The 137,752-nt window shown below is 33.4% G+C and overlaps 18 protein-coding genes, 3 long non-coding RNA genes and 1 pseudogene across 37 annotated transcripts in view; 5 read left to right on the top strand and 17 right to left on the bottom strand.

The window, feature by feature from the left end:
* LOC125580775 overlaps window positions 1–4,139 on the top strand; it is a 4,972-nt gene extending 833 nt beyond the window's left edge. Inside the window, exons 1-2 of the long non-coding RNA XR_007318560.1 lie at window positions 1–3,733; window positions 3,820–4,139. The exon at window positions 1–3,733 is cut by the window's left edge and continues 833 nt beyond it. This is a non-coding gene — a long non-coding RNA (uncharacterized LOC125580775). The remainder of the gene's footprint in view (window positions 3,734–3,819) is intronic.
* A 1,713-nt stretch (window positions 4,140–5,852) lies between these two features.
* LOC106445736 (sugar transporter ERD6-like 18) lies at window positions 5,853–13,924 on the bottom strand. 5 transcript variants are annotated; one of them, XM_048745886.1, is made up of 18 exons: window positions 13,668–13,924; window positions 13,360–13,422; window positions 12,374–12,463; window positions 12,147–12,206; window positions 11,904–11,969; window positions 11,257–11,322; window positions 10,600–10,675; window positions 10,097–10,161; window positions 9,884–9,976; window positions 9,685–9,765; window positions 9,506–9,590; window positions 9,292–9,335; window positions 9,051–9,113; window positions 6,973–7,032; window positions 6,838–6,891; window positions 6,686–6,745; window positions 6,472–6,586; window positions 5,853–6,218 (listed from the first exon to the last, which is right to left on the bottom strand). In XM_048745886.1, the coding sequence occupies exons 1-18, from the start codon at window positions 13,815–13,817 to the stop codon at window positions 6,073–6,075; spliced, it is 1,437 nt and encodes a 478-aa protein (XP_048601843.1). In that variant the 5' UTR covers window positions 13,818–13,924; the 3' UTR covers window positions 5,853–6,072. The 5 variants fall into 5 exon arrangements, with proteins under 5 accessions (XP_048601843.1, XP_048601855.1, XP_048601847.1 ...); XM_048745898.1 differs by having other exon boundaries at window positions 6,472–6,521; XM_048745890.1 differs by lacking the exon at window positions 12,374–12,463 and having other exon boundaries at window positions 13,668–13,901.
* A 21,739-nt stretch (window positions 13,925–35,663) lies between these two features.
* Window positions 35,664–38,607, bottom strand: LOC106367781 (CAP-Gly domain-containing linker protein 1-like). 2 transcript variants are annotated; one of them, XM_013807630.3, is made up of 2 exons: window positions 38,506–38,607; window positions 35,664–38,411 (listed from the first exon to the last, which is right to left on the bottom strand). In XM_013807630.3, the coding sequence occupies exons 1-2, from the start codon at window positions 38,506–38,508 to the stop codon at window positions 35,862–35,864; spliced, it is 2,553 nt and encodes an 850-aa protein (XP_013663084.2). In that variant the 5' UTR covers window positions 38,509–38,607; the 3' UTR covers window positions 35,664–35,861. The 2 variants fall into 2 exon arrangements, with proteins under 2 accessions (XP_013663084.2, XP_048601837.1); XM_048745880.1 differs by having other exon boundaries at window positions 38,526–38,544.
* A 3,881-nt stretch (window positions 38,608–42,488) lies between these two features.
* On the bottom strand, window positions 42,489–45,161 carry LOC106363446 (myosin heavy chain, non-muscle-like). Its single transcript, XM_048753506.1, has one exon. It carries the CDS (start codon window positions 45,159–45,161, stop codon window positions 42,489–42,491), a length of 2,673 nt encoding a protein of 890 aa, XP_048609463.1.
* A 2,112-nt stretch (window positions 45,162–47,273) lies between these two features.
* LOC106367780 (sodium/hydrogen exchanger 1) lies at window positions 47,274–51,775 on the bottom strand. Its single transcript, XM_013807628.3, has 14 exons — window positions 51,395–51,775; window positions 50,514–50,824; window positions 50,299–50,417; window positions 49,803–49,900; window positions 49,640–49,699; window positions 49,505–49,551; window positions 49,213–49,407; window positions 49,088–49,134; window positions 48,945–49,011; window positions 48,764–48,864; window positions 48,444–48,684; window positions 48,295–48,357; window positions 47,974–48,057; window positions 47,274–47,873 (listed from the first exon to the last, which is right to left on the bottom strand). The coding sequence occupies exons 2-14, from the start codon at window positions 50,694–50,696 to the stop codon at window positions 47,544–47,546; spliced, it is 1,635 nt and encodes a 544-aa protein (XP_013663082.2). The 5' UTR covers window positions 50,697–50,824; window positions 51,395–51,775; the 3' UTR covers window positions 47,274–47,543.
* Window positions 51,776–55,195: 3,420 nt separating this feature from the next.
* LOC106363444 lies at window positions 55,196–58,078 on the bottom strand. Its single transcript, XM_048753505.1, has 2 exons — window positions 58,038–58,078; window positions 55,196–56,860 (listed from the first exon to the last, which is right to left on the bottom strand). The coding sequence occupies exons 1-2, from the start codon at window positions 58,076–58,078 to the stop codon at window positions 55,984–55,986; spliced, it is 918 nt and encodes a 305-aa protein (XP_048609462.1). The 3' UTR covers window positions 55,196–55,983.
* LOC106364857 (probable nucleolar protein 5-1) lies at window positions 57,939–61,524 on the bottom strand. The gene is made up of 7 exons (XM_048745871.1): window positions 61,421–61,524; window positions 61,292–61,333; window positions 61,044–61,223; window positions 60,798–60,962; window positions 60,522–60,722; window positions 59,390–60,022; window positions 57,939–59,314 (listed from the first exon to the last, which is right to left on the bottom strand). Exons 1-7 carry the CDS (start codon window positions 61,496–61,498, stop codon window positions 59,018–59,020), a joined length of 1,596 nt encoding a protein of 531 aa, XP_048601828.1. The 5' UTR covers window positions 61,499–61,524; the 3' UTR covers window positions 57,939–59,017.
* A 4,210-nt stretch (window positions 61,525–65,734) lies between these two features.
* Window positions 65,735–67,668, bottom strand: LOC125580769. The gene is made up of 2 exons (XR_007318531.1): window positions 66,173–67,668; window positions 65,735–66,092 (listed from the first exon to the last, which is right to left on the bottom strand). It is a non-coding gene; the product is annotated as an uncharacterized LOC125580769 (long non-coding RNA).
* A 1,642-nt stretch (window positions 67,669–69,310) lies between these two features.
* LOC106367779 (protein MON2 homolog) lies at window positions 69,311–80,773 on the top strand. Of its 6 annotated transcripts, none has more exons than XM_048745840.1 (44): window positions 69,311–69,574; window positions 70,248–70,433; window positions 70,738–70,827; window positions 71,112–71,182; window positions 71,296–71,451; window positions 71,726–71,843; window positions 71,938–71,993; window positions 72,095–72,149; window positions 72,245–72,301; window positions 72,427–72,528; window positions 72,639–72,719; window positions 72,829–72,881; window positions 73,026–73,095; window positions 73,345–73,408; window positions 73,500–73,648; window positions 73,769–73,899; window positions 73,980–74,037; window positions 74,172–74,269; window positions 74,354–74,447; window positions 74,616–74,681; window positions 74,752–74,811; window positions 74,966–75,052; window positions 75,202–75,388; window positions 75,518–75,561; window positions 75,634–75,741; window positions 75,840–75,971; window positions 76,059–76,111; window positions 76,198–76,255; window positions 76,366–76,424; window positions 76,549–76,688; window positions 76,773–76,936; window positions 77,033–77,161; window positions 77,230–77,315; window positions 77,464–77,579; window positions 77,663–77,775; window positions 77,863–77,986; window positions 78,158–78,279; window positions 78,382–78,565; window positions 78,637–78,814; window positions 79,105–79,429; window positions 79,519–79,658; window positions 79,853–79,971; window positions 80,049–80,250; window positions 80,429–80,773. In XM_048745840.1, the coding sequence occupies exons 1-44, from the start codon at window positions 69,470–69,472 to the stop codon at window positions 80,514–80,516; spliced, it is 4,878 nt and encodes a 1,625-aa protein (XP_048601797.1). In that variant the 5' UTR covers window positions 69,311–69,469; the 3' UTR covers window positions 80,517–80,773. The 6 variants fall into 6 exon arrangements, with proteins under 6 accessions (XP_048601797.1, XP_048601799.1, XP_048601792.1 ...); XM_048745842.1 differs by having other exon boundaries at window positions 69,312–69,574; window positions 76,207–76,255; window positions 79,847–79,971; XM_048745835.1 differs by having other exon boundaries at window positions 69,312–69,574; window positions 79,847–79,971.
* LOC106364856 (late embryogenesis abundant protein 47-like) lies at window positions 80,583–81,796 on the bottom strand. The gene is made up of 3 exons (XM_013804344.3): window positions 81,528–81,796; window positions 81,162–81,419; window positions 80,583–81,074 (listed from the first exon to the last, which is right to left on the bottom strand). The coding sequence occupies exons 1-3, from the start codon at window positions 81,660–81,662 to the stop codon at window positions 80,916–80,918; spliced, it is 552 nt and encodes a 183-aa protein (XP_013659798.2). The 5' UTR covers window positions 81,663–81,796; the 3' UTR covers window positions 80,583–80,915.
* Window positions 81,797–82,000: 204 nt separating this feature from the next.
* LOC106367777 (bifunctional L-3-cyanoalanine synthase/cysteine synthase D2) lies at window positions 82,001–84,578 on the bottom strand. Of its 2 annotated transcripts, none has more exons than XM_013807620.3 (10): window positions 84,478–84,578; window positions 84,278–84,337; window positions 84,028–84,195; window positions 83,319–83,582; window positions 83,093–83,230; window positions 82,963–83,014; window positions 82,814–82,893; window positions 82,515–82,574; window positions 82,364–82,444; window positions 82,001–82,277 (listed from the first exon to the last, which is right to left on the bottom strand). In XM_013807620.3, exons 2-10 carry the CDS (start codon window positions 84,314–84,316, stop codon window positions 82,188–82,190), a joined length of 972 nt encoding a protein of 323 aa, XP_013663074.2. In that variant the 5' UTR covers window positions 84,317–84,337; window positions 84,478–84,578; the 3' UTR covers window positions 82,001–82,187. The 2 variants fall into 2 exon arrangements, with proteins under 2 accessions (XP_013663074.2, XP_048601823.1); XM_048745866.1 differs by having other exon boundaries at window positions 84,278–84,350; window positions 84,478–84,555.
* Window positions 84,579–85,071: 493 nt separating this feature from the next.
* On the bottom strand, window positions 85,072–86,367 carry LOC106367778 (40S ribosomal protein S24-1). Its single transcript, XM_013807622.3, has 5 exons — window positions 86,151–86,367; window positions 85,901–85,942; window positions 85,619–85,789; window positions 85,387–85,473; window positions 85,072–85,296 (listed from the first exon to the last, which is right to left on the bottom strand). Exons 1-5 carry the CDS (start codon window positions 86,220–86,222, stop codon window positions 85,267–85,269), a joined length of 402 nt encoding a protein of 133 aa, XP_013663076.1. The 5' UTR covers window positions 86,223–86,367; the 3' UTR covers window positions 85,072–85,266.
* Window positions 86,368–87,336: 969 nt separating this feature from the next.
* Window positions 87,337–91,854, bottom strand: LOC106367776 (serine/threonine-protein kinase Nek3-like). The gene is made up of 14 exons (XM_013807619.3): window positions 91,616–91,854; window positions 90,985–91,110; window positions 90,824–90,890; window positions 90,207–90,272; window positions 90,068–90,114; window positions 89,946–89,991; window positions 89,792–89,872; window positions 89,627–89,719; window positions 89,478–89,559; window positions 89,350–89,399; window positions 89,197–89,270; window positions 89,067–89,118; window positions 88,631–88,990; window positions 87,337–88,137 (listed from the first exon to the last, which is right to left on the bottom strand). The coding sequence occupies exons 2-14, from the start codon at window positions 91,068–91,070 to the stop codon at window positions 87,550–87,552; spliced, it is 1,692 nt and encodes a 563-aa protein (XP_013663073.2). The 5' UTR covers window positions 91,071–91,110; window positions 91,616–91,854; the 3' UTR covers window positions 87,337–87,549.
* Window positions 91,855–94,502: 2,648 nt separating this feature from the next.
* Window positions 94,503–97,078, bottom strand: LOC106367775 (trihelix transcription factor GTL2). The gene is made up of 2 exons (XM_013807618.3): window positions 96,599–97,078; window positions 94,503–96,124 (listed from the first exon to the last, which is right to left on the bottom strand). The coding sequence occupies exons 1-2, from the start codon at window positions 96,970–96,972 to the stop codon at window positions 94,675–94,677; spliced, it is 1,824 nt and encodes a 607-aa protein (XP_013663072.2). The 5' UTR covers window positions 96,973–97,078; the 3' UTR covers window positions 94,503–94,674.
* A 4,571-nt stretch (window positions 97,079–101,649) lies between these two features.
* On the top strand, window positions 101,650–103,426 carry LOC106367773 (protein ECERIFERUM 26-like). Its single transcript, XM_013807616.3, has 2 exons — window positions 101,650–102,244; window positions 102,375–103,426. Exons 1-2 carry the CDS (start codon window positions 101,819–101,821, stop codon window positions 103,257–103,259), a joined length of 1,311 nt encoding a protein of 436 aa, XP_013663070.2. The 5' UTR covers window positions 101,650–101,818; the 3' UTR covers window positions 103,260–103,426.
* Window positions 103,427–104,020: 594 nt separating this feature from the next.
* LOC106365450 (protein NRT1/ PTR FAMILY 2.8) lies at window positions 104,021–107,232 on the top strand. Its single transcript, XM_013804878.3, has 4 exons — window positions 104,021–104,188; window positions 104,288–104,505; window positions 104,942–105,489; window positions 106,164–107,232. The coding sequence occupies exons 1-4, from the start codon at window positions 104,077–104,079 to the stop codon at window positions 107,002–107,004; spliced, it is 1,719 nt and encodes a 572-aa protein (XP_013660332.2). The 5' UTR covers window positions 104,021–104,076; the 3' UTR covers window positions 107,005–107,232.
* Window positions 107,233–111,394: 4,162 nt separating this feature from the next.
* LOC106364855 (protein LIGHT-DEPENDENT SHORT HYPOCOTYLS 1) lies at window positions 111,395–112,669 on the bottom strand. Its single transcript, XM_013804343.3, has one exon. It carries the CDS (start codon window positions 112,134–112,136, stop codon window positions 111,561–111,563), a length of 576 nt encoding a protein of 191 aa, XP_013659797.1. The 5' UTR covers window positions 112,137–112,669; the 3' UTR covers window positions 111,395–111,560.
* Window positions 112,670–119,102: 6,433 nt separating this feature from the next.
* On the bottom strand, window positions 119,103–128,597 carry LOC106367772 (putative protein FAR1-RELATED SEQUENCE 10). Of its 4 annotated transcripts, XM_048745811.1 has the most exons (5): window positions 128,593–128,597; window positions 128,062–128,065; window positions 121,237–122,269; window positions 120,206–120,649; window positions 119,103–120,131 (listed from the first exon to the last, which is right to left on the bottom strand). In XM_048745811.1, exons 3-5 carry the CDS (start codon window positions 122,266–122,268, stop codon window positions 119,547–119,549), a joined length of 2,061 nt encoding a protein of 686 aa, XP_048601768.1. In that variant the 5' UTR covers window position 122,269; window positions 128,062–128,065; window positions 128,593–128,597; the 3' UTR covers window positions 119,103–119,546. The 4 variants fall into 4 exon arrangements, with proteins under 4 accessions (XP_048601768.1, XP_013663068.2, XP_013663067.2 ...); XM_013807614.3 differs by lacking the exons at window positions 128,062–128,065; window positions 128,593–128,597 and having other exon boundaries at window positions 119,103–119,403; window positions 119,520–120,131; window positions 121,237–122,490; XM_013807613.3 differs by lacking the exons at window positions 128,062–128,065; window positions 128,593–128,597 and having other exon boundaries at window positions 119,103–119,403; window positions 119,516–120,131; window positions 121,237–122,489.
* LOC106367767 (AT-hook motif nuclear-localized protein 14) lies at window positions 123,077–126,035 on the bottom strand. 2 transcript variants are annotated; one of them, XM_048745821.1, is made up of 6 exons: window positions 125,230–126,035; window positions 124,737–124,789; window positions 124,171–124,299; window positions 123,958–124,104; window positions 123,582–123,864; window positions 123,077–123,469 (listed from the first exon to the last, which is right to left on the bottom strand). In XM_048745821.1, exons 1-6 carry the CDS (start codon window positions 125,615–125,617, stop codon window positions 123,426–123,428), a joined length of 1,044 nt encoding a protein of 347 aa, XP_048601778.1. In that variant the 5' UTR covers window positions 125,618–126,035; the 3' UTR covers window positions 123,077–123,425. The 2 variants fall into 2 exon arrangements, with proteins under 2 accessions (XP_048601778.1, XP_013663063.2); XM_013807609.3 differs by having other exon boundaries at window positions 123,958–124,110; window positions 125,230–126,025.
* A 379-nt stretch (window positions 128,598–128,976) lies between the features above and the next one.
* Window positions 128,977–130,306, bottom strand: LOC111201711 (B3 domain-containing protein REM9-like). 2 transcript variants are annotated; one of them, XM_048745800.1, is made up of 3 exons: window positions 129,765–130,306; window positions 129,400–129,694; window positions 128,977–129,308 (listed from the first exon to the last, which is right to left on the bottom strand). In XM_048745800.1, the coding sequence occupies exons 1-3, from the start codon at window positions 130,188–130,190 to the stop codon at window positions 129,280–129,282; spliced, it is 750 nt and encodes a 249-aa protein (XP_048601757.1). In that variant the 5' UTR covers window positions 130,191–130,306; the 3' UTR covers window positions 128,977–129,279. The 2 variants fall into 2 exon arrangements, with proteins under 2 accessions (XP_048601757.1, XP_048601754.1); XM_048745797.1 differs by having other exon boundaries at window positions 128,977–129,694.
* A 2,124-nt stretch (window positions 130,307–132,430) lies between these two features.
* LOC125580747 lies at window positions 132,431–133,267 on the top strand (annotated as a pseudogene).
* A 3,510-nt stretch (window positions 133,268–136,777) lies between these two features.
* The window catches only part of LOC125580743, a 1,918-nt gene continuing 943 nt past the window's right edge, over window positions 136,778–137,752 (bottom strand). The window contains exons 1-2 of the long non-coding RNA XR_007318488.1: window positions 137,301–137,752; window positions 136,778–137,197 (exon numbers count right to left, since the gene is read on the bottom strand). The exon at window positions 137,301–137,752 is cut by the window's right edge and continues 943 nt beyond it. This is a non-coding gene — a long non-coding RNA (uncharacterized LOC125580743). The remainder of the gene's footprint in view (window positions 137,198–137,300) is intronic.

Here is a 137,752-nt window from a genome sequence, read left to right as displayed (position 1 = left end):
ATATCTCAAAACAGTAATATAATTATTAGTTGAATATTTGAATATTTGAAACTTCCAGTCTAATAATGAAGGCTGAAGTTTTCAAATGTTGATATACCTAGTCAATATTTTTTTAATACTCAACCAAAACCTTAACAGTTATAATAAAACTTTTCTAAATTTTTACCTATCATAATAGAAGTTGCATATTTTCAATGTGTAATTTTCTAAAGTTGAATCGTACTTATAAAAAATTAAATGTATTTTTTATTTACATAATAATTTTCTGACGATAAATTTTTAACTTAGGTTTGCATATCTAATCTATTAATAAACATTTTTGTAACAACATTTAACAACATATAGATACATAAACGTATTTTGATAAAAAAAATGATACATAAACGTATCAGGTTAAAATGATCTTTATTAATCTATGCATTTGGATATGGAATATACAGACTAAATCAGTGACACTCACTAAATATATATATAATATATTTATATTTTTTCACCAAAAATTGTAGTCTACAACATACAAAGTATGATATTTTTCTTTTTGAATTAGTATTTTAATGACTCATATGAATCGTTTGCTAGTCAAAATATTAACCTTAATATTTACTTTAAAACATACCTATAATCAAAAAGAAATAAAAATATTTTTAAATTTAATTAAAACAATATAACGTGAATCCATTTGGTAATTTAATGGAATGCTCAGTTAATAAAAAATGCAAGACATACAAACTCATAATCCTAACTAACAACATGCAGACATATCATAATTGTCAAATAAAATGAATTCCAAATTTAAAACTGTAGTAACACTTATAACAATATGTTTTCATATAATTTTAGAAAATTTTAAATCGAAATAAAAGTCTGTATTTAACGCGGATCATAATCTAATCTAGTTCTATTATAAGATTAGGCTTCATAACTCGGGTGTAAAAAAATTGTAAACACTCTTCATATCAATTCATCAGTCCATTAAACCGTATAGAGTAACAACGACCCCTGCATCTAATCAGATTTAGAACCAAGCCGTTATATACTTATTAACTAACTCACTGTATGTTTAAGCTACATTTTGTATCTTTTTGCTGAGAAGGATGCTATCAATATCAGACAAAAACGTTTTTTTTTTTAAAAAAAAAAATATCAGACAAAAACGTCAATGAATAGGGAAATCAAACAAGCAATTAACAAATAAATTTTTATTAGAAACAAGAATATGAGACTTATTTTGCTGTACTTTTGTAAAATAGAATTATTTAACTGCCTATTCACATTTTTATTTTACTCCTAAATAATTTTCTGCATCTAGCATTTAAATCACTTCAGGTTCAGGATATTATAGTTCTTTGGCTAACAATGTATTACGTATTTCGCACCGCTGAACTGTGCTATTTAATTGCCTATTCACATTATTATTTCGCATCTAGCATTTAAATCACTTCAGGATATCATATTTTACTTTGGCTAACGATATAATCATATAATACGTTTTTCGCACCGCTGAACTATAATATTAAATACCCTGTTTTTCTGTAGTAATAGTATCAACTTGGAAAAAGAGAGAATTTTTTTTTGTTTCAAGCCGATGACCGGAGATTTCTATAGTTCTGATATCGGCTTGTTTGATTCATTTTACTTTTTTTTTCTTTGATTTGTTTTAATTTCTATCATTTAATGTGTTTGATTGCCAATTTATTTTAAATTTGGTAAAACGTTTTATTATTATTTTGTATGTTTTTCCAATAGATTTGGTAAGACAAAAACTTCGGTTCAATTGAACCGTTTAGAAAATTTAGTTGACAGATCTATCGTGGGTGGTGGCGATGGATTTCTTCAATCGTTGATGGTTCTTTATTTGAGTGTGATGGAGTTCTTGCTACAAATTATGGTTACTTCGAAAGACAACATGAAATTTTATGAAATGGTAATCTCTTTGACTCTATTTTCTTTCAATAGAGCAATATAAAAAGTTGTTTTCTCTCAGTGACTCTTATTGAAATATTAAAAAAGAGCGGCAATCGTTCTCAATTCAGATTGAACATGGTGTTTTGGATTAATATAAATATTATCTCTCATGAAATTCAATTATTTCAAAAGCAAATATGGAGCTTTTATATGAAAAATCTTTAATCATCCACACAAAAGATAGATGTGTGTTAGTTTACTTTAAATCTCTACTGGTGTATATATTTATTTTGCTAGTTTTCATTTTTCATTGTTTAAAATTTTTTGGGTAAAAAGTTTAATAATACACGACAAAAAAAATAATAATAGTATCAACTATGACTTAAAAGAGTTACATTTTCGTCCAACGACCACCTATACATGTAATGAAAAAGGATTAATTTAATTGTTACCCAACTAACAATATTGTTTGCTGTACTATTCTAAGCCGACGTCTTATTGACAGTAGATGGTTGGAACCCAACATGTTCTCTGACAATAAATTCATTATTTGCTTAAATTCGAAACCACTAACTATATTAGTTAAATGAATAGATTAGACTTTTAGAGTTATTAATATTCCTTATAAGTTTATGGTCGTGTTCTTACTCCATTTTTTTCCTGGACGGGTGACCTAACTCCTTGAACTTGAGTTTTCAATCGCGAGATAAAAAAAGAAATATACAGTTATATTTTACGTAAATATGTATGGACTATGACAAAATGCTAGATGTGAGTAATTGAGTTACGTTACAGAAGAGACTTGGCGACCTCTCTCGACCCACGTTTTGGTCCCCGAAATTAATCTTTTGGCCCTATATAAAATCTTTTTCTGAGTCCATTTCTGGATCGAAATTGGGAAGGCCTTCAACGATCATGTGAGATACGCATTCACTAAAAACATTACCTAACTAGCTAGTTAAATAATTGAACGAAAGCACTAGATGATTAGTTTCCTGATATTTGATGTTTTATATAACGTATATGTATTTCATTAAAATAAACAAAATAGATAGACAGAAGAAAGATCCAGTAAACATGCTTGGATAAAGTAATGAGAACATATAAATAGTTTAATCAATTAATTTTGTTGTTATCGAAACGTGGAATGTATAAATATTTTATAGTACGTGATTACTCAATCATGCATCCTTCAGCACCAGCATCTGTATATACGGCCTAAACCTAAGCACTGATTAATATGTACAAAAGAAACGTCAAAGCCTGTATAATAAGCAAATAAAACATGTTGCTAGTTATTATAATTATGATATCTAAATTTTAATTTCCAAAAATATATAAATTAATTTTCAAATAATTTTAGTTATCTTTTCTACGGATTACAATAGGCGCTAAACGTAAATATTCGGAATACAATTTTCAGTTATGTAGGTTTTTTGGTCAAAAAAAGTATTACAAATTTTCTAAGGTTGGATAGCACAAAGCGGTATGAAACATGTGATTGTTAACCGAAAGCTCGTAGCTTGATGGTAAAGTGTTCACGGCTGTGAGTTTTGACACCTATGTTAATTAAATATGTGATTGTTGTAGTCAATTATTGCTGGTTAAATAGGCTGCGATTTTGGACTTTTTAGTTAACAAAATTCTGTGTACATACAGACAGATTAATGTAATGGCTGTGTGGGTTGTCTTTGAAACAGTGGCTAGTTGATACATACAATACCCCCAGATACTTTTAATGGTGTTTATTACCCTTTTTTCTCTTCTTCTTGCTGGATTCTTCGTCTACCACCGCAATATCTGCTTAACTAACAAAAAAACTATTGAGGTAAGCTTCTTCAAATGATCATATTTTGGCTCAGAGTTATCAGTCTGTGATCTCTTTCCTTAATGGTTTTATTTGTTTGTTGACAGACATTAAGTGGAGAGAATAAATGGAGAGGACAATTTGGAGAAGAAGATGGGCGAAGCAAAGGCAAGTGCTGCTACTCTCAATGCAGTCATGACCAACACGGAGCTGGAACTTTAAGTAAATGGAGAGGACTTTGATCCGAGGCCATCACTGCCAAGCGGAATATATATGATAAAGAAAATACAGGAAGATTTCCGAAATTGTTTTTCCATTAATCATTATCTTCAAGACAAGCTTTCCGGAAACCATATATAAAACTGAATAGCTTTAGTCTTTATGTAGTGAAATAGGTTCCAGTTCAAAAACGTTTTTTTTTTACACATCTGATACATCTACTTGACTTTATTATATTTAGTTTCTATTAATTTGTTAATCTATTTTTTTTGGTAAACATACAAAACTGGTAACCACAAAGGCATAAATATTTTTATACTAAGAGGCAGAATTTACAAATATTTGCTTCCAAACATTACCACTAAGTTACTTCGCATCACATTCCAGAGCTTGTTGTTGAACCTACTCAACCTAGACAGATATATGCGTTACCAAAACAAAAAGAGACTTTACGGCTTCTTTGTGTTAAGAAACTGCTTTGACTCCCGGCTTCTTAGAGTCAAGCTAACGTTGGAATCTGTTTGAGAATCTATTCACTCCCGTCTTTGAAATGTCTACAATATCGGCCTTTGACTCTAGACACCTTCCGTAGAGAAGCTTGTTAAACACTTTGGAAATAACTGTAGTCCATAACTATCAATTTACAATCGTCAATAACTATAGATTTCAAAAACAATTTTTGATTTGTGAGGTTTAACGGCACAACGATATAAAACATTCTACGTGATTGTTGCAGTCAATTATTGCAAGTTCAATAGGTCACAAGTTTTATTTTGGGCCTTTTTGGGTACTTTCATCTAAAAAGTTCATGTAAAATGTCATTTTCGGCTTTTTATTCGACTGTTGTAGCCAATTGCTTGTTCTATATGTAGCAACCTTAATTTTGAACTTTTTCACCTAATCGGCCGTGGAAGATGCATTTGAGATGTAATTTATGCGTATATTTATGATTTTACATTTAATCATTCATCTACAATTAAACGTTCAGGAAAAATAGTTTTGGAATTTGAAAGGTTTGTAAAGGTCCGAAAAGGTATAAAATATGTGAGTTTAAAAAAAAAGAAGGGTAATAAAATATGTGACTGTTGTAACCAATTATTGCTGGTTCACTGGGCTACTGCTTTTGTTTTGGGTTTTTACATTTTTAGCTAAAAAGCATGTTTCAGGTGTTTAGCTAAAAAGTCAGTTTAAGATGTTGTATGTATTGTATAGCTAATGGTTCCTGGTTCAATGTGTGACAACTTTTATTTTGGGCTTTTCCCTTTCATATTTGTGATTCTGCTATTTTTTTATCACATGTCATGGCGTCCGTGCGGTCTGCTCCCGTCTTTAATTTCAGTGTACCTTGTGATCTGTGTTTATTTTAGCTTGGGTACTTCAAAAACAGAGTTAGATCTTCTCCAGCTTGGTCTTGCCGTGTTGGTTTCTGGATCGTGGCGGTCTATGGTTTCAGTGTCTCCATCATCAGCGAAGAAAGTATACCTTCATCTTTGTTCAAGTCTGTTGCTTGATGTACTCTAAGTGTCCAGTGTTGCTTAATGGTTCGGCTCTTGAGAATCATGGACTCTGTCGGCTTATGTCTCCAAGGACTGTTTGTTTAGTCTGTTGGCTTTTGGGTGTGGGTAGGGCTATATTAACTCTTCACTTGTAATAAACACTTTCTTTTGTGTTAAAAACAAATAGAGTTTATTGGAGTTTATGGGTATCGGTTAACATGTTAAGAGAGAAAACTAGCAGAACCACAAATATGAAAGGAAAAAGCCCACAATAAAGTTTTGACCCATTGAACCAGCAATAATTGGCCATAACATTTACTAAAGACATCTTTAATAGAGTTAATATAGCCCTACCCACAGCCACAGCCTCAAGCCAACAGACTAAACAAACAGTCCTTGGAGACATAATAAGCCGACAGAATCCATGACAATCACATCGTGTACCCATTCATTTCACTCTCCTTGTCCCTTTTTTTTTTCTTTACAAGAGAACCATTAGTTCTTTTTCGACGAGTATATATAACATCATAAACCATGAAAAACAGAGATAATTCTTCCTCGATGAGTATAACATCATAAACCATGAGTTCAATAAATTTTTTTGAACTGATATCATTTATATATTACCATGAAAAAGTAGACATTTCAGTCTACATACGATTTATTTCGTTGGGCTTGACGAGTAAGCGACGTTTGTATTTCTTCAAGTGATAATCCTTTCGTTTCCGGAACGAGCAACCAAATAAAAATCAGTGCTGCTCCTCCAATAGCCCCGAATATGTAAAATGTTCCTATTACATAATTTATATTAACCAAAGTTAAAAAATAAATAAATATTAACCAAAGTTAAATAAGAAATATCTCTATAAAATTCACTTATTAATAAATATAGATACAACTATAAATTTATATTATTATTGTTCTACATCTATAATGTTTGTTGTCAATCAACATTTATATTGTTTTTGTCCAGACATGCATGTAACTTGTTTGTACGTGTTTTAATAATTTTGTAAGTTATAACCAAACTGATAAAAAGGATACCTTGAGTGCTCCATTCGAATAGAAAATTGAAAGCGTAAGTGACGATCGAACTACTTGACCATGAGGCCAACGTAACTAATGTCCCTGCTGTTACTTTTATGTTCATTGGAAATATCTGCGCACACACAGAATCATGCAATTTTTACTTCATTTACAAAAACAATGACATTATTTTCGACATTAATTTTAAATAAAAGTTTGAGCGTTCATGTACCTCAGACATAATTATCCAAGGGAGGCCTCCTATTCCTACTGCATAAGATGCAATATACAGCTGCCAAGAAAGGATTTTTTTTAATTACGTTAATCCTATAAGAAACCAAAAATATTTTTTGAAGCAGTGTGAAAGTAGATCAAATGTTTTACCGTAACGCATAAAAACGTCAACACTGGAGTTAGTTTCGGAAGCAATTGCATTTTCTACTCATACCAAATATACAATACATTAGTTAATAGTAGTAACACAATAGAGACAACATATATATATACACGTAAAATAACCTGTAATGTGAACGCGAGCCCAATAAACATGCAAGTTATGCTCATCCCACACGCTGAAGTCTATAGTTGTCAAAAGTAAAACTAATATCAAACACTTTAATTAGTAGTTTCTATGATAAATTATCACTACAAAAAAACACTTGGGTTGCATCACATAAATAGTATCAGAAAAATAAGTGATACTAGTTTGACTCGTTTATCAACAAATGATACAAAATATGTGTTTATAACATCAGTTATAATAAATGATGTTTTATTAATTTACTTAGCATCATTTTAGTGAAATTGATACAAATCTATATTGGTTTACATCATTTTTTAAAAAGTGATACAAAATTTAGATTTACATCATTTACGTAACTGATATACATATATATTTGTGTTAGTATTACTTATAGAAATGATACAAAGTTAACATCATTTAAGTAAAAGAAGCAAATATTGCATCAATAAACAAATGATATTAGCACAACTCAGTTAAAATAAATTTGTAGTTCGTGGTAATTATGTCAAAACCATTGAGGTCAGAATATTCAATGTTATTAACATAAAACTATATCATAACATATATATCAGTTCAGTGAAATGATGAAAAATAGATATCTATAATAATTAATTTATATCGTTTTAACATTACTTATAATAACTAACGTTATTATTAATTAGCTTAACATCAGTTCAGTAAAATGATATAATAACTATTAATTTATATCATTTTAACAAAATAATAATGTTACATGAATTTATATCAATTATATAATTATATCATTTTTTATTAATATTACTTACTAAAATATGTTCAATTTTATTATTATTATTTTTATTTTTCAGTGTTATTATTTTTGTTCATAAGATTATATTTGTTTCCCTCTGTAATTTTTTTTCTTTTCTCCTAAATTGATTTACTTAGATTTGAGAGTATTCAACAAACGAATCCCTGAAATTTCGTTCCCTCTTTCTCTCTAACCATGTTCTCCTATTTTCTTGATCCCCCTCTCTTCTTATTTTCTTGCTCTCTCTGTAATCTCGTAGAATTTGAGAAGATCATCTCCTCTCCTCTTTTTGTTTTTTTTTTGCTCTCTAAGCATGTAGAACTTGAGCAATGATGATCATAACTCTGTAAGTGTTATGGCTGTAGGGAACTGTGGCATTCGAGTCATTGGCGGAAGAATTTACAATCTTAGACACCACCAATGTTGCTACCAGGTGAAAACATGAAAATCTCTATAATTATCCTCTCTGATTCCACTATCTCTTCTGTTTCTTATGTTTAAACTATTATGGATATGTTGATTTTGTTCAGGTTTGATTTTGGCATACTTATTGCATTGTTGACATAAGAAGTTGGAAGTCGTCCAAGTCCATGGAGAAAGACAAGCAGTGTTCATGGAGATATGAATAATGATTAGTTTTGCAATGTTTTTTTTTTTTTTTTTGTAAATGTAGTTTTGGAATGTTGTTTAGCATTTTTTTTTGTCTATTTATGCTTTGTGAGTTTGTATGATGGATGAATTGTGTATTTTTTATATATACAATTGTAGTTAAGATTTGAATTTTCTATTTAATTAATTATTTCGTATGTGTTAATATATAATTTGTGGAAGTGAATAAATATTTTATAATTTTTTATTATTAATTTGTATCAGTTAAAAATCCGTATAAATTTATTATTTTAAATCGAAAATTTCAACTAATATACATTTAAATTTATTTAGAAAATATAATTAATTTTAGATTATTTATTAATAAATGACATAATTATTCAAATCACTTATTTAATTGATATCATAGTAACATCGATTATAAAAGTTGATGTAAATGTTAACATCATTTATTGCAATTGATATATATATTGACATCAATTTTATAGTTGATACAAATATTTAATAAATTTACATCAATTATTAATCAATTGATACAAATTATTTGCATCACCACTTTCAGAGTCATTTATATAAATGATGCAAAATTATTTTACATCACTTATAACTAATACAAATATTTAAAATAAATGATGTAAAATAGACTTTTTTTTGTAGTGTATTGGTCTAAAGAGAAAATACAGAAGACATGCTCACCAACAAAAGGGGCCGTCTGCCCCATTTATCAACAAGAATTAGACCAATCGTGGCTTTTGGTACCTGCGAATAGTTTACAAACATCATTCGATGCTAAGATGAGTACCAAAAATAGAAATTCAATTTGACTAAAAATGTCGCAAACATCACAATATTTAAGTAGTTGAATGACAACGGATATGAAAGAATATATTTTGATTTTCACAAGTACAGTATCAATGTAGTCAGTGTATATACTTACCATGAAGATGCCTAACAATGTCGATCCAATGGTCACAGAAAAACCTGTTTCAGCCAAAAGCTAATTATTTAAGCACATAAAATTCAAATTGAAAAGAGAACCCATGGTGAATATCTGATTTAATTAACTTGTCTCTTCTCATCATGAAAAAAGTAGTAACAATTTGATTATGCTAGTGTGTGTGCATATGTAAAACTTAATTAATTAGTCTCACCAGCTTTGCTAAAAATGGTACTTGTATAAGATATTACAGCTGTACTACCCGAAAATTGTTGTATCAACATTAGCCCGACTCCTACCTGAGGAATAAAAATGCTCACACAAATAAATACGAAATTTTATATAGTCTGGAAAATTTATATACTTATATTTACAAGATACATAAAACTGTACCACGATAATGTGTCTATATTTTCTCTGGAACAAATCAGAAAATCTCGACTTTGAATCACGTTCTAGCATTTTGGTCATAACCTGAAAACAAAACAACATTCATCGAGGCTCTGGTTCTACTTCTACGTTATAATTTTGTCAAGGAATGAATATATATTAAAAGTATATATAATTGATTCTATTTTATAGTAAAACTCACTTGAATCTCTGAGGCTTCACGTGAAATATCAGCATCTCTCCCTCTAAGCCGAAGCAGTGAATATTCTAGTTCTTCATCCGCACGAACTTTTGCCTTTAATTGAAATAGTTTTGTTTTGAGAACTTAAAATTGAAATAGTTTAACAAGGTTCATTTATTTCTTCTCATCGTTAGTAGACTATGAAATTGAGAATATATATATAAAAAAAACAACCAGCCATCTTGGAGACTCTGGTACGAAGAATAAACCGATTCCTTGAATGACGCATGGTAGAGCACCTAAAACGATAAAATATTAGATTTCTATAAGTTGGTACATTCGGAGTGATTGATTGGGTTATAACTTATAACAATTTTTTTTTCTGTCTAAAACTATAAAAATTACCAATTATCTTTTATTTAGTTTTTGAAAATACAAACAAGAAAATAAAGAAATAGTTGAACAAATCATATTTTCTAAAATATTTTAGTAAATTGTAGAAAAATATCCTTGTAAAAATATTTTTATTTTATTTTTCATTTAATTCTTATAGATAATTCAAATACATTTACATCAAAATCATATATACTAAGTTTTATTGTCTAATTCTTACGATTACAATCCAACGAATTATCCACAGTATAAATGAAAATTTCCATGTTAGACTACTATATGCCATTTTCTTCCGTATTTAAACATCACTTCCATGTTGATTATGAAATACTAAGTAGTTTTACCTAGTAAAGCCATCTTCCTCCAGCTGATGAAATTCCCCCAAAAAAAAACCATGGCGACTCCGGAGTTTTGAAGAAGCTACAATAGTTAGTCACACGAGAGTTCAAAAGGGTACACTCATAAGAAAGCCACAAAGGCTCGGGATATTTTGAATGAAACTTTCAATTATACAAATATGATCGGATTTGGGACAAACCCAATAAGACATTAGTTTTGCTCCCTAATTTTTTTTTTGTTTGTAAATTCTTACATAAAAATAAGCCTCCAAATTATGAAAAAAAATTATAATTTTTTTCAAAAAATATTTATGGCTCCAAATTTTCAGATCCGGCTCTGGCTCTGCATACAAATATTTATAACTTTAAAATTATGCGGTGGATTTTTTCATTAGATTATATATATATAGGTCAAAATAATTTAAAACTAGTTTCATTCAGATTGGAGTTGGGATAACGTATATTTGTTTATACAAAAATATGTTTACCCAATTTTGGTACTTTCTAATATTTTGAATTTTCATGCTCTTTAAAGAACACACATGTATTCCCACAAGACCCCACTTGTTTTTTATTTAGTTTTATCATAATTTGTTCCATGTTTTTTAACGGCTTTCTTTATATTTCCTAAAACTAAAGTTCTATCTCGTTTTGAAAAAATACCTGGTTTGAAAAGGTAAATGTACCGCGAACATGTTTTGGCGTAATTTCTGCTATGTACACAGGTACCTGCTTGGTGTACATTTAAAAATCAACAGTAAATGTATATAATAGATAAACAAAGATAAAAAAAAATGTAAGATGATATCATATTTATGTAAGAAATTATCAGAATAACATGTTAGAACATCTCTAACCTCACCATATTTTTCTCTATAAAATAAAGGTAAGAAAATGCAACTTGGTTCTATTTTCTTACTCGATAATAGAATAAATTTAGATTTACTTTACAAATAAAATATTTTATTTATTTTTTGTTTATCATTTTATTTTTATTTTAAAATATTACTCTCTCCGTTTTTGAATAAGTGTCACTTTGACATTTTTCACACAGATTAAGAAAGTGGTAGAAATATATGTAAGTTGTTATTAATTACACTTCTTTGACCAATAGTATCTCAGATAAATAAAATTATTTATAAAATGTTTGCAATTAATTTTCAAATGAAAATAAGTATAATTTGCATTGGAATTGCAAAGTGATACTTTTTGTGTAATAAGAAAAAATGGTTAGAATGACATTAAGAATATATCATTAGATATAGTTCAATTCTACTATAGAGTGAACTATTTGACATAATTTTAATTACCACATAGCTAATCAAGCCGATTCCTATTCCCGATGAGATTCTTCCGAAGTGTAGCCACAACACATTCTTTTATGTGCCATTCATGCATACCAAAAGAAAAGAAAAACTATTAAATTGTTCGGTATATATAACCAAATGATAAATTGTTTGATCACTTTTCAAGAAATAATGAAATTACGACCTTTATGTTTGTAGTAAGATATCTTGTTAATATCAGTAAAAAAAAGGATATCTTGTTAATACCTTAGCGAAAGCGATGCACAGCCAACCAATGACACAGAGGATATCGGAGACCCACATTGTCTTCAAATCATGCAAAGCAACAAAATATACATTTATGATAGGAAGTTTCTATTCTTTATTTCTTTCTTTTTGCCATGATTATTTTTCCTTAAATGGGAAAATTTTGATTATCAAATCCTACTAATTTTTTTTTTATGATTATTATGTAAAGGTAACAATATAATTACTCCTCTTCTTCCTAGCAGGATCGCCATTTTACCGCTGAACAATGCACCGAATGTTGCTCCTAACGTAGAGAGTGAAGCAAACGCTGAGAACTGAAATTTGATTAAAATTTTAAGATATTCTTGATTACTCAAACTATAAATTGGCAGAGTTTTTTTGAAATTTTAAATTGCCAAAGTTGATGAGTAGATCAGTTTTATCGGGACATTAGTTACTAAAACAAGAAATACTAATACATATTAAGTAATCTATTCACTGAAAAGCAGAAAAGAGAAATACATGAATGAACGGTACGGTACTAAAATAAGACAAAAGAGGGATACATGGTGAAATACATAGCCTCCATCGTCGTAAATGAGAGAGTACGGCCGGAATTAATACAATTGATAGATATATACACTATTTTGTATGATTTCAAAATTCCACACATGAGAAAATTAGATATATTAATGGGTAAATTATATATATATATATATATTTATATTATATAAGGAAATTATATATCTATTGTTCGTAGGGTTTATATATCATTTTTTTTTTTGATAACCGTGGGGATCTGACGACCGAGGTCAACCGACTAATCCCACGAAGCCCACGACAATCCACGTATTCTTGCGATTTAACGCTAGCCCGGGTGGCCACCGCAATTCGAACCCATGCAGCGCTATCTCTTTGACGCTTACCACTGGGCCACCTTGAAGTGGTCAAGGGTTTATATATCATGATAACATTTTTTTTAAGAACTTGCGATTAAATTTTTTAAAGGTAAAAATGGAGGATGTTAACAAGAAAAAAACAAAAGAGGGTAAAATGGAAGTGAACCACACGTAAAGTCAACTTCAATATTTGGGATAACGACGATATATCTTTTCCTGATAGTTTATCTATTGCAGTTTGCAATTTGAATGAATAAGTAGTTTGTGATTAGTTTCATTCTAATGTTTGTTTATGGAAATAGTCAAAAATAAGAACTAAAAGAGAGACATACCTCTGCGATAGAGAGACCCATGTCTTTCATAATTCCTATCTCAGCACCTGAAGTATAACCAATCTGCGATAAAATGAAAAAAAAAGATTATTTTAAGAACTTAGAAGAAATAGAGACAGGACGTAGCTGCGAATTCGATCTTTGCCTGCGGCTTTTGAAGTTATCTAACTACTTTTTATATTGGAATATAGGTCAATTCCACAAACACTGTTAATCTTTCAGTTCCATAATAAATTAATAATATTATTTTCTTGGGTTAAATATTAATTTATAATAAAAAGGAGAAAATTAAGGTAAAATAAACTAACAGCAACTCCAAAGGAGAAGGAGCCACAGATGGCGACGAAAGTGCTGAGGATAACACAGGCAGTGATACGACAGCCTGAAGCGTCACTTTGGTTACTGAGCTCCAAAAGCCCTTCTTCTATGCTTCTTTCTTCTTCCACCAACACCATCATAAACACATGCAGTACGGATAAGACAGGATTTATTTGTGGTGAACCAGAGAGAGAGAGAGAGAGAGAGAGAGAGAGAGAGAGAGAGAGAGAGAGAGAGAGAGAGAGAGAGAGAGAGAGAGAGAGAGAGAGAGAGAGAGAGAGCGAGAGAGAGAGAGAGAAGAGAGAGCGAGAGAGAGAGGAGAGAGAGAGAGAGAGAGAGACTCTCTGAGCTCTCTCTCTTCTCCTCTCTCTCTCTCTCTCTCTCGCTTCGCTCTTCTCTCTCCTCTCTCTCTCTCTCTCTCTCTCTCTCTCGCTCTCTCTCTCTCTCTATGTTTTTGTGATAGTGGGTTTCTTATATAAGAGCATGTACATCGCTTAAGGAACTCAAATAGGTGTTTAGTAAATAAAATATTGGTAGTAGTTTATAATAACTTATTAATAATTAAATTATATATCATAAAAATATAAAGTGAACTGATTATTAAAAATATTAATGAATTATTTTTTTCTTCAGTTTCTGAAAGAGAACCTATGTTATTACTTTTTCTATCTCTGTTTTTTTTTATCTTGTACTTTTTAAATATTTATAAATTTTGTAAGATACCACCGTGGGTAGTTGCTCTAAGAACGGGAGGATGTGGTGACAGATTAATTTATACCATTCTATGTAGTAATTAGTTGGATTTTATATCTTAAGTGGGTTAAGATTAGTTAGCTGATGCGATGTGATATTTTTGGAAAAATGCTAACAGTAACATTCTGTCAGGTTTTATCCAAATATATGTCTCATTGGTTTCGACGTTGGTCGACAAAAAAGTAATGTTTCATTGGTTTGAACACAAAGTACGGAGGATGGCCATGTTCTTTTGTATATCGCAGCGATTTACAACTGCTAATTGCGATTTAAATACTGTTCGTTTTTGCATGTATTGTAATTTGCGATATACGACTGCAATTACCTGCGAATTGTGATTAAATATTGTTTATTACCATAGAATTTTAAGTTTCTATTTTTTTAGTGACTTAAAATCGCGACTTGCTTAATTAGAAGATTTCAAAATGAATAACAATCTACAACTTGCGATCTACACGATCATGTAAGTAAATGAACAACAACATGTGACTTGCGCCTAACCGCAAATCGCTGCTACATGCAAATATTTTTTTGCTTATCTATATACAATCATCCATACGTTGTATCCTGAAGTATTAGGAAGTCTGATTTTTTTTTTTTTTGCTAACCGAGTATCCTAGCCCCACCGTGGTGGTCCAGACTAAAAACCGAACTGAGTATGGACCCGAAAGTCACCAGGTGGCTCACCGTGTAACGGTCTTCGGTCTCGGATGCTGCAGTCCATATGTAAATTCTGCAGTGGCCAAGGCTCGAACCCATGAGCGGGGGCGAACACTCCAGCTGGAACTTCTTTACCACTAGACCAAAGCAACTTGGTTCACGTCTGATTATTTAGTTAACCAAGCATATGGCTATCTATCAAAGACGTTTCCACGTTGTATATTTTTCATAAAACCACAAAAGATACTTTTCTGTAGAATAAATAATTTTAAATTTATAACCATTCATCATGTTCAGATAGATAAAAAAAAATATGTTCAGATAGATAAAATGTAAAAGAAACAGATTTTAATGTAATTTATACCTATAGATTTTATGCTAGAAACGCCACGAAAAGGTCCCGGGCCTAAGACCATTTCCAACCCACCTCTATTTTTATCTCTATATTTTCCTCTAAAATAGAGAAACTCTATTATAGAGGTGGATTTGCTCCAATGTATATCTCTATAATAGAGTTCCTCTATTTATAGGGGAAAATATAAAGATTTGCTATTTTCATCTCTAAATATAGAGGTAAAAATTAGGATTCCTCTATATTTTCCTCTAAAATAGAGGAACTCTATTATAGAGGCATACATTGGAGTAAATCCACTTCTAGAATAGAGATCTCTATTTTAGAGGAAAATATAGAGACATACATTGGAGATGCTCTAAAGAGGATTATTGCATTAATCTATAACATATACCATCGCAAAACTTTCAAAGATATAATTTACATTTTAGTGTTATATATTGTGTAAATCTATAATGTTATTGGTTATGTTTCTTATTCGATATTATTAATGTATAATGATTTGTTTTATACATTTTACTTTATTATTAATTATTATTTTATATTAATATATTTTCGAGTTTGGTATAATGAATTCACTGTATGAAATAAACAAATTGAGAATCTTCTTCATTTTTTTTTCTAATTTTTACAGACTGAATATAATATATTTTAAAATTTTATTTAGTTATACTATAGAACTGATATTTTCTTAGCATAATTTATATTTCTATGTTATTTATTTTAGTATATTGTGGGATTTTATAAATAAATACATTATAATAATACTATATTATTAATTATGAAATCAATCGCTGCATTAATTTAAAAAAAATTAAAATTTTATCAAGATTTTGTTAGATTGTTTCCAACATATTTTGTTATAAGTAAAAATTAAATTTAAATTTACTGTTAAATTTTATTTATTAATATCTATATAATTTATAATATTTTTTCAAAATGTTATATATTAAATAGATTAACTTAAATAATTAAATAGATGTTATTGATGAAATAGACCTAGTATGATTTTTTTATGGTATTTCTTTTAATAAAGAGGATATATAATATAATTATAAAATTTGAAAATAGCATACAATTTTATTTTATTTTGTTTTAAGATAAAATCTTATTTAAATTAATGTATAATAGTATATATTATTAATTACAAAATTAATCAATAGTATTAATTTAAATAAAATATTTTAAATTTTTAGAAAGATTTTACTAGATTTTTTCTTAACATTTTGTTATAACTAAAAATAAAATTTAAATTTACAGTTAAAATTGATTTATTATTAATATCTTTATATATTTAATAGATTAATGTAAATAATTAAATAAATATAATTAGTGAAATGGACCTAATACGGCTAGTAAGACTTTTTATGGTAGATAAAAATGGTACTTTTCCTTTAATAGAGTAGATGCTTAATTTAATCATACTTAAGCCAACAATACTGTTTTGCTATGTTATAAAAATTAAGTTATGTATAAACTATTCTAAGCCGACGTCCAATATCAATTAGGATCGAAGTCCGGTGTCTAAACCTGTCAAACCCTGTAAATTACCAAATTTTTAGTTATATAAGTCCAAAAAAATGGAGTTTTCAAACTACGCTTGTTTAAGCTTTATGTATTTTAAGATCGTATTATTCTTTGAATTAAAACCATATTTGATATTTATATTATGTTTGATTATTCTTGATACAATCACTAACAAAGCAAATATGAAAGTGCGAATATATTTTATTGATTGTTACAAGAATCACATTTTAAATTAGACAAATGTGTATTTTTCATGAAGAATATGTTTCAAAAAATACAAAGTGTGATGTTTGACTGGGTTTAATATGAATTTTATTGTCCAGTATAATTAGTTTTAAATTTACATTTTACTATTTAAATTTGTTAAATTTGGTTTGTTTATAATATGGTTGCAAACCGCATGAAAACAACTATTGTTAAAGCAAAAAAAATTAAACTAATTTTTGAAGATGATGATTTTTCGGTTTAGCGATCGCTTTGGAGTAAAAATTTTGTTTTAAAATAATTGTCGTTTTATAATTTCAGTGTAGAATTTTTAACTTTATATTCTAATATAATTTTTATTGGTTGAAATGTAGTTAGATGTGTTGATACTTATATTTTTATTTAATAAATATATAAAATTAAATATTTTTTTTTAATTTGTGGGTTTAATGCTAAAATTTTTTTAAAATATTAAATATATATAATTAAATATATTTTTTAATTAAAAGGAAACGGATGGGGTATTTAATAGAAACTTTTTTAAAAAAATAAAAATTTAAATATACTAAAATATAATGTAAAAACTTGGATATCTTTTAACCAACGATAATGCAACGGTTTTGAACGACCGACAAATCCCTTTTTATCCCCAATAATTGTTCAAACCGACAACTCTGGTTTGACTTTTTTGTATCCTTTCGGAAATTGACAGTTTAGTTTCACAAACTCTACAACTTGGATAGCGTTAGAGCACCCGCAAATGGGGTTTTAGCATTGGAGTTCTATATGTATATATAAGTATCTGTCTTATTAAAATAGAAGTATACTTATAAATTAATCCTTAGTTTTTTAATTTATTTACATTTCAATATCATTGAAGTAATAAATTTACCTACCTTTTAGTATTCTTGTCTTTTATAATTTATTGAATGTATTTTTCTAAAATGAAATACAACAAATTATGTGCTATTTATTTAAGAAATATTTCCTATAATCAAGTTAAATAATAAATTAGACTTAATCAATACCAAAAATGTAACAAAATGTAACAAAATTTTCATTATATGAACTGGTTATTTTTTATTTTAGTACATTAACTATGTCTAAAAAATATAGAAGATGCTATAAGAAATAAATAATATAAAACATACAAAATTATAAATAATATATATTCGATTATTTGATCGTAATAATCAAATATAACCATAGACAATATTTTTATTTTACCTAAATTTTTGATCCATAAAAAATACATTTACACCAACACACCTGTCATATTTTAAAAATATGGGTGTAATAATTGACGGATCAAAAAATAAAATAAATTTATTCACTATAAATTTTAAAATTTATGGGTTTAAAAATATATTAAACAATTATTTAACACATATAAACTTTATAAATATATATTACCATTTATATAAGATAATTTAAAAAAAAGAATACCCGCGCAGGTGCCGGGTCAAGTTCTAGTTAGTCTTTAACTATAAGTATCTAAATTTCATAGAAAATCCAATCCAAGATATCTTAATATTTGTATTTGTATATGTATTTTTAGACTCCGGATGCTAGAATCTCCATTGGGGATAAGGACGAGCAAATTAGTAGTCGCGGATTAGGAATTTTGGGATTAACTATGGTATTTTTTCTGTTGGAATCACCTATGGTAGGCCTAGACTAACCAAGTGGAAGTGCAGCTACGGATAAAACTCCTTTCTGGATATATAAATGGGCCGCAACCAGAGGTCCATATCTGTGTAAATCTCCATGAACAATATGATTTAGTTTCGTGCAACAGGTGAGAACGAACTTGAAACATGTTACCGTCCTAAACTTTTTCTTTTACCACTCGACCACAAAGCTCCATACTAGTTTTTCCTAGCTTATTTTGATTAAATATATTAAAGTTATTGAATTCATATATTTTTAATCTAATTAAGAAGCCATCAGTTACATAATGTATTGTATAACAATTAAATTCATATTAAATAAATTTTTAGAAATTTAAATTATTGTATATTTTGAAGAATTTTGATCTAAGTCAAAATAATCTTAGTTCTTGTGTTAAAAACACTTAAAATTAATTTTGAAAAAAATCAATAAAATAAAATTTGTATAATCAGTTAAATTAGAAATTTTTCTAAGACTTGTTATCATATTAGTTTTAATTTTTTTTTAAAAATAATTTATTTTGATTTATATTTTGCTAAGTAACTAAATTTAGTTATTTCTTATTTTTGGATTTTTTTCAAAAAAAAATATTAATATCGTTAAGATTGAACATGTTATATAATGTTAGCAATGTCGTATTTTTACTAACCCATGTCAGCTTTTTTTTTTATACCAATTGAATGTGGTGATGATGTATAAATATTTTCTTTTTAAATCATTTTTAGATAATTTTTAAGAATTCATTCTCATTCATAAATAATGCAATTTTAAGTTTTTTTTTAAGTGTTATTTTATATTTTCTATACAACTTTATATATCTCATATGTTTTTGTATTTTTTCATAACTAATATATTTTATTTAATTAATCATATATTGAATAGATGTATATTAGTATATGTTTAAAATTTTAAAATTTTCATGAAATGTTTCGAAACAACACTATTTGCAAAACAAAGAGATTATAAACTATAACATAATTAAAATATTTTGTTTATGGTTGTGTTTCTCTTGACCGGCATATTTTTAAAGGGAAATTGGACTGTATGACGCTACAATAATGCATAATTAGGTTGATAGACAATTACCCTAGCTTTTCGATATACCGATGCAATTTTATGTAATATTGTTGTTTTGTCCCTAACCCCGACCGACTGAACCTGCTGAAATGAAAATTAAAAATTTTTAATTTGAAACTGTAGAAAGTAAGTCGTGGCGCTATTAGCATCACATTATCTCTTTTAACTTGCTTTCGTAACTTTTGAGAAAGTGAAAAGTTGATGTCGACGGTTTACTCACCTTTTTCCAACCCACCGATTTCCTCTCCACAGTCGCTACTGACGGCATCCTCTGCGTTTCTTCGACTCCTCGAAGTGTGTTGCAAAAGGGAAATGATCTCTGCTTGTGAAATTGATTGCGAGAAGAGTTCGTAAGTGTGATAGTGTGAACGACAACCAGAGCCTCATCTCCTTCATATCGGCGATTAAGTTGAGATTTGTTGCAATATTGTAAGTTCTCCGTTTTGTGCCACAGATTCTATTATTTCAATGTTATTTCCTCTATTTGGAATAGATCCAGCCTTAGTCTATTCTAAGTTGATAAATCTAACCCATCGTTTCTGTTGCATGTCCGATCTGGTAAGTTGAGGTAAACAAATTGATTTAGGTTTGAACTTTTCTCGGTTCGTCGTACTCATTTATTTACTGCGAAGGGGGATAGTGATTATGGAATGAAAAGTCCCTTTTGCGATAAAACAAGTTTAGTTCTCTTTGAAATGGTATATCCTATGGAAAATATGCTATTTGAAATGGAAAATCTTAGTTTTAGAGACTGGTTACATGCCATTCTATTTCTCTGCTATTTCTGAAGAATCGTATCGGAACTAATATCCATTCCATCTGACCATTTGTTCTGTTCCATATATATAAATTATATATTATATCAGATGAATTGCATATGTTACTCATTTACTCGTATAGGGTATTTGGGATTGACACAACTAAACATTTAAATTAAGCATAACATAATTCATATACTAGTAGCCTATCTCATATACTGCCATTTTCTTCCAACTTGTAAACAACGGGTGTCTTCATTTTCATTTTGTTCTTTAGGTTTGTCATGAATGAGTTGGAAGAGTAATAGTATTTCTATACTATTTTATGAAATGGAACAAACTGTATTTCCTTCAAACTAGGCTCTTCTTTTATTTGCCATGTTTATTAATATATAATGTACTACTTAGTAAGTTATATTTTATTTGATGCTTGAAAGAGAAGGTTTAATTTTGTTCGCTGTTGTTTCATATTCTATTGATATGAGTTTTGTATTGGTATATACATGTGTTTTATATTAGTCTGTATATGATTTTGTGAAGAGAAATATTATATTGAACGTAAATGGAATAGAATTTATTATGACATCAAATAGAAAAAGAATACAATGTGATATTGAATGGGAATGATATTCATATGATGTTGTCTCTTCCACCTCTTTTCTCTAATGCCGTCAATATTCATTTCTATTCGCTACAATCAATCTGAATTTGGGGTAAGCATTACCTCTTTCCCTATAGACACTTCAAAATTTGAACAATATATATGTACTATGCTATATCGTTTGTTACCTTTTCTATTATATATGCTCATGTAGAATGAAAATGCATGTTACTTGCATTGGGTTTAGTTTATGAAATATTGAGTTTGACATTGGATTAATGTATGTATTTTTGTGTATGGTTTAGTGATTAGTTGATAGGGTTTAGTTTATGTATGATTGGGGTTGACATTGTTGCAAGCATTACCACCTTCCATGAAGGCATATCTATATCAACATTGTGAAATATGTTAAAATGATTTTTAGATTGCAACTACATTTTCACATTTTCTATTTTATATGTCTCATGTAGAATGGTAATGCATCTTACTTGCATTTCGAAATTTGGATTTAATTTATGAAAATTGGGGTTGACATTGGATTAGGGTTGACTATCGTTACATGTTTTTGAACCTGTAAAAATTGTACTATAACCTATATCGTATAGTTTAATATTACATAATATAATTTAATATTATATAATATTACGTATTTTTAGATTTTGATATTTGGGTTTAGGATTCATATTTAGATTAAGGTTTAGTGATTAGAATTTATGGTTTAGTATTAAAAGGTGAAGGAATATGGTTGGGATCATCATTAATTTCTTTCATGTAATCATAGATTTTTTACAATTTCACTAATATGTACTATGTTATTTATTTTGTTCTATTATGTTTGGGTTAGAGTTTATATTTGGGTTCATGGTTTATATTTGGATAAGAGGTTAGTGATTATAATTTAGGGTTTAGTATTTAGAATGTGAGGAATATCGTTGAGGTCAACATTAACTTGTTCCATGCAAGCATAGATATTTCATAATTTTACCAATATGTACTATGTTGTTTATTTTGTTCTATTCTATTTGGGTTAGAGTTTATATTTGGGTTTAGAGTTTATATTTGGGTAAGAGTTTAGTGATTATAATTTTGGGTTTAATATTTTGAAGGTGAGAGGATATGGTTAGGATCAACATTAACTTCCTCCATGCAATCATAGACATTTCATAATTTTACCAATATGTATTTTGTTATTTATTTTGTTCTATTCTATTTGGGTTAGAATTTGTATTTGAGTTTAGTGTTTATATTTGGGTAAGGGTTTAGTGATTATAATTTAAGATTTAGTATTTAGGGATTGAGGTGTGATTGGGACAATGTTTAGTATCTAGGGTTTAGGGTTGGGATATGTTTAATATTACATGTTGTAGGTGAAGTTATAATTCTACACTACTTCAGTTTATGGAATAGAATATTCGGTGTACATATATGTGAGTAATAACATGTGGATGACTCCTTCTTTCTAATGAAATATTTTTATACATACTTGATCATGTATTACATAGACTACGTGGACACACAAAACATATTTTTATCGGATAATGACAGAGAAAGGGTATAACCGGATGAAATATGGTGTAAATGTTAGTTTTCGTCAAAATCATTATCACTCACTTTATTTATTGGCATATACACCCCTTTTTAAACATCTTTATTTATTTATTTTTCTGTTTTTGTATGACAACTAAAATTTAAAAAGAAAAGAAAATACTAAACCGAAAAAGCCTACAGACCAGACCTACACAGACTGAGACTGAGATGGTCTCAGCCAAGATTTACTTTCTGTTATAGAGGACAAGAGGGAAAAGACCGACACCAAAAGGCTCGCCTCCGTGTTGGTCCCCACAATTAACTTTCTTGGCCATATAAACATAATTTCGGTCTATTTGTGCATCGAAGTTAAATGATGAAACTATTTTAATTGCAAAGAAGAGAAGAAGTTTCAAAGACTAGTTAGTTAGAAAAGTCTTTTAACGAATGTATGAGATCTTTGTGGTGGAGAAGTACGCACTAATTAAAAACAATACTTAACATGTCAAATTATTTAACGAGAGCACTTGATGATTAGTTTCCTGATATTTTATGTTTTAGAAAACGTATATGTATTTGATTTTGATTTAAATAAACTAATACTCAGATTTAAATAAAACAATGCAATATGATGATATGTTTGGACATAAAAATTTTCTCTTTTGCTTATCCACTTACTTGAAGTACGGCAAAAGAGTTATACTGACCAGCAATATTCATCGAATATAGACAGAAGAAAGATCCAGTGAACATGATCGGACAAAGTAACGAGAACATATAAATAATTTAAATCAATCAAATATTACATAGAAAGTGATTATTTAATCATGCGTGCTCCAACACCAGCATTTGTAATTCAATTTTGAATTTTTTTATGTATTGTAGTAGTCACGTGAAATTCAAATTAACACATCTATCATGTTCTCTCTTTTGATTTTGGCATATATGGCATCCATTCTTTAGAGAGATAGTGTGGGGTTACTTTTACGGTGGCCTGATCTTTACATATAGCCCTATATAATTCAACTAGCAGGTTCTTTCTTTTGTAATTGAATATGATCGGTTCCTCTGATCAAACGGATAAAGAAAACTAGAGATTCATGCCTCCTGGGTTTTTGTATCTTGCTGCAGAGATGACAATGGAATGTGAACAATGGACAACAACAGTATGAGAATGGCAATGGAACGTTGAGCCATATCTGTTTTTTTTTTTCAATTAGAGATTAAAACAATGGCAAGCGTGTCATGGGCAATGCATTGTGGACATCATGTCGTGGACAGAGTAGTGGACATTATTATGCCATGGATAACACAACTTAGCAAGTGTTTCTAACATATTTAATATGCAAAAATCAAAAGTGTGTACCAAATATGAGAATCAAACGAGTCATTCAATCCTAATGTTTGACACAAGCAGTACATATTTAGCTTATATTTACAAAATACATTTTTTTTCTAGAGGCGTACATCGTACACTGACCACATCTTCTTTTTTTTTTTTTGTAAACAACACTGACCACATCTTCATTATGATTTTATTTTAAAAAATATAATTTATGCTAGTGTTTTGTAAGCAAACATCAATGCATTCAGTCATTGTCTTAAGCTGTAAAACACATAAGCATTGATTTACCAAACTCTTGATACCGTAGAGAATATCAAGAAACAGAAACAATCTTGTAGATAATTTAGAAGATGTGTTCTGACTTCAGGAAAGTTTTTTTTGGTATATTAAGATGAAGTCTGTAAAAATTCAATGCTTCAAACTCTGAGATCTAACACGATGAAGATGAACATTTTATATTTTTATACTAATTCATATAACTAGAACGTTGAATTATTCAAATTGTTGAGAGACAAGATCCAAGATACAAGATATAAGATCCAAGAGAGAGAGAGATTCAAGATACAGTATAACAGATACAAGATCAGAGAGAGAGAGAGAGAGAGAGAGAGAGAGAGAGAGGAGAGAGAGAGAGAGAGAGAGAGAGAGAGAGAGAGAGAGAGAGAGAGAGAGAGAGAGAGAGAGAGAGAGAGAGAGAGTCACTTTTGAGGATTATAGTAACAGAGAAAACCAATGTTCAAAAACGCGGGCGAGTTACCGAGTAATCAGCCGCAAAAAGGTGTTCGGAAGGCAACCGTAGCGATTATGAGCAGATCGGAAAAATTATACGGTGACCTGAGTTTCAACTGTTTGAGCCGTAGAATTCAATAAGCCGGCGACTTATATTTTTCATACATGGCTTAGTTTGTGTTAGATTTATAAGATTTTGGTGATAATTTGAAGAAAAATGGCGAAAAAGCAACGAACAGGATGTATAATGCAAGCGATGGTCATTTTAGGTTACAGCTTTTTTGCAGGGAAGATGATAAAAGCGAAAGTACCAGCGTATCCTTTATTAATAATACAAAAATAAACAAAATGTTGTGTACTTGGGTATTGATCCTAAAGCGCTTGACAATCAAAGCAACACAAGACCACTGAGACAAGTCATATTCTTTCAATATCATTACAAATAAATGATATTTAGCTACAATAAGATGAAAACCTTTGGAAAAAAAATTCCCGATTACTCCCCGATTAATCTCCGAGTTTTCATCAACTCGCTAGGCCCAGACCGACTGCCGGATTCACGCCTAGCGTAGTTTCGAATATGGGAGAAAACTAATCATGAAGAAACTTGTTGACAACCAAGATGTGTAACTGAACAAACAAAATAAGAAACTCCCGATTTATCTTCACGAGAATTTGGAGACGAAAAGCTTTGTTGCAGCAACAATTTTGTTTAGGGAAATTTCAATTTTATCACAAGTTTGATAATATTTTCAAATTTATTCTTAAAATATATGCATTTCCATAAATATATTAAACTTTTGATTAAAATAATTTGATTAAATTTTTAAAATCATTTATAAATATTTAATAATACTTTATAAATCATTTACTAGATTTTGATCCACGCTTTCTAAGCGCGGGTTTAATTTTGGAATTAAATTATTATTATTTTAAATAAATTTTTATAAGATAATGTGGATTCACATAAATATTGGCATAGAACCGCGATTCGGACCGGACGTTTTCAAAACGCGGTTTATTGTTTGATTCAATTGACATAGAATTATTAAATATATGTTAGACTAAATTATATATATTTGGTTTAAATAAACACTATTGATTTATACGGATTCGAGGAATGTGTTCAAATTTTAAAATGAAATTTGTATATTTAGTAGTATAGAAATTATAAACTGGGGTAAATATATATAGAAACAATTCTGGTCACATTTATTTATATGTATATTAACTATCAAAATACACAAAAATAAAACAAAGTATATAAAATATTGTTACATGTTTAAATTCTGTAATAAGTTGATAACAATGAATTTATTAAATTACAAAAGTTGTGACATACATCACAACTTATATCTTTCTATACTATTAAAAGCAAATCATCTCAAAAATCTACTTGCAAAATTTGTTGCACCCCTTCATTAACTATAAGTTATTCTTCAGTCATATAATAATTTAGTCTAACATAATCGTTTTAATAATTAGCCTTACAATATAATATGACATATTATGTTAATCAAAAAAAAAATGATGACATATTATTTTTGTGCCATCATATTTTCAGAATTTTTTTTACCTTTAACAATTTTTAATACTTCATCATTATACAGTAGAACCTATATAAATTAATATTCGATAAATTAATAATCCCTTAAATTAATAAATTTCGATGGTTCCAACTTGGGCCGGTTCAAAATTTGACACAAATCGATAAAATAATAAAATAAAAATTTTTTTAGAAAATTATATGTAAATATATATTCCCATGAAAATTATAAATTAATAATTTATATGTATACATATTTTATATAATTAATAACCTATTATTATATTATTTTTTATATTCACAATGTAAGTATCTTTATATTCTCTTAACACTTCATATATTTTTGATAAAATTTAGTAATATTATATCTAAAACCACATTTAAGCTCTATGCAATATATAGTATATACACCAAATAATATAATAAAATTAATATAAATTTCAAATTTCAGAAATAACAATTAATGTCTATACACTAAAATCAAATATTTTTCTTATCTAAAAATAAGAAATCAAAATAAGAAATTTTTTATAATTACTATTTCTATAAATTAATAAAATTTCAAAATTCCAACATTATTAATTTATAGAGTTTCTACTCTAGTTAACACACACCCACCTATATATTAACAACTCGACCACCACCTAAGCATACTAATATTTAACGGCTCATTTTATTAAATTAATACATCTACCTATTAATATATCTAACACACACGACTTACTTACATTTTGTCGAGCTTACTTCTCATCAAAATTATATCGTTCAATGATATCAATATATTGATTGAATAAAAATCAACCCCAGAGAAAATATATATTTGGGTTGAAAAAGATATATATTTTCCAAATATATAGGTGGATATAAAATTAACTCCATAACTGATGCTAACATTTCCAAATATATAGGTAACACTAAATGTCTACAATATCAATATATAAATTATGATTAAAGAAATATTTGGTTATGTACTGTTATGAGTTAAATATTATGGTAAGACCAAAAATATTGTTAGTCAATGAAAGGGTTCAAACAACTTTTATAGGTAGATTTTTTAGGACTCCTTCCTTTTTAATAGTATTGATATAAGTTTATAAATTCAATCTCACTTCATAAATACTAAACCCTAAACAATAATCAATCACTAAATTTTAAATTCAAATATTATAATATTTTTAATTAAATATATTTTTTAAAAAATATTAAATAATTTATGATATTTTAAGCAATTTCCCTAACTTTAACACCCGGATACATATTTACTTTTATTTTGTCAAATCCAGAATTTTTTCCATGACAACGAAAAGATAAAGATAAGGATAACAATGATAATTTTAAATTTTCTCCCAAAGTGCTTTGGTAGTTTAATGTGCCTATAAATGAAATATAGATGTCTAGAAGTACCTTGTGGTGTAATTTACTCGCATTTATTTGTGTAGAAAAAGAAGCAAGCTTTAAAAAAAGAAGCATAAAAGCCTGGATTTCAAATCAATAATATAGTTATTAGGACTATTATAAATTCTAAGTTTTAAATTATTATATATACTAGATTTTTTAACCGCGCTACGCGCGGATAAGATATTATATGTATTTCTTAATTCTAAAAAATAATGTATAATATTGTATTATATTATTTAAGGAATAAAAAATAAGACTACATAACATAAATATATTTTTTATATTTTCTTTGTGGAAATCATTATGTTGTTTGATTGTTGTACTTAATTCACATATTTGCATAGATATTTGTGATAGATGAATAACTATATTTTTATTATCAGTAAATAATATATATTTATTATATAATATAAGAAAAATAGAATTATTTACTTTTTAACAAACTTGTCTCATGTTGGGGACTCGGTTATAGACATATCATATTCGAATGAAACATTTTTACACTTATCAATCTTCTTAACAATCAAGAAACAAATCTGAATATCAAAATTCATACGATCTCTTTGTGGAATAACTGCTCTGAAGAAATTGAATTTATGTATCAAAAAGGACTGGAAATGGATGTCCATATGTGTTATCTAAGTCAGCTTTACAAAAAACTATTTATAGTTCATATATCATTTATGTCCATCCTATTTTTTTGTCCATCATTTCTTAAACATCTTGAAATAAGTAATGCTAATTAATAATAAACTTTTTGCTCACAAAATAAAAATCAAATTTGTCTAATTATCGCTTAATTTGTCTAACTGATATATGTATTTCTCAATTTTAAAAAAATAATGTATAATATTGTATTACATTATTTAAAAAATATAAAATATGACTACATAACATAAATATATTTTTTAAATTTTCTTTGTGAAAATCATTATGTTGTTTGATTGTTGTACTTGGTTCACATATTTGCATAGATATTTGTGATAGATGAATAACTATATTTTTATTATCAGTAAATAATATATATTGATTATATAATATAAGAAAAATAAAATTATTTACTTTTTAAACAAACTTGTCTCATATTGGAGACTCGGTTATAGACATATCATAAACGAAGGAGACATTTTTACAGTTATCAATCTTCTTAACATTGAAAAAACAAATCTACATATCAAAACAATATCTCATACGATCTACTTGTGGAATAACTACTCTGAAGAAATTGAATTTAGGCATAAAAAATGACTGAAAATGAATGTGGAGATATGTTATCTAAGTCTGCATCACAAAGTACTATTCATAGTTATCATTAATGTCTATCCTATTTTTTTGTCCACCATTTCTTAAACATCTTGAAATAACTGATGCTAATTAATAATAAAAAAAATCAAATTTGTCTAACTATCGCTTAAATATTTTATTAATATGGTCTAAGAAGCTTTTAAGTGATATCATAGTTTAATTTATTAGTTTTTTTTGTTAATTTTTAGAAGTTTTTGTATTTAAGATTTTTTTTCATATTAAGCTTCTATTTCTTTCACAGAATTGATATATATATATATATATATATATATATATATATATCATAAAAATTACCATCAAATCAGTTTTACTTATTTATTATTTTGTTTTAACGAAAATACATTTTTTAAATAATTTAATTTAAAATAAAATTATATATTAATTTGCTGTATTTTAACAATTTCATTGATTTAATTAATTTGCTTTGGTGGATAACTTAAAAAGTTTTCATATGAATCGGGGAAAGCAAGCTTATGTTGTTATATTATATTTATTTTGTGTATATAGAATCTATATATAATGCTAGTGTAATAAAGAAAGAACATTATTTTTTTGTAACTTCAAAAAGATACATTATTACAATTTAAAATGAATCAAAATTGAATAAAATGGTAATTAAATATTTGTAAATCTAATTGTTTAGTTGGATTCTCATGAAAAAAAAATCGATTGGTTAAACAAATGTTTGAAAATTTGTTGTGGTAATGTTTTGTCTATAAATTATAAAATTTATTGAATTAATATATTTAATTATTGCATCCTTAAATAATATTTTATTAAGACATTAGAAAAATATGTTTTGACTTGTTTTGTCAAATTGTACAAAAATCTATGCTTTTTCATATTTGTAACTTCAAAAAGATACATTATGACAATTTGAAATTAATCAAAATTGAATAAAATGGTAATTAAATATTTGTAAATCTAATTATTTTTTTATATTGTTTAGTTGGATTCTCATGAAAAAAAATCGATAGGTTAAACAAATGTTTCAAAATTTGTTGTGTTATTGTTTTGTCTATAAATTACAAAATTTATTGAATTAATATATTTAATTATTGCACCCTTAAATAATATTTTATTAAGACATTAAAGAAGTATGTTATGAGTTGTTTTGTCAAAATTTTACAAAAATCTATGCTTTTTCATATTTGTCACGAAAATTTATATGTTAAACTTACTTTTACAAAATTCTTAACTTTGTCACGAAAACAAAAATCTATGTTTTTTCATATTTGTCAACGTTCTCACACTTTCTAAGAATATATTAGCCACTTACTTATTTTTTTTTTACAAAACAAAGTATCGGAGTTTTGAAAGTTGAATTCATATTATTGTAAATGTACATAAGAGTTTGTGATTATATACTTAGTGGTTCTTGTATATGTGTCCAAGAAAGTTTCAATGGCTTAGTGGTAAATGTCCTATATATATATCATACTAACCCGGGTTCGATTCTCACCTTTGCATTGTTTTTTTATTTTTTACGAAAAATAAATGAGATGACATGGCAATTTTGGATTCTCTGATTGGTTGATTTTTCTATCCTATGTGGACACCCTCTCCATGGCTTATATCCCCCTTTTAGTATAGTACTAGATTTTTTAACCGCGCTACGCGCGGATAAGATATTATATGTATTTCTCAATTCTAAAAAATAATGTATAATATTGTATTATATTATTTAAAGAATAAAAAATAAGACTACATAACATAAATATATTTTTTTTATATTTTCTTTGTGGAAATCATTATGTTGTTTGATTGTTGTACTTAATTCACATATTTGCATAGATATTTGTGATAGATGAATAACTATATTTTTATTATCAGTGAATAATATATATTTATTATATAATATAAGAAAAATGGAATTATTTACTTTTTAACAAACTTGTCTCATGTTGGGGACTCGGTTATAGACATATCATATTCAAATGAAACATTTTTACATCTATCATCTTCTTAACAATCAAGAAACAAATCTGAATATCAAAACAATATTTCATATGATCTCTTTGTGAAATAACTGCTCTGAAGAAATTGAATTTATGCATCAAAAAGGACTGGAAATGGATGTGCATATGTGTTATCTAAGTCAGTTTTACAAAAAACTATTTATAGTTCATATATCATTTATGTCCATCCTATTTTTTTGTCCATCATTTCTTAAACATCTTGAAATAAGTAATGCTAATTAATAATAAACTTTTTGCTCACAAAATAAAAATCAAATTTGTTTAATTATCGCTTAATTTGTCTAACTGATATATGTATTTCTCAATTCTAAAAAAATAATGTATAATATTATATTACATTATTTAAAAATTATAAAATATGACTACATAACATAAATATATTTTTTAAATTTTCTTTGTGGAAATCATTATGTTGTTTGATTGTTGTACTTGATTCACATATTTGCATAGATATTTGTGATAGATGAATAACTATATTTTTATTATCAGAAAATAATATATATTGATTATATAATATAAGAAAAATAAAATTATTTACTTTTTAAACAAACTTGTCTCATGTTGGAGACTCGGTTATAGACATATCATATACGAAGGAGACATTTTTACAGTTATCAATCTTCCTAACATTGAAAAACAAATCTACATATCAAAACAATATCTCAGACGATCTATTTGTGGAATAACTACTCTGAAGAAATTGAATTTAAGCATCAAAAAAGACTGAAAATGGATGTGCAGATATGTTATCTAAATCTGCTTCACAAAGTACTATTCATAGTTCATATATCATTAATGTTCATCCTATTTTTTTTTGTCCACCATTTCTTAAACATCTTGAAATAACTGATGCTAATTAATAATAATTTTTTTGTTGGAAAAAAAATCAAATTTGTCTAATTATCGCTTAAATATTTTATTAATATGGTCTAAGAAGCTTTTAAGTGATATCATAGTTTAATTTATTAGTTTTTTTGTTAATTTTTAGAGGTTTTTGTATTTAAGATTTTTTCCATATTAAGCTTTATTTCTTTCACAGAATTGATATATATATATATATCATAAAAATTACCATCAAATCAGTTTTACTTATTTATTATTTTGTTTTAACGAAAATACACTTTTTAAATAATTTAATTTAAAATAAAATTATATATTAATTTGTTGTATTTTAACAATTTTATTGATTTAATTAATTTGCTTTGGTGGATAACTTAAAAAGTTTTCATATGAATCGGGGAAAGCAAGCTTATGTTGTTATATTATATTTATTTTGTGTATATAGAATATATATATAATGCTAGTGTAATAAAGAAAGAACATTATTTTTTTGTAACTTCAAAAAGATACATTATTACAATTTAAAATGAATCAAAATTGAATAAAATGGTAATTAAATATTTGTAAATCTAATGGTTTAGTTGGATTCTCATGAAAAAAAAATCGATTGGTTAAACAAATGTTTCAAAATTTGTTGTGGTATTGTTTTGTCTATAAATTATAAAATTTATTGAATTAATATATTTAATTATTGCATCCTTAAATAATATTTTATTAAGACATTAGAAAAATATGTTTTGAGTTGTTTTGTCAAATTGTACAAAAATCTATGCTTTTTCATATTTGTAACTTCAAAAAGATATATTATGACAATTTGAAATTAATCAAAATTGAATAAAATGGTAATTAAATATTTGTAAATCTAATTATTATTTTTATCTTGTTTAGTTGGATTCTCATGAAAAAAATCGATAGGTTTAACAAATGTTTCAAAATTTGTTGTGTTATTGTTTTGTCTATAAATTACAAAATTTATTGAATTAATATATATTTAATTATTGCACCCTTAAATAATATTTTATTAAGACATTAGAGAAGTATGTTATGAGTTGTTTTGTCAAAATTTTACAAAAATCTATGCTTTTTCATATTTGTCACGAAAATTTATATGTTAAACTTACTTTTACAAAATTCTTAACTTTGTCACGAAAACAAAAATCTATGCTTTTCCATATTTGTCAACGTTCTCACACTTTCTAAGAATATATTAGCTTAGTCACTTACTTATTTTTTTTTTACAAAACAAAGTATCGGAGTCTTGAAAGTTGAATTCATATTATTGTAAATGTACATAAGAGTTTGTGATTATATACTTAGTGGTTCTTGTATATGTGTCCAAGAAAGTTTCAATGGCTTAGTGGTAACTGTCCTATATATATATCATACTAACCCGGGTTCGATTCTCACATTCGCATTGTTTTTCTATTTTTTGCGAAAAATAAATGAAATGACATGGCAATTTCGGGTTTTCTGATTGGTTGATTTTTCTATCCTATGTGGACATCCTCTCCATGGCTTATATCCTCCTTTTAGTATAGTATAGATATAGTTTTAAAATGATTTTTTAGTCATCTATTAACGAAATTGTCGGTAGCCATAAATTTAGAAACACAAATTTCAAAGGTTGAATAGCACAAAGTATTTAAAACATGTTGTTGTTGTTGCCAATAATTCAGTGATCACAAGTTTGTATTTTCAGCTGCAAAACCCGTTTGAAAGGAATATTTTCATTTTATGTGTTGTTTGTAGCCAATTATTGCTGGTTTTATGGGTTGCAACCGGTGTTTTTAAAATCGGACCAATCCGATAGTTGAAACAGGTTTGACTATGAACCACTTACATAATTTGATTGGGTCTACTAATTGGTTCGACTATAAACCGGTCACGTAGCTGGATTGGATCTCAAAATTATTAAATGATAAAAATATTAAAACTACCAAAAATTTATAAACCATCCATATAAACGAATATATATTTATAACATTTTATGGGTTAAATTCATTTATATTTTAATTATGTATCATATTTATTAATATTATTTTAAAATTTATACAAAAAATATTAAACCAAATTATTGAATTAGATTTGATCTGATCAAACCATATTGAACCGTGATTCAAAATTTATCCGGTCTGGTTTAAAAAACACTGGTTGCAACTTTTATTTAGAACTCTTTCAGTTTAAACCCTTCCATGACGTATTTTATGGTCATGTATTTTGTGGTTTTAAATAAAAGTATATAATTTCTCTTTAATTATTTTTTAAATAACTATTTCAGTTATCCGCAACCGTAAACATTTAAGAGATACATATGTTTTTTATAGGGCTGGGCAAATAAACCGAACCCGAAAATCCGAACCGAACCCGATCTGATAAAAATGAATCCGAACCGATCTGAACCCGACATAAATACCGAATGGATCTTGTTTTATGGTATTTCGGATTATGGGTATTATCCGAACCGAATCCGAAATTAAATGGATATCCGATAGAACCCGAAACATTCAAAATGCCAAAAAAAAAACTTGTACCAAACATGATCTCAATTCTTGATATGTAGCCAAAATAACTAAGATATTATTAAACATCTACAATAACTTTCTACTACATGAAGGTTGATGGTTGAAAGTAGCGGGTGAGGCTTGAAATTTTTAGATTTTGGTTTTATTTTCATTGAATATTTTTTTTCATTTCATGAGAACTTAATTTTTTGTTTTATGATTTCATTTATTAGTTTTCTTTCTACCAATAACAACGTATACCTTTTATTTGACTTTGAATGACCATGTTTAATGTTTTTTTCTTATTTCTAAATCGATTTTACTTATGTTTTGGTTACAAAATAGGTACAAATCAAGTACTTTAAACTCGGAGAACCGATTTTACTTATGTTTTGGTTACAAAATAGGTATAAATCAAGTACTTTAAAACCGAAGAATCGGTTGGAACCCAAAACCCGAAAGTACACCGGGTTGTACCGGTTCTTTGAAGATTTACTAACCCCGATCCGAACCCGATAAAACCCGAACCAGTCCCGAACCAAATTTTTATATAATCCGAATGGGGCTGATTTTGAAAAACCCGAAAAACTGAGACCCGATTGGACAAAACCGAAACCCGATTGGGACCCCGAATGCCCATGCCTAGTTTTTTACTTTGATAAGTTTATAGCAGTAAGAAATAATAAAAATAATTGTTGTACTTGTAGTCAACTATTGCTAGTTAAATAGGCCACAATTTTGGGCTTTTAAGCTAAAAGTTCTGTCTAAGATCATTTTATGTGTTGTACAAGCCTACAACTTGTTGATGTTCAAAAAAAAAAAACCTACAACTTGTAGCTGATGGTTGCTGGTTTAATGGGTCACAACTTCTAACTGATATGTTCGCCAGAAACTCACAATAAACTTAATTTTTTCTCAATAAACTCTGTTCATATTTCATATTTTAAGCTACGTTTAGACTCGATTTCAAGACTGGCTGTTGAAGAAAAATGGTTTTAGAAACTATTGTTCTTTGCCTACAGCTGGTAACAAACCTGTCAACTTCCACAAAGTTTTGCGTCATTTTCTCATAGGACAACGATATTCACTTCTTGACTTCACCACAGTTCATGTATCCTTTTAGGATTGTGGGCCTGCAACTGGACTTATACCAGCTTTCAACATCTTGCAGTAGATCCTTTTGGTCTCATCCACCATTCCACCTTTGACAATAGATTATCAGTTCAGTCTCACCTTCATTTCTATCACTCTACTCTAATTTTTAGTAGACATACAAAGGCTTTAAGTTTTTCATACCAACAGCTAAAAATTTACGAACTGTTGCTTCCTAAACTTTACCGGTATATCATCACATTCCACTACTTATGTAGAAACTAGACAGATCTATGCGGTTACCAAAACACAAAGAGACTTATGGATTCTTTGAGTTAAGATCAAGAACTGCTTTAGAGTCAAGCTCCCACCATTCACAATCTCCAGACTGAGCCGCCCTTCTGTCACGTCTAAACGCAGGAATCTGATGCGAGAATCTGTTCACTTCCGTCTTTGGAATATCTAAAACACGGGCCTTTGACTCAAGACACCTTCCGTAGAGAACCTGGTTAAACAATTTAGCAGTCAAAAGCATTGCTTGTATGCTCTGCTCGTCTGTTTCCACTATTTCAACAATCTGAAGTTCTTCTTCTTCAGACCCATCAGCACAGTCTGTAATGTTCCAGCTCTTGTACAAAGCCCATACCTCACCTTTTCTTGGGTATACCTCAAATCTATTTACACTAGTCTTCAGTGCTTTAACCTCATGTGAGAAGCTGCTAGGTTCAAGGACTTCTGCTTTACCGATTTTCAACTTGAATCGGCCACAGCACACAGGATGTGTCATCAGATTTGGAGGAGGAGGGCGATACAGCACTAGAGTTGCTACATGCAGTTTGAACTCAGGGCTTGTGTCGATTTTCTTGATCTGAGCATACTTTCTTGGCATCCCCTTATCACTATCACTATAAACAGCCCATATTTGATCAATCTTAAACTTGTCCGGAGATCTCTCCTTCTCGAAGTTGTAAGTGTTTTCTTGCCCGGTTGTGCAACTTGTTAGCACATGCTCGAAGGACTGAGACAGTGACTCAGTATCATGTCTCCCACGTTTCCTTGAGTTCCCAATCGGTTTATCCAGAGATGTAAGAGCAACAAGTTGTTTTGTTTTCACCTCATAATCCTCGACCCATTTAGCCAACTCCTGTTTTGCGAGTTGCAATTTCTGATCTTGTTCATTAATCTTTTCCTCCCGAGCAATAAGCTCCTTTGCTCTAAGCTCAAGTCCTTTCTCATGTTCCGACAATGATGCTTTTAACTTGACTTGCTTCTCCTCTGTAGATTTCAAGTCTTCCAAGCTTTCTTGAATCTTTTTCTCGGCAGATTTCAGCACAGCAGTAAGGTCTGTGATTGAGCTTTGAACCTCATCACGTTGTTTCCTCTTAGCTTCTAATTCGCATGTGCATTCCCTTATGGCCGCGTTGATTGAAAAAACTTGTCTGATAAGTTCCTCACTGGTGTTGTTCAAATCTTGTATCTTCTTCTCTCCTTCCTCAACTTGTTTGTTTCTCTTAGTGAGTGTATTCTCTTTACATGCAATCTCCACAGATAGTTTAAGAGTAGCCTCTCTGATCTCATCGTGTCTCTTCTCTTTTAAAGCAAGTTCTTCAGTGTGTTCCTCAATCAACAGCTTTATTGATTCGCAATGCCCACTCCGTTCATTAATCATCCTTTCAATGGCCTCCAGCTCCTTAGCTTTTGATTCTGTCTTTTGACAAGTCTCCTCCATCTCGTTGTCTAGTGATTTGGCCACCTCTTCCTTCAGGTCAAGGTCCAGACTTAGTTCTTGCAGCTCTTTCTCTTTAGAAACAAGTTCCAAGGACCGTGTCTCAAGCACCTTCTTACATTCTGTAGTTTTGTCAAGAACCTCTGCAAGATCCCTCCTCTTCCTCTCTATACCCTCTTCTAACTCTCTATTGCGAGTTTGAATCCTCTTAAGATGCTCCATCTCAGCGGCAAAATCAATCTTAACCTGTCCTAACTGTTCCACCTTCAAATCAAGCTCACACAGAGTCTTTGTTAGTTCCAAGGACCGTGTCTCAAGAAGCTTATCACTTTCCACAACCTTGTCCTGAACTAACGTCAGATCTCTTGTCTTTCTCTCAATCTCCTTATCTAACTCTCTCCTGCGGGTTTCAGCCCTATCCATCTCTGCGGTAAACTCATTCTGATGCCTCGCAAAATCAATCTTAACCTGTCCTAACTGTTCCACCTTCAAATCAAGCTCACCCTGAGTCTTTGCAAGTTCCAAGGACCGTGTCTCAAGAAGCTTATCACTTTCCGCAACCTTGTCCTGAACTAACGTCAGATCTCTCGTCTTTCTCTCAATCTCCTTATCTAATTCTCTCCTGCGAGTTTCAGCCCTATCCATCTCTAAGCTCATCTCAACACGATGCCTCTCCAGATCAATCTTAACCTGTACTAACTCTTCCACTTTCAAACCAATCTCACCCTGAGTCTTCCTCAACCTTTCCACAACCTCATCAAGTTCACTATCCTTCAACCTCTTCTCCACCCTACACTCTTCAACCAACATCCTAAGACCACTCAACTCCTCTTCTTTCCCCTCAACCTCCCTCCTAAAGCCATCAGCTTTCACCTCCCACGCTTCAACCACTTTCTCCCTCTCGTCAATCTCAACGCTTCTGTTCTCCAACTCAACGAACCTCTTCTCCACGTTGCCTTTCACTGACTTCAAATGATCCTCCAAGTCTCTCCACTGAAGAGACAAAACAAGTAAACCGGAAGCTTCAGACTGAAACTTCTCCCAAGCTTTGGCGAGATTCACTATCTTCACCTCACAGAGGTTTAGCTCCTCTTCCTCCTTACTCCTCCTCTCCATTGCTTCCCCTAACGATCTCTCCAAACCCTAAATTAGGAAATTAAAACCCTAAATTAGGAAATTAAAACCCTAAATTAAGATAAAATCATATGTAACGAGAAACCCTAAAAGTGGTGGAAACCATAAGGATCTGAAAGAGACTGTGTGATTCGCGAGAGAGGGAATGAAGATCATCTCTTCACCACTTTCTTTTTTCTTTTATAGTGAGAGAATCAACAAGTTAGTCCCGAAGCTTCTAGTTCGGTCAGAGGGTTTCTTTTTCTTTTATAATGAGAGAATCAACAAGTTAGTTTTGAAGCTTCTAGTTCTATCAGAGAGTTTAGATGTACAAGCTGGTCCAGACGACGTATTAACGGTAACTGGACTCTTGTAGGGCTTCGTCATGAAAACTTGTACATCTCCTGTCGGCCCAGCTAAAATATCCTGGGAACTGGATTTGGGTTTGGGCGAGAAAGCTGAAACCTGAGATTCAAATCAAATACGAATAGAATAAATAATACGTATTTGATTTGAGATGTAAAAAAAAGAAGATGAATATGGTGTAAAATGTATTTAAACCTGAAGTGTTATTAACCAGAATAAATATTCTGAAAACTTAAAATCCAGAAAAATCAAATCCTTAGAAACCTAAACATCAAAATATTCAATTTCATGTTAGTTTGATACGATTACAACAAATAAGTATTTAAAAACTAAATAAGTTATTTTATGTTTATTTTGACATATTATCTAAACACTATAGAATTTAAAGTCCAAATTCAAAATTAGTATGGTTATTAACAAGCTTTGACATATATTACAAATTTTATTTAAATCTAAAGTACTATTAGCGGAACCCGAACTATGCTTAAGTAATAACCGAACGAAACATACGAGGTTAGGCCCAATTTTTTTAAAAGATACGACCTAAACCCAAATGACACCCAAAATCCAGAAGAAAAGTTCTAAGAAATGGAAATCTTAATTCTGTTAAACCAAAAAAAATTCGATAAACGGAAAAATATATTCCAACAAAACAATCTACCATGCAGGAAAATATATCTGATTTAAACCACGCGTTAGTGGTCCAGTGGTTAAACTCAACTGGGAAGTCATGGATTCGAGTGCCGCTGTGAGGTGATTATCTTGAGGGATCTTCGGGCCCAATACGGAGAAGCCTTCTAACGTGTGGCCATTGGTGGGATTTACATGGGGTGATCACCAGCCCTCCTGGATGCCTCAGCTAAACTCCGGTGGACGATCATTGGCGATAGTCAGTTCCTCTCGATGCTCCAGATACCAGGATCATCAAAAAAATATATAACTGATTTAGATCTGAAAAATCAGAAATTGCAGAAGATAATAATTGGTCTCTCTTTATCTATCTCAAATATGATAGAGAGAAATCTCTCATTTTTGACAAACAAACAAAATTGAGAATTCTACTAAATCCAGAAAAACATTAGAAGAACAAACCACTTGAACCCGATTCACTAAACTAAATGGCCGAAACAAGCACTAAAAAGGTGAAAGGAGAAACAAAAGACTAAAACCAAAGGAACCTTGAACATATAAGAGAATGAAAGAGATGAAAGTCAGAGTCAAACTATTTGAACACTAATATCACGCCTAAGACAGTAAGACCAGCCTCGCCAGATCCGAAGGAAGAATTCACATCCTACACAGAGCTGGCATATTTTTGCACCGCGCACCAAAAACAGATTCAGATCTGACTAAACATCACAAACAAGGCATAGAGGACAAAGGCAACCCGAAAACATCTCCAAGACATAACAAATCATCAACGGACCTTAGCTAACCTGATTAAGCCAACTAAACTACACTATAGATTTCCTCACCGGACGCATAAAGATACATACCAGCATTCCCATATTGCATAATCATATTTGTGTATATATCTATGAGCGAGACTTTCATAGAGCCTCCTAATTTATCTTTGGATTATCGATATTAGTTCAATTTAATTTGGTTTAAATCAGACCTACATTACTTTCTATTACTTTGTTATTGAAATTTTTGGGTACTTTTTTGTCGACCACAATAATAAAAAGTTGTTGGTATGAAAAGCATCCGCTTTTGTTTCCGTGTCGCTTGTCGAGACGGAGCAATGTCTTCATTGCCTCAACAACCCATAGCCAGGAAACATCATATGGTCTCTATTCATCTCTTTCATAGTTTCTTAAAGGAATTTTCTGGCATGTTAATGTTAGACAAACATTGGTTTGTCTAAAAAGATATCAAGCCGGCCTCCGATTAGTAAAAAAATATATGCCGGCTTGAAGAAGATATCTTTAACCCCTAAATCATCTAGAAATCCTAATTTATGATCTATATAATATTTTTATAAAACTTTTATTTAAAATCATTAGCTTTTCTCTTCAGATTGTCGGCTTTCTCTACTTTGGATCTTCTCTTCGCGGTTTTAATTTGTTTAGTACTCTGTTCTCTTCTATTTTATATTCAAATATATTGTATTTGGTGTTTTGGTTTAAAATATACATATCTTGGAAACTCATTGAACATAAAATGGAGTATTATGTAATGCATACGCATGGCGATCACCTTTTATAGCTATGGCGATCGATCACCTTTCATCGCTATGGCGGTTGGCGAGATTTGAGACCTTCTTTACACTAACTTATCTTTGCTATTTTAAACCAAGATAAGGCCACAAAAGTAAAATAATATAAGTTGATTTGATGGTTTATAGCCTACTACAAGATAGTAGTAAGAAAAATCATGATCCTCAAAAGAAATATCTGATAGGGTTAAATGAAGACCAAACATATGTCTCTTAAATGTTTTCGAGAGAGTTAAAAAACTGACACAACACCGACCGGTGCTTCCGCCGGAGAAGAGCTCATATAGACCCACTTATGGAGAAATTTCATGAGAGGCATCATGACCCATACCATCTTTTCTTCCAATCCATTTGAATATTGTTTCTTCTGAAATCACCTTTGGTGTTGAGATGCTCTTCATCTTAATTATCAAACAAGTGAAAACCAACAAGATGATTTAATAACATAGTTTTCGTTGAGACATTTTTCTAGAGAAAATCTTCTATTTACCGATTTTGGATTATATTATCAAAACTTAATCAATCAAATTCGATTCAATACCCAAATGAGAGATTTTGACAATTCCATCTAAGGAAACAAATATGTATTCTCGTTGACATAGAGATGTGAGCAAAACGATGAAAATCACTCGAGGTCTATTGTAATTGGTAAATCATCCGAAAAGAAGAGCCGGCATGTGCAAAAGAGCAGAGAGAAAAAAAATCAAGAAATGGAAACCTTAATCCGTTAAACAAAAAAACTAATCCGACAAACGGGAAAAAATATTCCAACAAAATAATCTACATATGCACAAAAATAGATTTGATTTAGATCTGAAAATCAAAAAATAGCAAAAGATAACAATTGCTTTCTCTGTCTCTCTAAGATACAGAGAAGAGATAGAGCCCCCTCATTTTGGTAAACAAACAAAATTGATAACTACAAAGGCACAAAATTTTTTATGCCAACAGCCAAAAATTACTAATTGTTGGTTCCTAAAACATAATTATTAAGTTCCAACTTATAATCACATTCTACCGTTATGTCGAAACTAGACAGATATATACCAAAATATGAACAATAGTGGTATGTCACCAAGTTTCTTCTGATTAAAAACTTTTAAAAGACTATAGAAGAAGACTATAAAACAGAGGATTATGTCAACTCGATACTATGAGAAGAGAGGATTAACGGGACTGATGCAGCGATGGTTTGAGGCCCATATTGGGTAAGGACAGAGGCAAAAAGCAAAGTTTTTTGAGTTTCTAGATTCATTTTGTACATAACTATTCTTTTCCATAATGATCAATAAATTTAACATTTTATCAAAAAAAAATATATATATATAGAAGAAGAAAAGGAGAGAAAGAAAAGATCGTCTCTCGTTTGAGTATGAGAGACTCAACGAGAGACTCAAAACGAATGATGAGAAACTCTAATGCTTATTTGTCATGGTACAACCCGTCATAGTTTTTCTAGTAAAAGATGATTTTAAAATTTATTATATTGATTGTTCAAAAAAAAAAAATTTATTATATTGACATTAAATACTTGAGAGACTTGGGGAAGAGCTTGTACCTCTAGTGATGCTCTTATGCTTCTTTGGGTTAGGATTAAGAACTGCTTTAGAGTCAACCTCCCACCATTCGCAATCTCCAAGCCGAGTTGCACTCCTCTCACGTCTGACCGCTGGAATCTGATGCGAGAATCTGTTCACTTCCTTCTTTGGGATCTCTACTAAACCATCCTTTGACTCAAGACACCTTCCATATAGAACCTTGCTAAACACTTTAGCAGTCAAAAGCATTGCATGTATGCTATGCTCTTTAGTTTCCACCACTTCCACAATCTCAAGATCTTCCTCTTCAGACCTATCAGCACAGTTTGTAATATTCCAGTTTTTGTACAAAGCCCATATCTCACCTTTTCTTGGGTATACTTCAAATCTGTTAACATTACTCTTCACTGCTTTAACCTTATGTGAGAAGCTGCTAGGTGCAAGGACTTCTGCTATACCAGTTTTCAACTTGAAGCGGCCACAGGAAACTGGATGTGTCATGAGGTTGGGAGGGCGATACAGCTCTAAAGGTGCTACATGTAGCTTGAACTCAGGGCTTGTGTCGATTCTCTTGATCTGAGCATACTTTCTTGGCATCCCTTTGCTATAAACAGCCCATATTTGATCAATCTTGAACTTGTCCTGAGATCTCTGGTTCTCAAAGTTGTAAGTGTTTTCTTTCCCATGAGTCTCTACATCTAAGGACTGAGATAGTGACTCATCATATCTCCCACGTTTCCTTGAGTTTCCTGTTGGTTTGTGGACATCCCTAGGTGTAAGAGAAACATGTTGATCCATGTTTCTTTCTTGACAAAGGTTAGACAACTGCTTTGCTTTCACCTCATAATCCTTAGCCCATTTCTGCAACTCCTGTTCTGTGACTTTTAGTTTCTGATCTTTTTCATCAAGCTCCTTTTGTTTCAGTTTAAGTCCTTGCTCATGTTCCATCAATGATGCTTTTAGCTTGACCTTCTGCTCCTTTATTGATTGCAAGTCTTTCAAGCTTTCTTGAAACTTTTTCTTGACAGAACTAAGATGGCACTCTTTTGATTTCAGCTCAACATTTAGGTCAGTAATTGATCTTTGAACCTGTTCACAATATTTCTTCTTATCTCCCAACTTATCTGTGCATTCCCTTATCGCCTTTTCGACTGAACAAACTTGTTCTTGTTTCACCTTGGCTTGTCTCACAAGTTCCTCATTTGAGTTATTCAAATCTTGTATCTTCTTCTCTACTTCCTCAACTTGTTTGTTTCTCTCAGTGAGTATTGACTCTAAAGACTTCAACTCCTTCTCTTTGTTACACAGGTTTTGGCTACACTGTCTGAATGAATCTTTCACAGACCTAAGCTTCTTTTTAATTGAATCTTGCTCAGCTATAAGATCAGTTGTTGAGCTCTGTCTTGAAAGAAACTGTTCTTGTCTCCCATTGAGTTTTCTGATAAGTTCATCATTGGAGTAACTCAAGTACTGTAATTCCTTCTCACCTTCTTCAATTTGTTTCTCTCTCTCAGTGAGTATTGCTTTCAAAGACTTTAACTCCTTTTCTGTTGACTCATTCTGAGCAATGTATTTTTCCTCTTCAGAAAGTTGCTTGCAAGATAGTTTATGAATAGCCTCTGTGATCTCTTTGTGTCTCTTCTCTTTGGAATCCAGTTCTTCAGTGTGTTCCTGAATCAACAGCTTTATTGATTCATAGTGTCCATTCTGTTCATGAATCATCCTTTCAATGTTCTCCAGCTCCTTAGATTTTGATTCTGTCTTTTGACAAGTCATCTCCATCTCCTTGTCTAGTGTTAGGGCTATATCTTCCTTCAGGTCAATGTCCAGGCATAGTTCTTGCAACTTTTTCTCTTTAGAAACAAGTTTCAAGGACCGTGCCTCGAGCTGCTTCCCACATTCTGCAGTTTTATCAAGAACCGCTGCAAGATCCTTCCTCTTCCTCTCTATACCCTCTTCCAGTTCTTTTTTGCGTCTTTGAATCCTCTCAAGATGCTTCATCTTAGTGGTAAACTCAATCTTCACATGTCCTAACTTTTTCGCCTTCAAACCAAGCTCACCCTGAGTCTTTGTTAGTTCCAGTGACCTTGTCTTAAGCACCTTACCACACTCCACAACTTTCTCCTGAACCAATGTGAGATCTCTTGTCTTTCTCTCGTTCTCCTCATCCAACTCTCTCCTGAGAGTTTGAGCCCTACTCAAATGCCTCATCTCTACAGTGACCTCACCACGACACCTCTCGAGTTCAGTCTCCATCTGTGCTAGCTCAGCCTGAGTCTTCTTCATAGATTCCATCATCTCATCAAGTTGACTTTCCTTTGACCTTTGCTTGACCGCACACTCTTCCACCAACATCTTAAGAACCTCTTCTTTGTCTTTGATCTCCCTCCTCAGCCCATCAGCTTTCACCTCTAAATCACCAATTGTATCAATTGCACAGCTTCTGTTTCGCAACTCCGCCTCTCTTGACTCCAACTCCATGAACCTCTTCTCCACTTGACCTTGCACTGACTTCAAATCATCCTCCAAGTTGCTCCACTGATCAGTCAAGACAAGTAGCTCAGAAGCTTGAGAGCGAAGCTTGTCAAAAGCTTTACCGAGATTCACTCTCTTGGCCTCACAGAGATTTAACGCATCTTCCAACTTAGTTCTCTCCATTACCTAACGATTTCTTCTACTGCAAGTAAAAGTTCTAGAAAAAAAGAAAGAAATCAATTAAACCCTAAATAAATAAATCACATGCTAAGTTAGCTCCTATGACTCTGTTTATATCATCAACCTAATCACTACTAACCTCTTTAATTTCTTTCTATTACCAATGAATATATTTATTTTGATGACTTGTAATGAAACCTATTCTCAAATCTTTCAAGGAAGAGAAGATTCACAACAGAACAACAAAACGTGAGTAACAAGAACCCTACAACTGGTGGAAACCCTAGAATTTAAGAGGAGGCGCTAGAGAGAGGGAGAGAAGATTAGGGTTTAACGAAGGAGAGACAAAGGTATTAGGATCTGAAAGAAACAGAGAATGAGTACCACCAACAGCAGTTTCCTTTTTATAATGACAGAGTCCACATATTAGGTCCACCGCTTGACTAAATTTTATAATTATCATAAATTAACTTACAAATAATTTTTTCTAAAGCTGTTTTATTAGGCTAATACAAACTATGAAAAATATTAAATTTACAATTTATAACGATAATTTTACCTGTCTTACGATGATTTACGTCTGATTGCAGTACTCTTGATGTTTGGAGTTTCTGTTTGAAACTATGCCGAAGAGACGTGAACCCGAATCTTCTAATATATAAACATATATGAACTTTTGGTCAAATCAATGGACTAAAATGGCTTTTAAATTTTTTAATTTGACCATATCATGACCTTGTGACTTGAAAGCCAAAATATGACTGTGACTTCAAGTTTTGACTGAGTGCATGTTTTCACTAGTCAATGCTTTTATTTTGGTAGTGGCATTAAGTGTGACTACAAAATACATATCAAACCAGCCGATTAAGTCAAATATACATTATGATGAACCCAAAAAGAAGTCAAAGTCCACATTCAATGATCACATATATATTTTCTTACTTTAAATAGATTACATATATTTGATTACCTTTCATGGGGGTGGACATGGATCGGATAGTACCATATTTTTTAGTATTTGTGATTTGTTTCGTATTTCACGGATGTCTGATTTTTTTATTTGCTTTGCTTCAGAAAATACGGATATTCAGTTTTCCGGAAATTCGGAAAATTTATAAACATTTGTGAATATTCACAGACATTTACGAATATGTTATTTACTTTATACAATACAAGTAAATCTACAAAACATTATAGAAAATTGTTTTTTTCTTAAAATAAACTTTACATAATTTAAAAAATAAATTTAAAATCAATGAAACAATATGTTTTATGAATTTTAAAATTAATATTTTTTCTTATAAAACAAATAATTTTAGAAATATTGTAGTTTTCCTTAAAGTTTTTTTATTTTTTCTTAATTTTATATTTTATAAGTAATTTTATATATAAAGATATATGTTAAAATAATAATTTATAAGATTATACATTTAAAATTCTATATTTAGTCGTAGATATAAGTCGATCTCGATCTGTATATAAGCCGGAGCGGATCGGATATACGCCTCTAGTTTTTTTAGTATTTGTGATTTGCTTCGCTTTTAACGGATATTGATTTTTAATATGTGCTTTTCTTCAAAGACTTACGGATATCCAGATTTTTCGGATCGAAACAAATAACGAATCGAATCAAATTTAACGGAAAAAAGCCTAGTCCTAACCTCTGAGGATACAAAAACTATTAGGAAAAAAAATGCTTGCAGGTGAATGGCTTTGCTGCAGGGAGAAGATCTGATCTTGGAGAATGTATACTACTCATAGATGAAGGATGCTGATTGAGAATAGGTGTAACAAACACCTTCATGATCTTCTGAAACTGTAAATATAAGTTGGGCAAGGTCGCGTAGGAGTCAAGGTATTGACGTTTTTTAAGGCTTTGGTTTACTTTCTTAGTGTTTTAGTGTTGTCATGAAAATAGATATGTATATGTCTGAACACTCGAGTTAACATGTAGCATCATGCTTCTTTGTCTTTTATAACTCTTGTGAGTCTCTCTGTTCCTCAAACTGATGATCTACAATAAAGCTTTTGTGGTACTAGTCCAAAAGATTGTCACAAAAATAAGACACTAGGGCAAAGACATACAAACATGCCACACTTTTGAGAAAAGACAAGAACAAAGACAAGTGATTCATGTATTAAAACAAAACAACAGATTGTTCCAACTTACAAAGTTACAACCAAACAGATAATGAATAATATACACCAACCAGAACCCTTTCAAAGTTTTTTGCTTTACGTTCTCAAAAACGTAGGGACAACATTCTGTCCTCACAAACAATAATACAAACAAAAAAATCATACAAAAATGCATAACTTCAATCACCTTTTTCTACCAAAAAAAAAGCTTTTTTTGTTGTTGTTGTTCATCCACATGTCTCTCTCTCAAGCTCTACTGAGATCAGGAGGGTCTCTCTCAGTAGGAGAGCCAGGGACGAAAGGGACAAAGCCACGTCCTCCAAAGACAGGTCTCATGAAGGAGTCATCAAACTTTCTCCAGTAATAATGCACTGTTCTAGTGGGCCGTGTCAAGAAGCCACGTATACTGTCAGGCCTAGGCACATTGTGGTTCCCCGTAAACTCAATGAACGAGTCTTGGTCCAGCAAAGGGATCTGGATGGACTTTGGTGTGTTGCCATCAGATAAAAAGCTCGTGGTGGCTTTCTGGTGCGGCAATAGGAATCTTATGAGTGGTTTCGTCAACATACCAAACACCTGAAAACACCAGTTCAAGAGAATCTATTTAACCGAACACCCCAAATCAAATGGACTATGTTAAGTAGCTCAATGAACATCACATAGATAGATATCTTACCACAGTGCTGAAAAGACAGACGGTTATAGTACTTGTGATCATGATTGCATTCCCACGCAAATCCGTGTGCCCAGCACTTGTAAACTGCAACAGAAGCAAGCAGTGTTCTAAAAATCGATCTAATCATCAAATCGGGTCTAAACGAAACAATTTTTTAAACAAAAAAATCGGCTTAGACGTTCAAAAAATTGGTCTAGGCTTCCTTCTAAACAATAATCTTCTATAAGACGCGTAACCCCCACTAAGCAATTTATTGAACATTGGAAGCGAGTGTTAATTGAAAGGTTGATAGAGAGTAGATAAAGACAACTCTCTTTATACCTTGTTGTATGCAAGAGCCATTGATACAGCGCCTCTCATGAGACCAGACCACCAAATCACAACCTGGAGGAGTAGGGGAAAAACAAGGATCAGTTGAGATCCAGAGGAGTTAGTAAACTCATTAAGAACCAAGTAGGAATGATTCATACTTGCATCTTGAAGTTGATCTTTTCGCTTTCGTTCTTCTTGGCTAAGTTTGACAGGAAAGATAATGGGAAGACGAATGCTGCTCTTCCAAGCATGAGCAGACCTATTAAGATTGAGCTCACTGCTACTGATGTTCCCGGGCTGTCACTCACCGATCTCCACTTGTCAATGTCCAATGCATCCATTCCGACATACAAGAAAATAAATGTCTCCGCAAGAAACGACAAAGTAGCAAAGGTATGCCTGAGTCATGTAAAATGCAATCAAATAAGCATTGAGAGGTACGCTACAAAGTGTTTTGAACTGAGTGGAGTTTTCATACTTGGTAGTGATTCTTGAGCTCTCGGTGACGTTGTGCCAGGTGTAATGGGACATCACAATCCCACAGAAAAACACAGTGAGGATACCACTCAAGTCGAAAAGCTGCAACACAAACAATATATAATATCAATAAACTTAGTCTAAGAATATAACATCAATAAACTTTGTATATAAGATCTAACCTCAGCGAGCATATAAGAAAGATACGCCATAAGCATCATGAGGGCAACCTCTCGGTCAGTTGAGTGTCTGAGACATGAGGGGATATCTAAATTAGACCAAAAATGAAGAAAAAAAACATAAAGAAACAGAGTCAAACACTTACCTTCCAAAGTATAGCTTTTTGATGACATATGCACTTATCAGACCAGTCTGCAAAATTGTAGATGGTGTGAACACAAGAGCATGCAAATTAAGAAAGAATGGTAGGGAAGAATAAAATGGACTTACAGCAACACCAAGCAAGGTGCTAAGGAGAAACAAATACATGAAGTTTCCAAGAAGCTGAAAAGCAGCTTCATGGTTAAGGTGGGTGAGGTCAAAGCTCTGAATCGCGTTGAAGACGACAACTGATGTGGCATCATTCACAACACCTTCTCCGAATACAAGACTGTAAAGCAAAGGTGTCTCATCTTGATTCAGCACCTATAACACAACACACAAGAGGAACAAGAACTATTAGTCCACTTTTGTTTATGGTGCTTGTAAGTCCTATATCATTAATCCCAATAAAACACATTACCTGCAGTGTGCACACTGAATCTGTTGCAGCGAATATGGCACCAATTGCTGAGAATCAAAAACACCAAAAATAATTAAAGTAGCCTGAGGTGAAAAAACCGATAAAAAAAAGCCATTGGTTCAGAGGCGTTATTACCAAGATAATCACCCAAGTCAAAGGTCCCAATGTCCAGTTTCTTAAAGAACTGCGTTACACCTGTTTTAACCACCACCAGATTATCAGTAGAATATACAAAATCATCTGGCAACCTAACAGATTGATGCTCTCCATAAACAGCTTTTAATGGGAAGTAGAGTACCTAGAGTTATGACAGTGCAAGAGATAACAGTTCCAATAGCACCAAAGAGCATAATAGTCACAAAATTGCGGAAAAACTGCTTCTTTTTTACTTGAAACCTGAAACAGGCAACAAAAAACAATTAAACTGTGTATCTGAGAAAGATCTGGAAAGAAAAATGAAGCTGAAAAGAGTAAAGCCATGACAAGGACAAAGCAGGACCACCAAGTTGCACGTGAATAAATCTAACTAATTGACCAAACACATGATGTCCTCTTTTCTTTTCAACAACCACAACAAGCACTACAAAAAAGTTGATGTGTGACAAGTATTTATAGAAGCAGAACTCAAGACTTTCTAATCAAATCTGTAAAGTTTTGTTTTATATCTTTTTATGTAACTTTTTTGGGGTAAAAACTCGTCCTACTAAGCATATCAGATCGTTCGTAAAATCATCCTCTATAGCACTTAATTATTCAAATGGATGCAAAAAAAAAGAAAGAAAAAAAAAACTGACCCTGCATTGAATATAATGGGTGGCAAAAGATAAATGAAGAAAAGATCTTCACTGAAGACCAGAAGACGTGAGCTTTTTCCATTACTAATCAACAAGATGACAACACCAGTGGCCAGCCCCTGCAAACAAATAGTCATTCAAGTTGATTAATCAGCTACTTGAAGTTTAAATCATTAATCAATCATATACACAAAGACAAGTGAGTGGACACTTACAATCATTAAGGCGGTGATGGATTCGTTCATCCATCGATTCTCCTCCAGAAGATGGCCAAGGACAATACAAGCACAGAGAAGTGCAACAAAGAGATTGAGTGAAACCACAGAGGCGTGATCAGAGGTCGATAACGAAGGCATTTTAGAGACTAAAGAATCCAAAAACGATGCCATCATTGTCATCTTTTATAGCTCCACGAGTTTCCTTATGCACTCCCAGAATACTAATGCACACAAAAAGTTTATCCAGACATGGATCAGCAAACCGGAAATCTAGTATCTTTCCGTGCTGTCCATATGAAACAAAACCCCTGTAATAACGGTATCAAGGGTGTTAGTGTAAGGAAAACAATCATGTAATTATGCAAATCAATTACTGTCTTAACAAAAAAAATATTACTGTCTTAACAATCCCTTTGTAATTACTCTAGAATCATATCTTCCTCTGTATAGAAAAGTATTCAATCTATAACCAGCACCCAAAAAAAAATAGCAGTAACAAAAAAAAAAAGACAAGCTTGGGAGAAACAGAGCTTATTGGAGATGCTCTTAGGACAAAGCAGAAACCATGGAAGCTGTAATAAAATTAAATTTGTTGACTAACTCGTTTTTTTTAATACATAAAACTTAATTAAAAACGCAAAGGGTGTTCAAAAAGTGAATCTTTTACGCAAAAAGAGCACAAATCTATAAATGATGCAACAACATAAACCAAAATTTTCAGTTTAAGAAAAAAGACATAAACCAAAATTCTCAAAAATTTCCATTTTTGGTAAGAACCCATCAACCAAAACATAAATTAGGTTGAAACCCAGATTGTGTTTCTCACCAACCAATCAACCCCAAAAAAAAAAAAGATGGTGGATCTGAAATGCTCTTACCTCTTACGCGTGATCTGAACGTCTTCTTCTGAGTCCAAGATCACGGGAAGGAAACAATAATCAATAACGGAGATCGAATTTCGAAGCTCCGAAGCTAAAGCCCTGAAGATTCTTAAAGAAGACGCGATTTGAAGACGAGGATGAGATGGAATCGTCGTCTCAACAAAAGAGAGAGATTACGCGGCTTTGAGTTTTAAACGAATTTGATTTTTATTGTTTTCTGGAAATAGAGAGGAGACGTGGATGGTCCTGTTTGGAGAGGAAGAGAGACTAGTGAGGGAGAGAGAGAGAGGGAGGAAGAAGATTCTTATTGCTAAACACAGAGGAGATAGAGAGAGAGAGTATTATTCTCTGCTGGCACACATGGTTGAATCCTAACCGTCGATGTTATATTACTCTCTCTGATATGAACCGCTATAAAGGTGTGTGTGGGTTCTTTTTGTGGAACTTATCGTAGGTGATGATAGCTTAATTACTAACAGCGACCTATTATTTATCTAATAATTAGCATGCATAGATTAATTTGTGTGATATGTATATTTTTATCAAATAAAGTCTACTACTCACATTCTCAAATATTAAATCTTCTATTTTTTTTATGTTTTCTTAATTTCAGTTCTAACATTATATGATGGAAATACTGAATGGTGATAAATTAATTATACATATTTTCTGAAAATATTATTTTGCTATAATTAAGATGTGCATGTTTAGAAATCAGAAAAATAAAATATATGTTCACAAGAATATGGAATGAAACTTTTTACAAAATTAATTAGTTTTTTTTTATCTTTTACAACTTTGTTTCATCATTTTAGTATAATTTTTTATAGTCTAGTAGTTTGATTAAAGTATTCAGTAATGTCTTAAAAAGCCTTTAGAATTTTAAAATCAAAAAGAAAGATTTGAATCCTAGAAACAATTATGCATATTATTGAAAAAGCTTATATAATTTTTTAACATAGTGTTAGTAAAACTATAAAACATGGATTTTTTGTAAAATGTTTTTGTGTGTTGCAAATAGAAACTGTTAGACCAATTATTTAAAAAACAAATAATATTATTAACTGTAATAATTGTAATACATAAGCTAGTGTTAGAAAACGTATTTGACGGTATCAACTGATACCGGATGTTACCTTTACCAAATATGCACTAACAACGGTTTGTTACGCATCGATTAATTTGAGTTATGTAATGTTAGTTGAGCTTGCATTTAACAATCATACGAAAATTGTAACACAAAACCTAAATGCCGACTGCCGACTAATACAGCTAAACTCGATTTTGATTTTAAGTGTTAAGAAGAATCCCATGAATATATATATTTGATGTGAATGTTTCACATTTAAGTTTATTTAACAATATATTATATATTAGACCAAAAACAATATATTATATACCCTTAAAGATACATATTCTAGAGAAAATTTTTATTTCAAAAAAACTATTTTTTACATTTTCAATACATGTTTTATTAACTAATTGTAAACTTCAAAAAACTTAATTGCATTAATTGATTTTTTTATTGGCTTAAAATTATAGGAAAAAATAAACACAAAAAAATATGTAAGTTTAATGTGTTTTATTAAAATGTGTGAAAAAACTAGAATATGAATTTTTTAGAAACAGAGAGTATTATCTTTGAATATAACTTCTCAAGGTACTCAACGTTTAAGCTTGTAATTGGGTCCACATTAACAACATGAATATTGTATATCGGACGTCTTGACTCATGCAACCCAATTTTCAACATATATGAAGAGGGATATACGTACGAATCTAAAGACAGAATACACCTTGGGATCTGAATCTCAGGGCGAAAGTAGCCAATAAACATACGAGTGTTCGTTAAATTGTTAATTTACTTATTTGAAATTTATTAAATCATTAGATTAATTAACTCATAGCTGTCATCAGGACGAATTCAGTATACAAACTTTTTTTGATCAAACAAGTCAGTTTACAAACTATTGGGGCATGTGCACCCGTAACAATATTAATATAATTTTTTGAAAGAAAACATGAAAACTCTGTTATATCACATGGTAAAAGTCAGTTTGTGCATCCTTAATAACACAAATTCAGTTATTTCTTGTGTTCTTTTTTATTATAATAATAATAATGCTCCTAGTAAAATATATAATTCCAGATTTGCTCCTGGCTGTCATAACCTAACCATAGAATGGACTTATCGTAGTTCTACCATTTATTGTTTTATCAATCGTATATGTTCAAATACAAACACACAAGTTATAGAAACATGAATCTCTTTATCATAAGAGAGGTTACAGATCTTCTCGTCTCTTTGGCCTTTTTTAAGATGGATCATTTAACCAAAGAAAAAAAATAATAGACGGATCAGTGATACCAATTATTGAGATCATTATAGACTGTCAAAGAAAAGTAATATAACCAAACCAAGATTCAATCTACGTGAGGATAACATACAACTGTCTTAATCTAATCATACAAAGCTCCAAAGTCTGTCGTCCACGTTGTAGAAATTGTATACAGAAAAATCTTTGTGAAAATTATCGGTGTTTCGTTAATAGTTTGGCTATGATTCCAAATATATACAGTTGTCAAATATTTAACGTGCAAATTAGTGCCAAGCAAGAAAGATATACCATCACGGCATCACGCACAAAAAAAAAATTAAGGATAATATTAGCATCTTATACATACAGCCGATGAGAATAAATCACGTAGTTTAGATAAGTGTATAGCGATAATGTTCTCTCACAAACAAAATGTTTTCATTATCAAGCACGGTTATCACACACATGAACTGGCTTTTCGGATATCGGAAGGTCGAATATCTGAAATTTTTATCAGGAAAATACATGTGAGGTCAAATAAACTAGGGCCAGATTCACATAATATAAGTATTGCAGTTCTTTTGGATTTAAAGATCATGTACAAATGTATCATCTACACATCCAAATATACTATCATCATTGTCTTGATTTTTCCTATTCACGACAAGATACTCTTTTCTGTAGTTAATATACTTTTACAGATAATGTAAAATAATTTATGAATTGTCGAGGAAAAACAAAAGGTCATGAATCCTTCTACACACAGTCATGAAACAATGTATGTAGTCGGGTTGATGGTGTGTCACTTAGTCCATCCAGAAAGATGTTGAGCCTTTGACCCCTCAGTTGATACAAACTTTCTCGATGTTACTGGCAACAAAGTTGTTGGTATTCGGCCAGTCTATATTCGGGTTTCGGCCCAGACACAGACGATTTGGCTATCTTTTGACATTCGTTGGAAGTGTGGTTCCATCTATTTTGTAGCACTAAATATATTTTTTTCCCCAGGAATCAGGTGATAAGACATAAAAAAAACCTCTAGAACTAGTCGACCGGTTTAAACCAGCTGATATTGGACTTGAATTTGATTCTAGTTTTGGGTGCTTACCCAATCACCCAAGATTATACCAAAACAAAAGAGGCCATAAGCTGAAAACGACAAAAGGAACTCTTCAAATGTTTACTACGTTAAATTTCGGAAAAGATTGCTCACTTTTAGATAGATAGCAGATAACTCTCATTGCGTACACATATATAGATATATCTTCTTTTTTTTTTAATTTGGTATTTGTTGGATTGTTATACAAGCAAAAGAGAAAATTGAATCTTGAAAGAGTGAAGACATAGATAAAATCTTGACAGGTAAACACTACGCATAACACTCAGAGTTTTTGACATTGGACTTTTCTTCATCAGTCATGGATGTGTCAAAGTCTCTGAAATTTTGTACAACAACAGAAAGGCATGTTCTAAAGATGCAAGCATCACATTTTCGATAGCAAGTAAAACCTTGTTTATGCATCATAAGCTCAAGGAAACACACATATCCTGACGTATCTGATCATCATCTATGGTGCCTAAAGAGCTGCTTTTTGTTTCCTCCTCCCTCGCAAAAATTCTCTTTCTTGAGTAATTTACATATCTGTACAACTCCGGTTGCTAAAAAAAAAAACATATCTGCACAACTCCCTTCTCGTTCTGCCTCTCTTTAACTTCAAACTATAATGGTTTCTTCTCTTACAAAACATTGGCCAGACCGACGACTTCCCCTTCGTCTTCTTTAGACTACGGAACCTATTACATCGATGCTCTCTTACATCAATGTTAGATTGAGTCTTATCATTAGCCTCTAGAACAGGCATTTCTCTAGCAGCTCTTTCTTCTTCTACTCCCATGTCCTTTACGTGTTTCTGTTAGTCTGCAGAAAAATATATATTGGTAGAAAGAACTTAAAATTTTATGGGTTTTTTTTTGCTTCTAGAAACAAGCCGAAGATATATGTTATCAAATTGCTTTAGTTGTATGTTAAAATATTACTACTCCATAACTCAGTGAAATTTAAAAAAAAGCTATAAACAAACAGTATCCAGATATAACGAATATTTTGATTAATCTACAAGAATCCTGTTTGAACAAACAATCAAATTAAGAGACAAACTCTGAGAGAAAAATTAGCTTTCCCAAAATGAAAATAGTTTCAACATCGTCGTTACATATTCATAAAAATAGTACCTAATTAAGGATTATAACAAGAGTTTTAAAATAGTTCTAACTTTCCCCACTCTCTATTTCGTTGAGAAATTCTCCAATGTCGATCATGACATCGTCTTCACCGTTATTAAGACCAAACATATCTTCGTTATAGAGTTCATCCCAAAAGCTCTGACCCTCATCACCACCATCCACGTTGATAATCGACTGTGTTTGTTCTCTTTCTTGGGGTACACTCATAATTAGGTTATTCTCTTTCTTTGTCTCCCATAAGCAGTTACCAACATCCTTGTTCACCAAGTAACGAGATTGACCTGAAGAAGACTCACCACCATAGATTACTTGTGAAGATCCGTCGAGAGGTTTGCTAGTGTTCTGATACATAGTGACGGCTTGTGAGGAGGAGTTAGGGTTTTGATGGGAATCAAAGCAACAAACCCTAGACTTTTCTTGCTTCTCAAGGCAATCCATCAAATCCTTCTTAGTCCTCTTAATAAGATCCTCGATCACATCCAACTGCGAGAGATCATCGCAAGAACTGTAAAGATCAGGATCCGTCCACCAAAACCCTGACTTGGATTCAGGAACACTAATCTTCGGAGGAAGCGTGCCGTTGAAGTAACAATCAACAATCTCTGAGGCAGAGGCGTGACCTGAGAAGGAGGAGGCGACGTTGGGTTTATCTCCCGGAGAGGTCACGAAGACGGCGATGTTTGCACCTGATAAACAGCAGAGCTCGGCGGATTTGGAGAAGAGCGTTTTACGGCGTTTAGAGTAAGCCACCGCTCGTTGTTCTTTGGTTTCACGTTTCTTGATCTCAATCTTTCTCTTTGTTCCTCCTCTCGCCATTGTTGACCTAAAAGAGAAGAGAAAGATGATGGATCGATGCGAGAAGTGAATGAAAGAGGGAGAGAGTGAGACGAAAATAGAAACCCTACGCGTATATATATATATACTAGGTTAAGACCCGCGCCTTGCGCGGGATGAACATTATATATAAAAATTATTTTATATTTTATATGTTTATAACATATTATGAAATAATAAATATATATTAAATAATTAAAAATTCATTATCTACTATTTATATAATTAAATTGGTGCGAACATATAAATAAATTTTATAAATCGAAAAAAAAATTTCTATTTGATATGATATATAATTAAATTTAAATGATAGTAACATATATATGGTATATTTTAATATTAATATTTATTATATGATGTTTTTTGCTCATATTGTTTCTTATCATTTGTATCTGTTATAGCAAAAGTCTAAATTAGTGATAACAAAATTTTCACTGTGGGATTAATGGTTTAAGTAATTTATAATATTTTAAAAAATTAAGTTGTCAATATTGTTTCAAATTTTTTATCAAAAAAATGTTCAAAGTATATTTCCAAATTTAGATATTTATGTATTTTTATATGGCATATAGTTTAATTTAAAATAATACATATATTTATATATCTTTTATTTTTGATACTTATTAAATGAGACTTTCAACTTATATTATTTTTAAATTATTTGTATCATGTCATAACAAAAGTTTTAAATCATAGATCATAAAATTTGAATGTGAAACTTTTAACAATTTTAGTAATTTATACTTGTTTTTCAAAATTCAAAATATAATATATATATAATTTTTTTAATTTTTATTATATGGTTACTATGATTGTTTAATTTATTTTAATAGCTTAAAATTAAACAAATATAATTATAATACACACTTATTTTTCTCAAATTTTTATTATTCAAAATCATTAATTGTCATATATACTTTAGCCACATTAGGCAATTCCGTAATCTTATTTAAGGAAATAATAAAGCACATTAATAATGTAATTAATAATATATTTATTGTGGTTTAATAAAAAACTTATTATATATTTAGATGGACCAACCTATTTCTCTAAGGATTCTAAGAATCATTGTAGTGATGACACGTGGCTACAAAAAAATGTTGCAATGCTTCTCAAATAATATATAGGGGATAGGTGTCCTGACCACCGACTCGTGTGCTTGGACTCGCCAAAAACTGGTTACGTGGCGATGATTGATTGGCCGCTATTATAGTCATCAGTCTAAGAACATTTGTTATTGTTACCTTGATTCGTCTTCTCTTTTTATAACTGTTTGAATATTCATCATCAGATATGAATATATGATTGTTGAACTATTGTCATATTTTTGTTGGAAGTATTAGAAATCTGTCAGGGGTGGTATTCAAAATTATGATGATTTTGCATGATTGGAGATTTAATATGATTTTCATTAAACTATTCTAGATTAATCTCACATAAATCGATGAAATTTTATTTTTATTTTTTTTAACTAAAAAACTCAATCAATTCTCATGAACTTGATATTTTATCAAACATGATGTTTCATAAAGTATTTTAGCTGATATTTAAACAAAGTATTTCAGCTCGATTATTCTATTGAATTTGATATATCATAAGAAAATATCTTATTGAATTTGATATTTCATAAAGTATTTAAAACCATCCCCCAATTTAAAATATTTTCAACAGCAGTGAATTTTTAGTACTTTATAAAATATCAAATACAATAAAACTTGATTTTAAATGAATTTTTAAAATTCATTTTGAACATTTGTCATTTTAATACAAATCAATCAAAATCTCAGTTAGAATACACTAACTTATTACTGGAGGGAATACTTAATCCTTTTTTTATTTTGAAACAATGTCAGTTTAATACCGCTAATGTGTCAATCAATAATGTTATTCTTTGCTAATATTTTCCGTGTGTGGAACCACCATTAATTTTTCATTATCATTTTGGCATACTCTTATACATCCATATAATATGTTCCAAGCCTGTTTCAATAAAAAACGTGTTTCAAAAAAGATCATGAAAGTTTATGGTTAAACCTGGTTAGACCATCCAGTTAAATCCGTTAACTTGTAATGCAAGGTTCTGGGAAAATGACCAAGACCACACACTAACTTACAAAACGTTAAAGTTTTAGATAACTAAGTGGGAACCAACTAAATCAAAAGCATAACAAAACATTGAAACGTTAATAAAAGTTAAGCAATTCAATAACTTTAAAACCTCTCTTCAGGCTTCACTCTTCTTTTTCTTCTTCTCCTTCTTTTCTTTCTTCTTGGCAGGCTCTTCGGTTTCTTCCTCCTCGTGCTTTCTCTTCTTCTTCTTCTTCTTCTCCTTCTTTGCAGGTTCTTCAACTTCAGGTTCTACTTCTGTTTTAGCCTTCTTCTTCTTCTTCTTTGAAGATTCCTCACTTTTGGCTTCTTCTTCCTCTTCTGCTTCAGCCTTCTTCTTCTTCTTTTTATCTTTCTTCTCTTTAACACCATTCTCTGCTGATACAAGAAGAGAGTCTGCAGCAGTGTTGTATGTCTGGACAAAACAACAGTACAAGTAAGAGACAATCAAGCAGACAATACTAAAGGTTGAAGAGACAATCAAGCAGACCTTAGCAGGAGCAATCAAACCTCCAGACCCCATCTTCTTATCCTTATTATAAACTTCAATCTTCGGTTTGCCTTTAGCCGATCCAGCAAGACGTCCAAGATCTTTCCCTTCTAGACTCCTCAACCTTGCCTCAAGCTTCAAACGGTTCTCCACTCCCATAGAGTTATCTCCCGCATCACCAAGCGCATCGAAACGGATCGAAAGAGCAGCTTTAGCAGCCAGCGACCGCGCGATCCTAGGCTTGTTCTTCCCCCCAGCTTGTCCAACAACAGACGCGTGGAAAATCAAACCGTACTTTGGAGTATTGTGTTTGGTCTTAAGCGCTCTAAACAAAGCCTTCTCAGCTCCAAGAATCTGAACAGTGCTCCCAGGCTGCTTCGAAAGGTTCAGTAAACTCCCACTGTGAGAGATAAGACGAGCACCGACGAGCTCACCAACGAGGGCGGTCAGATTCGGCGCGATTGTGTTCATCCTGCTCTTCAAGTAGTCGTAGAGCTGAGCTCTATACTCAGCAAGAGACAGAACCTGGTCGCAGAGTTCACGAATATGAATCAAATCAAGGTCGCTGACTTCAGTTCCCATGGAGATCACAGAAGCTTCTTTAAGTTCAGCTTCAACTTCATCAGCCAATATCTGAGATATAGGGCCACAAACAAACAAAAAATTTGTTTCAAGAACTCAAATCTTGAAACAAAAGAGAATGGTTCTAGAAAGTGATTAAATTATTTTACTAATTTACTGTAAAAAAAAGCAACAAATCTTTTTTTACTACTAAATAAAATTATGATTTTGTGCAGATAAAATCAAGTGCAATTCTATCGAATAATCTTTTTAAGTTTTTGTCATAAAAATAGTCCTCAGAAAGAAAATGACCAAAATAATATTTTTCTTTTGAAAATTTTAATATTTTGTTTTTGATTTTAAAATTTGAAACCATATCCCAAAATAAAACTTATTTTGGTCATTTTCTTCATTGAAGACTATTTTTGTGACAAAAAACTTAAAAATGGTTATTCTAGGAAATTTCTCTAAAATCAAAGTGAATTATAATTTTTTATTATAATAATTTATATACATATATTAAGAATAGAACAAAAAAATACTTAATATTAATTATATTAAAAAAAGACACCTCAGAGAAGTCTAGCTTAGCTGCATTGATCCGGTTCCCCATTAGCTTCACAGACTTGGCGTACAAGATATTGTCACTTATGATCTTGGCGAGCTCTGGAAAATGCCAGCCGTACCATTCACGAACCCTCATAGCGTAAGTGTTTAGTTCTTTGTCAAGATCATCAAGTAAACCAATAGCTTGGATTATCATTGTATCAACCTAACAAGAGCAAAAAAACTAAAGCATTAGGACATGGGAAAGACAGAGAAAATATCAAGACACTAAAAGACAAACCTTGTCGGAACTGAACTTTAGTTTATATCTAGCGAGACTGTGAGACAACCCCAAGCTCATCGGAGCCAAGTCTTGCTCTCCCAATCCAGAGATAAGTTCGGAGAGCTGGCTTCTAACGCCACGCAAGAGCTCCATAACGGCGTTGTTGTGGACACAGTCTATTGTCTAGAGGAGTTGAAGCAGAAACGTGAGAAGCAAGTAACAAACAAAGCACAAACGAAAAAAAAAAAGAAGCTCATTACACACCAGTTTCTCCTTGATGATGTTTCCGAGCTTCGAATCAGCAACGGCTAAGGTTTCGTCTTTGCAGTTAGCTTTTAGAAACTTGCGGAGACCCTTGCTGGGGGTTCCCTCCACTAGTTTGGCTACTGCTTCAAGTGCTTCGGACGTGTTGTCAAACTTGTCGAAAGCTTTAAGCTTCACCATCTGTACTTAACAGAGAAACGCTGTAAGAATCTTAAACTACAGATGCAAGCCAATGAACGTATCCTCACCTTTCGAGCTGACTCTGCCGAGGAGAACACATTGCCCAAATCCTACAAGGATCAAATTAACATACTTAAAATAAAATTACCAAATTTAATAAAAAGAAAACATAATCTCCAGCAGGGGAAGATGATAACCTCGACATTAGAGAGCTTCCCTTCATCTAATACTTTAAAAATAGCGAAACCTCCAGGCGTTTCAAACAGTAGAAGCATTATTACAAGCTTTTAAGTCAGCACCTGATACAAAAAACAAGATTAAGAAAAAAAAACCATTAAAGTGAGCTCAATGTACATTGATAACAACAAAAAGCTTTGGGAGCTAAAGACACTAATAAACAATTTTCAATTCAAACGCTTTTTTATTTTCTTAGTCTAAACATTATGATCTCAATTAAATAGAGGGAAAAGAAAGATAGACAGAACACGAGCTAACGGTAAGAGAGAGGGCGAGAGAGACTCATTACCTCGGAGGGCTTTGCGAATAGCTGTGTAGAGTTGAGACACAGAGAGGAAAGAGAGAGAAAGCAAGCAGCCACGAGTTTGTTTAGGGTTTAATCAAAAGTTATTTATAGTTTGCAGGAGAAACTCAGTTTTATTGTTTTTGTAACTTTTAAATTAAAACTAGGGTTGTTGTTCCAAAAAAAAAAAAAAAATTAAAATAGGGTTTTAAAAGTCAAGCGTCTATTGGGCCTAATAAATTCGGCCCATTAATTGGAATGTGGTACTTAACTGTGATGTAACAACGTCTCTGGGACTAGCCAGTAGCCACGCTTGTTCACCAGAGAAGATTCGCCGTGGAGTTTGAGAACGACGTCGTTCTCGGCAAAAGTCTCACTAATGTCTACGTCGCTTGAAAGATTTGACCGGTAGATTTATTTTCTTTCAATTGTTTAAACCATCCCTTTGTTTCTTGTTGCTAAAACTTGTGGGTCATGGTTCGTTACGACCTGGAACAGAGATCGTGTGAGTTTCTCTAGATGAGTAAGAATCTCATTCATATTTTGGAGTTTGTACAGAAGAAAAGCTTCAACATATATGCAGAGTCATCGGCTTTTGTCTTCACGTTCTCATATAAGCGAACTCTGAATCTCTGATCATGTAAAAAGAGTGTGTGTGTGTTTACGCTCACGAAGATAAATTAGTTACGGTTTTAAAAGTTGTACCGGGTGGCTGGAGCTAAGCATCCAATTGTGCCCCTCAAAGGCTGAGGTAGAAGTTGTGCTGATTCCTGAAACACCCGGACCAGTAATTTTTAGATGATACATTGAAAATTCTAAGTAAGGATCGAACATTGAGCAATTTGTAAAATTAAGTCAAAACTCTTACAGTAGTTTATAGTCATATACTGTTTACGAACAGTTTTGGTGTTTTTTAATTAGTTTTGCTGAAGTTTGTATGTGTTTTGAGTGCTGACTCAAGACCGTTTTGGTGTTCTTTGCTATTACTAACTCTAAGATTTAAGATTATTTAGTTTTTTTTGTTGATACCTCTTTTATCTTAAAATATTTTTTGGTGTGTATTCCATTGACAGTTTAAAGTCATTTGTATAAAAATAACAAATTCTTTCAAACATGAATTTTAAAATTTTATTTAAAATTATATTATCGAATTTTAAAGTACTATAAAATTTAATGTTACTAAAAATATTTTAAGTTATGAGTTTTATAAGTTTTCTAGTGCTACGTGGAGTTTTTTAGTTAAAATTAAAAATCTTTTATGATTTTAGGTGAGACTTTAAGAGCATAATTAACGGAGCACCTTAAGAGGGTTTTTTAATGGTGGGGCCCGTTAATTTTGCAAAAACCGATCACAAAACATATCAAACTAGGATCGATCTTGGAGGGGTTTTTGCACTGTTCATGGGCCCCACCGACAGGTGGCAATCCGCGATTGGTTCGCTAATAATTTTTTTTTTTCAAAAAAAAAAAAAAAAAATTTAAAAAAACCCTCAGCGTTAAAAGTGCTCTAAGTGGTTTAACAAAATTCATATTAAATTCTTTAGTTCATCTAAAACTCATAAAGTTTTATCCCTTATATAAAAGAATGAGATATATGTAATATATAAACTAATTAGTCTTTTTTGCAAAAAAAAAATGTAAATAGTATTTCAAGAAATGAAAATTAATGTTTATGGAGTGCGATGAACAAAATGTAACATTTATAAACTTGGTTCCATGGCAAAAAAAAATGTAAAAACGTATAAAAAATCAATTGATACTTTAGCCATTCAGCTTACTGGCTAGGGGTGGGCACTTTACCCGAAATCCGAAGTGGCACCCGAACCCGATCCGAAAAACCCGAACCGAAATCCGAACCGAAGTAGCAAAATATCCGAACGGGTATTAAATTAGGAGAGATTGGATATCCGAACCCGAACGGGTAATATCCGAACCCGAATGGATATCCGAAGATAACCGAACATATGTATAATTAACCTTATATTTTTAATTTACATCTTTCATTTTATATAAAATATTTATATTGATACTACACATACTTTAAATTCATATGATATACATACAATTACGTAGAAGATGATTTGCTATGCACTTAAAATACATGTCAAACTTTTTATTTCAACAATTAACAAAAAGTTACATCCAAAATTTAAAAACAATAACCAAATTAATGTCTTTTTAGTTTGAAAATGTTATGTCCAAATCTAATAACCATTCAATCTATTAAAAATACAAAAAATAGTTAAGTGAAAGTTATATATTTAAATACAAAAAATTTGAGAAATGAAAATTTTAATTTTTTTTTTCAAAATCTAAATATCCGAACCCGATCCGAAATAACCGAAACCGAACTAAAAATACCCGAACCCGACCCGAAGTACAGAAATACCCGAACGGGTTCTACACCTCTATACCGAAATACCCGAAAATCCGAAATACCCGATCCGAACCCGAACGGGTACCCGAACGCCCACCCCTATTACTGGCTACTAGCTAGCATGCCAAAAAGTGGCAATACAAACTTGAAGTACTGAATAAGAGATCGAGCGGGGACTGGAACAGAAGGAAAGACTGGAGACAAATTGGACAAACGACAAATAAAGCGAGCAAGAAATTAATTCATCATGTCGCCTGAACAAATGTCAATTCCTCTCAAGAAGCAGAGAAAGCACACTAAATCTGAGTTGGGACACTTGTCTGAAACCAAAATCTGGTCTTCGACATAAAAACAATGCATTACTAAACTTGTCCTCTAAGCCGGCTAGATGAAAGGAACAACATCACCACTCTGAAACCTTACTACATCCTCCCGAAGGAAAGTGAACCGTGAAGCACAACAAACGAATAAATTCCTCTACATGTAATTGCTAAACGTGCTAATCAAATTCAGGACAATAAGCAACACCAAATATAAAAATCAGGGGAGATGAGATAGCAAGAATTGAGGTCGAAGAGAGTTGAATTTACAGGGAGCAGAGCTCACACCTCCACCCCACAGTCAGAGACCCATATGACATGAATTACAAGCCAAACCCACAACAAATAAGCCTTCCAATTAGATGGCTAAAAGTTCCAATTATAACTCCTAGAATAATTATCTATAATTTAAATAAATGCCCCTAATCAAAATATGTTTTATTATAGATGCCACATACAATATAATGTGATGGATCCACTAGGAATGTTAATATGGGTAATACCCATGGGTTTACCCAAACCCATTAATAATGGGTTGGATTTTTACCCGTCTAAAATTAATTGGGTCAATCATGGTATAACTTAGTTTTTCCGCCAAAATGATTTTTTCCCGCAAAAATATTTTTTTCCGCAAAAAATGATTTTTCCCCCAAAAACCGCAAAACAAATTTTTCCGCCAAAAACCGAAAATGAGTTTTTCTGCCAAAACGAGGTTTACCGCTAAAACCACAAAATGAGTTTTTTGGTCAAAACTGCAAAATGATTTTTTTTTCCTGAAAAAACTAGTTTTCCCGCCAAACCGTAAACGATGTGTTCCGCTAAAACAAGTTTTCCTATAAAACTGTAAAATCTTGTTTATATATTAAAGCTCACATGAATGATATTAATATTGTACATGATATTTTTAGAACAAACAAAATAGTATTTTGGATCCCCATGTGTAAACCTATACCCTACTGGATTATTTTATGAGTTTGGATTCTAACCTTCATGTTTCTGGGTTTTCGCGGGTTGAGTATAAACTGGGTCGGGTTATTTGTGGGTTGGATTGGACTGGGTTATTTTACCTTACATTAACATCCCTAGATCCACCCCTGGAACCAAATAGGGATAGAGCATCACCAAGAGAAACTTACACAAAAGAGGAAGATGGACATGGCGGGGGAAGATGGAGCCCTCTCATAGCGCCATAGAGACGAGACGAAGAAGTATGGTGAGACTCAGAGAGATAAGCTTTGTGAGAAAAAAAATTGGAGGCGTGTACACGTACATGAATATCAGTGTGGTATGCTAATTTTCCAAAACGGAATTTATTTTAAAATTAAAATGATGAAGAAAGGTATAGGGAGGATCCAAAAAACAAACGAAAGAGACTTATTGGTTTATCACGAGAATCCTACATATCTGAAACCGAAAGACAATGAAATCTTTTTTTTTTATTACACAAATCTCAGATTAGTTATTCCATAAAAGCTTTGAAAGAACTACTACTACTTCTGCTTTCCCTTGTCACCTGAGGCCGATGGCATTGATGGAGATGAGGAAGCCTGTTTCTTTGCAACAGAATTGTTTGTCATCTTTAGCACAGCGTTAAGTAAACTACCCACAAGCTTTTCCTTTTCTAAGTATTCGGTCATCTTTTCTTCTAGATCCTAAATTTAAAAAAAAAAACTGTATAAGCATTTGTGTGTAAAAAAACAACAGTTAAAGGTGAACTAAAATGAAAGCTTACCTTCATATGCTCTTCATCTAGTTCTGATGTTTTTTTAACACGTTCGAGTTCACTTTTAATCTCTAGAATCTCAGCATCTGTAAGAACCATTTTTTTCTAAGTAGAGTCAATGGTTATGCCTAATTTTTGAGGCTTTTCTTTCATTTTTGTTATGCTTGATCCTCTATTTATAGATGTATAATGTATCAAATGACTTAATACAATGAATAATAAATATTAAATTTGAGTACTTCTAGATTACTTTCATTTTAAAATATGTACTTTTCAAGGAATATATTATTTCTATATATTATAGGGTGTGTGTATGGAATATAGAATATTATATCATGACCAGTGGCGGAACCAGCTAAAATGTTTACCGGGGTCAGTTTTAGAGTGAACATATATTTTACATGGGTCAATTGATTAAAGAATATTATATCATGACCACGCGGCATTATATTGGAGATTTTAGTTTAAATTAATTAGATTAATTGAATGTTGTTTAGTGCTAATGGTTAAGAGAGATGTAGTATTTATTTGATGGGGCTTAATTAACATTAATTATAATTGTTTTGTGTAATTTATCTTGCTAGTAATTTGATTCATATTATAACCAGTTTAATTTTTTTAATTATAACTAGTGTTAATTATTTATCTTTAGATAATATATATTTTGAACGTTTTCATGATTAGTTTTTATTATATTTATTGTACAATGTAGTTACTTTCAATGTATAATGTTTATATAAATATTATGTAATGGCGATTATTGAATTATTAATTACTTAAATAAATTATATAATGTTTTATTAGATTGTAGTTTAGTGCATACAAAAATAACTGGTATTGTTAACATACATAAATATGAATATATTTTTGTGTTCATATATGTCATATTTAAACCATCCATTTGTTTCTTGTTGCTAAACCATCCCTTTGTTTTCAATTGTTTAAACATATTTAAACCATCCAATTGTTCAAAAAAAAAATATTCGTTTGTTTTTTGTTGCTAAAACGACGTCGAGCAAAAGTCTCATTAAAGGACTAGCCACGCTTGTTGCCCAGGGCTTGTCTTGAGACTCTTGATAACGCTTGTTCATGGGAGAATACTCTCGCGGTGAAACTGCCGAACGACATCGTTCTTAGCAAAGTCTCATCAATGTCTGGGATAATAAAAAAGAAAATTCTCTAAAAATACACTGACTAATTTCTATTTACTAATAAAATATACGAACTATTTTGGATCTCCATTTAATACACGAATTAATTTATATTGCCTAATAAATACTCAAATTTTTGAAATTCGTAGATTTTACACATCGCTTTTAAACGACGTTATTTATGTTTAATGGAAGTGACGATGACGTTAGTGTTTAACTATACACGTGGTAAAATGTGAAAAGAAAATTCTTTAAAGTTACACAAACTGATTTTCATGTGCTAATAAATACACAAACTATTTTGGATCTCCGTTTAATACACAAACTAATTTTTGTCTCCCATTAAATACACAAACTTTTGAAAATTACAGATTAAAAAAAACTATGTTTAATATGATTTAGACGACATCAACTATGTTTAACAAAAGTAAAGATGATATTAATATTAATTAAACACGTGGTTAAACTATAAAGAATTTTTTTTTAAAAGCCCTCATAGATTATATTGTTAGTTTTCTTCTCCATTACGATTATATGGTTGAACATATATTTTACATGGGTCAATTGATTAAAGAATATTATGTCATGACCACGCGGCATTATATTGGAGATTTTAGTTTAAATTAATTAGATTAATTGAATGTTGTTTAGTGCTAATGGTTAAGAGAGATGTAGTATTTATTTGATGGGGCTTAATTAACATTAATTATAATTGTTTTGTGTAATTTATCTTGCTAGTAATTTGATTCATATTATAACCAGTTTAATTTTTTTAATTATAACTGGTGTTAATTATTTATCTTTAGATAATATATATTTTGAACGTTTTCATGATTAGTTTTTATTATATTTATTGTACAATGTAGTTACTTTCAATGTATAATGTTTATATAAATATTATGTAATGGCGATTATTGAATTATTAATTACTTAAATAAATTATATAATTTTTTATTAGATTGTAGTTTAGTGCATACAAAAATAACTGGTATTGTTAACATACAGAAATATGAATATTTTTGTGTTCATATATGTCATATTTAAACCATCCATTTGTTTCTTGTTGCTAAACCATCCCTTTGTTTTCAATTGTTTAAACATATTTAAACCATCCAGTTGTTCAAAAAAAAAACTATTCTTTTTGTTTTTTGTTGCTAAAACGACGTCGAGCAAAAGTCTCATTTAGGACTAGCCACGCTTGTTGCCCAGGGCTTGTCTTGAGACTCTTGACAACGCTTGTTCATGGGAGAATACTCTCGCGGTGAAACTGCCGAACGGCGTCGTTCTTAGCAAAGTCTCATCAATGTCTGGGAAAATAAAAAAGAAAATTCTCTAAAAATACACTGACTAATTTCTATTTGCTAATAAAATATACGAACTATTTTGGTCTCCATTTAATACACGAACTTTTAAAATTCGCAGATTTTACACATCGCTTTTAAACGACGTCAGTTATGTTTAACGGAAGTGACGATGACGTTAGTGTTTAACTATACATGTGATCAAATATGAAAATAAAATTCTTTAAAGTTACACAAACTGATTTTCATGTGCTAATAAAATACACAAACTATTTTGGATTTCCGTTTAATACACAAACTAATTTTTGTCTCCCATTAAATACACAAACTTTTGAAAATTACAGATTAAAAAAAAACTATGTTTAATATGATTTAGACGACATCAACTATATTTAACATAAATGAAGATGATATTAATATTTAATTAAACACGTGGTTAAATTACGAAGAGAGAATTTTTTAAAAATCCTCCTGATAGATTATATTATTAGTTTTTTTCTCCATTACATTTTATGTAAATTAACCTTGATTTGACTTATTAGCGAAAAATAAGAATCAGAAGCATGTGACACTAAACTAATTCCAAAATCCCAAAAACCCTCGGTATAAGCCGGTTTATTTCCAATCGTACCAAATCTGTGAAGCTCCAAAGAGATTTGAAGCACGTGACATGCGCATGATAAACATACACACAAGCTCAAAATCACAATTGAGAAGATCTCTCTCACCTTCGTTCCCATCCCAAATTCCTCTCAAATCGGAGCTTTACCGTCCTCCGATCTCGATGCCATACTTTCCGATTCAGCTCTTTTCCTGGTAGCATCTAACTCTCCCCCTAAACCCTAAGTACGAATATGGCTTTGGTAGCGGCTCTGGAGGCGGATCTCCGTGCTCTCTCCGCGGAGGCGCGACGGAGGTACCCCGCCGTCAAAGACGGAGCGGAGCACGCAATCTTGAAGGTTAGATTAGATTAGATTTTCTCCATAGTGATAATGCACACGTCTGCTTGAATTCACTGTGAACATGGCGCCTTGTTTTTAGTTAGCTCGCCACTATGCGTTGTGAACTGTCACTCTAAGATTGAATCTGCGTCTGATTGATCATGTGAAGAGTGGCTTTATTATGCATACTTCCAAATCTAAGAATTGTTGTTGAATGACTCTACAACAATCTCTGTTTGTAACAACCTGTCCTGCTGGAACTACCTGCCTGTCCCATGGGTTCCAGGCTGCAGGACACCGACCCTAACCCCTCTTATGTGTGCCCCTTCCGGCCATACATATAGGTTATTGATGCACATGGCGTCTGCAGGTCAATCGGTGACAACTCATCCTCTTGAGTGCTGTTAAAGGGTGAGGTCTAGATTCGAATAGCACATCAGTAACCTACATGTATGGCTGGGAGGGGCGCACATGAGAGGGGTTTAGGGTCGGTGCCCTGCAGGGCTGTGAGCCGGTTCCGAGTGAGCGGGTTCCGAGTGAGTGGACGGGTTGTCACACTGTTATTCTCAGAATCTTTGTTAGAGTATAGTTAGTGAATTGAATTGTAAATGTCTTGTAGTTCAAGCAGTGAGACCGGTTGCTGTAAATTAGTTGAATTTTATTTATATTTTGTTCTTTTTTTTTTTGCCAGCTTCGTTCGTCATCGAGTGCAAGTGATCTTTCGAGCAATGAAGACATTCTTCGGATCTTTCTGATGGCATGTGGAGTCAGGAATACAAAACTTAGTGTTATAGGGCTTTCGTGCTTGCAGAAGCTTATATCTCATGATGCTGTTGAACCATCATCTCTAAAGGAGATACTTGATACCTTGAAAGATGTAAGTCAGAGTTTCTGTAATTTGGACTAGAGTTTTTGTTTAGTTGTTCTGTAATGCAACAAAAGCATTTGAATTTACCTGAGAATTGAAGTTCAGCTCTCTATCTCTTTCACTTTTTATTTATTTATTTAGCATGTTAAATTAACCATTCATTAGCATGTCTTTCTCATACATGATTTTCTGCTAGACACATGCCTTCTTTGGTTTTTACTTTTTAGGATGGAAAGGGCGATATAATTTTACATTTGTACTTGATGAATTTTAATGCAAAACACTACTTAACGTGGTGTTTCCTTACTTGCAGCATTCAGAAATGGCAGAAGAAAATATCCAACTAAAGACTCTGCAGACTATTCTAATAATATTTCAATCTCGCCTACATCCAGAAACCGAGGTGAGTACGACAAGCTTGGTCTAGTAAGAATGGAAGTCTAAAGCAAAAAATGATGGTGGACTTTAATTATTCTGATCCTGGGCATTTGCGTAAATGAATGTTAAAATGGTTTTATGTATATAACAATAGAATGCAGATGTGAGGAAATTCCTTTTTAAGTGACCCATTAATCAAGAGCAGTAAGAGAAACTGTAATATGCTATTGTAAAACTATTAGTTCTCCATAGATCTGCTTCCTTATGGCTTTGTTATTCGTGAGGCTTTAGCATTTTTCTTAATTCCAGGAGAATATGGTTCTCGGACTAAGTATCTGTCTCAGGCTTCTTGATAACAACCGACTTCCAAGTGTTTACAAGTAAGTTACTATCATTCAAACCAACCTCACTACTCCGAGATGGTATTTTCCTCTTCAAACGTGTTTTTACTGTCCAAATTAAAAACCATGGATCCTTTTTTTTGGTCTCCCAGTACTGCTGCAGCTACCTTCAGGCAAGCAGTTGCAATGATTTTTGATCAAGTGGTTTCGGCTGAGTCCCTTCCTATGCTTAAATATGGATCTAGCAGTCAAACAGCAAGGACTGGCTCAGTTACTGGAGATTTGAGTCAGAATATCAATAGTTCAGAGTATGCAGTCCTGATCATCTCTGTCTAGCTTACTCTTTCAACCCCTTCTTTGTACTCTCAGTCTCTTTACATTCCACATATTTTTTGCACTTCGGTGGACTTCTGGTTATTCTAATTCACAGAGGGTGATGCAATTGTTATATGCTGGTTAATTTGTGTTTTTCCTGATAGAATGAAAGAGACAGGCTCTCCATTTAGAAGTCCTGCTTTATCAATTGCAACCTTTGGTATTTGGTGTTAGAGCTATTAATAGACTAACAGAAATATGAACCAGGTCCCTGGAGAAAGATGTTATCTCTGGTCGATCGACAATGAGAGACACTTTGAGTGAAACCGGTAAACTCGGTCTGCGTTTGCTTGAGGACCTGACAGCCTCAGCTGCAGGTGGATCTGTATGTGTTAATTCAACTATATTATGTATCTCCTCTCCAGCTAAGTGGCATTAAAGGTATTCCACTAAGGTTAATATTTCTGTTTATGCTTCAGGCGGCTTGGTTGCATGTCACTTCTCTTCCAAGGACCTTTTCCCTCGAACTAATTGAGTGAGTTGGCAAGAATTTATAGATATAGTTTCCCATGTTGAAAACTTGAAATGGACTGAAAATCATTATTTAAATGTACGAGTTCTCAATTTTTTTTGCAGGTTTGTTTTGTCGAACTATATCTCAGTTTTTAAGATACTACTTCCCTACGAACAGGTACTTCTAGGATTTTTTACCAAATGGGCGCTTATTTTTTCATCCTTTCATTAGCATGCTGACCAACTGTAAAAGTTCACCTGTTTATTTATCAGGTTTTGCGTCACCAAATCTGCTCCCTCCTAATGACATCACTTCGGACCAGCTCAGAGGTAAAATCATGCCTCACTGCCTTTTGTATCTTTGTATACTTCAACGTGATCTCGATAAAACTTGGATTAGCGTTAAAGCTTATCTACGTGCATTTACTCATGGAATTAATTTTTTGACTACTCAGCTCGAGGGAGAAATGGTTGAACCTTATTTCCGCCGGTTGGTGCTGCGGTCAGTTGCTCATATTATTCGACTGTATAGTTCGTCTCTTATTACAGAATGCGAGGTACAGTATTGATCGCAAAGGAACAAGCACATTAAACATTTCCTCCTGTTGACTTGATATTTGCAAGTTTTCTGTACTGATGTGCGTCCATTTCATTTCTGTCTGTACAGGTGTTCCTAAATATGCTTGTGAAAGCTACATTTTTGGATTTGCCATTGTGGCATCGCATTCTTGTTCTTGAGATTTTGAGGGTAATCGTTATATTTCAAAATTAGTACTTGCACGTGTATATAAGATAGTATAAGGAGTTCAATTTCTTTTTGATTCATTTTAAGATATCTTGTGTATGTCATTAAATAGGGGTTCTGTGTCGAGGCAAGAACATTACGGATTCTTTTCCAGAATTTTGATATGTAAGACTCTTTACTTCTTTTTTGTCCTGCTACATTCAATGTTGCATGTTACATTAATTTATTACCCGTCTTGTTGTTTCTTCATACTGTGCAGTGGATTAAGTTTTATTTTTCTGGATGTCTAATAGTAACTTATCTTTCAAGGAACCCTAAAAATACAAATGTTGTGGAGAGCATGGTCAAGGCGCTTGCTCGAGTTGTTTCTAGCATACAGGTGGGTTTGTCGGGCAGGTCGACTGTAATGTTTCTCTAGTCTCGATTATCTTGAGTTCTCGTAGTCCCTATCTTATTTGTTTACGAGTTGGTTTTCAATCTACATTTAGTTTTTACCTATTTTGTGTACCAAAAAAAAAGTCTAGGAACAACTTCAGGAACTATAAATTGCCTTAATTAACTTAAGACATCTCATAACAAGAGTAAAAAAAACATAGCTAAATTCTTGAGTTGGTTTTCTTGAAAGTAGTTTCAGGAGACGAGTGAGGAAAGTCTAGCAGCTGTTGCTGGGATGTTTAGTAGCAAAGCTAAAGGTAATCAGTTATTACCTCTAAGGATCGCATAGTTCAGTTGTTTTTTTATTCTTCTAAAAGTTGTCATTATAAATTTTCCCCGCGGCTGTAGGAATTGAATGGATTCTTGATAATGATGCTTCCAGTGCGGCTGTTCTTGTTGCGAGCGAAGCTCATGCAATAACTTTGGCAATTGAAGGCTTACTTGGAGTTGTTTTTACAGTCGCCACTTTAACAGATGAAGCAGTAGATGTTGGGGAGGTAATTGATGCAGGGTTCTCCTCCGCTATGCCATAATAATGTTTGGCTTACATTCTTCTCTTTCTTACCTCTCCCCGTTGGTGTCTTGTTTTTCTTATTTTTCTTTCGTCAAACCACCAGCTAGAATCCCCCAGATACGAGCATCATCCTTCGTCTGATTATTATACTGGGAAAACCTCACATATCTGTATCTCAATGGTAGATTCATTGTGGCTGACTATACTCGACGCATTTTCCCTTATTTTATCAAGGTATAGCCGTTTTCTGGACTATATATTGATTGTGAAGAGGCAAACACTGAAGAAATTGTTTAATCTAATTGTTCTTGAAGGTCACAAGGTGAGGCAATCCTATTGGAGATACTAAAAGGGTATCAAGCATTTACTCAGGTAAATGCACATACGTATGTGGATCCTAATTGGCATTGTGTGGACATCTTTGCTTTTCACTTTTTACATTGACAATTAACCTTTTGCTGTCTACCTATCCAGAAGAATTGATGGGCATCCTTTTTTTTTCTCAGGCATGTGGCGTCCTTCATGCTGTAGAACCCTTGAACTCTTTTCTTGCATCGCTTTGTAAATTTACCATCGTTTTGCCTACTGATACCGAAAGGAGAAGGTACGTTGATAGCTGTGCTTTTGATATCATGTCAAAGTTACTTAAACAATGCTAACAGGTTAATACTGGGGATTTGATTTGTAGTTTCAGCAGCCTCGTACAGTCTCCTATGTCCAAACGTTCTGAAATACAGGTTGATCAGAAAGATGCCATTGTCCTGACACCCAAGAATGTACAGGTATTTAATATGACATTTTTAATCCAGTTTCTCATTCATCCTCATATACACATTTTTAAAGAAAAGAACTCCTTAGCAGATATTCCCTTTAATATGATTTGGTTTTTTTGTCAGCAATATGATTTGGTTAAATGTGCTTGGCTAACAGTCCGTATGATTATTGAACAGGCATTGAGAACACTCTTCAACGTCGCTCATAGGTTGCATAACGTATTGGGGCCATCATGGGTGTTGGTGAGTATTTTGCTTCATGTATGTTCAAGTAAACTATCTCATGATAACGGGAAATCCTAAACATATACAGGTTCTTGAAACTCTGGCAGCCCTAGATCGAGCTATTCATTCTCCTCATGCAATCACCCAGGTAAATTTTGCAAACCCCCGTGCAGGATTGGCTTTTTTTGCTGTATAATATAGCTTGATCATTATGATAGGTAGTTTATCTTTCATGTTTTAATCTCATTTGTGAATACTCTTATGAAGCTCTAGGGCAATATAACCTTATCTTTTACTCGTAGGAAGTCGCAACTGCAGTCCCAAAGCTCACCAGGGAGCCTTCTAGGCAGTATGCTGATTTTAGCATTCTCTCTTCTTTAAATTCTCAAGTAAGGCAAAACAGTCTTCTTCTATAACCTATGGCCTTGGATTGATCTTGTTAATTTCTTCTTGTTGAGATTTCTATTGCTAGAGCTACTTGTTGGCTATTTAATTTCTGAAAATCCTGGTTCTTGACTCATTGCTTTCATTTTGCAAGCTGTTTGAAAGCTCGGCTCTAATGCATGTGTCTGCTGTTAAATCACTTCTTTCTGCACTCCATATGTTGTCCCATCAATCCATGACAGAAACTTCGGGGAGTGTTTCATCAGCTTCAAGTAAACAAATTGGGAGCATCAGTTTTTCGGTGGACAGAATGATATCTATTCTCGTAAATAATCTCCACAGTATGTTCTCAATTGATTTTCTAAGTTCATCTTCAGAGTATAATCTCTCTTTTCCATGCTGTCGCCTTGTATGTTTTTTTAGTGTCTGGATTTGTTTCTGTGAAATTATTTTTTTTCTTTGTGCGACAGGGGTGGAACCACTATGGGACCAAGTTGTTGGCCACTTTCTTGAGGTGACGCGGTATTCATTTAGGATATCCTGACATTGTTCTGGGGTTTACTGACACTTCAACTGCATATTGCAGCTCGCTGAACATTCAAATCAGAACTTGAGAAATATGGCGCTTGATGCCCTGGATCAATCCATATGTGCTGTCTTAGGTTCAGAGCAATTTGGAGATGCAACTCTGGATGTAAATTTTTTCTTCACTGTCATTGCTTAAATTCGAGTGTTCTCCATCTCATGCAAAAATAACCTTATTTGATTTCTTCTTTTTGTTCTTCTTCCTAGGTAGAATCAAAGTCAATTGAGTTGAAGTCAGTTGAGTGTGCTGTACTATCTTCTCTCAGGGCTCTTTACTTTTCTGCTCAAAAGTCCGATGTTCGAGTTGGTTCCTTAAAAATCCTCCTTCATGTACTGGAGGTATATACGATATGAACATTCAGAGATCAACATTTGTGTATCTTCTATATCTAACTTTTTGCTCCTGCATAAATCTTATCTCATCAGAGATGCGGGGAAAAGTTGTACTATAGTTGGCCTGGCATTCTTGAAATGTTAAGGTATATTTATTGCTCAGTTTCTAGTTTTTTTTTCCATTGTCAAAGTGAATTTCCCATTCCATTTACTGATCCTATTCCTCGCCTAGTCTTTTAAGGTCTGTTGCCGACGCATCAGAAAAGGATGTGGTGACCCTCGGGTTTCAGGTTAGTCAAGGGTTGCTTCCTTGGCCCTGATAAAAGTCAGCAGTTGTGTATGACCTTAGTCCCATCGCTTAATGATGCCTTGTCACTGATACCTTGTTTTTTCTTTGCAGAGTCTCCGGGTTATTATGAGCGATGGACTTCCTACTCTTCCGGAAGACTGTCTCCATGTGTAAGATTCTATCTCATTTTGAATTACTATGTTCCTTATTTTACCTGTCAATACTTAATTGTCAGAGATGTCAACATTTTACCTATGGGGATGGTAATTACTAATTAGTAATGTTAATATTCAGGTGCATAGACGTTACTGGAGCTTACAGTGCACAGAAGACTGATTTGAATATAAGTTTAACAGCCATTGGCCTGTTGTGGACTTTGACTGATTTCGTAGCAAAGGGGCTCCACCATGGGTCTCTAATGGAGAAAGAATCGGGTAAATAACTGCCAAATTTTAGTCTGCAATTATCACCTTAAGAGAAGCTCTGTTTAAATGTTTAGGACTGTGCTGCCCCTGCAGGACTCAATACTGATGATACCACTCCACAGCAAACAATTGGTGAGGGTGTGGAAGATTCCAACAAGCCAGATTATGAAGCTCGAATACAAGTAGTCAATCATGAGAAATTGTTATTTTTAGTCTTTTCGTTAATTCAGAAACTCGTGGATGACGAGCGACCAGAGGTATTCGTCATATCTTTTCAATTTGAATTTTTTTTACTTGGTAAGTTGGTGTCGCTCTATCTTATTTTCTCATTGTTATTATATTTCCAATTCCAGGTGAGGAATTCAGCTGTCAGGACATTTTTTCAGATTTTGGGAAGTCATGGGAACAAACTTTCAAAAAGAATGTGGGAGGATTGTCTGTGGAACTATATCTTCCCGATGTTGGATGGCGCCTCTCACAAGGTGAGGAAAGTGATTCAATCCATCCATTTTAGGAGTCTCTTGTGAAAAGTGAATCTTCTTTTTGGTAGGCTGCAACATCATCAAAGGACGAATGGCAAGGAAAAGAAATAGGCACTCGGGGAGGGAAAGCAGTGCATATGCTTGTACATCACAGGTGACAAAAAGAATTTTCTGCGCGTGGAAGTCTTTTGCATTTGTCCATTTCGCTCTGATAGTCATTAATACCTGAATAAGTTATTTGTTTTCAAAGTTTTACCACTATTCCTACCTCTTAACCTTGCCATCCGCTTTCTGATTTGCAGTCGCAATACAGCACAAAAGCAGTGGGATGAAACATTCGTGCTTGTCCTTGGAGGAATAGCCCGCCTCTTCCGTTCCTATTTTCCTCTTCTTGAAAGCTTACCCAACTTCTGGTCAGGTGAGTGTATTGTGATTTTCCTGGACTGCGGTCCTTGTGGTTTAGGAAAAAACTGAAATATCGTGGAACTTCTACTTCTGTAGGATGGGAGTCTTTGCTTGCTTTTGTTAAGAATAGCATTTTCAATGGGAGTAAAGAAGTATCACTTGCAGCGATAAATTGTCTGCAGACAGCTGTTGTGTCTCACTGTGTCAAGGTAACAGTGCAGCTACTTGAACTATCTACGAGCTACTAGTGACTGTCATATCCGTGTTTCATTTTTTAACTTACTTTTATGAATCAGGGAAACTTGCAACTCCGATATCTTAATTCGGTCATGGATGTGTATGAGCTTGTTTTCCAGAAATCATCGAGTTACACAGGTGACACAGCATCCAAGGTGAAACAGGAGATTCTGCATGGTTTAGGTAATTCATTTTTTTCCAATGAGTTTTCTGCATCTTTGTAGAGTCTACTACTCTGTTGACTTAGACGAACAATTTTAATGAATAGAAATGGCTGAAACAAAGTTGGTCTTCTCTGCTGTAACATTTGGATCTTACGCTTTCCTTTTTCATTTTTGTCCAATGTTTTGACAGGTGAATTATATGTGCAATCACTGAAGATGTTTGATGATAAAATGTACATGCAATTGCTGGGAATTATAGATTTGGCTATAAAGCAGGCTATCATAAGTAGTGAAACTTTTGAAACTGAATTTGTAAGTCTGTTCTCACATTCTTTACGTTCTTCATCTTAAATACTAAGTTTCAAAATTTGCCTCCTGCGTCTACCTTATGCGTATGACATTGATGATTTCAAGGGCCATGTTCCCCCTGTACTACGTCATGTTTTGGAAATCTTGCCCTCTTTGGGTCCTCCTGAGCATCTTTCATCAATGTGGCTAATCCTACTAAGAGAATTTCTGCATTATCTTCCACGGGTTGATTCTCCGCTGCCAAATGAGGAAGGGGAGATTGAGCAGAGCACCACAGGTCACCGTGCAAGTAAGTACGTGATGTTATTTAACTCTCTTAACAATTGTCATTACTGATATTCGTTTTTCATTTTACCCCAGGCAGTGTAGTATCGGAACACAAAGCTGATTATTCGCCTGACAAAACCATTCCAGCCACCAGAATTACGAGTAATATGTTTGCAGAAAAGCTGATCCCGGCTCTGGTGGAGCTCCTCCTCCGGGCTCCTGCAGTTGAAAAGTATATCCTGTTTCCGGAAGTCATCCAGAATCTGAGAAGGTAAACCTAACTCATTATATGCCATAACTGTTCAGATGTCTTCTCAGCTCAATGGTCTCATAACATAAGTTTCAAAAGGCAAACACAGGTTTTTGTTTGTTTTTAATATAGGGTCTACCTTCCCCCCACCCTTTCCTTCTCTCAAATTCCACGTCCCTTCCTAGATTTGATTTCAAAGTTCTTGATTTTTTTTTTTGTTGAGTGTTTGAAATACCATGTCTAATTACTACCTCCAGTTGTGTCTGGGATAAGTACGTACAATCCAACTTATAGGATCGTTTTTTTTCCAGGTGCATGATGACAAGGCGAGACAATCCAGATGGTTCACTGTGGAAGGTAGCAGCTGAGGGCTTCAACCGTTTACTAGTGGAAGATGTGAAAATATGTTCTGTGGGTGGTGACACAGACCTAAAAACTAGCAAAACTGCTCGGATACGCATTTGGAAAGAAATTGGAGATGTTTACGAGATATTCCTCGTTGGTTATTGTGGACGCGCACTTTCTTCAAATTCTCTCCCTCCAGCAGCGCTTAAGGCCAATGAGACCCTTGAGATGGCCTTGGTAGATGGTCTTGGCGATATTATTCTTAAGTCATCCGTTGATGCACCTCGAGAAGTGAGCAGCTTGAAATTCATGTAAAATGTTCTCTGTTATCCTAATGTCGTGAATTTTAATATGATTTTTTCCGTATCTTGAATCAACAGGTCTTGGAGCGGCTTGTTTCGACTCTCGACCGCTGCGCATCACGTACATGCTCGTTGCCTATTGAAACTGTGGAGCTGATGCCTGCCCACTGTAGCAGATTCTCCTTGAAATGCTTACAAAAATTGTTTTCCTTGAGCAGGTAAATCTCGCGTTGAGCATGTCCAGGATTCCTTTTCTTGCTTGCTTCTTTTGCAAAGACGCTAGCATCTCATACTTCATAATATGATCTTAGACTTTATTTGCTCACACTTTTTGTACATATCTCACATAGAGAGTACTCACTCTTACTCCCTCGTTTGACATACCGACATCAATTTTTTTTTTTAGTTTCGGCTCTGAAACTGAGAACTGGCACACAACAAGAGCAGAGGTGAGCAGGATCTCTATCATCACGCTAATGGAAAGATGTGAATTCATCTTGAGTAGACTTTTAATCGACGAAAATAATCTAGGTAAAGGTCTTCATCTTCTTATGAACCTTAACATGTTCTTCGCTTGCTAGTCTTTAATCTCTGTTTATCTTTGACAGACAACCGTCCAATCCCAACAGCTAGACTCGAAGAGATTACCTTTGCCCTCCAAGAACTTGACCGCCTAACCATTCACCCCGAGGCTGCTTCTGTTCTTCCGTTGCAACCGTATCTAAAAACCATCCTACGCGAAGATAATCATGACGCCCGTGCACACCTACTTGTCCTTTTCCCCTCACTGTGCGAGATTGTGTTATCAAGGTAATATCACTTTGAATTCCTTTTTGGAGTTTTGATATTTAAAAGGGTGACAAAATATGTGCATGGTCCCTAACAAACTCGTGATCAAACCGATCAAATTAGAATGGGAGAAGAATATGTAACTAAAAACATACAAAACTCTATCAAAATTTGATTATGAGAGTTCTGTTTTCTTCAGGGAAACCCGGGTGAGAGAGCTGGTACAAGTTTTATTACGAGCTGTTGCGACAGAGTTAGGCCTGGAAAAGGTTAGCCTATCCAGTTGATAGCAACGTATGGCAATGTTTCTCAGAACATTTGAGCTTTAAACTCTCTCTTACAGTAGATTCTTGATAAGTTTTGGTTGTCTATCACTTAGGTTGTATTCATTGTTTTAGCGTGTGCCGATTTATTCTGTGCGCTGTTTTACCTCTCGTTGTTCATGAGATTGTTCTTGATTTTTTTCCCGCTGAGGATACAATACTTTAGAGTTCTCTTACCATGTTTGTTTAACTTATATATTTCATTCTGATCTTCTTGGATATTCGTTGAACTAATGTAGCTTACATCTACTTCAAAAGCTTTAAAATCTTATATACATCAACATATACACAAATAGTTTTTAGTTTACATACTTGGCTTCTCAATAGCATTAGTTACGTATCTTCCAAGAAAGAAGGATGGTATCACTTGGCTTGATTTATCCGAGCAGCCGCAGCAACAGATGCGGCCACACCGGTTGGGTAAGTAGTGAGATGGGGATCATTCCTCATCTCTGCTCCTGTCACTCCCTCCGCATCTTTCCTCGTTGCTGGTTTGTCCGACGGTAATTTGCTACTCGCTCCCTTTCAGAACCATTGTGTCCCCAAAAAGGACAAAACATCGTTAGGACCCACAATGTATCAAGAAACTGGTTTCTAGCATATACTTACTGTGAGAACGTCGGCGAGTGTAGTCTTGTCGTCCTCGGAGTTAGCTCGAGCGTTGAGAGTGGCAGCTGACTGAGCCGAAGCTGCAACACCGCCCGGCATGATGTTGGTCTTTCCCGTGGCTCTAACCTCAGCCGCTTGTATGGCCGCTGCGTCACTCCACTCCACCGGCTTATTCCCTGCCGTGAGAACCGCTGCCTCTAGAGCCTCTCCGATTGTTATGGTACCTTCCGGCTTTTTCTGGTTTACTTCTCCCTCTTCCTACAAAATTTTAATATTCTAATATCATTCGATTATTTACTATGTTTTTGATAGTCTTTACATATGTTAAATAACACGTATAGAATCATCGGATTATATCTTATGGACCTGTCCACCGGAAGGCTCGGCGACAACACCTTTCTCTTTGTCATACGCCGCAATGCCTCCCTCCGTCGCCGGAGTCTTTTTGGCCTCGTCTTTTACGTCATTAGCTATAGGTTTCTCTAGCTGTTCTTGGCTCATTTTGTTTGGTCAACCCTAAAGTCCTCTCGTTTCCTTGTGTTCTACGCAATATATAGTTGTAATGTTTTGGAATTTATATAGGTTTACATGAGCCATTCAATTTTGTGATCCTCTTACACATTACGAAGAAGGGTTCTCCTCAATTTTCTCTCCTCATCTTTGCCTCCTAATTTAGCCAATAGAGATCTGACATATGTGTTCCATGTCTATTTGACTTGCATTATATTTACATAGTTTAGTACATTGTGAGATTAATTCAAATTTTATTACATTGGTTTGGTTCATACTATCATAGTAATCTGCTTTAGGTTTGGAAGATTTCTCCTCTAGGTTCCTTGTTGAAGACGTTACAGAAGATCACTTTATAATCTTTCATTATTCTTTATTATACACACACGGACACACTAATCCATGCCTTGAAATTATTTATCATCGACTATATAACATTTATAGATTTTCCAATGGCCAGGGACAATCAAACTGTAACCTTGGTACAAACATCTCTTATCAAGACCAAACCGCCACTCATTCAATCGGCAGATTCTCTGCTTCAAACCTAACAGAATCAAACAGTTTAGTCGATAGATAGCGTTCTCCTCCACTGGGGAAAACCACCTGCAAACCAGACAACAACCAAGGGATATTCAATACTCTCGGTTAACTCAAAACGCTTATGGTCAGCCAGAGACAAAAAGCTGTACCACAATGAGTTTCCCTGCGTTTTCTGGCCGCTTTGCAACCTTCAACGCAGCCGCAGCAGCAGCTCCAGAGGATATCCCCACCTGCCAGATTTTATCACAGCGGATCACAAACTCTTACGTTTCATAGTTTATAAACCGAGAAAAAACATACCAACAATCCTTCTTTGAGAGCAAGAAGCTTGGCTGTTTCAATAGCTTCCTCACCTTTCACCTGAATTAAAAAGTATTGCATGCAGGTCTCAAACATTGTTTTTGTTGGAACCATGTAATATTGAATTAAGGAAAAAGATCAAATCTCGACTTCATGTATTCATTTATTTCAATTTTTCTAAAGGTTTTCACAGCTCTGTATTTATTTTTCCAGCCAATTTTGTTTCGTGATTCCAATCAGGATTTTTGCGGTCCTACAGTTTTCACGATTCATGAAGTAGATAAACATTGGCTACTTACTTGAATGATCTCATCAACAATGCTCAACTCCAAATTGGTTGGGATGATACCAGAACCAATCCCCTGAATTAAATGTGGACCTACAAGAGTCTTATAACGTTTAGTTATAATCTCGAACTTGGACGATAGAGTTATGTTTATTGCCTCACCTCGTTCTCCTCCACTGAGTACTGGACTTTCTGCAGGTTCAACCGCACAAACCTGTTGATCCAGATTGTAATTTCTTGAAGAAACATAATATATAGGGTTAGTTTTCAAGAATTAGTGAAGTTCTTGAACCTTAATGTCTTTGTTCATCTCCTTGAGAAACTTCCCTACACCACTAACAGTTCCACCAGTTCCAACACCAGCAACCAGTATATCTACTTTCCCTGCTGAATCTCTCCATATCTCCGGACCCGTGGTTCGGTAATGAATCTTCAAGTAAGAATTCATTATAGAGAGAGAGAGATAAAGAGAGACTACAAGAACATAAAATTGAGGGTGGATGCATGATATTATAAACCTCAGGATTTGCAGGATTTTCAAACTGTTGGGGAACAAAACCACCAGGAGTTTTGCTTAGTATCTCTTCAGTTTTCTCCAGCATTCCTTGAATGCCTATCTTCACATCTGTAAGATGAAGCTCTGCACCTAATGCTTTTAGAATGATTCTCCTCTCCAAGCTCATCGTTGAGGGCATCAAAAGTATCACTTTATAGCCTCTTGCTGCACCTATGCAGGCTAGTCCAATCCCCGTGTTACCAGCCGTTGGCTCAATCAATGTACTCTTTAATCAAAAACAGTTCAGTTACATCTATGAACTCTTAAAGAAATCTAGAAAGATTATAGAAGAAATATCCTCAAATAGCAGAAACTTATATTCTTATGAAAAATTAGCACACAACAAAAAACATCCAAAATAGCATTTATTAACGATAAAAGACAAAAAAAAAATATATATATATATCATGTTTGAGTTTATAGTTTAGTGATTAAAATTTAGAATTTAGTACTTAAGAGGTAGTAAGGATGGAATTAGAGTTTACGAGTTAAAGCAAATTATTATTTTTTCTTATCAATTAAGCGCCATTTTTCAAATTTTTAGCATAGACTGTTATCTTTTGATAAAAAAATTTAAAAATGTTGTTGACAAAAAAAAAAAAATTTAAAAATGTTATTTTGAAGATTTGACATAATTATATGGTTTCTTATAGTTGTGTTTTAATATAAACCTTTCCAGGAGTAATCAATCCTTTGTCTTCCGCATCTTTGATCATACTGTAAGCGATTCTGTCTTTGACGCTAGAGCAAGGTTCCATCATCTCAAGCTTGGCGGCTATACGGGCTAGACAACCGTCAACAACTTTGTTCAGATACACCATTGGTGTGTTACCAATCAACTATACAAAATAAAAAAAAAGACAGAACATAGGCTTTTAGACATGTTCTTTATTTCAAGAAAGAGATAGAGAGTTCTTTTACTTCAGTCACATCGTTCTTGATCAAGCAGCCATCTTCCATATTAGTCTTTCTTTAAAAATCCTGCAGATTTAAGCTTTATATTCAAAGAAGCATACACACAATATCAATACTCAACGACATTCCATGTTCTCTAAAACAGAACAGAACTACATGGTGTGTTTATGGATAAACTAGAAAGAACCCCAAAAGTATAATCATACCTTTAAAGTTTGAACGAAAGTGTCAATGGTGAAGGTAAAATGAACTGATAAGTCTCTAAATCTACACCAGGCTGAATATATAGAGTGGTGGTACAGTAGCATGGTAATGTGTATATAGTTAAAAAGATTAGTATGCTACTTTCACATGTGGTCCTCTCCTGTGACGTGAAAGTATGGAGTCGAGGTTGTGTCATCTTTGCATAATGTGAGTGGAAAAAATGAGAACAAGTAAAAGCTTGTGCCATCTTGCGAAGTCTGAAAGTAACATTATGCACTGCACTAAATATATTTGTTTAATGTCAAGATAACCTCTAGTACTGTTCTTTAAAAGTTAAAAGCATTAGTGTCTTTTTCTCTGATTAAATTACTAATCTTATGTAATCAAGATAGAATTCTCTTCATTATTTTATTTATATTCTGTGGAATTGTTTTTTAGCCAGTAATGATGATAATCTAAGAAGCTATCAAGATGGATTATGATCGTCTTTAACTGTTTTAGACCAGGGATCACTTGCAATAACCAAACTGTAACCTTGTATGACTCAAATTAGGCAGGCCCCCTGGTCTAACCAATGGATTTCAAGGAGACAACAGTTTTGAAAAAAAAATGTATTTATCAAAATCTTAGCACATGGTTCTCTAATGCTTAAAGCATAATCCAAACCGAGACAGAACAGGTTGACAATGAAAAGCAAAAAATCGAACTAGACGATGACTAATAGCAAACATGGCCATAAACAAGGGACACTGCAAAGAAAAACCCTTGCTCCTGCAGCTCTCTTCAACACCTCACTTCTTCTTGGGGTCACCAGCCTTGGTCTACACACACAAACCAAACCAATTAATTAAAAAAAAGAGCACAAAACAAACAATTTGCAAAACGCAAGTTTAAGAGTTTGGATCAGCCACCTTCTTAACACCACGGATCTTCTTGGCTCTGTTCTTCCTCTCCTTAATCTGTTTCCTTGATTTCTCAATCTTCGTGTCAAGTCCATTCTGCCAAAATCACAACCCAAATCAACTTAATATGAAGATTCCAAAGATCTACTACTCTAATATTGTCACATCTTTGTCATAGAGTAACTAAAGAGGAAATAACAAGGCACGAGGTTTAACTAAAGAGGAAAGAGAAGAATTGTACCCTGATGAGTCTGTACTTAGGCTCAAACTTCTTGGCACTCTCGACATTGTCATAGATCAAACCAAACCCAGATGATTTACCACCTCCAAAATGGGTTCTGAATTTGAATACAAAGATTGCATTTGGGTCCTTAACCTCATACATCCTTGCCAACTTCTCCTTCAGCTCAGCCTTCATCAATATTCCAATAAAAAAAAATCAGAATCTTCTCAAACCTCCAATATATAAAAAAAAGAATGCATAGCTAAGATTAGCTTCAATGGGTAGAGTAAAAGTTCATACCTTTGAGACATTGGCTCTCCCTGGGTGAAGAACATCAATAACCTGCATCACACGGCACCATCACTCATTAGTACATAATCATATAAAACCATTCTGCGTTACAGTAACAACTTGCTATGTGACAGTTCTATATATAAAGGCCAATGACTAGACCTAGCGCTTATCATTTCACGTGGAAGTTGCTACACTGGCAAGATCAAATGAATCATAGAGACAGAACATATGCAAGTGGTAAGGGATTGGAACTCACAAACTGCTTCCTGGAAAGAAGTCTGTTGGTCATGAACTTCCTTGTCCTGATGGTGACTGCTTTCTCCGACATGGCTGGGGTGTCTCAGAGATCAGACTGAGCTCTCCGGTTTTGAAAATCGACGAGTTTTCTCGCTTGCAGCCGCTTTTGAGGAAAGAGAAGAAGCAGTTAGAAACCCTAGCTGTTTATATCGCTCTGACAGGATTTTAGGGTTTTTTTCTTACTGGGTCTCGTTTGATGGGCTCGCCATATAGATAAAACAAACAATGAAGCCCATTGGCCCTATAATACTCTGGATTAATAAACATTATAAATTAATTAAAAAAATTGATCCGGATCGGATCAATTTCAGTAACACATATCAATAAAAAAATAAGATAATAATGTTAATAAAAATTTATATCAATATATAGTTTTATTAAAATCATAAATTAATAAACTGTCTATATATATTTTATATAAGTATAAACTAAACTTTGTATTGTTGATTTTATATTACAATGAAAAAATCATTATTTAAAAAAAATCAATATATTTTTGATGCTATTAGTAAAATTATATCGAAAACCACCTTTAAATTCTATGAAACATCAGAATATACATCAAATAATATAATAAACAATATGAAAATTAAATTTCTAAAAATTAAATATTTGTATATAGTGTAAATATATTTTTATTTTATAAATAATAATATTCAAAAATAAAAAAAAATCTAAAAATATTTTTTGTATAAAATATCATAGTCCTAACATTATTAATTTATAAATTTTTACTCTATACTATCTATGGCATTGCAAATACAAAAAAAAAAGTTGATGATAAACCTATGCAACTTCTTTTTTTTGTAAAAGTAAAACTCTGCAACTTTTTAACAAAAAAAAAAAACTTCTGCGAGTTCTCTTCATGCCTCATGATCAGCCATGAATCAGCATACAAAAAAAGAGTGATTAGGTGATCTCATCTAGTAGCTCTTCTATATATGCAAATTGGCACAAGTCAGCACTCACAATTCAAGATACTTATAAAGAAGCTCAATGGCCAAGGAAAGTTTGCTAAATGCGTTTGGATATAGCCACCCTTCGTTTTGTGTATTGCCTATATGCGACATTTAAGTTTTCCTTGCAAACTTAAGTGGTTTTCATCATGGAAAAGGTGTGAAGATTGAAGACATCAACAACCTAAGTACTTAAAATGCAATTTATACTTCTTACTTGAACTATGTGGTTCAAAAGGTCTAAGTGGAATAACGATTACAATCTATCAGTCTTTCTTGAATATCATTGTTTCATCAGATACATGGGTTAGCTTCAAAGAAACACAGCCTAACTGTCAAACAACTTCTATCAAATCGTGGAACCTCAACAAGTTTCAAAAAAGGCCTTTGAACCCATCTTCATTAACCTTCCTGCTTACTAGAACTAGTTTCCTTGTAACTCTTAGACAACCATATCGCCGTCTCTCTAGGCGACACTTTCCCCGGACCAAACGGTTTCAGCAACACATTCAGCTCATCATACCTCTCATCCAAAAGCAACCTCGCGCTGAACTCAAGCAACCCCTCAAGCGCCTCAGCGCGTTGCTGATACGAGCTGGGATCAAACCTCTGTCTACTCCTTGATGCACCCGAGGAAGCCCTGCTTGACGCTCCTCCAGCAGTCGCGTTCTGATCAGACAAACGTTCTGGTTCAAGAGTGAACTTGTCTTTTGTGATTGAGCAGTCTAGTGGCGGCTCTGGAGGCGGGCTGTATGATCCTTTGGAAGATCCTTTGGTCTTCTTGTTGCGCACAACGGGAGTGAAAGGCATTTCTTCGTATGAAGCTAGTGGGAACTTGATTGTGTCGATTCTTGGCGAGTTTACGGAGACGTCTGGAGAGTTTAGTTGATGGAGTATACCGATGGTTGGAGTGTACAGAGTGTCTTTTGTTCCTTTTGTAGGTTTTTGTGAGACGGGCAAGGAGGCCCTACGAGTAGTTGCAGCTGGTTTCTGACACATGAGATCAAAAAATATAAACAGACTGAATCAGCAACTTGTAAGATAAAGGAGTGAGGCTGGGATTTTGAACCGAACCAAACCAAAAATTTTGGTTAGTTCGGTTAGGAGTTCGGTTCGATTCGGTAGGTTTTCTAAAAAGCTCGGTTTCCGGTTCGGTAATCCATTACTTCGGTTTCCTTTACAAAAAACAAAAAAAAATATAACCAAATCATACCAAAAACCCGAACCGAACTAACCAAATTTCAAACCGAAATAATGGAACTAACCAACTTATCCAAAATTTTAACAAAGTTAAACCAAAATATAACCAAAATCATAAAACTTCAGTAGGATTTTTAAAAACCAAACTAACCGAATACCAAACCGAACCGAGCTGAACTTTATTACGGGTTAATTAAGTAAGATTTATGTCGAAACCGAACTAACCGAATCGAATTACCCGAACCTGAACGCCTATAAAGAAGTATATGGACAAATGACTTACCAGACCACCACTCTTAGGCTGGCTTGATCTCACTGGCACATGTTTTGAACTGTAAGAAACCCCTGACGTTTTGGAAACAGCTGGTCTACGAACAACCTTGGTAGACAAATCCACTGGTTTGCGCCTGTTCAAATACGTGTGCAGGGGTTTAACAGAAGAAACAGAATCCTCCTGGTCAACCTCGAACCTGCTTGGACCATAGCTCTTGCATTTGCCAGAAGGACGCCTTCTCTGCTCAGGATAGCTTCTTCTCCTTGCGGATTCAGACTCTGGTAACTCACCTTGTCCTCGGTAGCTCACCTTGAGAAGAACCTTTTCAACGTAGGGCTGAAGCAGTGGGTGTCTGAGAAGATCAGAAGCCTATACACATAAGAAGATGAACGTTACTTTACTCATCAGGTTTGTACAGCTCAGTTAAATGATCACAAATGCTTACGCTTGGTCTGAGTTCTGGATTCTTCCTGAGCATGCTTTTAACCAAACCTCGACTGAAGAAAAGCAGGAAACGCAAAATCAAATTAAAGTTGTTGAGCTCCTCTATACAAATAAGAATCTATATAACTTACAAGCCAATAGAATATTGCACAGGAAGTGGAGCAACGATGGATCTGTTTATCCTGTTGATCAGCCCTTGCATGTCCTAAACAGAATCATAAAGATTAAGACAAAAAGAAACATGATCTTTGAAGGTGTGGATGGATGGAGAAGAAGTTACTTACAAAGGCTTTGAATGCTGGTTTCAGAGCCGTCATCTCATACATACAACATCCTGTAACAGAAATAGACTCAGAGTTAAACATTGTTTCTTTCTCTTAGTGTCTTAAGCCATGGGACGAGAGAAACTTGCCTAACGACCAAATATCAGACTTTGATCCGTAGGGAATATCAGCAAGTAGCTCAGGGCACATGTAGCTTGGCGTTCCAACCACCTGATTAAAAACAAAATCATTTTCAGAGACTTAAGACCATAGAAGAAGTTTGAAATCTAATACTTACTGAAGAAGCAAGGTCGTCTGATGTCAAGATCTTGGCAAGTCCAAAGTCACCTAGACGTATATCTTGATCCTTTGTCAAGAATATGTTTGAACACTGTAATCAAACCAACGAGATTTCTATTAGTAAGTTTTCAAACAGGAAGATGATCAATAAAACACAACCAACCTTGACATCACGATGGAGAATGTGACTGGCGTGCAAGTACTCAAGAGCCATCAAGAGTTGTACCAGCCACCTGCAGAGTTTCTGAAAAAGCAAAAAGAGATTCAGAACTTTATTTACTTAATAGAGTTTTAAGATCAGATGTGTGTAACAACACCTCTTCAGAGAATTCTACTCCGTTGGCTTTCTTTATTGCTTCGGCCCTGTAATGCAGAGTATCAGAAACTCCTTCAGAGTCAAGAATGGGAAAACAATTCTCAGAAGTAAACAACAAGTTACATGTCACCGCCTTTGCAATAGCCTATAACAATGCACACATAGCAGCCCTGAAAACATACACCAGAGACAAGATTATTTACTTTTAAATTGTATACAAATAAATCTCTATTGAAGTAATATAGAGGCTTAACAAAGGTACTTTTTCAACCCAAGAGTCTTTATATTCCACGATAAATGGGTTTCGTATCTTTGAGATTAGTTCCATCTACAGGGAGATAACAAGGAGAACAGTTAGTCACAAAACATAATCGGTGTCATTTCCTTGAAGGGTGATAACACATTCAGATACTAGTGTACACTCATACTTCAAGTAAGCTTTTTGTCTGTAGTGGTTAGATTAAGATTTGATCAACTTAATTACTAGTCTAATATAACTTTATACTGTAGACAAATTTTTATCATAATGGCTAGTGGAAAAAGAGTTTGAATCTCAAACAAATAAAGAGTCACCATGTGTCATCCTCTAACCAGTGATTAACAAATCGGATCAAAACGAAATGATTTTTCTAGAATAGTTTTTTTTTTTTAAATCTGGTCATGACGTTCAGAAAATTGGTCTAGACGCCCGCCTAATCAATAAAACGCATAATCATCGCCTACTGATTTATTGAACATTGATCTAAATACATCCTTCCACATTTCAAAAATTTCAGCTCAATGAAGGCAAGACAACACTATAAAATTTGCTTGATCCATGTAAAAAATATGCAAGTGTTAGTGTATGTGTGTGTGTAACACATTGAGATTAGAATGAACCTCTTGATGAGCAGATCTTCTTGTTCTACCAGTCTGCCTAGCCAACCTGATTTTCTTCAAAACATACCTTCAAGAATCAAGAATACAACAAAGAATCAATTGCAGACATCATTAATTATACATACATCACATTAAGAGAACCAGTTTCCACAAATTCTTACAGTTTCTTCTCATGCTTATGCCTCACAAGAAGAGCTGAGCCAAAGGACCCTTTCCCAATCTGCTCAAGAACCTCGTAATGCTCCATTGACAAGCCCCTTAACTAATATTATCTTCTTCTGTAGAATCTGAAGATAAACAGCAATGAAGCAGCAAACACTAAGCGTACCTTTCCGGACATATAAAGATTTGAGGAAGAAAAGTAGCTAAAAAGGTGAAACATTTAGTAAGCTAATTAAAGTGAGAACTCTTTGCACGAATCTTCCGACCCACCAAAACTTAGTAAAGTCAAATACTTTGCCATGAAAATGAAATCTTTGGAGGGTTAAAGCTTAGAAAAGAAAGGTATCCACATCATGAAAACTGACTCTTCCTAATAACACATGCTCCAATTAGCAAATAAAAATAAAATCTTGAAATAGTTTTTTTCTTTTTTTTTCTTTTGTCTTGTTTAAAGCTCGAATCTTTATTGCAATAATTGGTCTGAAAACACTTCTACTCGCTCACATTTTGAGGTAATGAAAAGACCAATCAAATGTTTTATGTTCGATTAAACACCACAGAAACATTAAAAGAAAAAAAGAGTTCTTGAGTTCAAAGCGGAGGAGAGAGTGGTGAGTGAGAGGAGCAAACCTATGAAAGTGTCGGTGAGAGACTGGAGGAATGTGGTTGCGGCATTTTGTCGTGGAGAAGCTACAAAACGGCACCGTAGTGGAGGAAGTAGTGACTGTGGAGAGGAAGCTGGGAAAGAAGCTGCTTCGCCATGAGACCTCTGCTTCTCTCTCTCTCTCTCTCCTCTGTCTCTGAGAGTGTGAGGAAAACGACAGAGTTACCGTGAGAGACGTAAATCGACTTTATTATTTCTTTTTAATATAAAATAAATATATATATATCTTGTGACTCTATTTAATGTCTATTAATTGTTTAATATTTACGCTGGAAATATTTTTGTATAATAGTATATCGTTTTCTTAAATAATTGGTTAATTCATCACTTTCAAAGGTGAACAGTAGACATTGCTCTATTGAATATAAGGAAAACTAAAAGGAAATCATGAAAATTGTTTTTTTATAGATCTGATTGGTAATATCTGTAACTTTAAAAATTTTGCTGCAAAATTTACCATGGCTTTAGATTTTATAGAAAACCCCAAAAAATTGATATGGATATTTGGCTCTACATAACACTTGTATAACAGTATGTTATTTTAAGAGATGATTTAAATTTTTTATCAAAATTTGATTGATGTGAATTTAGTACTGTAAAAATAAATAGGATTGTAGACATCACCCTACAACTACTACCAATCACATCCTATATGTATCAAAAAGTTAGAATCGAATTAATCTAGATCCGTTTAATTTTTTATATTCAGATAATCAACAATCTAAACTGATAAGAATACACTTGAACCTGAATAAAAAATCTGAATTATTATGTCTATTTGATATTATATGTAGTCAACTGGTTGCAGTTCTTTTATTAACCAGGATAGTCAAGTTATGCAGTCTTAAAATTATACTAAGCTATAACAAAAATACGGATAATGTGCATCTAACTAGAGTATAAGATTAAGGTAATTATTTACTCTCTTTTTTAACAAAAAAAATTAAGGTAATTATATGTAATTTTATGGTGATTAGATTATTTTTTTCAAAACCATTCATTTAGTGTGTGTTTGTAACATATTATTCCCATTATTTTAAGCGAGTGAAAAACCATATGCATGTCTGAAAGAAAATAATATGTGGTGAAATATCAGAGAAAAGCATATACGGATGATGTTTTATGTCTTATCAGTATGATGGTTTTTTTTATCAAATCAGTATGATGTTAACTATGCAATGAAGATTTCCATGGAGAAAAAACAAGTTTGCTTTGAAAATTTTCAGAGTTGTGTAACTTCAATCCATAATCTTTTTAATTTAAAGTTTAGAGTTATTTTAAAATTTTAATTTTAGCAGAACAATTTTTTATTAGAAACTTGTACCAAAAAAGTTTTGTTTAAAAAGGATTTGATCGCAGAACACACAAGAAAAATCTCTTACACTACCACTAAACTTATCCTAAACAAAAAAAAAAAGCCCGAAGTTGTCTCTTCATTGTATACTTTTAGTCGGTCGTGCATTAAGAGCATCTCCAACTCACCTCTATTTCTACCTCTATAATAGCATTTAGAGGCAAAATCACTCCAACCCATCTCTATTTTTGCCTCTAAAATAGAGATTGCTATTTTTTCCTCTATTTATAGAGGAAGAAATAGCATTCCTCTATATTTTGCTCTATATGTAAAGATCTCTATTTTAGAGAAATACATTGAAGTAAAATTCACCTCTATTATAGAGTTCTTTTATTTTAGAGGTAAAAGTAGAAAAATACATTGGAGATGGTCTAAGAATAATTGTTTTTCATTTGTTTTCAATTTTTTTTGTTAGGTGTGTGAATTACGTGTTGTGGAAGGATATGAATCATACGACTTTGATACCATTTTAGTGGAATATTTCTATATATACCTAATACCTCTAACAGCAATAGTGCCGTCTCTATCATTGAGTTTCGAGGTTCCTAACAAGTACTATTCTATAAAAGAACAACTGATCGTACAGCTAAGTAATACAGTGTGTGAACTGTGAAATGTGAACACATCCAACTTGTTAACTTATGGGATGTATGTTTATCATAATACGATATTTTATGTTTATCATAATATGAAGTATTATCATCACGTACGATTACAATTCGACCAGTTTATGCGTCTTTGTAATGACATTTGCTACATATTGTGACTGTAACAATATTTAGAGACAAAATACAGACTAACTAGCTACTGATAAACTAAGTAACAAGTCAATCGCAAATCTTTAGTATATTGTCCCACAGTTACAATGGATATGCGAATAGAAGCATAACAAGTTTCGCTACGATTTTATATCAGAATGATTATTCTGAATGTAAATAGATTTCAAAATGGGATAAAAATTTTAAATGTGTGGTGTAAATAGAAGTTGAAAAGAAAAATATGACAAGAATCATCTTTATCGTTATCCTATAAAACAAGAATATAACAAAACATTACGTACACTAAAACTGTACAAAATCACATGTGAAATTAAGACAATACTTAAAAAATAAAATAGACAAATATTTCTGTCAAATTTCTTTTCTGAATCTTTGGTATCTTAAATCAGTAGTAAGACTGAAACGACTTGTATTAATTTTCATTTCCCCCACCCATCATCTAAGCTCGATCGTTCTCCACCTTCAGGCACCAAATAAAAACGTACAGGGTGGATTTGAGTGAATTTTCCATGAAGAATTACCGTATACTGTTTCTTTTTCTTACAACATTTCTTATTGAAAAACCTGATCTCGTCACATGTGTGAAGTTCATAAAAATGCCATAACCATATATAATTTAACCAGTAGTTTATTCAAGTTCAACTGAATTTCATTGTTTGTCGGTGCACGTGTACTGTCCAACTAAAATAGTGCGTATACGTTTCTACTGATGCGTCAAAACAGTAAATAACATTATTCATATATTATTTAAATTTTTCATGACAACCAAAAATGAGGTTTTAAAGGGGAAAAAAACAAGAAAAGAAATTAAACTAGTAATTTTGACCCAAAAAAAAAAGAAAAGAAATTAAACTAGTAATATATTTATATTTATTGTATTGACTATTGAGGTTTATGGTAACGCAAGATCGAAACCTGAAAATTGTACATTGCTTTTTTCGCCGGCACCATTTGCATCTACATGCATGACTGCAGGAAAATCATCAGGATCTCCCGATCCAACCCGGGTTTCCAGCTCTGCGGTTGACGTGTCGGTGGCGGTGGTGGTGGTCCCAGTGGAGGGTTGGCTGTACAAAGCTGTAAGTTGGTGAAAATAAGGACAGGTCCTTGAGTCCAGTGGTCGCTTCTTGTTAACATCTTTTGTCTTCTTAAAATATTTGTTGATGTTTTCCCATTTCTCTTTGCATCTCTTGGAACTTCTCTTGTACCCACTCTCCAACATTTTCTTGGATATTCTTTCCCACAAAGGAACAGCTTTAGAGGATGATGATGATAATGAGATCCCATCTTTATGATGATCAACATCATTTATGCTACTGATGCTGCGTCTGATGTTGATAAGAGCTAACACCTCATCCCTAGGCCATCTCTTGCCAGTGTCACTCTTTTCATCACTTATTGGAGGTTTTCTGTTTTGGGTTTTGGTTTTTAGGGTTTCAGTTGAAATGGGTTCAAGTGGTATGTCATTGGTTTGAAGAGAAATAGGGTAATGTGGAGTTAGGGCTTGAGGTAATAGTGATGATGAAGTTTGACACTTTCGTCTGCCTTGGGTTTTTGGTAGAACTAAGGAAGATGAGTCTTGAGAAGGGCTTGGGCTCTGGACCGTACCATTCCCATAATCATGGTTATCGCCTGTGAACTTGGATATGAACTTGATGATGCTGGTGTTTCTATCACTAGCCATAGCTTGTTCGTTTGCTCTAGTCTCTACCTCTTTGTTAAGCCTCTCCATCTCTTGCGTCTTCCAAGCTTCCTCTCTAGCCATTTTTTCTTCTTCCTTCTTCACCATATCTTCAAGAAGCTTCCTATGCATCTCCTCTTGTTGGACTATCATGTTCCTCACAAGTCCCTCACAAAACCCTTTCAACACACCAAACCTCTCCTTCTTTTTCTTCCTCTTCCTCTTCTTCTTGTCCCTCATGATCATCATCAAGCTTGATGATGATGATGACTTTGCACCATCTTCGTTTCTAACATTATCGACGGGGTTTATTTTATTCCCCATTGATGATTCTTCTACTTGACTCTGACCCTGATGATCTATTTTGCCCTCTTCCAATAAGTTATGTCCCATTTCCTCAACGTTTTCTTTTCCCTCTAGCGAATTGTTCCTCTTGTTTTGGTTATCCCCAACTTCTGATGAGACATGCTGATCATCATTATGACCATGATGATAAAACTCTTCAACCTCACTAAACATCCTATAATTTCCTTTGTTGTTGTAGTTACTGATGTGATGATCATTAGTATTGTTGTTACTATTAAAATATCTTCTCTCTTCTTCTTCGAATTTCTCTTTGCATTCTTGTGGACTCCTCTTAAACCCAACTTCTGCCAACTTTCTATACAGCCATCATAATTCCATAAACGACATAGCATCATTAATTATGCAAATATACACACATACCAAAAATATACAAGCATATAACCATTTGAAGTTTTTTTCCCTATATGATATATCCATTAAGTTCATGTTTCAGTTCATTGTATAATAAAACTTCTCGAGAAATGCCAATTATGTATAAATACGTATTAATGGCCAATCATTTGCCATCATTAAAATTAAATTTTCCAAAAGTGATTGTTCGACAAAAAACAAGATCTGTAGCCTATCAAATCATCATATTGCGTAACCGGAATTCTCACTTGTAATTGAGCGCAGATTTTAAAATTTGTAATCAAACTAATGTAAGAAAACACTAAAGAGATTAATGTTCATGTCCATATGCATATATGGAAATATATAAATATTGGTTGTGCATATATATATAGAAGTATATTTCATATGTGTATGAGTGTGTGTGAATATGTATTACCTTGAAGTGAGCTCCCAAGTAAATTCAGGGAACCAATTCTCCACCGTAGATCTGAACCTAAGAAGAGCAAGAACTTCATCACTACACCATGGATGATGAAAGTGACGATGATTATGGCCATCATGATCCGTATGACCTATCCACTCAGAAGAAACACCACCATCTTTGATGCCATGGTGATGCTGATGATGAATGATCTTGCCGCTATCGAGGCTCAACATATGCTGGGCTTGCTGGTTTGAGTTAAAGGAAGCGAATGAGACAGGAAAAGGAAGTGATCTTTCAGTCGCCGGTTGATGCGGCGGAAGCAGAGGAGGTGGCTGTGGAGATGCTATGAACTGGTCGATCTGTTCCGGTACTCCACCATCAAACATGTTTCTTTATTTTTCTTCTTTTGCTTCACTAATTAGCTATATTCACATCGAAACCTAACTTTTCTCTCTCCATTTGGTCTCTCTTTTTATATTGCTATCTTATTCATTTATAGGGATATAAATATAAAATTTTTAAATTAAAAAATATCAGAGGCTAATATTAAGCTAAATCATTTTATTATTAATATATTAAGCATGTATTTTCTGATTTTAGTCTACAATGTTAGTCTATCCGAGGTTTATATTAAGCTTTAACAGATTACAATATTTAACATTGAAAGTTATGGCAAATTACAAGAATAAAATAGAATGCTAAAATCATTTTTCCTTTTTTGTTCTATTCGCTTTATTCAGAATATTGGAACCATTCTCTATCGGAATATAGTTTTTTTCCGGAATATAGTTGCGAAATAAAATAATTGATAGTTCAGTGATATTTTTGAATCGCGGTCCGGCCAGTTCTTTTTCCGACAACAAAGTTTAGATGACATTTTCCCTAGAAAATAAATGTTAGCTACAAAAAATTTCCCTCGTTAAATAAAAGAAAATATAGTAGCACTGGCCAAGAGCAATGCATGTTTTATTTTTATTGGTCTATATTTATATCTAGCAATAATGAAATTGCAAGACTATTATATTTTTTTGCTCAAAATATGCCGTGTAGATTTTGAAGGTATGTTTCTCGGATTTCAAGATTACTCATATTCCACGAGCGCACAGATTTTTTACCTAGGACTCTGAAATCTTTCCATAGAGTACTTTATTTTATTGGTTGTTTTATTCCGATTTGGTTATTTAGATCACCTCAAGTTTGAGTAATGAAATAACCTTTTGACGTTAAAAAAGAAGAAGATAAAACACGCATATACACCCATCTTCATTTTGTTTATTTTTGCATAATAATTGACTGCTAATGAGTGTTATTTATATATGTAAAAAAATTGAAACTATTTATAAAATGGCAAAGACAAAGACAATATTACCATAGAAATCCAAATATTATCACTGACTTTGTGTCAAATACCATTATATTTCACATGATAATATAATGATATAATTTTAATAATTTATCATTATATAATAAATTATAATTTAAATAGATTTTTAATGTAGATACTATATTTATTGTTACACAGAATATTATCTATAAATGGAATATACCTATACTAAAATTAAAATAGTAACTAAAATTGTGTATATCTTCTTTAATAATTCATTTAAATCTATACTATTAAAAAGAAATTATTTTAAAAATTTATTGTAAAAAGTTGTTAGACCTATCGAAGAATAAATAAATCTATCGTATTAATTTAGAGTCTTTTTTGAAATTTACCATGATATTTTTGGATCTGTTGAACATGTTGTAACTTAACTCGACAAAAAAAAACAAATAACTAATGACAAATCAAACTCAAATTCATAACTCATTGACGGTTCATATATATCTTGAACCGAAAACCAAAACTACAACCGAATTGGTAGCGAACCGAAAACCGTATGTCCATACCTAAACATATTAATGAACAAATAACTGTTTTTATAAACTTATTAACAATATATAATTGTTCGCTTTCAAAGCACATGTCATATCTAATTTTGTTTATTTTTGCATAATAATTGACTGCTAATGAGTGTTATTTATATATGTAAAAAAATTGAAACTATTTATAAAATGGCAAAGACAAAGACAATATTACTAAAAAAGTCCAAACATTATCACTGACATTTTGTCCAAACACAATAAAACGAATCATCTAGCCCATGTTATAGCCATCCCTTATGCTCAAAAAAATTAAATGAAACATGAGCATTAGGACTTGGGATGGGATAAAAACGTGTATGGTTCGAATATTATATAACGTAACATAAGGTAATCTATACAAAGCTGATTTTCAGATAATTTTTTATTTTTTCGTGGATTCATAGGATAAAAATGGGCACTTAAACTACTTTTATTAAAACTCTTTCAACAAAAATCTTGATTTATTAAATGATGTTATTTCTAAATAAGTGATGTATAATGCATGGTAGTCCTACATCCTTATTTTATAACCATCCATTAACAGTAACTCGAACTGTATTTCATAAGAATTTTAGTAAATTAAATTTCTTCATAAGATTTTGAGAACATGATACCCCTTCAGATATGTCTATGTCTATTGAGAAAGATGCCTTTAGAATCCTATGCAGAAGCAGGAGCAGATGCAGATGATAGTGTAATAAACGGCAAGCGGAAATGGCAGGACACGTGAATACATGCAGGAACTGGGTCCTCTTTATTTAATACTATTCTGTATTTTATGTCCCCCATTTGTCTTTTAGGTCTTGCTCATCTGCTTCTCAGGTCCACCATATTTATCTCTTCCTTCTCTTGTCGTTACTGCGTCAGCACTTTTCCACTTTGATCATGGTATACTGTTAGGACGAGGTACGTGCAAATCCTTGATCTAACAAAAGGAAGAGCTCGACCACGACCTCCACGTCCTGCTCGATTGTGGTTTACATGTATGTCGATAACAATTAAGCAGGCAACATCATTCTTGAATTCTTGTCGTTAGTTTGACCCGTTTAGTTCTGTAGGATCTTTTTGGACATCTATGATAAAAACTTCCCGATGGTTCACGGGCTATAGACCTTCCACGCCTGTTCTTATGGTCTGTGAGCTCCATGCCATGCGACGGACAATGTGTTAATTTTTAGAAGGCTCAAAAGTTTTGTTTACTGACTTTTCCACGTACTTTGGCTTTATCCGTACGATACTGTGAATCACTTTTCAATAAATCACCCATTTTTTAACTACTCTAGTTCGAACATGTTTAATTCTAGAATTTTAAACATATGTGTATCCGAAAAAGTAAACACAATTTAGTAATATAGATAACCAAATCAATTCTTTTAAATCTTTCGACATATACCAGAAATCAGAATGTTACAGTTTCATACTAAAAGAACGCTCTTCGTCTTAATCAAATAGAAGCCTACATGCTCACAAGATTACATTACGGCATACCAACATTCGCTACCAAATCTCTATTTATGGACTACATCTCTTCACAATACTCAGTACTCACCATCGGTAAATCTAATAAATCCCTGTTTTCTAAATTCATATCTTTTTTATTTGTTTTCGTACTCACAGTTCACAATAATCCACTTTTTGTAGCCAACGATTAGTTTCGAACAAATAACATTTATATACTTAAATAGATCTTAATCCTAGCTTTTTTACGACATTGTTGGATCCGTGTTCGTTTGGACCTAAATTTCTCATGTTGCAAATCAGATTCCAAATAGTTGATATGTTTATCTATAGCTTGATCATATATATTTATTTTAGTGTGGTGGCATATATGTTCTCTTAGTATGGTGAGATTCCTAAAATACATAATTTTCTAGAAATCCAAGCAATTCAAACGCAAATAATTTGGTTGAGCCAACTTCTCTATTGCCCCCATTTGTGATAGAGCCAATCTTTTATGGGCCTCTCAAATCTCCTATATCACTATTGCTTTAATGAAACATGAATATTCAATTTTGCTTTTTTGCATTTTCGAAATTATAAATTTAAATCATAAAAAAAAAAAAATTCAAATTTTTATTTCAAAATTTTCAAATTTCGGATACTACATTATACTGTATAGTTTTACTTAATTGTATTGGGTTATACTTCGTTCTACTGGGTAATAATGATGTTAAGTTATACTGAGTTATATTGAGTACTACTCAATGTAGTTATACCGAGTTATACTGAATTATGCTTAGTACTACTGAATGTAGTTATACTAGATTATAATTAGTAATACTGAGTACTACCGAATGTACTTATACCGAGTTCGGCTGAGTTCTACTGGTTATACTGCATATACTAAGTACTACTGAGTTAGTTATACTAAATTCGACTGAGTTAGTAATACCGAGTTATATTGGATCGAGATCTGAAGAAAATAAATAAAAAACACAAAACATACTTTGCAAAGGGGGAACAATAAAATTCCAAAATCATAAAAAAAAAACTCAGATATATAGAGAACATTAAGAACCCTAATCATACAAAATCCAGAAATCTTAATTTACAACCCTAAATCGAAAGGGTAATAGAGGAGATGATTCCATAACCTTTGAACCAGAAGATAAGACATGTTGGGCCGCTTTAAAAAGACCTTTTGACTTCATACCTTTGAACCAGAAGATAAAACATGTTAGGCCTCCGATCCTCTGTAGCCCATATTATAACATGCGCAGCTCTAGAAAACTCGACTCTGTGCTTTGAAAGCGACTTTTCAGGTCGTCCTCGATTGGTTGGTGGGTCATCGAAACTGAACAACTTTTTATTTCTCAATGTGATGATAAGCCCAGAGATTTGTTATTGTACTTTGACATTTAGGCAATATCATCATATACATTAAAGTCCCTCAACACATTTTCATGATTTTACAAATCCAGTGTGCTATTTTATTGGGTCCACGGCATTCTAAAGTACAATAAAATTGACAGAGAACTTTCATTTGCGGTGGCTTTTGTATGAGCATTTATGTTGTTCACTGGACACACGACTCTACACACAACTACTACCTGCACTCATCCATATCCCCTTTCATCAATGCATCTCAACAAACTCTCAGTTTTCTCAATTCATTTCAATCTTTTCACAAAAGAAGAGAAGACTTTTCTTAGTGTTCAATAATAAATTAAAATATGGGTTCTTAAATTGTTAATCATTTGCATTTTCTGTCCTCCTATATATACGTGTTTCTAGTCACCTCAAGACACATATACCAATAAATTGTTTCTTTCTCTCGATCTTTATAGTAATTCTTCCCCCAAAAATATATTGTTAAAAAGAAAAATGGGTATTTCCCGACAGAACCGGGTTGAAGTCAGGTCGATGCTAACCGCGATATCAAGCAAGCCATCTCGATCTGGTCAGATACACACGTTTACCGCTCTAGACAACGCTATGAGTCCACATACGGTCCATGTCATCTTCTACTACCCTCGTAGTCCATTCGGTTCCTTTGACCTCGACTCGGTTCGGATCCCGTTGTCGGAGCTCCTCTCGATGTACCCGCCCGCTATTGGTCGGGTCACCAAAAACCCGGAAGGGATCTTGGAGGTCAAGTGTAACGATGCGGGACTTCGAATCTTGAAAGCCAAAGTTTCTGTTGGTATTGATGAGTGGCTGAGATCAGCTGATGGACATGAGGAATCTAATCTAACGGCTTGGGAAGACATGCCAGAAGATCCTAGTACTTGGTCGCCGTTTCGTCTGCAGGTCTAAAACATATTTTAAATATTTTATAGTATATTTTTTTCTGATATCAAATATTTTTGTTATGATTCGTTCATACATTATATATATATATATATATATAATTTTCTTTTTTCGGTTATGATTTTAACAGATAAATGAATTCGAAGGAGGAGGTGTGGCTATAGGTCTGAGCTGTCCACACATGCATGCAGACGCAACAACGTTAACAGTTCTCTTAAAGTCATGGACGGAAGCTCAACGCCGTCAGTGTATTACCCATCCTCCTTCCTTTTCACCTCTGCCCTACAACTTAACGGATACTGACGCCGTTAACTCCGACCGCGACTCCTTCTCAAAGCCCATCGCTGGGACCGTTTCAACCAAAACAGCCACTGCCACGTTTAGATTCTCTGGCTCCGCCTTCACGAGATGTGTCAAGGAACACTCCATCCACGAGATATCCCCCAAAGCGACGCCGTTTGATGTGTTCGCCGCTCTTTTCTGGACACGTGTCGCTCTGGTGAAGGACAAGAGTGATCGAGTTTGTGTATGTGTGGACTTCAGGAGGCTATTGCCTAATCCGCTTCCTTACGGTTTCTTCGGTAACGCTTTGAACTTTTCATCTCTTGAGATGGCTAACGTGGTGGACATGGAGATTGGACACGTGGCACGTTTGATTAACGAACATGTGGCGGGTCTGAACGTGGAGAAAATCAGGTCCGGTCTGAAGCGGGCTGGGTCCCAAAGAAAGATGTATGGTACGGACTTGACTATTGTGAACATGGAACATATGATCGTGAATGGAGAGCCGTTGATGTACGAGACTGTGTTTGAGGAAGGTGTTAAGCCTATGCACGTGAGTTACCGGATTGGGAACAAAGGGGGAGAAGGGGTGATAACGGTGATACCATCGACGGAGAAAGGGTTTGGGAGGACGGTTGCAGTGACTTTGCCGGAAGAGGAGATGTCAAAGTTACTTTCTGATCAAGAAATCCTTCGTTTGGAACCTGAGATTATTCTAAAAGGTGTGAGGTGATTTATATATAAGAATGATCTTTAAAAATTGAATAATATCTAAAACCATGTACGAGTGTTTTATAAAATCATGATGATTGATGTGTAAAATCTTAATGTACGTGGATATGCTTGATTTGATTATCTATGTTACAAAAATTGTCTATAAACACATAAAGTTAAACATGATTGAGACAAATTATTTGAAGAATATATGATTTATGAGAAAGTGATTTGTTATATCGTACGAATAATTAAAGTACAAAAAAATTATGTGGTGATTATATAATCATTAAACATATATTTCAATTTCAAATAACCATTGGACATATAGACCTAGAGAGAAAGTTTCATGAGCACACAAGAGAGACGGACAGAGCGTTACAGAATGTTTTATAGATGCACTATTATTTTTACTTACGAGTTTCAGTTTCAGTCTTATAGAAGCATATTTGTTTCTTTGTCACGGATGAGATCATAGTAGTCAACACCACCAACGGCAACCATAATAATAAATGTTCAGAAGTAGACCAATTTTTTGTTTTGAAGTATGACCAATTAAACTTTACAATATATCCACGTGAATATATTCCAATTCCAAAATTTATCAGAATTAGTAATAAGAGAATACTTATCGAAAAACAAATTTAAGTAAAACAAAATAGTTTTCCAATAGTATCTATAACAAACTTGGAAGGCAATCCCTATTCGCTAGTAATCAGCTTGAACGTAGGACACACACGGTATGACTCCTCCCTCTTTTACTTATTCTATGCAACAAATTTATAAACACCATCAAAATATTTTTCTTTATCTCGTCTCAAATCAAAGAGAACAAAATGGACATTGAATCTTCTACAACCCTTTCACCACATGTTCATCAAGAATCTACAAACCCAGCCCCGGACATGAAGCATAGAGGAGGATGGAGAGCAATCAAGTATATTATCGGTTCGTTACGTTCTCTATTGTCTTCTTATTTAATTAGGAGGGTTTTATTCTTATAGAAGATTCACTGAATGAAGTGAAAACTCCATTGTGTTTGTGAAGCAAACGAGTCTTTCGAGAAGCTGGCGTCGATGAGCTTGATAGGGAATCTATCGGTGTATCTCACCACAAAATACAATCTTGGTGGTGTTTTCTTGGTGAACATCATCAACATCTGGTCTGGTTCTTGCAACTTTCTTAGTATCCCAGGTGCTTTTGTCTCTGATGCTTACCTCGGAAGATTCTGGACACTTCTCCTCGGTTCCATCTCCTCTTTCCTCGTAAATTTTCTTTCCTATCTTCATTCCAACTAGACGTGCACATGCGATAAACCAAAAACTTAACTGATCTATTTTTAGTCCAAAATAGATATTATTAACATATGATTAGCTAGGATTCAATTCATACATCAAAAAGGGTAAAAACCTGTTTTGGGTTGTATAGTATCAATAAAATATATTATTATTTTCTTTTTTTGTTTAAAAATAGCATTAAAAGAAAAGAAAAAAAATTCAAGATAATATGATATTTCTTTATTGTATATCATCAACAGTTGTGTCAACCCAAAATAGCATGGGGTTTTTGTACCATTGAAGAAAGATATTTAACTAAAATTCTCAAATGAGGATTTTTGTTTGCTATCTAAGAGATTTACCTCAGATAGTAAATGTGAAAGGAAAGAGTGATTGATCCTTTTTTTTTAATTTTACATGATAGGGAATGGGAATAATTGCTCTAACCGCGGCTCTCCCGCGTTTAAGACCCGAGGCTTGCAAAGATCCAACAAATTGTTCAAACCCGCCCGAGCGTTGGCAGCTTGCGGTTCTCTTTGCTGGTCTAGGTTTACTAGCCATAGGATCAGGAGGAATCAGACCATGCAACATTGCATTTGGAGCAGATCAATTCGATACAGACACTAAAAAGGGCAAATCTCAGCTTGAAACGTTCTTTAACTGGTGGTACTTCTCCTTCACCGTGGCTCTTGTCATTGCACTGACAGGTGTCGTCTACATACAGACGAACATCAGTTGGGTTATTGGTTTCGTGATCCCCACCGCTTGTCTTGCACTCTCAGTCACCACCTTCCTCATTGGTAAGCACACTTACATCTGTGCGGAGCCTAAGGGAAGTGTGTTCGCAGACATTGTTAAGGTTGTTGCCGCGGCTTGTAAGAAACGTAAGGTGAAATCTGGAGAAGGTGTAACATTCTACTTAGGCCCTTCTAGTGATGGATCCTCAGCCACTTTGGTCCAAGACAGACAAAGGTTAGTTTGTTACGTAAGATGTTTGTTTTATGTGTTTTTGCGTTTACATGTTAGAAAATGATGTTTTATCTTGTTGAAGTAGAACCAATCTAAAACCTTATAATATTTTATAACAATACAAACTATAAATATTTATTATCAATAACATATAATTTGTTACTATGTGTTAAAATGGTCTTTTCTTCTAAAGCAATCCACAGTTTAGAAAAATAAACTTTTTATAAATGTAATTTTTTCATGTTACTATGTTTTCCAATTGAACAAACGAATTTACTATTTTAAAGATTTTGTATGTACTTAATTTAATATGCTAGACGCAAACATAAAGAGGAGATTTCTTTAATTATGTTTGATGTTTGTGATTACAATTTACAAAAGTTACATGGTTACAAGAAACTGAATTAGTACTCTTTTCGAAAAGATGAATATTATTTCACTTTTTAATGCAAGATCTAAACAATGGCATTGACTTGTGTAAGTGTAACTGTAATCTGTAAAGTCTCTTACAGTTGTCTTTACAACAAGAATTTAACATAGAAAACGATTCAAGTTGGAAACTCCATGTCAATTTGGACAACATGTGTATAGACTCGATTCTTGCACCGCAAGTCTAACATCGATTCTTGCAACGCAAGTCTCTAACATTTTCTTCTTTTGATGTTTCGTTGTGACAGGTTAAGGTTTGTTGAGAAAGCAGCGGTAATAACTGATCCAAACGAGTTAAACGAAGAAGGAAAGGCCAAGAACAACTGGAGATTATGCAGTGTGGAGCAAGTAAAGAACCTCAAGTGCGTGACCGGAATATTACCAGTTTGGGTCACAGGAATCGCGTGTTTCATGCTAACTGACCAACAGAACATATACGGTATCCTTCAAGCGATTCAGATGGAGAAAACGTTCGGACATAACTTCCAGGTCCCAGCAGGATGGATGAATCTTGTCTCCATGATCACTCTTGCCGTCTGGATCTCACTATACGAGTGTGTCATCCTACCAATAGCGAGGCAAATCACAGGACGCAAACAAAGGCTAAATATGAAACAAAGGATCCAGATAGGTATCGTGATGGGGATCGCTTGTATGCTCGTGGCTGGTTTCTTGGAGAAGGCTCGAAGAGAAGCTGCTCTAAAGAAGGGCTCCTTTGTATCTCCTGTTTCGATTGTAATGTTGCTTCCTCAGTTCATGCTTGCTGGTCTAACCGAGGCGTTTTCGGCCGTGGCTCTGATGGAGTTTCTGACGGTTAAGATGCCTGAGCATATGAGAGCTGTAGCGGGAGCTATCTTCTTTTTGAGCTCGTCGATTGCGAGTTATATATGCACACTTCTTATTAATGTGATTGATAGCGTGACACGCAAGGAAGGGCGTTCGTGGTTAGGAGATAAAGACTTGAACAAGAACAGGCTTGAGTACTATTTTTTCATAATAGGCGGCGTTCAAGTCTTGAATCTGCTTTATTTTAGGTTTTTTGCTTCCAGGTTTGTCACTGAGAAAAACAAGGACAACAGAGATTTTTAGTTAAGTGGTTGATCACTTTTCATCTTTTGTTTTACTGGTTAGAGGCTGCGGTTTTTTTTTGCTTAATCCATTTCTTGAGCACTGAGGCTTTTTCCATAGACATTGTGTGAAAGGATTATAGTTTTCAGATTCTACTGGAGTTGTTTATATATTGTGTTCATTTTGGTTTCATTGCTTTGATCATGATTTCATTTAAAAAATGTTATTATATAGAAATTGAATCTTACTGATTTCATAATTTTTATTAAACTCTAGTATTTCAAGAACATAACTTTTATTTCTTTTTGCAGAAAAATTATCTATAACTTTTACAAAAATAAAAAAAATCAAACCAAAAACCCATATATCTTCACATTAAGAATTTCACAAATTTGTTTCATTGGATTATGCCTGCTACTAAGCTAACATTCCCAATATTTGACTCGATTTTATTTCGGTATTGGATTAAATGGGACATCGAGACTGATGGGCCTTACACTTATTCACTATAGTTATTTTAAGTGTCCAAAGTGTCTCGAAAATATAAACAACAACACGAAGGCATATCATTTGCTATTCTTATTCTTTCTCTCGTTTGTGCTTTGCAAGAGCTCGGAACCGTGCACATTAATGTCCCTTCGCTGACAAGACGAGCTACAAAAGCCAGCCAAAATTTGTTATTGTGCAATGGGCTGTCGACAAATTTTTTTTTTTTTGAATTATACAGAGATATCCTAGCCTCATAGAAATGATCTAGACTAGTCACGTGTTGCCACGTGTCGGTCTTTTGTTTCTGGCGATGCCGAAATATTAATTCTCCAGTGGCCGAGATTGTGCAATGGGCTGCCGACAAAATTGAGTTCTACTGTAAACTCATCTGGCAAAATTATTGTCGTACATTGCTATAAAATGCACTCGCCATTTTGCTTCGAGTAACAGTTTTATCGCATAGAAACTAGTACACTCTTATATCTAGAAAATGGTGGTCCATCTAATAAATTATAAATTAGTTTTGTTAATAATACCATCAAAGGCACTTCATTATTATTATTATTAATTTATCTTGAAAGAATTTACGATGAAGCCTTCAAAATCTGAAAAGATTAATAGTGGTTTCTATTAAAAAAAAGATTTAAGAGTGATAGCCTACTAAATTTTAGTTCTTAATCATGTAAATAGAAAAACTTATACGTAGATCATAATATATGATCGGTCCATCTCTAGCATTAGTAGAAATGTATTCTAAATTTGGATTATGCAGTGTGGTAATCATTCTACTTAGTTGCACCAAGTATGTTTTTTCGGAGCTGACCGGATCGACCAATAGGATAATAATAAAAAATTAACAACTATTTTGAACTTCTAAAATAGCTAAGAAGCAAGTTTCAAAAAAAAAAAAATCTGACTATTAACTTTTATTAAAAAGTTTCAAAAAAAAAAACAGCTAAAGGATGAGCCTTTGCAAATGGTATCAAACTCAAACGACTACGGAGCTTTGTGGCGCACATTATTGAAACCAAAGTTTTTGTGTTGCAACGAAAATGCTACACACTGCGACTGTAAATGATTTTATTATATTTGCTAAAATGAAACAAAATATCAACTAGTGCATTTGCGTTTTCTATTGGAAAACTTTATAGTTAAACGTATTTGAATTTGAGAAGTTGTAACAAAGATTATCTACTTTAATTTTCAATATAGTGCAAGAATGACAAATACCTGGAAAATCTTGGTTATGTGCAGAATCATAAATGAAACTTTATACGTCAATTTCATAAAAAAATCATACACAAAACTTTATAATCATATTAATAGTTGTAGTTACATATTGACATTAATAAATAATATAGTAAGCCCATGTATTTTAGAGTATTGTTATTGGAAGTCTTTTAGTCAGTCTCTACAAATTAAAAATAGAAAAAGATAAAGAAAGAAAAAGACGAGTTCAAGAACTCTTAATTTCTTCGAGAGATTAACTAAACCACCTCCAGTAAATATTCTCGTTGGAATTCTTAGAAATAAAAATATTAAAATAATTAAAAAAGAGGAGAGAATGTGAGATAAGGTTTTCAAAATAGAGTCTACAAACAATTCTTTAGATACTTTTCTTCTATGTGTAATGTTGTGAATCACTAATCTTAAAAAAATATTTAATATTGTATTGAAATAAAATACTATTATCATTATGTTTAGATCATCTTCATCCCCACTCCATAATTTACTGCAAAATGGAGTAGGAAATAGAGTAATGAAAAAACAAAAAAAGTGATTACTCTATAAATGGAGTAATTTTTTATTGTTTGTGCATACTCTATTTTCCACTCCATATTTGGAGTAAATTATGGAGTGGGGATGGAGATGCCCTTAGATACTGGTTTTGGCGACCAACCGATGGTGTTGCTCTTATATGTTGTCAATTTATTAATGGTTTGATTTTTTATTATTTAAACCAATACAAAATTTTGGTAATGAGATTATGTAAATAAAGGAATGAAAGTGAAACTTTGGAATCATGATTCCACAGTAGGTGTAAAAGACTACATAACTAGGCTTCTTCCCAAATCTGGGGAAAATGAGGGGTGGTGAGTGGAGATAAAATTAAAAAAAATTTATTACTATATTTGTTGTTATAGACCAAATAAAAATTTGAGAAAAATAAAAGAAAAAATTGGGTCCTATCGATCTTATTGTACACCGAGCCGGACAGAATTTACTCGGTTCCACGTGCGATTGGCTTTCGAACCGGGACCACTATTTGAGTAAAGCCCGCTGGAGACGTGGTACGCATCGGGTGCACTTCTTTCATAGTCTTTTTAATCCAAACCGTTCACTTTTATGTAAATATGAGAACATCGTACCAACCTGTCGGTTGTTTGGGAATTCCTATTTGTGTCTATCGAAAGAGGTTTGATCTTCTCTGATATGTGAATCCTAATTATAATTTATTTTTATTGCTAATATTTATCAGTATTTCTGTATGACAAGTTGAAATTTCCATTTCTAATTCCTCTTTAGAAAAAAATAAAATAAAATAATTAATCTGATTTTTCAAATATGTCACGTGAAGAAATCCAATCTCAAATATCCTTGCTGTCCTTGTTTTCTTGTTTGTTTATTTACTTTTAGATATTGATCCATTTTAGGTCAAAGCAAGGGTCTAATTTGCTATACCACATCCTCTAACTCTAAACAAATTTGTTTATTACGGATTTGATGTTTGCTAATATACATCTACATTTGGCAAAAATTAATGAATCCAAATATCAATCTTTTTATTTGCTAATCAAAACAAGATATTTCCATCAAAAATTTCAAAAAATATAACTGGTTCCTCAGGTCATACAAAAACTTAATATTTTATAAAGAAGTATACCGACAAAAGAAAATTTTCAATTTCAGTAAGTAAGGATTTAATATACGGTCTTTAAATTGGCTTCTCTTCCAAAAAAGCATTTTTAAACGGTTACTTAAGAAAGTAAAATGTTTGCAAAATACCAATTTTATAGTGCAATTTAACCCTTTTTAGCATATTGGAAAGTTGTACGTTTGAAAAACATGTGTGGGAAATTCGAATAAAATACTATACAGGTTTGATGATATTTCCGAACTTATATCATTTAAACTATTTACAAAAACTTATATTTAATTTAGCTTATCTTTAATCAAAATTTCATTTGGTGAGGACTCTGACAAGTGTGTTAAAATGAAGACACCATTACATTTCGAGAATATATTAAATGAAAGCTAAGTCTGCATAGTCTGGTTCGTGAATTGTGATTCTCTGACTGTAGACGAGATGATGTTGAACAAATCGTAATAGTACACATCGTTTTGTCAATTAAGTCCTGGTTTATTCTCCTAATAATGTTCTAGCTTAGCGAGATCGTTGTAAGAAAGTTCTATACTTTGAACAAAATGTAGAATCATTGATTCACGAGGTGGCTCTATGCTAAATGACTTTGAAAGCAGAAACAGTGAATTCATGAACACATGACAATGAAAATAATAGTAAGCATTTAATGAGAAAGCATGTCAGATGGCTTTGCTCATCAAATTTAGGACTACAATAGCTATCAACCTATTACGCTTTTGTTTATATCAGTGAGACGAGTTATTATAGCATCTGCATATATCCATTCATGTATAAAGCATCTGCATATATCTATTCTTTCATATACCGATTCATATCTAGATCATGGAAACATCGCATGGAAAGAAATGATTAATACATCGTCTTAAACTCTAACAGAGTTGTACATCAAGGTGCCTCCAGTGATCATCACACATTATACAACATACTAATATAATACACATGAACCCTAACTGTATCAGTAATCAACATCAAATAGTCATCAAGCCGATGGTTAGAATTTCAATTTTCGAAAACACCAAAACACAAAGGATCAAACACTTCAGCGTGAATAATCATAATTTATTTTATTCATAAACAACTACAAAAGCAACAACAGCATCCGAGGATAATTGCAAAGAAGTAGCACATAGAGAGCAAATAAGACACAATACATATTTAAGTGGGGAAATTTTATATAGATTTTTTTATATATATATGAATATGATCATACTGTTGCACCCGAGTAATTAGCCATCATAGACTGACCTTGTTGCGGCTGCTGTTCTTGTTGTTGCTGCAGCTGAAGAGGCGGCTGCGTTTGCGTTTTCAGCCTGTTGACTCTCTTCCTCTTCTTCTCGTAGCTAACACCACGAGCTTTGGACTGGAAGTCTCTGACTTCACGGAGGAACAACCTGACGGCGCGTGAGCCAAAGGGGTTAGCCTCGGGAGGGCCACCGTTCTCCTCGTAGGCGGCACGGAGACGGCCGATTAGGGCGTCGAGTGAGCCCCAGGCTTGTCGGAGAGGGCAAGGGCAAGGCGCGGGAGGGTTTGGGAGGCCGAAGAAGACGCAGTTTTGGTGGTGGACCTTTGTTTTCCCGAACTGGTCGAGGTAGCGGAGGAACTCTAGCACATGTGCGCCGCTGCACGACGGGAGAGAGAGCGGAGGACGGTGGTTCCGGAGGTATTGGCAGAAGGTGTTCCAGTCACGGCGTTTCTGGTTCTCGTACCGGCTTGAGGAAGGAGGTGTTGATTGTGTCAAGGTATTAGGGTTCTTGTTTGCTTGCTGTGAGATCAACTCCATAGCTTGTTTATGAGTTTGGGAAGTAGAAAAAGATGATGAAATCGGATTTAGGGTTTTGCTTTTCTTATATGGATCAAAGAGATAAGGTTCTTTAGATTATTAATCAAATTAAATAAAGGGTAAGAGAGAAAGAAGGACTTAGCTGCTTGTCATGGTGAGATTACTATAAACAAACACATATGAGCAAATATGGTGAGGCAAAGAAAGAATAAGCTGAAAAAAGAGAGAAGTGAAAGTTTGTTTCTGCTTATAGAAAAAGAAGAGAATGAGATATATAATTGGAAGATATCAAAAGTGGGATATTTTTTTCCCGTTTATTATTTTATAGCTTTTCTACTTTGGGAGACGGTAGAGAGCCAATACACAAAATCACACTTGTCAAGAATAAAGAGTGAGTAGCTTCAAGACTCAAGATCATTTTAGGAGGTCATTTAAAGAGATAGAGACAGAGCAGATGAGTACAACATAGGAGAGAGAAGAAAAAAGAGGAGACTGACTGTTACACAGCGTATAAAAGAGTAATTTCATATGTGAAGAGAGAGAAAGAGAGAGTGACCAATGGGTCAAGTGGGGAACTTGAAGTTGAACATTGATATGACATGAGGAGGAAGAGTCTGTGTTCTTTCCAGCGACATTTTAATTATTTGTTTTCACAATACTTTATGCGATTACTTTGATTTCGCAGTATTCTTGTTTCCTCCCTCGTTTTATTTTCTTACTTTTACAATGACCTCGTTAATATATATGCTCATATCTTACATTTATCGGAAATCATCGGTTAAAAACTCAGAATAACATTTTTTAAGAACTCAATCATTTTTTAAATTAATTTCTTTAGAAAGGAAAAAGAACAACGCTTACTTTGTGACAATACGAAGACGAGTAATTAAATTCTTAGAGCAACATTATTGAGGGGTTTTTTTTTTTTCTTATATATATATTATATATACGTATGTAATTACGAAGTTCTAAGATTACGGAAAACCCAACCGAAAGCCGTAAAACTTAGAACCCCGTAATTATGTACGCATATATAATATATACATACATATACATGTATTTTAAAAACCTAAAAGCAAAAAATCCCCAATAATGTTGGTCTTAGATTTTTTGGAATACCACAGTTAGTAGTAACAAAAAAAACTATATATTTATACATTTTTGTTACTATCATTACCACACCATAATTGTTTTGCATGTTATCATGTTACCAGTTGAAACCTTATTTTGTTTGCTTCAAGTTTAATAAAGTTAACCAAATAATAGAAGTAACGTATAAACTCGTCGGTCATGTGTTCGATTTTTGATAAAACAAAATTACTGTTATTTGGCATTGAATCATGCTTTAAGCCTTATTTGAAAATCCAAAATCATGCTATTCATCAATATATTTCTCTAAAAATTTGTTAGAATTCGTCCAGATACTTCCGGTCAGTAAAAAAACTCCGATCTTTTTTTTTCCGAAAATCATGGGTTATAAACTCAGAATAATAACTCGTTAAAAGCATCTCCGAAAACAAACTCTATTTTGAAGTTTCCAAAATTTTATATTTGAAGTTTAAAGGTGTTTTTCTCCAAAAGCAAAACTTCAAAACTCAACTTCAAAACTATTTATATTTTATAATATGGTCTTTATATTTGTCATAACTAATTTGAATTCATAAAACTTTTGTAAACAACTAGCACATGTATAAACTTATTACAACAATATTAATTAATAAAATATTTTATTAAAAATAGAAAAAAATTAAATAAAATATAAAAATTTAAATAAAAATAACTTAATTAATATTAAACTTCAAACAAAATAACATATTACAGCATTTCGAAGTAAAAATGGCTCTCCTCAGTTTTATTTTGTAGATTACAAACTAAAAGTTTTTGAAATCGGATAATATTGATATTTGTAAATACATTAGATCGGAACAAGAAAGTAAAAGAGAATATATTCGATATGAAGAAGAAAGAATTGTACGAAACAGACATCAAAAACAACAACAACAACCATCTTCAGTTAAACAAAAAAAATTGGACGATATTTGAAAATTTTGAAGGTTTCGGATCAAACTTACCTGACTATTAATGTTGTTGTAATATTTAAATTTGTGTAATAATTATGTCTTTATGTAATTTTTTAAAATCTTTTGGTTTAGTTTAGTTTTGTATATCATTAATGTCTAAATCGAGCTTAAAATATTTTAAATCTTATTTTAAAGTTTCATTTAATTTTATGTGTAAAATTTAAAATTCGTAAACAAAATTTATATATGAGATATAATTTTTTAAGGATTAAAACAATAAACGAGAAAATATTTATGAATCATAAATGTGATGTGTGATTGTAGGAACCAAAATATAAATAAAAATATGAATTTTGAGTAGTGAAACTTCAAATATAGAGTTTCACTTCTCAAAACTTCAAATTTGAAGTTTTGAAATTTATTTTTAGAGATAAAAAAACTTCATATTTGAAGTTATAGATTGTCTTTTGGAGATACTTTAAGAACTCGATCATTTCTTATATTATATTTCTTGAGAAAGGAAAACAAACAACGCCTCCTTTGTGATATGCGTTAGTGTCCACGCCCAAGTAATTAAATTCTTATTTTGTTTGCTTCAAGTTGAATAAAGTTTTATGTGCACAGCTTCATCTCAATGGTAAAAGCTGCCAGCTGAGCAGCGGCATTAGTAGTCGTGATAAATTTGGCAATAACTCCTAGAGTAATTTTAGCACCAAACTATTTGGAAATATCATTGCCAGGATCTTCAGTTATTGCCTTATTAGTTTGTGGTAGCGACGAATCAATAGTCTACAACTTTGTTTGTCTCTTCTAAAAGACTTTCTCGTGTGTGAATGTTTGTTAAACCTTCGTTTTCATAGTGTTTTCCTTCATTTGGCCCTTCGTTTTCTTCATAGTATAACTGACAGATTAATGTCTAAGTTCAATTCATCCTCCTAAACACACAGCCATCATCAAAGTGTATTTACAAAATGATTACCTTTAACAACTTTCGTCATTTGAGTTTTGCACTTTGAAACAATCACAATTATGTGAGAAGTTTGATTTGAATTTCACGACATATAGGTATTTTAATAACAAACAATTTGGCATCTTATGACATTGATCATCCAAGTATTTATCACGATTTCCAGCTGATATTTACAACACGTATGAAATGAATCTTAACTCCACATGTTACGCGGGAAAGGTTTAGCGAGCACTTTTCTATCAGATTTTATGGCATGGTTACAGAATTTTTGAGGATTGATTATATGCTAGATTTGTAGAAGATACTAAGGCTTCAAATGGTGACCATTGTCCCATCACGCCCCACAGTTAACAGTAACAGAATTTTTTACATATACTATATATTTATATATTTTTATAACTGTTAGAACCACACCGCAGTCAAACCGCTTGTCCCGCACCGCTCAAACCACAGTTACTATTCGGAGACGGTTCGTAACATTCAAAGCCTAAAAGATCGTGTTTTATCCGATGATAAATTTTCTGAAGAAAAAGCATAGGCATTGTCGCTATAGTATCGCAAGCATAATTATGAATTGACAGAAGTTTGGATCGTGACACAAAGTGAATTTTTTCTTTTGAAAAAATGGCGATAACATTTAAATTGGCACATGTTTGTAAGAATTTATGGTAGAAAAGATAATAATAACAAAGAACTAAGGCTGCTGGCTTGACTGAAAAAAAAAACATTTAAAAAGACCTACAAACTGATGATTGGACCAAAAACTTCATAACAGACAATGAAACAAGAACGTAGATAATATGTATTGGGATTAAACGAAGCCATGATTCATATGGAATATGTTTTACTTGAAATTAATATGCAATAAATGGATCAATGCTAACTATTTTCAATTGGATCAATTTTAGTTTACACTGAACTGATATAAGTTTTGTTACCGCTATTCATATATGATGAGAGTTTTAAACCATATTAAATATATGTTGATCATGTCAGTTTTAGTAAAATGTATTTAGTGTTATAAAATAAATATTTTTTTGAAAAACTACCACAATGTCTGATTCAAATTTGAAATGCTTTCAAATAATGCTAAACTGTAACAAGATCTCGTGTTACTAAACTACCATTTAAACTATCGGTCCAGATTCAGATTTTTAGAGTAACTGTGATTGTTTCCAAAAAGGCTTAAACCCTAGAAATAATGTTTTACCACAACCATGCATGCAACCATATTAAATGTTATGAAATTTTACTCAGATTTCAATTAATAAAAATGGATTAACTCATTTTATTTTACTCTAGATTGATCTTGTTTTGTACATGTAATTCTAAGAAGTATTTGTCTTGGAAAAATGTATAGTATTCAGATGATTTACAGATCACCATCCAAGACAAGTTTGGCATCTACAATATAATAAGAGTGAAAAAAATAAAATTGTCAATAAATAATAAAGTAGACATCAAACGTAGCCATAGAGAACTTGGTGTGTATCCACATCAGTTGTGAGTTCGATTTTCCCTTGGAACTAAATTATCATTACTTGACCACTTTGGATTTGGGCTTCGGCTCAAATGGTTTATATGGTGGGCCATAACAGATGACTGGTTCACTCCATGGCATTAGTCGAAAGGTATTTCAAACTTGGATCAAGCAGTGTGGTATGCTTTTGGGTTAATCCACTCTATAGTACTAAGTGCATTCCTCCCGGAACCGACTGGATCAGTCGATAGAATTTATCAAAAAAAAAAACATAGGGGGACTTTTAAACAAGAGGTAGAGAGCCACGGAATGGCGCGTGAGAATCCATTAATGTCAGTGGGAAGCAAGAAGCAAACAGTGTTTTGATTTGACACCAACGTCACGTTTACTGATCTCTTGCTGTATACGAACTCTGTTAATCTCGATTCTTAAATGTGATTTTTTTGGCTAAAAAATCACTTCAAATCTTTCCCTAAATCACGAAACACACATGTTGTATATATATTTTGAGATCTCCATAGGAATGATAATCCAAGATAGAACATTCTACGGGGAACAGAGTTCCAGCCTTTGGAAACTAAAGCCCTATCAATATCATACTACTATGGATCACTATAGGGTTAAGCTTTTAAGAAATTTTTATTGGTTAAACCAAGACTATTTATTGTTTAATTTTCATCTTTTTTTAGTAAAATACCATTGTTCCATATTTGGCAAAATAGTATATAGTATATGCTCTTCACATGTATTTATGATTCCCGTCCCCCTTTCTTGTGTCTCTCTTAGGGTACATTAACCACTTGATTATTTTTCTATGTTAAAGAATTACCGACATTTTCCCAGCCAAAACAAACAAAGTATTGGTACACATCCCATATACATACTTGACACTTACGTACATAAATATGCGTACCCCTATTAAATGAGAACTAGATGTCCAAAAATATTTACATTTTCGTCGGACATTAAGGAGTTCTTTTAAATTATATAGAAACATTGTAGACATGTAACATTTATTTTATCTTTTAGAATGAACGAAGCAACCAACAAGTGAACAACGTATGACAGATACGCGAGAATGGATGTTACATGCAGGCGTAACAAACACTCCCGCACGACAAATAAACGTTCAATGTAGCTCGACATTGTTGACAAACAAAAAAACGTAACGAATATTACAACAACTTTATAGCCATTCTATCATTTTCTTCAAGATTCTTCTTTTTCTTTTTAAGATCCACCGTTTTTACACAGTACTAGAAATTGCCAATTTTTCGTATTTGTTTGTCTAATCCTGTCCGTAACTATGGTTTGGTCTATGAAACTTCTCCATCAATACCTAAAATATTGTCTGTAAATGATTTGTTCGTAAATCACACGTGTGTACATGCGCTTGTAATAGACTAAACGTAAGAGCGTCTAGTCGCTTACATCAGATTAAGTTTTGATATATCAAGTTCAAAACATACGGTATATAAGTTTTTACAGAAAGATATATAAAGTATAATTTACACTATTTTGTGAAAGTGGTAGATCAACGATTTGTGTTTTTTTAAGAGAGCGTTGAATAAGTAAGTTTTCATATTATAACCAAATTTGCGTTCATTCAATGCTGTGCAAAAACATAAAACAAGCAAGTGATGGTAATATACATCCCTACTAATTATCCAGTGTTTAAGTATCTAATTAAGTCTGAGAAAATACGCATAATATACGCTTAGATTCATTAGTTTTAATCTGATTCAAAAATAATTTTACGGCCTGAGATTGTGATACTAACCCATCTTTTATCGAGTCAAATACGTGTTTTAGAATTTTTTTAATCCTTATCGAATCTTTACGGGAGAGTTTGGTGTTGTGGAAGCTGAGACAGAGTGAGTAGATAGCTGGTTTTACGGGGTTGGGAAAGGAGCACTACAAAAAACAAGGGATATTCCGACAGAGTTCCCAATAAAATATCCGTCAGGAATTCTGTTGGGAATCGGCTGTTTTATAGAGATGATAGGGAAGTGTTGGCGTGGAACCGAAAAGAAGAGGCAAATAGGCAAACACGGTTGTGATGGATAGGGAGAAAAAGGTGGTGGAAGCTGAAGATGGACTCTATCTAGTTGTGACTCAGAGTGTGATGAAGTTGGAGGGAGGTGTCAAAGAGAGTTTAGGGATGGTTGATTTGGTAGTGAGGCCACCGAGAGATGATAATTGGCAGATAAATGATGATGTTGGTATTAAAAGAATACAATTTAGAATATAAGTAACTTCCATATCACAATACTTCATGCTTTTGGCAAGTATGTGATTCTTTGTTTGATACATATATCTTCCCGTTTTTGTATCGTCTTATCAGAGCTTATATGCAGCTAAGGCCTAAGGATATCTCATAAGGGCTAGGTGGTGATGACTGATGACATTGCTGCTATTGCAGCTTCTAATACAATGACTCAGATATTGCATGTTGCAAGAACATTAAAAAAAAAAAAAAAATCTGTATTAGGAAATGAAACGAGAAAGTAGCTTAAAAAGACAATTTTAGAAGCAAAAACGCAGTTTACAAATCTAGTAAATACAACATCAGTGATAGAGCATAAGACAAACTTTTCCTTGGTGTTCTTCTCTAACTAACTAACTACCGTTAGGCAAGAAACGCATCTATTAAAAGCTTTAAAACTCGTCTCAAAAGACTGCTGTGATACATTAGGCACAATGTGACATAGCAATTTTCGGACCTTAAGCCTTTACGCACGAAACAGAACAGCTGCATCTATTTAACTGGGAAAGATCAAACGCTACCAACTTATCCTGTCAATGAAAGGTGGAGAGAAATAGTTTTTTTTTTTTGATAGTTAAGAACAAACGTTTCTAATAAAGACGCATCTCATGAGTAAACACAAAGAAGACAGGAAAAACATACCTACCCTCCTCGAAACATTTCACTTGCTTGATTAGCAGTCATGACTGATACAAGTATTAGCAGGTTCAATATTCCTTACACGATCGATAAGTGCAGAAAGTTCTTGGTTAGTGTAATCAAGCCGATCCTTTGAGACCATAGACTCTGTTAGAAGAGTTTCGGTAAGCGACTGAAACGTTTGAACACAGTCATCGCCAATACCCATACCATTCTGATTCTCTTCACTAACAAGGGAGCTTTCCTGTCTCCACCGCACCAGAAAGTACTGCTCCGGTATATGGAAGCAGTTCTTCACGGCCAAAACTCGAAGAGAATGCCTGCACAAGATTCCCGAATGCTCAAACTCCTTGCACGAACAATGGATCTCCTCGTTCTCCGGGTTCCAGAACACGCAGCATTCCCCTTCCATTTTCTTGAAGTGATGCAAGATGTACGGACCGTTGGCCATCTCGGCTACCGCATACTGAAGAGACAGAACCATCTCATTTTGTAACACGCTGAAGGCGTAAGGCGTCAGAACTGCCCTCGCGTGATCTTCCATAGGCATACATGTTTTCATGGTAGGATAAGGAACTCGTTGCGGGATTTGCTTGGCTAGACTTGCAGCAACACTGACCTGCGAGCTCTCTAGATTAATGAACCCACGGCAGTAATGAAATAATACTGAAATTGAATAATGAACTCACAAACCTCTTCAAGTAATGCTTGCATGCACGTTGGTTCTGCGACGATTCTTTTCAAGAAAGAATCTATAGATAGACTAAACTCAGGGGTCATAGTTTGAGCTAAAAAATGCTGTCTGACACAACAAGGTGACCAGGTTGCTCTGCACGAGTAAAGCAAAGCCGCATGCCTATCTGGAACAAGACCAAACCGAGTGACAAGGAGATCCCACTGCTGTTCAAATTCATCAATACTCCCTGCCCGGCACAACATCTCAAACCCAGCTCTAAACTCGTCATAGTGCGACCCAAGATCCTGAGAAAACCAGCTTGCTAGTTTGGAGGCAACGTCACACATAAACACCACATGGTTGGTGTTTGGCAGCTCCCTCTCTATAGCATCTTTAAGTCCTGTATCTATATCCGTCACTATTGTCTGAGGATGCCCTCCCCTCATGAAGCGAACAAAAGTCTGTAAAAAAACAAAACAAAACAAAAAGTGAGAGCATGACCACAACTAGTCCTGGGAAAAAAATGCCCAAGACCTGAACCGGAACCGAACCAAAATACTCAAAACCGGAACTGGACGAAAACCCTTAAATATCCAAATGGTTCCTATAATTCTATATCTGAAATAACTGAACCAGACCGGAACCGAATGAAACCCGAATATATAAAAGCATTAATTATATACTAATAGTTTAAAAAATCTATTATAAAGTATCCAAACTAGTCAAAAGTATCCAAAAGCATCCCAATATTTTTATCCGAAATATCCAAAGTAATCCAAAATATCAGAAATTTTTATCTGAATCATGCTTCGATATTTTACCCAAAATACTGAACCGGACCGGAACCAAATGAGAACCGATATCTTTTCCAGATATTTTCCACTTCCTAGTTTTACTATCCGAACCGAACCACACAAAACTACTTAGAGTCGAACCTGAACCCGAACTGAAAATTGGTAGTAAATGGATCCTCTAGCCCCTATACGAACTACCCGAAATGCACAGGCCTAACCACACCACATCTTGAACATTTACAAAAACCACAAACCTGTAAAGCCCATGTAAACGAGCGGCAAGTCTCATCCTGCAGCAACACACACCCCAAAAGAATCGCATTCCCACCATTATCCATCCCAAAGAACACCCCAAGAAGCAAACCATAAGTAATCGACCTATAACTCGTATCGAAAACAACCACATCCCCAAACATAGAGTACCCCTGAACACACTCCCCATACGCCCACGCCAAGCTCTCGACTTTCCCACTCTCATCCGACGTAAACTCGTAAACAAACCCCATATCCCTCTCAGCAAACCCCTTACACGACTCCAAAAGCTCCATCAAATCACTCTCCCGTTTCTCGTTAAGCAACGCGTCGCTCTCCTGAACGCTCCTCTTGCACGCCCTCACGAAGTTCCTAACGTCCTTCTCGATGAAAGGTAACTGCACGCCTCTCTCGAGCTCTAACAGCTTCACGATCCGGTTCACGGGGAAACCGGCTTTGGAGAGGAGGAGGATCCTCTCCTGATCGGTTTGCTGGATCTTGCGGTAGGCAGGGAGGAGCCTGACCTGCTCGTCTTCCAGAAGCTCGTGATTATGAACGTTACTAAACTGCGAAACGTACCACTGAGTCTTCGTCGTCGTGGTTCCTTCAATTGCAAGGACTTGTTTGGTTAGGTAGAGCTTGGCGTCGCATCCGCAGCGAAGGGACTTGCGTTCGCGCGGATGCTGGACGTTGGGTTTCTTGCGAGGCTGGTTGAAGCCGGAGCGGTAGCAGACGAAGTCTCTGCGGTAGACGCCGAGGTTGTGGCTCTCCGTGGAGCGCGCTTTGCGGATTGAGAAGCCGGTTTTTCTGGCGAAGGTGGTGTAGTGCTCGAAGGCCTCCTCGTCGGTTCTGAAGATTTGGCCGACGTAAGGCGATGAGGATGATGAGGATGGTGATGGTGATGAGGATGTTGTTGATTCGATCTCGGTTTTGGTTGTTGATTCGTCTCCTTCGAGGCGGATGTAGCACTTCCAATCGCCGCAGGGACACTGCTGGCGACGGATCCAGATGTTGTTCAACGGCTTCGACGCCATCAGAGGTTAGATCGGAGACGAAATTGAGCTGATGAGAGTTCCCAATTCAGAGAAAAATCACTTAGGGTTCATAGTCTGGTAGCGTCTCTCGCTACAGCGTCTGGAGCAATTGGGAATTAGGGTTCATAGTTCCCAATTCCCAATTGTTGGCATGAGAGATGAACAATTGGGAATTACAGCATCTGGATGTCGAACTCGAGACGTTGTGGCTTTCAGTGATCCTAACAGAAAAATAACAGTAATTGATTAGGATCGGTTAAGTACTAAACCAGCGTAGTTTTACTCAACAAGTACCGTTTGGGAGAAAACAACGCCATGGTATATAGCCAACCAAATAACACGCCTATCCTCTATAGTGTGTTTTTTCAGGACAGTGATAAAACATAGTTATAGCTTTTATCAAAATATATCTATATAGGCAAAGATTCAGATAGTTTGGATTTATTTGGTTCGGGTAGTTTAATTTTAATTAGTTTGGTTCGACATAAGTCTTACCGAGTAGACTTGAATAAAATTCGATTTGAAAGTTCTAGTTTTTTTGGTTTAATTTTATTAAAATTCAAATAAATTAAGTTTATTTTGATTTGTTCAGTTATCTAGCTTGAGAATTCAATTAATTCCGTTTAGATTTTTGATTATGATTTTTAATTATTTATTTTAAGAAAACGAAATAACTGACTGCCAAACGAACCGAATCCAATTTTTAGAAAAATCTACCAAATCAAACTGAACTCCTGACCAAAAGTTTCGGTTTGGTTTGACGGATTCGGACAAAAACGCAGGCTACTGCTATATAAACATGACAAAGTAAACTTAAAAAAAGCCAATTATCAAAACAAAATGTCTATCTCTAAAATTCACAAGAAAAAAAAAACTGAATTTAGGAAGAAAAAAGAACAAAAATAGATGAAAATGAATCCAGAAAATGATGTGAAATACTATAAGATTGTGTTACGAAAAAAAAAACTACTATAAGATTACACAGAACCAAGAACAAAAGCACCACTGTCTTCTCTGCTCTTTCCCACTCAGTCACTCTCTCTCTGCCTTTGCAATGAAAAAATCCTTCAGACATTATATGATGATAAGTCCACTCTCACCTTGATTCATGCTCAAACATTTTCTTCAGAAACTTGAATCAGTACTAATCTGCCCATTTACTCATATCCTCCATTTTCTGATGACCCTTTTCCTCTCAGTACTGCACAACATCACATCATAAGATAGTCTTTGTGAGCTAAGTATTGATAACACCAAAGAAATGACCAAAAGATCAATTGAAGAAAAAAAAAATTGATTATATTTTTTATTACCTGACAAATCATACCCAGCACCGTCCCATTCTGAAGGCCGGGCATGTGTCATGTGCATGCCCTGAGGTGGTTGCATCATGAAATGAGCTCCACCACTAGTCATGGTACAATGCTCATCGTTTGAGTTTCTTCCAGAAGGTTCCATAACAGGACGGTATCCATGCAAAGATTCTGCGCCAGAGGGAGAAGAAGGTAACAAGTCTCCACTTCCAGAAGCATCATCTCCTTTCACACCGTTTCTCCCATCCTTCTTCCTCTCTAGCTGAAACGTACCAAGAATCACCTGCAAGGGAAACCAAAGCCAAAACCAAAACCAGAGACTATCTTATCAACCTTGGCAAATTATCAAGGAATCAATAACAAGAGGGGAAGGTACCTGAACTGGACCAGCAGCCTTTAGGGGTCCTCCAACTCCACCACCAACGATCTGACCATCTGAACTAGATAAACAAACGCTAAGGCCACCAGTTTTACCACCGTGCTCTCCCCGAATATAAGATCCACTCAGTGAGAGGATTTCGTACTGACCCTAAAACAAAAGTTCAATATTAGTTTGGAGGGTACAGATGCATAGCAACAAGAGAATCACCTGATACGATGCACTGGTTCCTGTAGCGAGGTGAGACAAGGATGCATCAGAGATGGTGCCAGATGCAGAAAGAATGCATAACTCATGCTTGCTTTGCTCGGCGAAATGGATAATCTTCTGAGCCACATCCTATCATATTAATCCGAAAATCACATAAGAAGACATCCGAACCAATCCCATTTGTATCAGCATCAGTGAAACAACAGAAACACAGCTCTATAGCAAACTCGATTTCAAATGATGCTAGATTCACAATTTTTACCAAATAAAATCTCAATGAATGCGTTTAAAAATAGTATCATAAGGGCTGTTCGTTTGGTTGCCGCAGGTACCGGCGGCAGCGGCAGCGTCAACATTCTGCGTCAACTCTTGTTCGTTTTGTTGACGCAAGAAGCTGCGTCTGATCCTGCGGCTGACGCCGATAAAACCTGCAGTCGCGACATAATATGCGGCAGCGTCAGCGTCTGCGAAACAAACAACAACTGTTCTCATTGACGCTGCCGCTGCCGCTGACGCCGAAACCTGCAGCAACCAAACGAACAGGGCTACAGTAAAAAAACACTCACCTCACCGGGAGTTATATTAACAATGTGCGGAGTAAAACTCTGTCCACTTTTCCCTGTCACAAGAAAAAAAAAGGGTTAAAATAATGACAACGGCAAGTGGAGTACAGTACACTAGTAGAAAATTAATTGAATACAGAAGCAAAGACCAGATCATTGTTATTGTAATGCCACAAGTTTTAATGAAAAAAAATGCAATCAATCAAAGAGACAAGTTCCAGCAAAAAAATGATGCAATCTTAAAACAAGGCTTTTGCTCTAAGACATGACATATGAAGCACAGAGAGTCTTATGGAAACTCAGTTACAGTACAATTATACCAAAAATGGAAACTTTTTTTGGCAGATCAATGACTAGAAAGATACAGCTACAGTTTACATAGAACTCAAAGAACTTTCGATTCAAAGATCAAACCTTTTCACCAAAAAGTTCAATACTTTGCGTCGAATTCTAAACAATTAGACGAAAAAGAGAAAAGGGTTTTCGTAATCCTTACCGGAAGAGCCCGAAAGTGACTTTTTCGAACCGGGTTTAGACGGAGGCGAAACGCCGGCGGCGGCGGCGGTTTGCTCTCTCTTTTCTCTGGCGGAGGAACTGCTAGCGGAAGAAGCTAACTTCTTAGCAGCTAAGGCTTGAGCAGGCGTGTCGTACTTCCTGGGACGACCTCTCTTTCTCTTGACTGGCTCAATCGGAGCTGAAGACGGCGCGGAGTGATGGTAGGAAGAAGAAGATCCATCGATAGGTGGTGGTGGAAAATTACCATTGTCGGAGGGTGCGGCGGAGACGGTGGTGGGAGTGTGGTGGTGGAAAGGGTGGTAGTAAGGAGAAGTGAGATGATGCTCTTGGTGGTGGTGGTGGTGGTGGTGCCTTTCGTTAGGTTCCATTACTTTCTTTTTCTAAGATAGAGAGAAAAAAATTAAAAAATTGTTTCTTTTTCTTTTCTCTTAATTTTCTTTTTCTTTTATGATGCTTTACGGATTTTTATTTTGTTTTCGATAAAATAAAGGTTATATCGTGTTGTAGTTGTGTGAGATTTTGATGAGTTCTCAGCCGTTGGATCGTACTTTTGACTTCACTATCTTGACTTCTGGGATGCTAAAGTGTTTTCAAAACAAAATGCCTTTTTCCTGCTCCTTTTTTTTCTACTAGACAAAATCCGCGCTACGCCGCGGAATATTATAACACTAACTGATTTTTACCTTAAATAGTTTTAAAATGTGTTTTTATTTGATAATTGTTATTTATTTTAAATTTAATGTTATTAATATTGTGAAAATTGTGATTCGTAGATATCAACATACTTTAGTTATGTATAACTTTTAGTAAAAGTTTTACTTTTTTTATTTAATAAGGATCTTTATATATTTGTTAATTTGTTGTTTCCTTGTGTAAGGGATTTTTAGTAATCACTTTTTTTTTTGTTTAATGCATGATATTAAAGTTTGTTTTATTTTTGATTTTTTTACTGTTATATTGTATCTTGGGGAATACTTTGTTTTCTTTTTGAAAAAACGGAATACTTACTCTTATTAACATAATAAAAACACATATACTGAAAATGAAATATGATGATGATATTGAATATTGACGCTACTGATTGACTGGTGCCACTCAGTATCAGTGTGCCAAAGCCTAGCATGTGAATCTCTGCGTGGAGTAGTGGAACCTATGTTTAAAACAAAAGAGATTCGATTAAAGAACAAAACTTTGACATCAGGTTTAGAGAACAAATCTTATTGTTTTGTTTCATTCATCAGATCAATTATATTAGCACACTTGAAATGTAAGGTCGCTTGTAACAAATAAAACTTCAGGTACTGCCTTTCCTAATTGTCTTCCATTAAACCAATAAGAAATAATGTCAACGTGGACCACGAGATATATGCAAACCAACAGTTTTACTTTTAAAGCTATTAAGATAAAGTGACTTACTTGTGATTTAAGAGGACGCCAGAGACCCATCTTCACTTCTGAAAGGAAGACAGACCCAAAATAAAAAACAATTACACATTGACTTGAAGCCATAATCACTTATGGAAAATATGTCACATATTCCTCCTTACATGAATGACTCATTTACATGACCCCCTGACATATGTGAGGTCCCACCAATTGAGTTATGTAGAATGTAAAGCTGGTAAACATCTGCTCTTCTGGAAGTAATGTAATAGAAAGGAATCAGATGCCAACTCACCGCCCATGTAAAAAATAAGGCTCACTTTTGCTCTTTCCTTTCCAGTGTTCACCAACTAAACAAAAGTAGTAAATCTTAAGGTTTTCCTCAGATTCTGCTTCCAGGACTCTACAAGTGCTACCATTTCAGATATTGAAATATAACAATGTGTAGAGGTCCATCAACTAAGGAAAAAGTATGAAAACAGACACACACACATGTGAAATGTGCACGGTTTAGATATTCTAAAGGTTGTTTTCTTAAAGTCTTATTTCACATGCTTTCAGAAATAATGTTTTTTTCTAGTTACAAAAGCAGCACAAGATTTCGATATGCATATCCACTTGATAAATAGAATACTTACTGTATATACGAAAAATAGCTGCTTGAAGCTACTATCTCGGTAATTGTTTTGTAGAAAGGGAGATCTTTGTCGACATGAAAGCTTTAACTCTGTGTCAGGCTCACCTACAAACAGAAGCAACATTACAAGTAATATACAGAGAGAAATAAGATAGCCTTCAGACAAAGTCACATAGGCTAGTACCATCATATACAGTCAAGGCCCAAGGAAATAGCGCATGATGAGTAGAATGCTAGCCATTCAGATTCCAACCCCATGAAGAGATTCCCTTATCACGTGATTTTCTGAGACCATGAAACCAATCCATAATCCCAACATGTTTCTTTGGCTCAAGCAATAACGCCTCTTCAAGCTTAGTGATGATGTCTACGCACACAAAGCACATATGTTATAACCAATCCATAGATCACATCAGTCTTTTCAAATCTAAAAAAAACATACTTTAATTCGTTTGTTATAACCTTGAACTGGCATCTTCCCTTGTTAAAGAGAATTAGATGTAATCCCATACACATCGTAGAAACCACCTATGACTTTCTGGTCATAGTTAATAACCAAATGTCCCTACAAAAAAAAAAAAAAGTAAACACCTTCATGATCATCTTTAAATCCCCCATTGTCATAATCAAGCAGAGTGCAAGCATTAAGCAGTAGCAGTGATCAATTCCAGCAAACCCCTAAGTTCTCTAAACCGCAGCCTCTCTAGACAAGTTAATCTAACAATTAGTCAATGTATACTCAATAGCGAAGGGATGAGATGTCAACGAGAATCAAGCTGAGCCGTATGCACAGCCGCTGCCAGATCAGATCTCGCCGGCTCAAACGTTTCCAGTCTCGATCATCAGTCTAGTCGACTCGTCTAACATGTGATGCTCTCGGATGTGGAGTTTCAGAAGAAGATGATTCATCTTCTGGGATTGTTCGTCGATGGTGAAATTAAGAAGCGACGACGATATCAATGGCTACCTATATGCTTCACTTCATCTTTAACCTCTATCTTCATCTTCGTCGTTTTCCTTTCCTCCTCCAAACTCTAGACCTCTCTATCTTCAGTTTCAGACCTCTCACCGTGAAAATCTAAGATGCCTCTCGTATCTCGGAATAATCCTTCACAATCCCAGACTTGCTCCACCGGTGGACAACCTTCCCGTCATCCTCTCCGCTATGATCACTTCCTAAAATCAAAGGGAATCTCCGCCGAAGACTTTCCTCGCCTCATCTTTCTATGCCCACAACTCTTCTCTGCGACTTTCTCCATCTCCCAAACCAATCCCGTCTTCGATGAAATTAAAGAAAGAGAAAAAGGTTAAGATGTGAATGACGTGGAGAAACCAAATATTTTCATTAACTTTCAACTTTTTTTCATTTAATGACATATCAACCTCTTAAGATTCTAAAAGTCTGATGTGTCAACACCAGGAGAGAACCTAGCTCTATTATTGTGTTGATTTTGCAATTCGAAGAGACCTAAGAGCATGAGCATTGGTGAACCCCACTTTGGGGTTCACCAAATTTTTTTAATATTTTATTGTGGGCCCATGAACAGTTATGAACCCGAATTTGTAGTTTTCTGCATTAGTGAACCCGAAGAAGGAGTTCATAGGAATAAAATAATAATATTTTTTTTTATTTTTAAAAATTTAAAATTATTCAGAATACATGAATAAAATATTAAAATATATTATAAAATTTATGAAAACATTTTATTCACCCTATGTTTTAGTTTTGGAGTTTAAGTTTTCGTTTGTGTTTTCAAATGTAGAAAAGCTATGTTTTAAAATTTTATGTTGTTTCTTAACTTAAATTCAATTCATAGAAACATTTTGTTCGATGATCAGTCTACGCATTCAACAAAGGAATTAAGTTCGAGAATGTTTAACTTAGGACAAAAGTTCACATAGAAAAACCATTCAAGTTTTACAAACCGAAATACATAAGTTGATAAGTTGCTAATGAAACAAAAAGAAACAAGTTAAGATGATAGAGAGGAAAGACCGCAAAAGAGCCATCTAATTTCGTGAGGTAGAAGCAATGCTACCTGTAGAAGAAGAGAACACAAGTTAAAGCAGAAGCAAAGTAGTAACATTGAAGATATAGACAACACAAACAAGTCAAATGAGAAGACTTACCATCGATTCTGCTGAAGTGCTTGATCAGTAGTTCAGTACACTCCTTCCTTTCCGGACATACACACAGTAATGGAGTTGTAGTCCCGACTCCAACCACGTTGAACACAAACAAATCTCCGTTGGTGCATATGTTATCACGACAGAACTTTCTCCACCCTCTGTTGATGTAATATGCGCCGTCTGATTCGCTAAATCCGAAGCGCGCAGTCCATGACTTTCCCTCCTTGTTGACAAGTTTGACCTCTTTGCATTGTTGGTTCAAAGCACCACACCTCATAGCTTCCACAGGAAGAAACTACAAACACATACATAACATCAGCCAAGAAGCAGTACTAGAAACAAATAAATAACTAAATTTTACTCACCATTTTGTCGTCCTTTTGATTTGTAGGAGTAACCTCAGCCAAGAAGCAGTAGTCGTATGAGAAAGTAGGAGCATCATCCGCGTCGGCTTCTGCCTTAACGATGTGAGGATGTGTATACTGAATCTCACAACAGCTAGGACCAAAAGGAGTCACATGAACGACCATGTCTCCTTCGTGTTTGAAGATGACAATGTCACCGATTCGAAGATCATGTGCTTCGGTGAACTCTTTCCAACCTTTGGTGAGTGTCCTGCCTTCTTGGATCACCTCCCAAATTTGATCCGAAGCGTCCGATCTTAGCTTCCATGGTTTATTGATCTCAGCCCCTTGTATGTGTTTTGCGTAGAAGTCAAGTGGTATTGCGACGCCACTTTGAAAACCAGGAAAAAGAGGCTTGAAGAAATGAGGTTCTCGGGGAGTTTCCATCTGCAACAATCGAGTTTTAAACAAACCGTGAACCCTCAATCGCAATTATTAGCACACATTAACGACAGATTATTAGCACACATTACCACAATTGAACTCCCATATCGATTAAGAACCCTAAAAAAAAAACCCCCAAATCGATTTTAAATCACACAAATCGCAAATCCCTTTCGAACATTCAAAGAAACGAACCCTACATGAAACGACCATGACGATTTACAGCAATTATTCGAAACCCAGACTTCGATTTACATCCCTAACGCGAAAGCCCCAATTTTAATTGAAATCCGAGAAAACGGTTTCGAGTTTCCACCACAAAATCGAACCAATTCAACCCTCAATCTACTCGATACTCACCTGAGCAAGTGTAGAAGACACTCCGTCGTCGATTAGAACGAGAAAACCTCCAGGAGACGAAGTCGCACGAAATATCGCCTCTCACAAAAAAACCCTAGCTTTTTGGTGGAGAAGAACAAATGAGGCGATACACGTCGAACCCCAACTTTCCTCCTCCTCTACGCGCTTTCGTTCAGCAAATCAACACCCGACGCGTGGCTTGAACCCGCTTCATACGGTATCACTCGCAAGGCCCGGTTCATCAAAACGAACCCATTTTTTATTTTCTTTTATTCATCGGCCCCTTAGAACTCGAGCCCATGAACCTCACTAAAACCCCTAATGCGCATGGTCTAACATTTTCTTCTCACCAAATCTTGTTTATAAGGTATTCGTAAATGCATTTAGCACAAATATGTAGATCATATTTGGCATAAGATTGCTAGAGTTTAATTAGTAGATCAGCTGTATCTAACACAAATATGTAAATCATATTTGGCATAAGATTGCTAGAGTTTAATTAGATCATGCTGTATCTATCATCTAACATAATCAAGTTATAGCAAAAAAATTATAGTTTGAAGTTTTAGACGATTGTAGTGGTCCAATGGATATAAACAGCTTGAAAATGTGGTGAAACATTAGCCGAGGATTTAATTAGTCAATCAAGACTCTCGGTAATGTCTTTACCTAGACAATATGAATATGATTGACTGGTGTAAATCTAAACTTTAATGGGGTTTAAGCAAATGTAACAATGGGACTGAATTACTGTCGTTACTAATTAGCAATTCATTGCTCATGCATGCATCGTGTATGCGATTGGAGCTGATAAACAAGGCTGTGAATGATACAGCATAACTTTTTAGTATATGCATTCGATACCGGAGATGGCCATTTTAAGAATTTGAATAAGATTGTTTCTTGCCCAGCTTAGCCTCCCTTAATCTTTGGGGTTTATTTTTTTTAACTCAAATCTTTGGGGGTTTTAGCTTCCCGTATAACTCTCGGGCGGGCTTTGTTACCGGTTGATCCGGCTTTGTAACTCTCTCAAAAAACATGATGTTAATATAAATTTAATTCAGTGGAAAAAGAATAAGATCGTTTATAGCTTTGTGGCATTTAAATAAAAAATTATTCTACTACTCACACTTCGCGCTATTTGTTCTAAACGTATGATATATTCCAATTTTCTTGTTTGGCAATAAAACAGTGTATGCATTAAATAATAATCTATCCATTTCATAATAAACGTCGTTTATTTTTTACATGTATTAAATTTTTATTTTATTCTTATTTAATATATGTTTTTATCAAATTATTTATCTAATTTTATTAATTAATAAGCTTAAAATAAAGATAAAACTGAAAAATTTCATTTAATATGTACATTAAAAACATGAATAATATTATAATAACACAAATTTAAAGATTAAAAAAAGACTAATATCAAATGGAGGGAATATATAGTATTTAAAAAGAAAAGATATAGTCTTCATTTTCCAAGTGGTCATAAAGTCATTTTCTATCACCTCACCAGTAACTATTAATTATCACTACCAAACATATATTCAAGTTCAAGTTGACAAAGGTCAACAACTCGTTACTCGGCATTATCATTATCCATATTCAAAATTATTCATTAATTATGCTTGCTTGACATTACTAGTATTTCTTTTTGTTTGACATTACTATTTCTTTTTGTGGAACATAAATCATCCCCGAACCGGGTAGACAAAGAACTTCACTTGAAAGACCGAGTCATTCGCCTCTGGTCAACACTCATTTGGCAACTTCTTTTTTTAACACTTATTTTTATTTGTTTAAATACTACAACTATTAATGAAAATGTCAACTTTGTTTGAAGCCTTTAAATTTTCATTGCCGCCTCTGAGTAAAAATAATGTTAGCAATCGAGAAATGATAAACTAAAAAAACACAAATTGTATTAAAAGACTGATTTTACTCGTGTTCAAACCGAAAAGTACTAACTATTATTCCTGTACGCTATCTTACTCGGTCAAGATTAGTGAAAGTCAGCGCGTTAGTGCGAACACTAGAATTATTTACAGCACATTAAATAATCAAGTAAGAGTTGTGGATCATGGACAGTGCTTATAAAATGTGCATATCAAACACAAAGAGACCTCAAAGCACGATTTCATAAAAAGCAAAGAAGAAAGAACAAGAAAAAATCCAAAGAGAGTGAGAAAGGATGGAGAAACAGTTGGTTAAAATTTAGAGGCTGCTCACGTTGAACGAGCCATCCGAAAGTCCTCACCGGAAAAAGAGAAGGAAAAATCTCATAAGCATAGAAGAATATTCCACCTCCATCATCACCCTAAGGATGAGAAAGAGGAAGACAAGAAGAAAGATGGATCAAAGAGGGAGAAGATAGCTGCAGCGATGGTTGGTCTCGGAGCCACCCTCAAGAAGATAAAACATAAGGGTCACCACGGTGGCGGCGGAAAAGAGGAAGGAGGACAAGAGGAGGAGGAAGACGAAGAAGAGGAGGAGGAGCAGGAGGAAGGAGCTGATGGTGGGGATGAAGAAGGGGGAGGCAAGTTTAGTGCTTTCATTTCAATGATCGCCGAAGCATTTGAAGAATAAGATTTTATCATGTGATTACTTTGTTAAATCTTAATTTGAACTTCCTATCAAATTTTATATTTTTTCCTATTCTTTCCAAATTGTTAAATGTGATGGTGAACTACAAAATGGAAAATTAATTAACAACTTCATTGATTGAATCGATTGATTATACCAAATATGTTTATATATACATATATAGAGGATTAATCAACAAGACATGCCACTTTTCTTACTGAAAAATCAAGCTCAACTAGTGAGAGTTTTTTTTTCCAAAATCAATTTGATATATTTTTTTTATCAATTTGATATTTACCTTCGGTGGTTTGGTAAGTGATACATCCGCCCAAACCAATTCAGCTTCCTCTGGTTGATAAATGTTTCCATCAAGACACTCGGTCTAAGCGAATGTAATGATGCTGGTTGTAGTATATTTTGTAAGATATTGGTTTACTGATTCTATTATTTAACATGGGAGGTATTTAGAAAACAATTTTTCAACTGTCGATTACCATGTGGCAATCTACATCAATATGTTTAGTTCTGTTTCTAATGTGTGGAATGTTAAAATGGCAAATTTGTTTTGAAAATCACTAAACACACACAAAAAGTCATAAGCTACTCATATTGTTAATTTGGAACTATCGATGTAAAACTTCATTACTTTATTAACATTTTATTCACATTAAAATGTGAAATACTATTTATATTTAGATTTATCTCGAGTGGTTTAACCACTGTGCTCTGATGGTTTTAGTTTATTAATGAAGTTGCGTTCCAAAAAAAAAAAGATTTATCTCGAGCTTTAAACTTAATAAATGACACAAATCTCTGTGATAGATTTAGTTAACTATTTTTCTAGCTACATATATCATATTTTATTCATTCATAAACACTTCTCTCACACATTAATTGTGGGAACAACATGGCATAACATAAGGTGGCTATAATATTATTTTAATTTTCATGAATTTCTACCATAAAACCAATCAGATTTCATTCATTCATGAATGAATCCATTTTCGTAATCAGATTTCATTTGTTAACATTTTCTTCACCTTAAAATGTGAAATACTATTTATATTTAGATTTATCTAACTTAAACCCAATTAGTAATAAGTGACACAAATCTCTGATAGATTTAGTTAACTATTTTTCTAGCTACAGATATCAGATTTTATTCATTCATAAACACTTATCTCACACATTAATTATTGGAACAACATGGCATAACATTTGGTGGCTATAATACTATTTTAAATTTCATGAAATCTGCCATAAAATCGATCAGATTTCATTCATTCATTAACTCATTTTCGTAGTTATCTTTAATAGCCACCACCACCGCGAGACCCGTTGGCTTCCATCGCGCTACCAATCCCGCTTCGTCTTCTTCCGTCATCCATCGCTGTTTCAGCTCTGAATCAGGTGGTATATCGTTGCTATAGTGTGTTTGTTTCTGTATGATATGCAAGTTAGTTTGGTGGTTTTGATTTATGCGAACAAACATATCATTCAGATTAATTGTTTTTACACTGAAACATAGCAAAAGGCAATCCTTTATGAGTTTTAATATTTTCTTAATGATGTTATGTATGTCCTTCTTGCATCTAAGGTTTGCTGTTAGTAAACTTCTTTCTTTCTTTCTCCTGCTGAATAATTGTTTTAGATTTCTTACTTACATATGTTAATTGCTCTTTATCATTGTACATACACAAGTAACAATCTATGCGTCTTTGAAGTTTAATACTTGTTTCTCCAAAATTACAAGTCAGTTCAGTGGCTACTTTAGTTCTCAGTTAGACTATGGTATCGTTGTTATTCTTTGTGTTTACACTATGATATAGTTTTTTTTTTTTTTTTTGATCAAATCACTATGGTATCGTTTGTGTTCAGATTTTTCAGGTGGAGCCAAGGTCACAAGAAGAAACAGAGCATGTGACACAAAAAACAGAGAATGTGTTCTGTAACCAGAATCATCACGTTTGTGATCAGCATTTAAACTAACAATAAAATCAACCAAATTTATTATACTATGCCCCACAATAATAAGTCAATATAGTATCTTACCAAATACAAAAGCGGTTATTTTAACCGGGGCTTCTAGCTCTAGTGGTAAAGGGCTTACAGCTGTGAGTACCGCCACCTGGGTTCGAATTCCGGTCACTGGGGAATTAACATTTCGGCATCGCCAGGGACAGAGGACCGACACGTGGCAACACGTGACTAGTCTGGATCACTTATGTGGGGCCAGGATACCTCTGTATAATTCAAAAAAAAAAAGCGGTTATTTTAATATTCATTCATTTCAAATTTTGAATCAAATCACATAGAATAAATATTTATTCTAAACGTACACTAAGTAAACATACTAAAATGCACTGAGATTTTTATACTAATTAACAACTTATCTATGTTTTGTACAATTCAAAATCATTCAGAAATAAAAGAAATAAAAGGGTATAGATTAACAAACAAAATAACATCTAATTATTTTTCAAAAAAACAATGTATCAATATTCAAAATAAATCATTCAAATATTATGCATATATTCAATATAACTATTTTTTCTAATATAAACTAAAATACTATACCCTAAACCATATATCATATACATATTTGAATATCATTAATTTTAATTTTCATCCATCATAAAAAAAAATTCTTTGAATAGTTTGTATAATCAAATTAAAATTTTATCTAATAACATAATAAATAATTAACAAAAAATATTATAAAATTAACTTTTAAACCTAAAAATGAAAACATAAACTTATACTAAGTTATTTGTAACAAAAATAAACTAACACTGTTATATCAATAAAATTTGTTTTTTCTGTTAACATTTTATCGAATGATAAAATAAAATTTTAATCAAAAGCTAAGAAATCTCAAATTTATTCAATTTTAGTTTCCTAAATATATGAAAAATTTAATCAAAAATTTAATCATGTTTTCTGAGTTTATATGAGATCAATCGGTATCGTATTACGGGTTAATAGCAGATTTTTGGATTGTTATTAGGTTTACCATATTTTTTATAAATGCGAACTGGATTATATTATGGGTCGTCGAGTCTACCGATGGGACCCTCAGTCAGGGTTGGATATAAAAATGCTGCTTCAAACTCAATCATTATGATAAAACAACTTAAAAATTATTTATTTAATAAAAATTAAATTCAAAATCTAGTTATATTATTTAACATGGGAGGTATTTAGAAACAATTTTTCAATTGGTCGACGATTATATGGCAATCTATATTAATGCTTTTGTTCTATTAAACAATATAGAACTTTTAAAAAAAAAAATTCAACTAGTAATTTTTTTTTTAGTTCTATTTCTAAAGTGTGGAATGTAAATGGCAAAATTGTTTTGAAAATCACTAAAACACACACAATTATAATAGCAGATACTCATTTTGTTAATTAGGAACTATCGATGTAAGACTTCATTCATTTCTTACATTTTCTTCACGTTGAACCTCGATAGAAATACTATTTATATTTAATTTATGACGAGCATTCAACTTAAACTTAATTAGTGATAAGTGACACAAATCTCTAATATTTTTAATTAACTGTTTTTCTAGCTATAGATATCAGATTTTATAGTACCATGGTATATAGTCAAATAACACCTATAGTGTGCTATTCAGAACAATGAAAAACTATAATTGGCATTATCAAAAGAGACTTTCATATAAACATGACAAAGTTTAACTTAAAAGCCAATTATCTAAACAAAATGTGTATATTTCTAAAATGCACAGCCAGAAAAAACGCTCAGCAAGAAAAAAAAAACGGATTATATGAAGAAAAAGAACTCAAGAAAGATAAAACGAGAATGTGAAGTTCCTAAAATATTACAATGAACCAAGAACAAAAGCATCACTGTTTTCTCTGCTCTTTCTCACTCTCACTCTGCCTTTGCATGAAAAAAATCCTTCAGACATTATGCCCACTCTCACCTTCATTTATGCCCAAACCTCTACACACTTTTCTTCAAAAACTTGAATCAGTACTAATTTTAGCCATTTACTCATATTCTCCATTATCTGCTGAACCATTTCCTCTCATTCCTGCACATCCATAAGATAGTCTTAGTAAAGCTCAGTACTGATAAAACCAAAGAGATGCATACAGACACATGTAAATTAAACTATAAGACAAGAGGAAAGGTACCTGAACTAGACCAGCAGGCTTTAGGAGTACTCCCCCAACTCCTCCACCAACGATCTGACCATCTGAACTAGATTATTGATGAGAAACATCCCACATCGGAAATATAAGAATTAATCTACTACTATATAAAGGGTTAGGGTCAATCCACTAATAGCCAATTGGTTTTGAGTTGGAAGCCCATAATAAACCCTAATTCTAACATGGTATCAGAGCGATAAGATCCTTTGACCTAATTTACTACAACTACTACTACTAAACCGATGTTGGGCCCTCTGTGGATGTTATTCCCACATTGTCCACGCTTCAGACCTAGATGTCTGAGCGTGAGGGAGGGTATTGATGAGAAACATCCCACATCGGAAATATAAGAATTAATTTACTACTATATAAAGGGTTAGGGTCAATCCACTAATAGCCAATTGGTTTTGAGTTGGAAGCCCATAATAAACCAA

The sequence above is a fragment of the Brassica napus genome, chromosome A2 (genome assembly GCF_020379485.1).
Source record: "Brassica napus cultivar Da-Ae chromosome A2, Da-Ae, whole genome shotgun sequence".
Taxonomy (NCBI): domain Eukaryota; kingdom Viridiplantae; phylum Streptophyta; class Magnoliopsida; order Brassicales; family Brassicaceae; genus Brassica; species Brassica napus.
The sequence above is the reverse complement of the archived record's forward strand: the minus strand, read 5'-3'. Positions and strand labels throughout refer to the sequence as shown.

What these genes read in the sequence shown, in the direction of transcription:
- LOC106367779 (XM_048745835.1), top strand. Translation starts at nt 69,470, where the DNA reads ATGGCTTTGGTAGCGGCTCTGGAGGCGGATCTCCGTGCTCTCTCCGCG. An exon ending in CCTCAGCTGCAGGTGGATCT is followed by an intron (nt 71,844 to 71,937) that starts GTATGTGTTAAT and finishes TTTATGCTTCAG; the next exon opens with GCGGCTTGGTTGCATGTCAC. An exon ending in TTGTGTCTCACTGTGTCAAG is followed by an intron (nt 77,776 to 77,862) that starts GTAACAGTGCAG and finishes TTTATGAATCAG; the next exon opens with GGAAACTTGCAACTCCGATA.
- LOC106364855 (XM_013804343.3), bottom strand. Translation starts at nt 112,136, where the DNA reads ATGGAGTTGATCTCACAGCAAGCAAACAAGAACCCTAATACCTTGACA.
- LOC111201711 (XM_048745797.1), bottom strand. Translation starts at nt 130,190, where the DNA reads ATGGAAACTCCCCGAGAACCTCATTTCTTCAAGCCTCTTTTTCCTGGT. An exon ending in ATCAAAAGGACGACAAAATG is followed by an intron (nt 129,695 to 129,764) that starts GTGAGTAAAATT and finishes ATGTGTTTGTAG; the next exon opens with TTTCTTCCTGTGGAAGCTAT.
- LOC106365450 (XM_013804878.3), top strand. Translation starts at nt 104,077, where the DNA reads ATGGACATTGAATCTTCTACAACCCTTTCACCACATGTTCATCAAGAA. An exon ending in AGCAATCAAGTATATTATCG is followed by an intron (nt 104,189 to 104,287) that starts GTTCGTTACGTT and finishes GTGTTTGTGAAG; the next exon opens with CAAACGAGTCTTTCGAGAAG. An exon ending in GTTCCATCTCCTCTTTCCTC is followed by an intron (nt 104,506 to 104,941) that starts GTAAATTTTCTT and finishes TTTACATGATAG; the next exon opens with GGAATGGGAATAATTGCTCT.
- LOC106367772 (XM_048745811.1), bottom strand. Translation starts at nt 122,268, where the DNA reads ATGGCGTCGAAGCCGTTGAACAACATCTGGATCCGTCGCCAGCAGTGT. An exon ending in CGTTTACATGGGCTTTACAG is followed by an intron (nt 120,650 to 121,236) that starts GTTTGTGGTTTT and finishes GTTTTTTTACAG; the next exon opens with ACTTTTGTTCGCTTCATGAG. An exon ending in TGCAAGCATTACTTGAAGAG is followed by an intron (nt 120,132 to 120,205) that starts GTTTGTGAGTTC and finishes GAGAGCTCGCAG; the next exon opens with GTCAGTGTTGCTGCAAGTCT.
- LOC106364857 (XM_048745871.1), bottom strand. Translation starts at nt 61,498, where the DNA reads ATGCTTCTACTGTTTGAAACGCCTGGAGGTTTCGCTATTTTTAAAGTA. An exon ending in GGAAGCTCTCTAATGTCGAG is followed by an intron (nt 61,334 to 61,420) that starts GTTATCATCTTC and finishes TGATCCTTGTAG; the next exon opens with GATTTGGGCAATGTGTTCTC. An exon ending in CGGCAGAGTCAGCTCGAAAG is followed by an intron (nt 61,224 to 61,291) that starts GTGAGGATACGT and finishes TGTTAAGTACAG; the next exon opens with ATGGTGAAGCTTAAAGCTTT.
- LOC106363444 (XM_048753505.1), bottom strand. Translation starts at nt 58,078, where the DNA reads ATGAATATTCAAACAGTTATAAAAAGAGAAGACGAATCAAG. An exon ending in AAAAGAGAAGACGAATCAAG is followed by an intron (nt 56,861 to 58,037) that starts GTAACAATAACA and finishes ATATACGCGTAG; the next exon opens with GGTTTCTATTTTCGTCTCAC.
- LOC106367778 (XM_013807622.3), bottom strand. Translation starts at nt 86,222, where the DNA reads ATGTCGGAGAAAGCAGTCACCATCAGGACAAGGAAGTTCATGACCAAC. An exon ending in TTCTTTCCAGGAAGCAGTTT is followed by an intron (nt 85,943 to 86,150) that starts GTGAGTTCCAAT and finishes CGTGTGATGCAG; the next exon opens with GTTATTGATGTTCTTCACCC. An exon ending in AGATCCGTGGTGTTAAGAAG is followed by an intron (nt 85,297 to 85,386) that starts GTGGCTGATCCA and finishes TTGTGTGTGTAG; the next exon opens with ACCAAGGCTGGTGACCCCAA.
- LOC106367776 (XM_013807619.3), bottom strand. Translation starts at nt 91,070, where the DNA reads ATGGAGCATTACGAGGTTCTTGAGCAGATTGGGAAAGGGTCCTTTGGC. An exon ending in CATAAGCATGAGAAGAAACT is followed by an intron (nt 90,891 to 90,984) that starts GTAAGAATTTGT and finishes TGATTCTTGAAG; the next exon opens with GTATGTTTTGAAGAAAATCA. An exon ending in TTCTCCATCGTGATGTCAAG is followed by an intron (nt 89,720 to 89,791) that starts GTTGGTTGTGTT and finishes GTTTGATTACAG; the next exon opens with TGTTCAAACATATTCTTGAC.
- LOC106445736 (XM_048745886.1), bottom strand. Translation starts at nt 13,817, where the DNA reads ATGATGGTGTTGGTGGAAGAAGAAAGAAGCATAGAAGAAGGGCTTTTG. An exon ending in CAGAGTCTCCAAGATGGCTG is followed by an intron (nt 9,977 to 10,096) that starts GTTGTTTTTTTT and finishes TTTCAATTAAAG; the next exon opens with GCAAAAGTTCGTGCGGATGA. An exon ending in CATTGTTAGGCATCTTCATG is followed by an intron (nt 9,114 to 9,291) that starts GTAAGTATATAC and finishes AACTATTCGCAG; the next exon opens with GTACCAAAAGCCACGATTGG.
- LOC106367775 (XM_013807618.3), bottom strand. Translation starts at nt 96,972, where the DNA reads ATGTTTGATGGTGGAGTACCGGAACAGATCGACCAGTTCATAGCATCT. An exon ending in ACTTGGGAGCTCACTTCAAG is followed by an intron (nt 96,125 to 96,598) that starts GTAATACATATT and finishes ATGGCTGTATAG; the next exon opens with AAAGTTGGCAGAAGTTGGGT.
- LOC106367780 (XM_013807628.3), bottom strand. Translation starts at nt 50,696, where the DNA reads ATGACAATGATGGCATCGTTTTTGGATTCTTTAGTCTCTAAAATGCCT. An exon ending in TGACTTGGGTGATTATCTTG is followed by an intron (nt 49,552 to 49,639) that starts GTAATAACGCCT and finishes TTTGATTCTCAG; the next exon opens with CAATTGGTGCCATATTCGCT. An exon ending in TGGCTCTTGCATACAACAAG is followed by an intron (nt 48,058 to 48,294) that starts GTATAAAGAGAG and finishes CTTCTGTTGCAG; the next exon opens with TTTACAAGTGCTGGGCACAC.
- LOC106367767 (XM_013807609.3), bottom strand. Translation starts at nt 125,617, where the DNA reads ATGGAACCTAACGAAAGGCACCACCACCACCACCACCACCAAGAGCAT. An exon ending in AGGCTGCTGGTCCAGTTCAG is followed by an intron (nt 123,865 to 123,957) that starts GTACCTTCCCCT and finishes TTTCCCTTGCAG; the next exon opens with GTGATTCTTGGTACGTTTCA. An exon ending in TGCTGGGTATGATTTGTCAG is followed by an intron (nt 123,470 to 123,581) that starts GTAATAAAAAAT and finishes GATGTTGTGCAG; the next exon opens with TACTGAGAGGAAAAGGGTCA.
- LOC106367773 (XM_013807616.3), top strand. Translation starts at nt 101,819, where the DNA reads ATGGGTATTTCCCGACAGAACCGGGTTGAAGTCAGGTCGATGCTAACC. An exon ending in GGTCGCCGTTTCGTCTGCAG is followed by an intron (nt 102,245 to 102,374) that starts GTCTAAAACATA and finishes TGATTTTAACAG; the next exon opens with ATAAATGAATTCGAAGGAGG.
- LOC106364856 (XM_013804344.3), bottom strand. Translation starts at nt 81,662, where the DNA reads ATGAGCCAAGAACAGCTAGAGAAACCTATAGCTAATGACGTAAAAGAC. An exon ending in CCGAGCCTTCCGGTGGACAG is followed by an intron (nt 81,420 to 81,527) that starts GTCCATAAGATA and finishes AAAATTTTGTAG; the next exon opens with GAAGAGGGAGAAGTAAACCA. An exon ending in CACTCGCCGACGTTCTCACA is followed by an intron (nt 81,075 to 81,161) that starts GTAAGTATATGC and finishes TGGTTCTGAAAG; the next exon opens with GGAGCGAGTAGCAAATTACC.
- LOC106363446 (XM_048753506.1), bottom strand. Translation starts at nt 45,161, where the DNA reads ATGGAGAGAACTAAGTTGGAAGATGCGTTAAATCTCTGTGAGGCCAAG.
- LOC106367777 (XM_013807620.3), bottom strand. Translation starts at nt 84,316, where the DNA reads ATGGAAGATGGCTGCTTGATCAAGAACGATGTGACTGAA. An exon ending in AAAATCCTGCAAATCCTGAG is followed by an intron (nt 83,231 to 83,318) that starts GTTTATAATATC and finishes TCTTACTTGAAG; the next exon opens with ATTCATTACCGAACCACGGG. An exon ending in TTGTTGATGAGATCATTCAA is followed by an intron (nt 82,575 to 82,813) that starts GTAAGTAGCCAA and finishes TTTTTAATTCAG; the next exon opens with GTGAAAGGTGAGGAAGCTAT.